This window comes from Poecilia mexicana, unplaced genomic scaffold (assembly GCF_051168715.1).
Source record: "Poecilia mexicana isolate PSO_F unplaced genomic scaffold, ASM5116871v1 scaffold_5, whole genome shotgun sequence".
Taxonomy (NCBI): domain Eukaryota; kingdom Metazoa; phylum Chordata; class Actinopteri; order Cyprinodontiformes; family Poeciliidae; genus Poecilia; species Poecilia mexicana.
Window position 1 is genome coordinate 28,667,588 of NW_028263374.1, and position 144,179 is coordinate 28,811,766.

The 144,179-nt window shown below is 38.4% G+C and overlaps 2 protein-coding genes and 1 long non-coding RNA gene across 6 annotated transcripts; 2 read left to right on the forward strand and 1 right to left on the reverse strand.

Moving 5' to 3' along the window:
• Nucleotides 1-3,093: 3,093 nt before the first annotated feature.
• chd6 (chromodomain helicase DNA binding protein 6) lies at nucleotides 3,094-70,935 on the forward strand. 3 transcript variants are annotated; one of them, XM_088005866.1, is made up of 45 exons: nucleotides 3,094-4,003; nucleotides 11,283-11,332; nucleotides 23,945-24,554; nucleotides 26,047-26,161; nucleotides 28,657-28,810; nucleotides 29,665-29,814; nucleotides 30,006-30,071; nucleotides 30,201-30,259; nucleotides 32,112-32,229; nucleotides 32,753-32,839; nucleotides 32,915-33,052; nucleotides 33,899-34,020; nucleotides 34,103-34,346; nucleotides 34,937-35,113; nucleotides 35,206-35,349; nucleotides 35,436-35,534; nucleotides 36,623-36,779; nucleotides 36,849-37,059; nucleotides 37,827-38,022; nucleotides 38,543-38,707; nucleotides 40,181-40,360; nucleotides 40,453-40,563; nucleotides 41,148-41,350; nucleotides 41,450-41,530; nucleotides 42,650-42,768; nucleotides 42,851-43,010; nucleotides 43,233-43,322; nucleotides 43,434-43,537; nucleotides 44,939-45,068; nucleotides 46,215-46,290; nucleotides 46,694-46,790; nucleotides 47,500-47,872; nucleotides 47,948-48,156; nucleotides 48,378-48,475; nucleotides 49,395-50,159; nucleotides 50,716-50,970; nucleotides 51,646-51,889; nucleotides 52,433-53,698; nucleotides 54,615-54,766; nucleotides 55,594-55,851; nucleotides 57,528-58,166; nucleotides 59,095-59,334; nucleotides 61,010-61,150; nucleotides 62,419-62,523; nucleotides 62,880-70,935. In XM_088005866.1, the coding sequence occupies exons 2-45, from the start codon at nucleotides 11,303-11,305 to the stop codon at nucleotides 63,885-63,887; spliced, it is 10,146 nt and encodes a 3,381-aa protein (XP_087861992.1). In that variant the 5' UTR covers nucleotides 3,094-4,003; nucleotides 11,283-11,302; the 3' UTR covers nucleotides 63,888-70,935. The 3 variants fall into 3 exon arrangements, with proteins under 3 accessions (XP_087861992.1, XP_087861990.1, XP_087861991.1); XM_088005864.1 differs by having other exon boundaries at nucleotides 32,753-33,052; XM_088005865.1 differs by having other exon boundaries at nucleotides 3,094-3,384; nucleotides 32,753-33,052.
• Nucleotides 70,936-71,802: 867 nt separating this feature from the next.
• rspo4 (R-spondin 4) lies at nucleotides 71,803-101,007 on the reverse strand. Its single transcript, XM_088005867.1, has 5 exons — nucleotides 100,421-101,007; nucleotides 92,421-92,609; nucleotides 91,403-91,540; nucleotides 88,733-88,933; nucleotides 71,803-73,451 (listed from the first exon to the last, which is right to left on the reverse strand). Exons 1-5 carry the CDS (start codon nucleotides 100,503-100,505, stop codon nucleotides 73,336-73,338), a joined length of 729 nt encoding a protein of 242 aa, XP_087861993.1. The 5' UTR covers nucleotides 100,506-101,007; the 3' UTR covers nucleotides 71,803-73,335.
• A 19,859-nt stretch (nucleotides 101,008-120,866) lies between these two features.
• On the forward strand, nucleotides 120,867-127,091 carry LOC106926726 (uncharacterized). 2 transcript variants are annotated; one of them, XR_001420132.2, is made up of 4 exons: nucleotides 120,867-121,034; nucleotides 121,109-121,353; nucleotides 121,635-121,803; nucleotides 125,951-127,091. It is a non-coding gene; the product is annotated as an uncharacterized LOC106926726 (long non-coding RNA). The 2 variants fall into 2 exon arrangements; XR_001420131.2 differs by having other exon boundaries at nucleotides 120,870-121,034; nucleotides 121,112-121,353.
• The last annotated feature ends 17,088 nt before the right edge of the window (nucleotides 127,092-144,179 follow it).

Sequence of the window (144,179 nt, forward strand, 5' to 3'; positions counted from 1 at the left end):
TAACTACAACTAAAAAATTTAGCTAACATGAGTAATTGTAGCTAGTACATTAACAAAAGAACTTAAAGGGGCAGCATCATGTAAAATTGTTACAATGTTATTCCTTCATCAAAAAATCACCCAGATTGTTGTTTTGATTATTTTATGCATGTTTGAGAAATTCTTAATCTCCATGGCAACCATCAACGGTAAAACGCCTGAGTGGACCTAGACCCGCCTTCAAGGCGCAGCTCCTCCCACACAGAGCTCCTTCAGACTAGCCAGCAGCACTTAGCAAACTGCTGAGCTCATTATAGGAGCTACTTCTCAGGGCAAAACTAGTAAAAATGTTAAGCGGTTAACAGAGGAGCCATGTTGGGATGACTTCCTGAAGGCAGAGCTTTATAAAGAGCAGTAGTTTTAAAGAGACAGAGGCCCAATTTTAAGGCATTAAATTAAGAAGTCACATATAAAGCATTTTTGTAACAACTGAATGTAACATAGTTACTTAAGTGCCTGGAAAATATGTACTGTAAGTAATTATAACTGAAACTATAAGTTAGAAAAAACAGCAAGATTAAGTAAAAATCACATAAAAATGTAAGAAAATTCAGTCATCTACTGACTGAAATTCTCAGTAGATGTTACCGATAGAAAGTTGAGCAATATGAAAGGTTGTTTCTTTTGTTTAGTTGAGAAATTGTTTTCTCCAGACATTTATTGCTGTATTAACTTAAACAATGCTCTTGACCACTGGCGGTTACCATAGCAACCAGTAACTGACAGCTCCACCCCTTTTTCTCTGTTGCCATGTTTAACTGCGGTGTTAGGATCAGCTCTGTTTTTTTTTTTTTTTTTTACAAGTACGAAGCTTTAGCATATCAGACAAATAAAACCAGACGGGAATTTTACGTTTTATATATGATTTTGACTTATTAATGTTGTGCATTTTAGCTAATTTTACATCTAAATGTTAACTGTTGCTGTATTGAACTCGTTTTCTAAACAAAGTCCACAAACGTTCAGATTAATTGAGGTTGGGAATATTTCAGAAGCTTAATGTTAGCCTCTTATTACCAAGGTAATTTGGGATTAATTATTGTTGCATCAATCAGTTAGTGAATAAGCAACGTCTTAAAACAGAATATTTTTTAACGTTAAGAGTTGAAAAAATATTTTTTGGTTGCAACTATGTGCTTTTTTGTCACTTTCAATAAAAACATGACGTCATGTGAGTTGTTGAATTCATTGTCTTTCTCCTTTAACTGTTCTTAATATTTGCAATTGTAATTTTAGCTTTGTCTTTTTGATCAAATTTAGTATTTTATCCTTATTTTTCTATGTTTTTTTAAGTGCTTCATAAATAAAATTGGATTGGAAAAACAATGTTCCATTTAAGGAAATGTATTAATTCTCTTGTGTCAGGTCTTTAAGACCTAAAAATGAAAATGAAATAATAAAATTCAGCAGTCCAGAGCGTCTTAATGAGATTCATGGACAGAGCAAACATTTGATTAACTTTGGGGCTGGGCAATAAATCAATAACAACAGACACATTATCAATATCAGATAATATTGATCATTATCTAACATGGCAGCCATGTTAGATTTTGATGCAAGGGTTGGTCATAGAAATTCAACTTTGACACTTGTTTGTTTTTTTTGTCAGGAAATGTAAAAATGCAAAGCCAATGCATGAACACTGATTTATATGTTTTTATTGACAGAATAGGAACTGATTGGAGAATATTTGCTCTGCAGGTGAAACTGACAGAGATAAAATGTTTTCTTGTACCTATGGACGGTACATTGTAGGTAAAAAAAAAAAAAAAAAAAAAAAGCGTAAAAGTTCCGCTGAAAGGTGACAACAGGGCCATAGAAGAACAAGACAGTAGGAAAAAAGTAATTTTTTTGCCAAAAAAAAAATTCAGAAATTTTTAGATTGAGCTAAAAAAAAGTTTCTAAAAAAACTCGCAGAAAGTTTCTACAAAAAAAATTGGGAGATTCTGAGCTCAAAATGTTAGATTAGATGATTATTAAATCTCCGAAATCTGGAAAAACCTTGAAAATTTCTGAGTTTCAAATTTTTGACTATTGAAAATTTTTCCAAGAAAATTAAATTGTTTTTAGCTTCAAGAAAATTTTAGAATAATCACAAAATTAATTTTTTTTCTCCTCACAAATGCACAAGTTTTTGAGTTCAAAGAATGACCAAGTTTTTTAGATCAATCTCAAAATTTGTATGATCTTGCACATTTATGACTTTCGGACCTCAGAAATATCCAAGATTTTTCTAGAAAACTTGAGATTCATTAATCTTGAATTTTGCGTTTATTCCTGGAAATGTAGAACTTTCTGAACTCTTGAGAATCACCAACATTTTTCTAGAAACTTTCTAAGAGAAATCTCAAAATTTGATTTTTTTTTTCCTGCAAAGGTTTTTCTAAAATATTTCTGAGATTTGTTAATCTAAAAATTTCAGATATTTTTAATAACAAATGTACAAATTTTCAGCAAATATTCTTGTCCCCCCTCTAAATTTTTTAAGATTAATCTCAATATTTGAGTTTTTTCCCCTCAAACATTTACAACCATTTAAGTTCTGAAATTTCCAAGTTTGTTTCTAGAAAATTTCTGAATAATCTAAAAAATTTCATTTCTTTTTCTTACAAATTTTTTGAGATCAGGAAATGTGCTTGTTTTTTCTATAACATTTCTGAGATTAATCTCAAAGTTTGAATTTTTTCTCAACATTTTCAACTGTTATAGTTCAGAAATTTTCAAAATTTTCCCAGAAAATTTCTGAGATTCATTAGTATCACAATTTTTGATTTTTTTCCTTGCAAATTGTCTACTTTTTGAGTTCAGAGAATCTCCAAACTTTTATTGAAAATTTCTAAGATTAATCAAATTTTTATTTTGCTTTGTTTGAGTTTTTAGATATTTTCTAGAAAAAGTTCCAAGTTTTTTTTTTCTGGAAAATTTCTGAAATTAATCTAAAAATTTCCGAGTTTTTTCTTGCACATTTACAGCTTCTGAGCTCAAAGAATCTCCAACTTTTTTCTAGAAAATGTCTTACCCTAATGTAAAAAATTGAAGGTTTTTTGGCGGAAATTTGCTCCTTTCTTCCTACCTACAATGACCGTAAGCCGGAGCACCGACTTCCAGCGGTTTCCAGCCCCGCAGCCAGGCTGAGCATCCGGGAAGCGGAACCTGGAATGCCGCTTTGCTTTTCTTTCCTTCCGCCCTTCAGACCCGGCAATGATGGAGGAGCAAAAAGCGACATGATTGGTGGATGCAGCAGGCAGCGGCGGAGAAATGCAAACCCCTCGGCTTTGTTGCATTAGAGGGGGGAACGGCGGATCCTGCGGTGGGAAGCGGACTGGATCCTCCCGCAGCTCTGCGGTAAGAACAAAACCCAGACACACAGCAATGCGATTCAGTGAGAAGGGTGGAAAAAAAAAAGAAAAAAGAAACAGCCCGGGGGTGCCGCGATAGCTCTCAGACAAACCCGGCTCGGCTTGCTTTGCGTGACAGCTGCGGGACCAATGGAAACATGCGGGAAGCCAGCTGCGCTAAAGGCTGCAGCCAATGGAAAATGTGAGATCCGGAGAGCCGAGGTTAGGCTGGCTGCAGCAGCCAAACTTCCCAGTGAAATTTAAAAAAAGGCTGTTTGTGTTTTGGCTGCTGCAGAGGCCATTTTAGGTAAGAATCGTCCTCTAAGTTGGGGATGCGGGGGGATGATGTTTGCGGGTGCAGACGGGAGCTGGAGTCCCGCATCCAGGGTGAACGCGGTGCGGGCTGCTGGAAGCTTTATGTGGATTAAATAGATATTCCACTCCTCTTTTCTCCCTCCCTCCCATCCCGCTCTCCCTCCCTCTCCGTTGCGTGCTAATTTTTTATGCATTTTTCTAAACTGTCATGGCGATTTTGTGTCCTTGGAAATAAAAAAAGCAACGGGCGCCTCTTTTTCTCCGCTTCTCGGGCTCGCCGGGGTGAGACTGCGGCCGGGAGTCCGGAGCAGGTGAGCTGTCCGCCGGGGGGAGAGGCTTTTCTCTCCCCGGGAAGAAGGAGTTTTTAGCGGCTGTCCACACGTGTAAAGGAGACAGGCGGCTGTTGGGATGTATTTACAGCAGCGATGCAGTGACATTACAGAAGCTAGCTCTGAGCTAGCTGCGGGGGCTAACACCAAACAGGACTCTCTGTCTCCGTTTCTCCTTCCTCCCGGTTTTTTCCGCTGCTTCTCCCTCCCGGTTTTCGGTTCTTCTCACCGCGAACTTCTCTTCCCATCCTTAGCCAGCTCTCCCAACTTGTGGCAGCTAGCCGCGTTAGCCCCCGCCGCTGCTAGCCTTCATTAAAAAGAGGTTTGAGGACGGCTAGGCTCTTATTAGCCTCTTAGCCTCCTGACTCATTACAGCAGCCAGGTGTGCGGGAGAGCTCACGCACACCTGACCAGGTGTTGGAGACAAAGGATGGCAGCTGAATGCTAACACACCTCACTCCTGTCTGAATGCAAACAGGCATATGTTACATGCTGCTAGAGTTATCCAGTTTGCTATTTTTATTTTCTATTATGCATAAAGAGAGAGAAAGAAAAAAGCTTGTTTTCTATTTGAAAATTTGGGCCGATATTTATGTTACCGTTATGGACGATATGACTGGAAAAACGTATCATGATATACGTATTTCATATCAGTGGATATCAATAATTACTGATTTGTGATTTTGTTTTAAATATCTTAAATGCTGCCAAGTTTGTGGCATAACTTTTCCTATTTAGTCACAGTTTTAACTCCACTACATTGTTTATTTTTAAGCAGTTAGTGGCAAAACCTCAACCTGCTGCTGAGCAAGTTACTCAACAGGTCGTTGCTAGGTAATCAGAGTGAGTGAGCTGCTAGGTAACCAAAGAGTGAGTGAGTTGATGGCACTAACCGATATTTACCAATATTATTTATATTTTGCTAACCTTTTCACAACTTTGAAAAAAAAAATGTCTACCCCGCTCACTCCTCGGTTCTTCAGTTAAACTTCCCACAATCCTTTGCTGCATCACTTCTGCTGTCACATGACAAATGGCAACTTCCTCCCTTCACCTCCAGAAACAAACGGCAACAAGATGGAAATAAATGTTGGAAATCTAATATCGGCCGATACTGATGTTGATACTGATATCTTGTATCATATTGTTGGTTTTAAATCCAACACAAAATGAAGGATTCTCCATTCTTCCACATGCTAGTTGTATCCTTCTTGGCTTCTAAGCAAAACCGTCACAGTAAGCAATAAATCAATTAATCACATGACAAATTAAAACAAATTCAATAACCTCCATTTACATGATTTATCGTTTTTCTCTCTTTCTACTAGAAACAATAGGGTTGAGACCAAAACTCCATTGTTTTGGTCTTAAATCGTCCTTTTTTTAAAGGATAATTTTCTTACAGAGACTTCATAATCCATTTTATTTGTTGTTTATTTATTTTGTATCCGTATGTCTTCCAGTTTCAATGTTAAATGTACATTAGAATTTAAATTTTATTTATGTTTTAGAATGTGTTTTTGCATTATAATGTCAATATTGTTGTTATGCTTCTCAAAACGACAATATTATCATTTATCGTAATAACTTATGGGACAGTTTATCGCCGTGTAACATTTGTTATCATGCCTGGCCTTGGATGTTGTCATAACTCGTACCCTGAAACAGTCGTCATGGATGGTGATGCTGTGGTCAGGAAGGATCTCCAGTAGCAGTCAGTCTTGCAGCGAATCTAAAGAGGCCTCTGACTTAAGACGGTTGCTGAATGACAGTAACCTGTCATGGATGACACCACCAGCTGCTAATCCATTTCATTTGCTTTTGCTGCTCCTCTTTTGACATATTTTCTGTCCGTTTGGGTAGAAAAGATGTTGGAGTCGGAGAGATGATGTCTCTCTGCTCTGCATCCATGAAGCGTCTTTTTCCAACTCCTCTGGGGTTCTTGGCTTAGGTGTAATTTGAGCTTATGAGATGCTAATACGCTGTAAAAAAAAACCCCCACCTTGTTTCCACGGTTACGCATCATAACAAATGCATAAAAGCTTAAAAAGTAGGAGTGGAAAAAATTAATCCAACTGCTCAGCATCCAAAAAAAGAGGGAATAATTGTGAAAAAAAATCATAAACAAAACAAGTAGCAACTTGTTCCTGCTTAAGAGTGAAGGTCGTCCCCACAGCATGGTGCTTCCACCACCCTTTTGTTTTTCCTCACAGTTAGCAAGGCACATTCAGGGCGTTTTTCCGCCACTGCTTGTGGAAAACTTGAGGCGTGTGGCAGACAGTTGTTTTTAATCATGCAAATAGTTCACAGAAGCCAGGTTTGTGGAGTGCATGAGTAATAGTTGTCCTTCCAACAGATTTTCCCTCATGAGCTGAAACAGTAATGTTTATTTATTTTATTTACATCACATAGAATGAAATATATCTATACAGTTGATTGCAAAAAAAGTTGTTTTCCTCTAGCTTAAAACCTAAAAACAGAAATAAAACGAACTAATTTGCTTTACTTGATTTTAAGGATGGGCAGTTATCATTTATTGAATCATTTATCGTTTAGTGGAAAAATCCTTATGTTAAGAATTAAAATTATCGTCACAATAAATTTTATATAATGTTCAAAAAACTTATTAAAATTTTATTTTAACTACTTTCTCTCCAGTTTTTGTCCATGAGAGCATCAATAAAGATCAGTACATTTGTGGCGCTATGAATGCTGAGACATGCAGTTCCCTAAATAGTTTTGTTATTATCGGTAGGAATACAAAACATCAGGATAAAATTAAACTTTCATATCGCCTGCCCCTACTAGACGTTTAAGAAAAATTATAAGCAGTGTTTTCACAAATTGTTTGATATTTTTGTCTCTAAATTAGTTTTATTTAACTGAATTGAGGGTAAAACTGGCTTTTTTGACTTTAAAGGTTGCAGACCTCTGGCCTAGTCAAAGTTCGGTTTGCTTGAGGAAGTGTGAATGCGTAATTGAACTCTGGTTCACCTAAAAACATTGCTCTCTTTTTGATTAAAGTGAACTCTGGTGCTGTTTGAATGGATATATAAACACCAAGCAGATTGGAGACTGCTCCAAAAGCAGGAAGTGGACTACAGCACAGGGCATTCTGGGTAAATATAACCAAAACAAATGCGCTAGGCTAGTGATAGCTTTTACCAGAGACATAAGAGAAATCCTACAACTGCTAAAATCTGATGCCACTCCATTTTTGTTTACATTTTGTAAAGAAGAAAGTTGCGCTTGTCTTCTTCTTCAGAGGCTTTTGTGTTGGTTCCTTTAGTGGTCCTTGGTGCAGCGCCACCACAGGCGACGAGGGGAACAGGCTTTCCAAAGGTTTGGTTGGTTTCACTGGTTTTCCACAGCAGCTGTAAATGTAACAAATGTTTCAATTTTAGATCTGAGTCAATCAGAATATACCAGACTACCAGGTGTGAACACAACCTTAAACAAATTAAAATCTTCCCGAAATGGAACATAAAGTATTTTTCTTTCATTACCCACCTTTTCTGTTTTCACTTTAATTTAATGGCAAATATAACCATGCTTCTTGTTAATTTTAAGGAAACTAGGATCAGAAATGCTTATACTTAATGCAACAAATGTTTTTGAAGAAAGAAAGAGTGACCCAAATCCAGTTCCTGTTGCTTCAGTGTTGGACACAAAAATGTGAACGCCTCTTTTTGAACGAGGCTTATTATCCCCAAATGGATCTAATTTAGGGATCCCATTTCTACACCAATCAGATGACAAATCACAATAAATACTTTAGCATTTTTAATCAGACTGATTTTTATGGGAATTTGGAAACTTGTAGTGTAGACTTTGTTTAAATCAAGCTTGTAAATGTAATCATGTTTGAAAAAAGCGCTGAGTTCATTGGTGGTGAGAACAGTTTTCAACAGAAAGTGTAAGGATTAGCAGATGTTCTCTGTTTCTGCATCACACGTGTCTCTAATATTTTTCAGATTTTTACCAAACTCAAAGCAAAAGTGCATCAGAAACCTTTCATTATTAGGCCTGAGCAGCCTAGCATTAGCAGTGCAGTGCCTCGCACTAGTGGCAGCACTGCCTTTTCCATTAAATAAGCAGTTTAGCTTTTTATTCATTAGCTGAATGGAGCAAGTCAAAGTAAGACGACATGCTTGTGATGCCCCACATGTCACGTTTAGGCTAATATTAGGATTTTGGATCATTTTAACTTGTACACTAATGTTTGAACACTGAATGGACTGAGTTCATGTTTGTCAACAAAATGTTGATACTCCAAATGCTGTTAACTGTTGTAGCTTCCTTTAGCACTGATGCTAAGTTTTAGCATCAGAACGCTGGGTTCCAACCGACGGGCACACTTTGGCAGGCCCCGTTTAAATTTCAGAAATTGTCTGGTTTGTAATTGTGCGGAGCGGCGAGGAGCTTCTGGGGGACTGGACCTGACGGGGAAACTCGAATCGTCTTAACGCCGGCATCATCGGTAGTTTCTTTTTCTGTGTCTTAGGAAGCAGATATGTTTTGTCTCATACTGTGCATGAGCTCAGGATTTCCTGACAGAGAAGATCCATTTATTCTGTTTACAAGACAACAAACACCGGTTCGTTTTAGAACCATTGCACTCTGGAACCAGGGTGGCCATCCATCCCGTAAAATACAGAATCGTCCCGTATTTGGCTGTTAAATGTTGCATTCCATATTGAACCCATTAGTTCTGTATTTCTATAAATGTCTCGCCTATCACACACATATCAACACTAAATGTAATAATAATGACCAAGATAAAACAGGAAATACTAAGGTCAGCTAAATTGTCGTGGCTGGAGCGACAAATAACCCCCATAACGGTGCGGTTCGGTCTGTAAAATGTAATTTAACTGGAAGATATTTTAAATATCTGAAATAAAACACAACAAACAAAAAGTATAAATGATTCTGAAATATAAAAACACACATAACTGAAACCATAACTAATATGGATTATGAAATCTCTAAACAAAATTAGCCTTCAGCAAATATGAATCATCAGAATTAAAAATATTGAGCTAATTTTAATTTATCATGATTCATTTTGATGAATGAAGATGTTTTTGGTTTGCTTACGAAGCTTAAGATGCAAAGAAATACAGTTTTCCTTGACTTTCAGTGTAGCAACTTAAAAATAAGTTTAAAAAAAATCCCACTTGTTTTTCAATTTCCACCGAATCACAGTTGAAGCCGCAGTGAATAACTTTCATAAAAAAAGTTTTAAAAATATTTTATACTGTCACAGTTTATGAGACAGAAAATCTGTGAAAAGATCAATTTCCTGCACCGCTCCCAACCAAAAACAACCAATCAGAGACCTGAGGCAGGTCTTAGCGCTGTCAATCACCGTTGTGTATGCGCTTCTAAATGTGCTCATGATAGAGAAACAACTTACCACTTCAGGAAAACCGTTTATGGATAAATCCCTGACGCAGCGATCCAGAATGCAGCAGGTCGGCTTCTACCGGCACCCGGAAATGTGACCATATAAGGCCCATATTGGCCTCCTTACACTGGCTGCTTGTTTTACATCGAATAGACTTTAAGATTCTTTTAAGAAGTTTTAAATGGGTTGGCTCCTCCTTATCTTCAGGATCTTTTGAAACTTCATTCTGTGTCCAGAACTTTAAGATCCAGTAATCAGCTGCTACTAAATGTTCCTCGGACTCGGCTTAAGAGAAAAGATGATCGGGTTTTCTCTGTTGCTGCTCCTGTTCTCTGGAATAATCTACCTTTCCAGATTAGATCTGCCCACAGCCTGGATCAGTTTAAATCGCTTCTTAAAACTCATTTTTATTCTTTGACATTTAATAAGCCTGATATCGAAGCTCTTCTGTTGTGATGTTTGTTTGTTTGTTTGTTTACTTATTACTCTTAGTATTTTAACATTATACATATATTTTTTCTTGTATTATTTTTCTTTTCATCAACTTATTTTATAATTTTTGTACAGCACTTTGCAGTTTTAAACCTGGTTTTTAAAGCGCTATATAAATAAATTTGACATTGGTGGATATCGTTCAATAACAGGAAATGAGACAAAGAACATATTATTTTAGTATGTAGAAGATATGAGATAGAAATGAGATTGTCAGAGGAATTTAGGAGAAATAAAGACACGTTTAATTTAATAAATAGAATACAGGGAAATTCAGATAGTTGAAGTATTCACATTTTAATTAAGTTTTTTTTTTTTTTTTGGAAAACACAGTTTACACGATAATACTTGTGTAAAATAAAACATTTTGAGGCGTACTCCATACCAGTAGGTGGCGGTAATGCACACTTAACGTTTCTTTCCAACAGTCAGTAAAAATAAGCAAGATGAAGAAACTTACGTTTCTTATTTAATGAATTACGAAATGGCTGATATTGACAAAGTTTTGTGCAGATTAGTGATGAAAACTAATCATCACTAATGGCCCGGTCCGAAACGGACCGGGCCATTAGTAAAGGGTAAAGGGTTGTTGCTAGGTAACCAAAGAGAGAGAGAGAGTTGCTAGGTAACCAAAGATTGAGTGAGTGAGTTGATTCCACCAAACTTGTTTAATTCTCTCTACGTTAACTGGGCTGGACAATAAACGAGAATCTTTTAAACAGTGTCACTGTTTTTAAATTGTTTTATTCTGTTTTATATTTGTGTATATGTAATAATTCAATTTTGTTTTGTAACCAGGTTGCTGTGTACTGCAGACTTCTGCCCAGGTCCCCCTTGAAAATGAGATCTAGATCTCAATGGGGTTTACCTGGTTAAATAAAGGAAACAAAAAAAAAATAGTTTTTGAGTGTATTGACTCAAAAAAGGCCATTTGGTGACTGAACAACAAACTTAGAGCTGCAATTAAGCTAAAATATTACAAAGCATAGAAACACTTTGGAATTAAGATTAAAAAACTGTTCTTTGCCTGTAGATATATTCTACCGACAGATTTCCTTTCAGTTGGTTCAAATTTTATAAAAAAGAAAAAAAAAGTATTATTAAGCACATTTTGGTATCCACTTACTAATCGATTAATCAAGAAATGGATCAGGGTGGTGATCAATTTCTGGTCTCATAAGCAGAAGAAAATGGATGGAAAGTTGGATGTTTAGCTTTAATCTTTGGTAAACTCAGGTTTATTTCACATTTCTAAACATTTGTTGTTTTTAGATTAATTTAACCCAAGTTTGCTTTATTTCTCCCTCTCAGATAGTTTATTAATGTTTAATAATCAGATTTACTTGTTTCTGTTGACAGATGCTGTGAACGGATAGAAGATGAAAATCCTCAAGAAGGACAAGCAGCAGGTTTGTACTTCCACTTTACTGAATTTAACCTCCAGTTTGATACGAATGATCAGGTAAATCTCACACATACTCCGTTTAATCCAGTTTAACACCCAGTTAAACCTGGATTACTGCTGTGTGAGTTTTCCTAACTAATTCCTAAAGAGGATTATGGGAAATCATATGAGGGATGTTTTCAGCTTGGCGTTGTTTGGATCTGTGTGGTTGGTGTTACATCTTCATTGTAATTTTTTTTTTTTGTTGATATTTTGATATTTTGCTCGCTTTGGATGATGCTTGTTTATAATCATGAGTCAGGCCGAGCTGAAAGATGAGTCAGAGTTTTTAGTGGGTTTTCTGGAGATGACGCTGCTGTTTTTTTTAGCCAGCACACTCATACTAATCTTTCTTTAATGCGTTTACCCTCCAGCTTATTATTTTATTTACTCATAATTATTTTAAGACATTGGAAGAGGTTTCAGCTCAGGCTTATGCATTACTGCAGAGAAACAAAATGTATTAAAAAGTAAGAAAACAAATGATAATTTATAAGATTAGCTACAAAGTTAGTTGTGCTAACCTTAAAACACTAACCTGACACAGTAGTTAGCAGAAGCTAATGCTAAAGCATTAACTTCAATTTAGATTATACACTAATGTTATAATTTACACATTCTCTAATGCTTTAAAATATTATATTTATGTTCATATCTTGCTTGAAATAAACTATTTGGGAGAAAAAAGAGAAAGAACTTTAATTGAGGAAGTAGAACTGTGTAAACAGACTTCAAAATAAGAGCATAACTATGAACTTCTAACTACATGAAGAATTATTAACGATTAATTACCAAAACTTCAACACAGATGTTGAACTTCATTCAACTGGAAGATTCAAATTAATAAATTAAATGATCATTTAGAATTAATCTGGAAGCTCGTTGAAGCTAAGTGTGCTAATGTTAGCAAATTAGCTTCACTATTAGCGGAAGAGTTTCAACAAACAAGAATAATCATAAGAATGTTTGTTTACATTAAATAAGTGTATTTATTTACTCATTTAAGTGGATTGAATATGGATTACATTTGGTGATTGTACAGCAGATTTTGTCTCCGTGTGTCCCTAATTAATGCATAATGAACAGTTATTAATGAGTTATTATGTGCTAAGAGTGGAGTTAATAACATCTGTGAACTACTTTTTAGCCATTTTAATATCAAGTGGCACCAAAGAAGTAATAAATGTTTTTTGTAATCATTTTTATCTTTATCACAAAGTACCACAAAAAAATTGGGATAAATTTAAACGTTCATATTGCCCACCTCCATCTTACAGGATTTTCTGTTAATCTGCAGTTTTGTAGAATCATTTCTGGGTCACGAAAAACCTGAGTAAAAAAATATTAAAATCAAACTCAAAGTTTTCAATTCTTATTTTTTATTCTTAAACTGAAATTGAAAATGTGAAAAACAAAAACTTTTTTGTTCTTTTTGTAACAGATTCAACAGGTAACAGATTTTGGCAAAAAAAAACAAAACAAACAGAACTTTTTTATTCTTTGATTAGTTGAAAACAGACGGATTGATTTGTTTTTGTTCCTCATGAAGCTGTAACCAACTAAATCCCTGACGCTCTGCTGTTTGTGTCCAGCGCTGTTGACTTTTTACAGTGCAGATGTGAGGAGACTTTAGCTGACGTCTCGTTTTGTTTGCACCGTTTGTTCAGTTGTTTATCTACCTGCAGCATCTTCAAACGGAGCGGTTATGTCATCGCCACACAGCGATCTAAGCGTGGAAACGTGCAGAGATGGCCGCCGCTGTAAACAAACAAAATTAATGTTTTTATGGCTCCTTTCTGTCAGAAACGCAGCTGATCTGTTGGTTCAAACGGAAGCAGCTGAATTCAGCCGTTACTTTGCTAAACATTTTGTTTGAAGCCACTGGTTGTTAGAGTTTATATTCTTTATTGTATTCTGTAAGTATTCAGTTCATTTGTGGACTGACGTCTATGCGGCACCAAACTGCAGTTCAAGAGTGATACAAATTTTACCTGTCCAGCACAATGCAGATGGAGAGTTTTTTATTTATAACATAATTTTCTTTAAGTAGTACATCACAAAGTATTGGTTTTTTTATTACCAAGCTAAGCAGAAACACATTTATCCAAAGACTTTCACTGAAAACTTACTTCAGTTTTCATTAAGCCTGGCTTGAAATAGCAAGCATTTCGAAAGAAAGTGACACAAAGCTGTTCTTATGCTAAGAATAAATTTGTTCAGTCAGAAACTAAACATGCTAACACGCAAAGTTCATTTCCAGTTTTCGATCTACATCGCTTATTCTAATTATTATAGTTTTTATGCACCGTGATGGTAAATACAGGTTGTCCAGGTTTAGGCTCCTGATGGTCTGAGAGACTCGGTTCAACTGGGGATCAAAACTGCGACATTTGTTGCATTTCCAGCTGCTGTGGTTCTTTTTCACACAGAGTCAAACCAAACACTTTGAGCAACATGTTCCCCTCCTCACCTGCGGGGGCGCTGCACCAAGAACCACTGAAGGAAACAACACAAAAACTTGTCTTCCAGGAAGACACAAAGCACAATTTCCTTCTTCAAGAAATGGAAACAAAAATGGAGTAGCGTTAGATTGTCTAATATTTTCTTTTGTCTGTCTCTAAAGACCACAAGCTGTTTTTCCTGCTAGCGGTAGCCTAGCACATTTGTTTTGGTTGTATTTACCCAGAATACCCTGCGCTGTAGTCTACTTCCTGCTTTTGGTGCAGTTTCTGGTCCGCTTAGTGTTCACATATGCATTTGAACCAAACCAGAGTTCACTTCAAGTGAACCGAGACCAAGGTTTGTAGGCAGACAGATTTTGAGTTTTTTGTCTGATTTTGCATTCACACCTGATGTCCATGCAGCCTTTAACAGTGAAATTGTGGATTTTATTATACAAAACTCTGATCTGTTATTGTTGTTATGATTCTGTTAGTTTCTCTAAGTTTAAAAAGAAAGTAAATGAAACGAACGCCTGATTGTAATGAAAAGTGCAACGTTTTGGTTTTATTTCCTGTGAGAAAACTTTCAGTCAGAAGGAGGTCAGAAGTGTTTCCTGTGTTCACCAATTAATTCAGTAATTCATTAATTCAGCTTTCTGTAGCGACTGTGAAAGGAGGTTTCAGCATCGATGGAACTGCAGTGTTCATGGTCTATATTTGTGAAGGAGAGACGGACCGGGTGCGTGCGTGCGTGTGTGTTTGTGTGTGTGTGTGTGTTTGGTGCTGTGTGAGGCAGGATTATTGATTCATAGCCGATGTGATTGCGGGCAGCTCCTCTCAATCGTGTTTGCTCGACTTCCCCCGACTATCAGGCCCAACGCTGCAGCTCATCACCGCAGCCCGTGTGGATGTTTGTCTCTGAAACCTCGGTAAAAAAACAAAACGAAGAATTTCTAATCGGAGCTTAAAATGTGGATTTCTGTAAGATTTTACAATGACGTATTAGAACCACTATAGTTAGAAAAACAGGAAGCAGTTTCCACCAAAAGCCTCAGAAATTTTAGATTAATCTCAGAAATTTTCTAGAAAATTTGTTTGAAATTTCTGAGCTTGAAAACATGAAAGTTTGCTAGAAAAGCTAATCAAAATTTGAGATTGTTCTTATAAAATTTCTAGAAAAATGTGTGAAAATTTCTGTTTCAAAAGTTTAAAACTTACTAGAGAAAAAACTAGAAATATGAGATTAGTCTCAGAAAATTTCCTAGGAAAATTTAGAAATTTCTGAACTTGAAAAGTTGAAAATTTGCTAGAATGAAATAAAATTTTGAGACTCAGAATTTTTCTAGAAAAACATGTAAATGTCCTGAATTTCGAAAGCTGAAAATTTGCTAGAAGGAAATAAAATTTTGAGACTAATCTCAGAATTTTTCTAGAAAAACATGTATATACCCTGAATTTCGAAAGCTGAAAATTTGCTAGAAAAAACAACTTTGAGATTAATCTCAGAAATAAAAAAAAATAAAATCCAAGAATATTTAAGTTTGAAAAGTCAAAATGCTAGAAAAAGAACTAAGAATTTTTCAGATTAATCTCAGAGATTTCATAGAAAAAACATGGAAATTTCTGAGTTTCAAAGGTTAAACATTTGTGAGAAAAAAATTCTGAAAATCCTGAGTTGGAAGCTGAAAAATTTGCCAGAAAATGTTTTACTTGAGATTAATCTGACATTCTCTAGAAAAGAAAAACAACTTTTGAATCTAGAATTTTTCAGTGGAAATGGAATAATTTGTTTTCTAATATGCTGTTGTAATTTACAGACTAAAATATGCTCAATCTTTTTCCTCTGGCGTCTTTGACTCTGGTTTAAATTTGGTCATCAGGTCTGACCTGCTTGTGTCTGGATTAGAGTTGAGTCGGACTCTTACTGGGTAATTTGGTCGTTTTCTTGGTGAAATCCGTTCTGACCTCTGGAGAATCGCCCTTTGACCTTTTCTCAGCCTGGGGGTCGAGACATAGAAGGAGAGAAGTGCTTGTTTGGCCTGGGTTGCTTTGTGGAGGCTTGTTCAGGCTGAAGGAAGCTGGATTAGAGCAGCGCACGCCTCGACACGTCTAACAGAAGTCAACAGAACGACACTTTGTCCTTTTTTAGTTTTACACAGAATCAGAATTATCTAAAAAACGACATTTAATGTTTTTCTGAAACGTTGAATAACTTTTTTCCTGAAGGCTCGGCAAGAAGAATTGATAATATCAACGTATTACCAAACAAAATCAAATCTTCTTGAAAATAAAGCCATTAGAAAAGGAGATTTAGTTATTTCCATCTATCGCATCTGATGAACATCGTCTAGATCAGAGGTGTTCAAAGTGTGGTCCAGGGGCCATTCGTGGCCCTTGAAATTATTTTGTTAGGTCCCTGACCACAAGTCAAGTTTGGCAAAGATTGGGCCAACAAAGTAGAAAACAACTGACAACCCAAAAATTTAGAAAAATATCTGTTTTTCCTGTTAATATGGTTTTATGTTTTGGATCTTTAATGATGTAAAGGTTTCATAAAGGCGTTAACTTAGATCCTTCCTCCCATCTCCTGTTGGACTTTTTAAGCATAACCTCTTCTAATAAACAGCTTTTAAATCTGTTATTGGCACATTCCAATTATTCAAATGATTAATCAATTTATTTTCATGATTAATCGATTAGTCAGACGATTGATCAGTTATTCAGACGATTAATCAATTTATTCTGACAATCATTTTACTCTCGTGGTTAGTCGACTTAAAAAATGGGACATTGTGCAGATTTTTATTTAATCGCTTAGATTATTTTATACAATATTAGAAATGCATAAGAAAATCCAAAAACAAATAATCCATTCCCTTATTAAATAATTCCTAAATTAGTTGACGATTATTTAAATAAACGATTAATCACGATTAAACCGATTAATAGTTTCAGCTATATGTACTTTCCTAACTGAACCCCCTCAGCTGCACATTGCTTTTACTTATTATTTTATATATAATTTCTCTGTACTGTGCAGTCTGTTTTTCATATTTTTATATTTTCTGTTACCTTAACTTGCTGCTGTGACATCTGATTATTAGGACGATAAAGGATGTTTCTATTCTATTCTATTCTAAACCAAACTTACCTGTTAGTATCTCTCCATAGTAAGTTTTTATAAATAATGGTTTAATAATTGACTGGGAAATAAATCACATGAAGCTTCTGACATCCAGTTTCACGTCAGAGGTGGACAAAAGAGGGAGTCGGTCCACGTAGATGGCATCGAACGGGTTACCGTGGTGACCGCGTGTTTACGTCTGACTCGTCCCGTATCCCAACAGCAGCAGCAGCAGCGGCAGCGCTGGCAATGGGAGCCAGTTTCCATGGCAACAGCCTTGATACCCGCTCCTCAAACGGACTGACGATGAGGCGGCGCAGCTCGCCGTGTGTGTGCCTGCGTTCCTGTTCGTGTTGCCTCATTACCACGTCATGTTGTTGTTGTTTTTTTAATTGTTCTTGTTGAGATGCAAGAGATTTTTAAAATATTTTCTTAAAGTCCAACTCATTTTCAGATTTTTGTTTTTTGTTGTTTTTTGTACAGGTTTATGTTTTGATTGGTTATGAACTGGCTGCTGGTACAAAGGTTCAACTTCGGGTTGAACAGTTTGACACGTGGCTAGCTTTTCAAGCCTGCGTGCGTGTGTGTGTTTGTGTGTGTGTGTGTGTGTGTGTGTGTGATGATTTATGATACCTGTGTGAACGTCTGTTTGCGCATCTGCATGGGTCTCACGACACCAGGCAGTCACACTTTCTGCATAAATGCAGCCGTTCGTCAATCATCCAGCTGCTACATCGGATCATTATCAACCAGATGATTGATAATTAAAGCAGATAAGGTTTAACTATCAATTAATTAATTTAGTTGAAAATTATTTAGGTATATTACAGGGGTATTTTCTTAAATTTTCAATATGGGGTGCTTTTTTATCACGTTTTTCGACCTTGAGAAAAATCCTGCTCCTTCCTAACATCACAGTTTGGTCCAAAAGTACCTTAAAATAAATTCGTATGACAATTGAATTATTTTTATTTAAAGCAGAAAAGCAACATTTAGTATTTGAGTTCAAGTGTTAGACGCATTTATGTAAACCCAAAGAATACACTTTCTGCTGTATTGGTGCACCTGGTGCTTCGTTGTAATAACATCCCCAAGGTTGCTAATAGGTTAAAATGCTTTTTAGGGCTAAACACCAAATATACCTTAATATGCTTTAATACAGCGGCCAAATGTTCGGCCTTTTTGGCCAAAACTGGCAAATTTAAACTACTGATGGGACACAAACATACTTCTTCAATAATAACTACATTTTTTAAGAAATCCGTATATAATTAAAAATTGGTGTGTTTTTTTGTGAAAATTCATTTTGATGAATTTTGATTTATTGTTGTCCTGTTAGATTATAATTAATAATGTAGATAAAACCCCAAACTGCCAGTATTATTGAAAATGTTATTTTCACATTTGTTCCATTTAGAGCATCAATAAATGAGTAATTTCTAGAATATTGCTAAGTGCGGTTTCTGTGTGGCATTTAAATCACATTTCTTTAAACAAGAGTTATCGTGAGGAAGGGTGTTAAGTATTAGTTTGTAAAGTCACTTTTTTTTATTTAAATCATGTTATGACATCATTCCCTCATCAAAAACATACATGATTCTTTCATGCATGTTTGAGAAATCCTTTAATCTCCATGGCAACCATCCAGCTGCAAAACGCCTGGCTGGACATAGCCCCGCCTTCGAGGTGCAGCTCCTCCCACTCAGCTCATTCAGACTAGCCAGCAGCAATTAGCAAACACTTGGTGGAGCTGCTGCTTTTCAGTGAAACGCTGGTAAAACGTTGCTAAAGGGTTAATAGAGGAGCCATGTTGTTATGACTTCCTGGAGGCGGAGCTTCAGAAAGAGCCCGAGCTTTTAAAGAGACAGAGGCCCAATTTCAAGGCATTAAATTAAGAAGTAAATTTTCTTTTATATATATATATATATATATATATATATATATATAATTTTTATAACAACTGAAGGTTGTTATAAATCTGTACATAGTTACCTGGTTATGCTATAAAATGGCACTATGTGCCTGGAAAACACATAATATTCCCCTTTAACCTTCTGTGGTGAAACATTTTTTGCTTTCTGTTTTATTGGCCAAATTTCTGCCAGTCTTGACTTGTGACCACAACAAAATCATTAGAAGGACCACAAACTGCCCCTGGACCACACTTTGGACACTTCTGATCTACAATCTGCTTTACTTTTGGGGATTCAAATCAGTGGGTCTAATAGCATCTCAGTTAGCAATGCACCATATTTTAGCTTCCCAAGCTGCATTTTTTAGTTCTAATCTATGAAAAAATCAGCAAACAGGCTGATTTTGTTGTGAAAAATTTTAACTTGCATTCCACAGAAAAATCCACAAATAGGTAAATCCACATTATATTACAGAAATAATTTTAAAAAGCTGCTCTGATAATGGAAAAACTTCCTGAATCCCTTCAGGATACTGTTTTTTTTTTAATCATCAGCCATGTTCAGAAGTTTCTGATTGAATATTCCTCATAATCAGAGTAACGAGCCGCTTCTGGCTGGAGCTCAGTGCAGATTCTCCTCTTTTGCCAAGCGCAGAAATGTGCCACAGCTTGTGCTGGTGACATTGGAACAGAAAACATACGGACGAAGAGCCGCCTCTCACTTCATGTACAGATGGACGGAGCGCACAAACAGCAAACAGAACACAATCTGACCCAATTGATTCGCTTGGCGGATTTTTCTATTTCACACTGAACCAAAATTAAAAAGTATTTCACAAATTTTTAAGGTTTTTATTAGGAAATTATAATTTCTAGTGTTGATTCTATTTGTTGCAATAACTTTGGAAAAATATTTGGATTTTTTTCCCTCAGAGGTGGGAAAAGTAGCTGCAGCATTTAAGTTTTATAAAAAAAGATTTATTTATATGTTGAAGCATTTTTTTACAGTTCACACTGTAAAAACTGTCATGACAGCATATAATCTGTGAATAAATCTCCTCTGCCTTTTTTTATTTTATGAAATCTGTATCTCTTTAGAGATACTCAATATTAAAAGGGCTGTTGCCTTTAGAAGAAAAATAGACAATTTTAATTTTCTTTGAGTCATTTTTTTATTTTTTATTTTTATTTCTGACACGCATTTGGGAGACAAAAAAAAAAAAAAACATTCCACACTTGGGGCACTCCTGATCTGGTTGATCTGAAAGGACGTTGAAAAATATAAAATTAATTCTTTGTTTTATGTAATCATTTCAGCCCCATAGCATGATGCTGCCAACCCCATGCTTGACTGTTTGTTCAGTGCCTTTAGGTTAAAAAGCCTTCTCCAATATTCTTCATCAAATAACTCAGTGTTTTCTTCCTCTGACCGTGAAAACGTGGCGTTTCAGAAACTTGGTGGTTCCTGACCAATTTAAATTCCTGTTTATGGTTCAAATAAACTTAAAAATAAGTCACTTACACCCACAAGAAGCGTCTCTCAAGCTAAATGTGTAGAGATGATGGAAATATGCAAAGCTGGCTTCACTTTGTGCTGCTGTTTTTCTCTCCTGTTTCATCACAAACGCGTCCCGGGATTTTCAGGGAGCAGTCACGAGATCGAGGAGACGGTTATAAAGTCCTATGCTCTCATGCTCACCATCTGATGCTTGGTACTCTGTGTGTGTGTGTGTGTGTGTGTGTGTGTGTGTGTGTGTGTGTGTGTGTGTGTGTGTGTGTGTGTGTGTGTGTGTGTGTGTGTGTGTGTGTGTGCAGGTTTTAGCAGCCATTAGACACAGAGTTAATCATCTGCAGCTCAGATTATTTTGTACCTGACGAAGTGAGAGTCATCATCACGGTGCAAATTATCCGCTCAACATGATGTAAAATAATCCTTTTCTTTTTAGCTATTTTCAGCGGGTAGTTTATTCCTCACAGACAAATAAACGTTGCTATCAGATGTGAAGAAAGTATCTGTTGTATAAGCAACTCATAATGAGTGGATAAATTAAATATGTTTTATTTTCAGTAAACCTCTCTATATGTTAGTTAAGAAAATGGTAAAAAAATGATTTATTTATTTTTGCATTGTTGTAAAAGTCTGGACTTTTTTTTCAAAATGACGTTTTTAATTTCTTAACCATTTATTGTCTGATTTCTGCTGACGCTCTCTGGTTTGAGCGAGTCTCTGTGACTGACTGAAGACAATTTGTGTCTCTAAAATAAGTTAACTTTATTATTATAGCACATTTTCAGCAGGAACGCAGTTCAAAGCGCTTTAATCATAAAAACATCACAAAGTAATGTTATTAAACAAGCAATAAATATTACATTTTGTCAAATCATCAAGCAAATATTCATCAGTATGTTGGTCAATGTTTCAGTTATCATTAATCAAAAGCAACTCTAACGTTTTTTTAGTTTAGATTTTTGACTATTTTAGAGTTTCCTGGAAGTTTGTTCCAGATTTGTGGTGCATAGAAGCTGAATGCTGCTTCTCCATCTTTGGTTCTGGTTCTGATGCAGAATGCAGAAATAAATGTTGGATGAGTTTCTCTAGATCTCGCTGAGACATTAGTTTTTTAATCCTGGAAATGTTCTTCTGGTGACAGAAGGCTGATTTTGTAACCGTCTTTACGTGGTTGTGGCTATCGCTAAATAGCTGCTAATATACCCTGCTAGCTAGCTAGCTTTTTTTGTGTCTGTTTTGGGTGAAACATTTTTGCCAGTTGGATGGCTGATGTCCTTTTTTGCTAACAGCTCATTTTTGCTGCTAAACCGTATGATGCTAGGCGCAACCCCCCCCGCGCCCCCCAGAAAACAAAAAACTTTAAGCTAGGTGAAACATGGGTTAAGAAAGACATACGCAAGAAAGCTAAAGCCGTGTTCACGGTTTTTGCTCGTTACCCCATCAATCAAAAATTCAATTCAAAAATACTATTTTCGTCCCAAAGGGACCTTAAATACTTACCTTAAATTAAATCCCTTATATTTGTAGTTTTTCCTGTCTAAAGTTCCTTCAAAGTGGCATTGAAAAGGTATTAGAAAGTTTTAAATTTACTCTGTAGCCAACTGAAATTATTCAAACTGGAATAATACAAACAGACTCCATGGTTGATTCAAAACATCTGGTTTTTTTAGTGCTGCTGCCTCAGTGGATGCAGATTTGAGCTCTTTGAAATCGTCTATCTGCTGCTTATTGAGGCTTCTCTGCATGTTTGATCCAAATGGATTTTTGCCCACATGCTGCACTGACCTTGAGGTCCGCCTACCGGCCATGAATATTTATGACTGCGAGCGTTTATGCAGAAAACTGAGACAATGCAGCGTAGCGATCGGAGTCAGACGGATGGAGTTCCTCCAGGCTGCATCGATCCCTGGCTGGTTGCAGGAAAAACTCGCTGCGTCTTCTGCAGCAGATAAACAAAACTTCCCGGGTTTATGAGCATTTCTGCAGCTGTAACTGCAACTTTTAACCAACTTCATCCAGGGAAACGTTTTCTCACTGCAAACAACTTTTTTCTTGCACAATACGTCACAAACTCTACGGCTGCTGTAAACTATTAGTAATATGAATGAATTATTTTAGTAATTTTAGATTTCTAAACACTGACTTTTATATTATGTTTCACATACAGTCTCAAGTTTGAAGTACGGAAAAAAATGTGACAGATTAGAAATCAAACTTTGACTAATATTTAAATTGGTCTGTGTCCTGAAACACTGAAATGTGACCAATGTGGGGGAAAAAAGGACGTCAGGAAGGGGGAAAGCACTTTTTCACACCAACCAACAAATTAAAAATCAAGAAGACGAAGGAGAACTCATCTGCAGCTTTTCATTTGTTTTCTTATTCACCCTCACTGATCATTTATTGTATCATTTATTCATTTGTAGTAGATTAATCTGACATTTCTGATAGAAGTAACTTTCACTACTCTATTAACGTGAAGGGTTAATAGAGGAGCCATGTTGGAATGAGTTTCAGAAAGAGCAGGAGCTTCTTAAAGAGACAGAGCCCAATTTCAAGGTGTTAAATCAGAAGATGTATAACATGTTGCTGTAAATGTCACTCTGTGCCTGAGAAACATAGAAACAGAATATTTCAGCATCCTGGATGTTTCTGCGCGGAGCAGTCTGGCCTGGTTCACATATGTTTGGTTTGTTTACGTCTCTCAGGCGGTTAATCGTTTTAACACCCGCGCCATCCGTGTTGCGTGAGCCCCAAAAGGCTGCAGCATCCTGCAGGCTGACAGAGGAATATTCTGCATGTTGGTGTTTAGTCACAGCATGATTCACAGCAACAACGGCGCGTGCTCAGAATAGGACTTTTCTCCAGTTTCACCACTATTATTCCACACAAATCATTCTCTGTGTCATGTAAAAATATACTTTACTACAAACTTTCTTCCTAACATCAATGTTGTAAATATAAACACTAGGTGATGATATTTAATTAGAAGCTGAATCACTGTTATTTAGTTGATTTTATTCCCTAAATTCACCTTCTGCTCTGTGGATTATAATAATAATAACTTTCATTTCTTTATTATTTTGTGCTTGTTGTTTATAGGGATTGTACATTTCTACATCATTAGGATTAGTTTATTTAAATGTGAGTGTTTGACATTTACAGCATATAGTGATCCTTCCTCCTAACTGTCACTTTTTATTTTTCAATCTTGACTGTTTCTAGTTTTATTACCTCTGTGTCCCACTAAGCTTTTTTTATTCAAGCAAATCTATTTATTTTTCTGTTTAAACTGTTTATTGATGTTTTAGTGAATTATCTTGCTTTGAAGGTGACATGGAAGCAAAACTTTGCTGTTAAATGACAATCCTCAGCTTTTTATAACAGCAGCTCATAAATCTGATTTAAAGAAGGTGGCTGGATGACCTTTCATGACCTCTGGAAACATTTATTGATATATTTAAATTGATAGTGGCACAAATTAAAACTTTTGCAGCTCAAGCGTTCAACACCAGTGTTGTTAGATTTGAAGAAGGTGGTGGGGTCGACTTGACTCAGGTGCTCAGCTGATTTTTTGTTTCTGATTCCAGATGTTCACTGGCCTCCCGAAGCACACGCCGCCTCCAGCCTCCCCCGCCGCCGCCGCCGCCTCGGACCAAGGCAGCATCGCACAAACCGCAGTTCCCACAATCCCTAGGGGACACCTGGTTGTCGGCTCCAAGGACCAGCTCCGGATCCTCACCCCAGTGGGCAGCACATCGACGGCCAATCACTGCGCGGCGGTCGGCGTGCACGCCGCCAGGTCCCACGCCTCCTTGAACGAGGAAGATGAGGGAGGAGGCGGGGGCAGGGTGAAGAAGAAACGGAAGAAAAAGGACAAGAGGCAGTGGGAGAAAGTCGACGCCGAAGAGGAGGAGAAGGAGAGCAGCAAACCAAAGAGACAAAAGGAGGAGAAGGAGACGACTGTGCTGACGCTGAGGAGGAGCAAAGAGCCCAAGGAGGGCAAGGAGAGGAAGGAGCGGCGCACCAAGGGGAAGGGCAGCCGGAAGGAGAGCGGCGCAGATCCCAGGAATGCGGCAGGTGGGAAAACCTCGGAGCCGCCCGCGGCTTCTGGACCGGTTCCAGTCCCGGTCAAAATTCCTGGGAAAAGAGGTCGGAAACCGAAGGTTAAAGTCCTCCCTCCTGTGCCGGCCAACCAAGGTTCGTAGAAACGTCCAAAATGGCTTCAATTTTATTAATGCATTTAGGTTGGAGCTACAGCTGAACGATAAATCAATAATGTATAATCATCTGGTAGAATAATCAAAAATTTCACTGAACTTTGATCCAGAACTTCAAAGCATTCTGGGAGATGTAGGCATAGGAAAGGCCTTAGCCGCTCAACCTCTCACTGCTAACTAAGCTAGGTTGATGGAATCGGCTAACTCACTAATCCTTTCGTTACCTAGCAACTCATTCATTCTTTGGTTACCTAGCAACAACTGTGTGGAGGGAAAACTGTGGATAAAATGGGAAAGGTCACGGCAACGGTTTGGCAGTATTTCAGATATTTAAAACAAAAAAACACAGGTCAACAATTATCAACATCTACTGACATGAAATTCTTATAACGTAATTAACAGATATAATATTCAACAATTTCCACTGAACTGTGATCGAGGTCAGCAAAGCATTCTGGGAGACGTAGGCAAAGGAAAGACTTTAGCTGCTCATCTTCTCATGACTAGCTAAGCTATGTTGGTGGCATCAACTCTCCCACTCTGGTTGCCTAGCAACAACCTGCTGAGTAACTTGCGCAGCAGCAGTTTCAGGTTTTGCCACTGTGCCTCATAACTGACTAAAACTAAAGAACATCGTGGAGAGAAAACTGTGGATGAAACGGGAACGGTCCCGCCACCAGTCTGACAGTATTCCAGGTATTTATTGTAGATAAAAAACTAATCGACTGATATGAAACGCCTACATCGTCATACGTTTTTCAGTTTTGTGCAGGTTCTTGAAATCCTTGAAAGTGTTTGAATTTCAATTTTTGAAGTTTTTAAGGTTTGGAAAGTGCTTGATTCCTGTGTAAAATCCTTAAAAGTGATTCATATTCAAAGTTCTCAGGTTAGCAATAAATTTCTATCTAATGTTTGATTTAAAGCTTAAATTTGGAAAACATTATTAACAGTTGAAACCAGATATTTTCATACATTGTCTCAAGTTAAACTTGTCTGACCTTTTCTTGTTTTTGTTTAGTCAGAATAACCAAAATTATTTATTTCTGCTAATTAGCAGAAAACTTAGCAAGAACATTTTTTAGAATTTTTTTTGGTAACTTTTATAGCAAGGAAGGTCATTTACCTTACCTTACCTTACCTTACCGTTTACCTTAACATGAAATGTTTGGACTGTTTCAATGTAATGAATGTTTATTATTCCTAATATCTCAATGACTTATTGAAACAATGTTACTGAAATTGGGGAATTTCTTGCTAAGTTAATGTTGTGAGAGATATTTCAAAACATATTTCATTTTATTTTACTTTACCTAGAATGTAGGATACGATCAAATGTTTTAAATTGGCGACATGCTCCTCAAACGCAGCTAATTCAGAATTGGAAATTCAAATTACAGCACCTCCATGTCTAAAAACAGATTTTATTGGACTAACGACTGTCCCAACCGTCTTCCTGTTTTCCACTTTTGCAGCAGGGCCTCAAGTAAACAACAGCCAGGCCGCCCAGATCCACGGGAAGAGTCATGGCCAGGCCAACAGCAAGTCTGCAGCCCCCACGGCGCCAAAGCAGAGGGGCCGCAAACCCAAGTAAGAACAACCACAAGCTCGGAAAAGCAGAATCAAGCTGTATGACTCAAATAACCAATATAGGGCACAACTAGGAAGGTTGGTTTCAGGTGCTTCCAGGATTTAAGAGCGAAGCTGGTGACACATGGCGCATTTATAGTTCACTCTGCTGCACCTCGCTTTCATTTACATCTAGTTAAAAACAAATTACCTTAAATAAGACAGGTCGTAGTGAGCCTGTCAAAATAAGTAGTAGGTCAATGAATCGCACGATAAATTAAAATGAGCATGATGATTAAAAACTCCTGCTCTTTTTGAAGCTCCACCTCCAGGACGTCATAACAGCATGGCTCCTCTGTTAACCCTTTAACAGCGCCTTTACCAGCGTTTCACTGAGAAGCAGCTCCTATAATGAGCTCAGCTGATACGCAGTTCAAACAGGTGTTTGCTAATTGCTGATGGCTAGTCTGAAGGAGCTGAGTGGGGGAGGAGCTGCACCTCGAAGGCGGGGCTAGGTCCACCCAGGGAATTTGCACAATTCAATGGTTGCCATGGAGATTAAAGGATTTCTCAAACATAAATGAAAGAATGAAAGCAACACTCCAGGTATGTTTTTGATGACAGAATAACATGATGTAAAAGTTTATTTTTACATGATTCTACCCCCTTAAGAGAGCAATATTCAGTGTGTGAAACCTAAAGTCGCTACAAAAAGCCACAAACATTGACAGTTTCTGCTATGCCTGATTGTAATGCAGCAGTCTTCCAACCAATCCCAACATTCACAGTCTTAAATTTCATTCAAAGTGGCTTAAAAGTCTTAAATTTGACTTGCTAAAACCTGCAGTTACCCTTTTATTAGAATCTTCACTGGTACTGAAAATACCAAACTTTAAGTCCATTTTCTTCCCTCAAAAAAGTGTTATTGACAGAGCTTAGGTGTGGTGCATTCAGTGATCATAAAAGAATCAGATTTCTGAGTTTTTCCTGTCACCAGCCTAATTTCTTGACTTTAAATGAAACTTAAAGGAGCCAAACTCCTGAGCAGAACCTATCCTGCCTAAAATCGTGAACTGGGTCTGGATGTAGATGCAGATTTTACAGCAGGTAAATAAAACTGCTTACAACATCATTAAACTCATCAGAGACTATTATGGTCTGTCTTTAGAGCGCCTGAAAGATCCTAAAAGATGCAACCAACCCGGATCCGACCGGTTCAGCCAGCTGCTGCCTGCTAACAGATTTAGGAGCTGTTTGTTTCCTCAGACCACAGAAACTAATATTTGTACAACTTCATAATTAAGTTTTACACCTTGGAATTTGAAAGTGTCGTCTCTTTAACAACCTATGATCATGATTTGACTAATCTTGTCAGGGTCAGAGAGGAAGGTTCAAGCATGAAAGAGAAACGAAGGAAAAATAAAGGAATGAAAGCAAAACAAACCTCAGAGAATAAAGTGAAGAGATCTGGCCACCAGGTCACGTCTGCATTGTTAACAATAATCAGCACAACTTTGCTGCTACATTTAGTGACATTTCACACACAAAAATTATATCAGTAAGCAGAGTGCAAATTCTTAAACGTCTTAAATTCAGGCTTTAAAAGTCTTAAATTGATCCATCTAAAATTAAGACTTTAAAATGTTTTAAATGTATTTTAAAAATGTAGGTTGGCCTTAAATATGGTCTTTAAATTGATCTTAAATTTTATTGTGGTAGGACTATTTGAACTCATACGTAGTTTTTCTTGCGAAACTTTTATGTCAGGCAAAATTGAGTTATGACTGTGACTTGAGACGGTCGGTAGCTAGCTGCTAATATACTCCTGTTAGCTAGCTTGCTAACTAGCTTTTTTTGTGTCCATCACAGGTAATAAGTGTAAATGTATTATCACTTCTGTTGCCAACTCAACAGAAGTGAGTAAATACATGTATTTACATGTAAATACATGTATTTACATGTTTATTTTATTTTAAATTTCATTTGAGGTAACTCTGCTTTTTGGAAATAACTTAATGTTTTTTGGGAAAGGAGCCGTTTTAGAAACCTCCGGAATTTAACAAGCCGTTACCTAGTAACCGCCAGCCAGGCTCAGCCCGTTACCTAGCAACCCAGCAAAGTTCCAGAACATGTTTAAAAAAGCATAGGTGCTTTTATTTTTATAACATTTAAATTAAATTTAAATTTTAAGAATTACTTGCATACCAAAACAAATCCAAAAAATTCAAACTCAGTGCAGAACTGGATGGTTTATAACTGAATAATTACCCTCCAGCCCAACTATAATAACATACTGTTTCATTTTGAGTTAGGGTTAAGGTAACGTAAGGTAATGTAATTTTATTTATGTAGCACATTTTCAGCAACAAGTCAAATCAAAGTTAGCTGAAAATGCTCAGAGTGGTGAGTCTTGCTTCTTTCTCATTCCAGCTTCTGAACTGAAAACAAAGCTAAATATTTAGATTTACATTCTCATTTAACTTTCTGATTGTGACACAATGCTGCTGTTCCTTCAGAGACCCAGGTGCGGCGCCGCTGGAGAAGAAGAAGAAAGGGAAGAGGAGAAACCAGGAGCTGGCCGTCCAGGAGGGGGCGGAGAGCGACGACACCACCTCAACGTCAGCGCTCAACATGGGAGGTGACGACAGCCAGGACCCGCTGGACAACGCTGTGAGTTCAGGAGGAATACACAAATAACCGTTACACAACAAAAACGCAGAAAGTAAAACTAAACCATAAACTTTAAATAAAAGTATCCCAAAGCCAAGTTTTATGACTTTTAGTAACCTGTTTCCAGTGTTGGTCAAGTTGCTTGGAAATACTAAATTGGTTACTAATAGAGTGGTCTCAATAAGCAATTAATCAAGTAATCGCATGATAAATTAAAATGAGCTTGATCATTTCCATTTGTGTCATTTAGTGTTTTTCCCTTTTTTTTTTTTTTTTAACCAAAAACTGGATAATAAACATCTTCAGTCTGGTGCTTTTTTTCAATTAGGCCTTTTAGTCGAATTGCCCCAGAATTTATTGTGATAAACTGTAATATTGTTGTTTTTAGACCATTTTCAAGTAATATAATGGTAATGGTGCTATAATGCCAGAACATTTTATACTGAAAGATTAATAAACTTAGAATCCTATTGAACATTTAACTCTGGAAGTGGAAGACATTTTAAATATCCAAAATAAATAAAACAACAAAGAAAATGATTTATGAACAAAAAAGCACCAAACTAAAGACTTTAGTTGTCCAGTTTTTGGTAAAAAGAGACAAAAGAGAAAAATAATAAATCATGCAAATGGAAACCATTGAGCTTATTTTAATTTATTGTGCAGTTAATTGATTTAAAGCTTTTTGCAACATACTTACATTTTTTGAAGGACAGTTTTGTTTACATTTTATTTGTTGTTTTGCTTATTTATCCCTACTTATGACCCAGGAACCTTTAAAAGTCTGAAGGAACTGTTTCCAGTAAGTGTTTTTGAAATAGTTTTGTTTGTTTTGTCCTCGGCCCGCTCTGCAGAAGCGGCGTTCGGGTCGACAGGTCAAAAGGAGGAAGTACAACGAAGACTTGGACTTCAAGGTGGTGGACGACGACGGAGAGACGATCGCCGTTCTGGGAGCCGGACGCATCTCGGCGCTCAACGCTACGGCTCTGGCATGGCAGGCAGAAGTAAGACACCCCTCAGATTTCTGGTCCGATCCGGAAAAATCTGCCTGGAAAAAAACTAAAAGATTCATCCTGGTTTTGGGTTTTAATGGTTTAAATGTTCTGGGAATTTCTAGTTGTTTTCTGCAGTTTATTTTATGGTTCTGCCTTGTTCCTGCCGTTTGAATGCAGATTTTCTTGTTTCCGTGTCTCAGGAACCTCCAGAGGACGAGGCCAACATCATCGAGAAAATCCTGGCTGTCAGAAAAATGAAGAAAGAGGTAAAAAAAAGAAAAAAAAAATATATATACCTTTACTTAAAATCCTGAATACATCCAGATTTTTAATTACTTTTATTTCAGAAATAATGTTGATTGATTTTCCTGAGAATGTTTAATTTGTCTCTTTAGGCTTCATCAGAGGACCAAACGGAGGACATGGAGGAGTTTTATGTCAAATACAGAAATTTGTGAGTCTCTTTATAGACAAATATCCTGATTTATGGTTTATCTTCTGTTTCTGCTTCTGCTGACTTAATTTACTGCACTCTATTAAGACAGTATTAAAAGCCCATGTTTAAGGATATTTAACTATATTCCAGTGGAGCTTTGCTCACATGTTTGTGTCTTTGTGTAAGTTTATTTTTGCTTTAAATTTGAGAAAATCCAAAATAAATCCAAACTTCTTCAGATTCAATAAATATTCAAATATTTGTTTAACGATTTAACCCAGAAACAAAGGAAATACCAGTTAAAATTATTCTTAAAAGGACATGACATTCATGAATATCAAACACTAATCCAGTTGTGTGCAAAGTGCGGCCCGTGGGCCGTTTGCGGCCCTTGAAGTGATATTTTGCGGCCCTCAATAATTGTACAGGTAAAATGAAAACATTTAGCAAAGAAACATCTTTTGAATAAAATAAATTAAAAGGTGTCCCTCAATTATCTTTAACTTTACAGATTACGTAGCAAAAAGTTTGAAAATGGCCGCACTGATTATAAACTTTATTCTGCTAATGCTAAAGCACTAAGCCAACACACCATTTAGTGGAAGCTAATGCTAAAGCACAAAATTCAACCATGAAGCGAAAGTAGCAGATGTAGTACAGCTAAATGTTTTCATTAGCGCCAAACGCTATTAGCTCTGCTGTTGGTGTAATTGTGGCCACCATTGTGAATATGTTTGAGTTTAGCTGCAGTCATTAGTTGAATTTGAGGGATTGGACAAATCAAAGCGAGTCCCGAGTTTTTCCTGACAAAATTCATAAAAAAGTAAAAATTTCAAGCTGTTTTCATGTGGATATTCTATGTCTGCCTGGAACCTTAAAGACCTGAACTGAGCTCCGTTAAATCTCCTTCGTCAATCATTTTTATTTGACTTTTGCCCGCTAACAGCAGCTCGTGTTTAGAAATGCTGCGTTGTGGTTTTTGGGGGCTGCTATTCCCAGGCAGCAGTTATTATCCGTTCAGGAACGTTTTAGCTCCCGAAGCCAGAGTGTCTCCGGAGACGCCCCTGTACGCAGTTATTCTGTTTTCTGTAATTCATTCTCCCAGGATGATGAATAAAACATAACCGGATGGATTCGAACTTTACATTTTCCTCCACTTTGTTAGGAATAATTTATTTGTGCATCATAAAGTTGCAGGACAACTGTTTTTGTAAAATCTTTATTATTCGCAATGAAGACTGGTTATCTTTATTGGCGTTCGTTTATGGGTGAAGTGATGCAAATTAATCTAGCTGTAGTTACAGATGATGCTTTTCCAATGCATTTATGGTTTGAGACATTTTTCCGTCTGACTTAATTTTTTATTTTATTTACAAACTTTATTCCTCATCTGAGTGCCTGCATGAAAAACGTGTGAATTAATAAAAACAAGTTTATCCAACCTGTCCACCCAACCGTCCAGATTAAGCTCCGTTTGCTTCATGGTCCAAATTAAAAAGGGGAATAGAGACTGAAAAAAATCTCACTTTAACCTCAGAATCCTGACTTTATTTTAATCAAAATCAAAATTCTGACATTTTTCTCAGAATTCAGATTTTTTTAAAAGTCAAAATTCTGACTTTTAAAAATTAAAATTCTGACTTTTCAGGATTATGTCTTTTCTCTGAATTGTGATTTAAATTTTTCTGAGATCAAAAGTTGTATTTCTGAGAAAAAGGTCAGATTTTTAAAATTTTTTTAAATCCTCTTCTGTAAGTTTCTGCCATTAATTTATAATGAACTTTACTGGTTTTGTGTCCAAATGGAGAAAAACTCAGTGGAAGCTGCATGACTTAAATCATCGTTTTGTTTTTATTTTTTATGCTTGTAGTTCCTACCTGCACTGCAAATGGGCCACTTTGGAAGAGCTGGAGAAAGATCCCAGAATCCACCAGAAGATCAAACGTTTCAGGACCAAACAGGCTCAGATGAAGCACCTGTTCACTGAGGTGAAACTTCCTGATTAGTCGATTGTTGAATTTATCGTTGACTGGTTTAGTAATCAATTAATCATTAGCTGGACTATACAGACTCTAAAAAGTCAGAACAACACACTCAGAGCAGGAATTAAGGCAAAAACTGTACAAATCATGAAAAGATGAAAAGTCTTACTAATCTGTTGTAACCAGATTTAGCTCCACTTTGTTCAAATTCTGTAAAATCAATCTCCTCTTTATTTTCAGTTGTTAATACAAAATGATCAACAGAAAATCCCTGCAATGTGTCGATGTTAAGCAGAAAGGTCTGAGCTGTTTGATGTTTAAGCTACAAATGACTGTTTATTAAAGGAATGCTGTTATTGCATTTGTTATTTAAAATATCAATTTAATTATTTAACTGCATTTTAAATCAAAGTGCCAAATATCAATAATTTTCCAAATAATCAATTAATCATCAGAATAATCGATTGAGAATATTTGATCACTGAGCTAATCGTTTTCTGCTTCGTTCATCTCCGTTTTCCCCCTTCAGCCCGACGATGACATATTCAACCCAGACTACGTGGAGGTCGACCGCATCCTGGAGGTGGCCGTTACCACGGATACGGAGACGGGCGAGGTACGTTCCCAGACAGGCGGTTTTATTTCCTGGAGGCTGTTGAGGGCGGCGACGCAGCATGTGCTTCTGCTGCAGGAGGTGACCCACTACCTGGTGAAGTGGTGCAGCCTGTCGTACGAGGAGGCGACCTGGGAGCTGCAGGAGGACCTGGACCCGGAGAAGATCCGGGAGTTCGAGGAGATCCAGAAGCGTCCGGCGGACCTCAGACACATGGTGAGAGGAACGGAGATTTAAAGGAACGACGATCAAGTCCGGACAGCGTGAATATTATCAGCACAGCCATACTTTACTTATATTTTGCTTGTACAAGCAAAATATAAGTAAAGTGCAGAAATTAGTACAAAATATATCTATGAAAAAATAAGTAAAAATAAAGAGTAAAGTGATAAATATAAAAAGACATAAATGAAAAATATTACAATACAGCATAATTATTAAAAGAATTAATAATAAAACTTCTACCCATAAGAAGCATAAATAAAAACTTGTATTCAAAATAAAAAACATTTAATTAATAAATAGTGAATAATTAAAAACCTTCTTGTAATCGGCCCATAAAATGTAATAAATGAATTAAAAATCATTGAAACTTCCCCTTAGTCAAACCATTTAATATGGTAAATAAATTAATAAATAAAAATAAATAGATAAAATAAAAAACTTCCCCTTATTTTTACCATCAGATATAATAAATAAATCAATAAAAATAAATAAATCAATAAGCAAATAAAAACTTGTCCTTAATCAGTCCATTTAATATGGTAAATATAATAATAAAAATACATAAATAAATTAAAATGTCTCTATGACAAATAGATAAAAATAAATTAATAAATAAGTAAAAAAATAAATGTTCTCTTAATCGGCCCATAAAATATGATAAACAAAATAGATAAATTAATTGAAAGATAGAATAATGGAAAATATTAATACAAAATAAAAATATCAATATGTGATAAAATAACTGTTTCTTGTATAAATGTGTAAAATTAAAGTTAATTTAATGTTTTATTTTGTTATTAATCTTGAAAAGATTATTTTTAATCCTTCGTCTGGCAGGAACGCCCAGCTCCAGATAAATGGCAGAAGCTGGAGCGCTCCAGAGATTACCGGAACGGAAACCAGCTCAGAGAATACCAGCTGGAGGGGATGAACTGGTTGATGTTCAACTGGTACAACAGGTGAGCGCCCAGACAGACCCACCGGGAAGCCATTTCCTGTTTCCGTCCTCCTCCCTCCCGCTCACCTTCTGCTCGTTTTCAGGAAAAACTGCATCCTGGCAGATGAAATGGGTTTGGGGAAGACGATCCAGTCGATCACGTTCCTGTACGAAATCTTCAACATGGGCATCCGCGGGCCGTTCCTCATCATCGCCCCGCTGTCCACCATCACCAACTGGGAGCGGGAGTTTCGCACCTGGACGCACATGAACGTCATCGTGTACCACGGCTCGCAGATCAGCCGCCAGATGATCCTGCAGTACGAGATGTTCTACCGAGACCAGCAGGTGGGAAACCAGGAGGTGAAAGGTCACCTGTGCCTCTGTGGCGTCCAGAAATTCATCTAGCTTAAACGAAAGCCATTAAATGTCACGGGACTTTTCAATCGGGCAGTAGTTTGAGTCGAACGCAGATGGTTGAGGCTAGCGGCTAATTATTGGCTTATTAGTTAGGCTACCAGTTAGGCTACAAGATTGTTTTGCTACATTAGTAGCCAGTTAGGTGGCTGTGGTATTTGCTCCATAGCCAGTTAGCTAGTTTAGCCAGTTTGATAAATTTGCCAAGTGGCTAAACTAGCAAACGTTTGTCTTCATCATTGGCCTTAAAACTTTTTAATAAAGTTAACTTTAAACACATTACAACCGAGTGTTAATAGAGGCGGAAATGATGAAAAACACGACGGGAAGTTTTTTAATGACTAATCGCGTGAGCAAAAATCTTCATGTGTGATTTTAATTGCATTTCTTATTTAATGACAATTGTGTTTTTTCCACATTAGTGCAGTACCACCAGCAGTGGCATCGCAGCTTCTGATGACAAAACATTTATCTTAATGGTGTTTAAAGTCTTAAACTTGATCCGCGCTCCTCTGCTGCAGGGCAACACGATCTCGGGCGGGCTGAAGTTCCACGGCCTGATCACCACCTTCGAGATGATCATGGCCGACTGCCCGGAGCTGAAGAAGCTGCAGTGGCGCTGCGTTGTGATCGACGAGGCCCACCGCCTCAAGAACAGGAACTGCAAGCTGCTGGAGGGACTGAAGCTCATGAACCTGGTCAGCCTCCATCTGCACGTGCTCAGTAGCGTCTCCGACTGCTCCGGCAGAGACGCGTGTTGTGAAACATGTTGTGGTCCGCTTCCTGACAGGAACACAAGGTGCTTCTGACTGGGACACCGCTGCAGAACTCGGTGGAGGAGCTGTTCAGTCTGCTGAACTTCCTGGAGCCACAGCAGTTTCCCTCAGAGAGCTCCTTCCTGGAGGAGTTCGGAGACCTGAAGACGGATGAGCAGGTGGGTCCGGTCAGCTCTGGGCCGGCACCGAGGACGCCAGGACGACGTCAACGTTTGTGTTTTATTTCCTCTCTGCTCCTTGACAGGTGAAGAAACTTCAGTCCATTTTAAAACCAATGATGCTGAGGAGACTGAAGGACGATGTGGAGAAAAATCTGGCGCCTAAAGAGGAAACCATCATCGAGGTTCGACTCTGTCTGCATCCGGTTAAACAAACTGAACTATTAGCACAAACCTAGCATCTGCCTTAAAAAGTCTTAAATCCATGTATCTAACATTAAGGCTGCATAATGTCTTAAATTAAAATGTAAGAAATGTAAGTTGGCTGTAGAATTTGTCATGGAGGACTGTTTCATCTGTTTTTTTTCTGTAGTGCATCTAATTACATTCTGTGACTCAAACAGTTGAGGCTAACGCTAACTAGCTGCTAATACACCCCTCTTAGCTACGCAGCTCTTTTGCAAGATGAGAAGTAAATTTCTGCCAAAGTTCCAATAAATTTTGAGATTGAGCTGAGAAATTTTTAAGACAGAAACAAGAAAATTTTTGAGTTTGAAAAGTTGGAAATTTGAGAGAAAACATTTTCAGAATAACCTCATAAAATCAAAAAAGTCAAAAATTTTAAATTTTTAGAAAGTTTCTCGGCTTCAAAAATTATAAATGTTATAAATGTGAAACTCAGAAATTTCCAAGTTTTTTTCTAGACAATTTCTTAGATAAATCTATAAATTTCCAAGTTTAATCTAAGAAAAAACAAAGAAAATTCTGATTTAGAAAAGTTTAAAATTTGTAAGAAAAAACATGGAAATTTTGACACTAATCAGAAAATTTCTAGGAGGCAGGAAAATTTTTGAGATTCAAAAGTCTAAAATGTTCAACTTGTGAAACTCAGAAATGTCCAAGTTTTTTCAAAGTGTTTTCTCACAAATGTACAACTTTTGGAGCTCAGAAATGTTGCTGTTTTTTATACAAATTATTTGACTCTTCAGACTCAGAAATGTTAGTTATTTTTTCGAGACAATTTCTAAGTTTAATCTTAGAAAAAACAAAGAAATACGAGAGTTTGAAAAGTTGAAACTTTGCTAGAAAAAAACAAAACATTTGTAGTATAATCTCAGAAAAAACAAGGATTTTCAAAAGCCTAGAACTTTTTTATGGCTCCACATCCTGATTGGTACATTTTTGTTGCAAAGTCGTGGAGTTTCTACTGAGAAAAAGTTTGAAAGTCTTCTCCTTATTTTGGTCATTTCAGAGTTTTTTTGTGTGTGTCCAGGTGGAGCTGACGAACATCCAGAAGAAATACTACCGGGCCATCCTGGAGAAGAACTTCTCCTTCCTGTCTAAAGGAGCAAACCAACACAACATGCCGAACCTCATCAACACCATGATGGAGCTCCGAAAGTGCTGCAACCACCCGTACCTCATCACAGGTAGCGCCTCGTTTCTGGACAAAACGTCGTTCAGATCTACGCCGTTTTTATTCAAACCATTTCTTTCAGGCGCGGAGGAGAAGATTCTGGAAAGCTTCAAGAAGAGCCACAGCCCAGAGGCGCCGGACTTCCAGCTGCAGGCAATGATCCAGGCGGCCGGGAAGCTGGTTCTGATCGACAAGCTGCTGCCCAAGCTGCTGTCGGGGGGCCACAAGGTGCTGATCTTCTCCCAGATGGTCCGCTGCCTGGACATCCTGGAGGACTACCTCATCCAGAGGCGGTGAGCTGGACCGTCACAGGCAGACTGATTAACAGCCCTGTCCAAATTAATCAATAAATCACATGATAAATAATTAAACACACTCAATAGTTCCCATGATTTATCATTTTCTCTCTTTCTACTAAAAACTGGATGATAAAAGTTCAGTCTGGTGCTTTGGTCTCAATTAGGGCTTTTATTTTGAAGGATAGCTTGCTTACAGACACTTCCAAATTTATTGTATTTGTTGTTTTGTTTATTTATTTTGGATATTTAAAATGTCTTCCAGTGTTAAATGTTCACTAGAATTCAAACTTTATTAATATCAAGCCATAACAATTAAACATCCATATTGAAAATAAAATAAAGCTCAATATATGTGGGGGAAAGAATAGTTTTTTTAATGAGTTTGTTTTTATGTGGAGTTTAGTTTTTATTTATTTTGAATATAAACACATAAAATAAAAATGGAGTTATAAAATAAGTGGAATATGTAAAGTAGCTTCACAAAATAAAAGAATAAACAGTGAAATAAAAAGATATAAATCTTGAAATAAATAAATAAAATTGGGATCGACAGAAAAACTTCTCACAATATTTATTATTAGAAAGTTTATATTTTATGGGGGCATTTATTTATTTGATTTGAGTTAGAATATTGATTGATTATTAATGACAGATTATTTTTAATTTTAATAATTAAACAATGATTTCTTCTACAGTGCAGTGTAGAAGGTAATAACTGCTACTGTTCCTTCTCATCTGCTCGCTGCTTCTGGTGCGTTCAGCTACACGTACGAACGCATCGACGGCCGAGTGCGGGGGAACCTGCGGCAGGCGGCCATCGACCGGTTCTGCAAGCCCGACTCGGACCGCTTCGTGTTCCTGCTCTGCACCCGGGCCGGAGGCCTGGGAATCAACCTGACGGCCGCCGACACCTGCATCATCTTCGACTCGGACTGGAACCCGCAGAACGACCTGCAGGTGGGTCAGCGAGCCTGGAGACACGGACCGGACCAGACTGGGTCAGCCTGACTGGACTGGACTGGACTGAACTGGACTGGACCGGGTCAGCCTGGACAGGACTGGACTGGACCGGCTCAGACTGGACTGGACTGGCTCAGACTGGACTGGACTGGACTGGACCGGGTCAGCCTGGACAGGACTGGACTGGACTGGCTCAGACTGGACTGGACTGGACCGGACTGGACCGGCTCAGACTGGACTGGACTGGACTGGCTCAGACTGGACTGGACTGGACTGGCTCAGGCTGGACCGGACCGGACTGGACCAGGTTAGACTGGACTGGACTGGCTTATACTGGACTGGACCGGACCGGACTGGGTCAGACCAGACCAGACCGGCTGAATCTGGGCAGTCAGAAGCCCTTTATTAAACCAGCTTAGTTTTTAAATTGGTCCATTCAATTAAACCACATTCTTCTTACCTTTCTGAAGAAACCAATGTTGATTTGACGGCTTTTTTTTATGTTTCTTTATTTCAGGCTCAGGCTCGATGCCATCGGATCGGACAGAGCAAAGCGGTGAAAGTCTACAGACTGATCACCAGAAACTCGTACGAGAGGGAAATGTTCGACAAGGCCAGCCTGAAGCTGGGTTTGGACAAAGCCGTTCTTCAGGACATCAACCGCAAAGGAAGCCTCAACGGGGTGAGAGTCTGAATTAACAAAAAACAGGAAGAAAAGCTCAGGGTTCGTACGGGTTTGGAAAGTGCTTGATTTCTGCAAAAAATCCCTGAAATTGCTTGATATTCAAACTACACAGTTTTGTAATAAAGTGCCATTAATATTTGTTTGAAAACCTAAATTTAGAAAACAGTATTTACAGCTGAAACCAAATAATTTTATATAACTAAGAAAAATAAATTTTTTCCTCACAAGCTACTTTTCCATTAACCGTAAAATCACTTAAAATAGAATGATAATAAATTTGTTTAACCGAAACGCAACAATTAAAAGAAAACCTAGTTTTTTCATACAATAGTTGTGCGCTGGGATAAAGTTTTTGTCATATCAGAAACACTTTTATCTGCATCACACAGCTCGTGTGATCATCAACCAGATGTTCCTACTGAAGGCGACAACAGGAAGTTGTTGTAGGATGACGGCGCTTTTTTTGTACGTTGTGGTTTAGTATTTGATTTGTAGCGGTAAAACTAGCTGACCAAATGTTCTGGTGTTCCATTTTTTGTTGCTAGGTAACGGGGCTGTTCATGGCTGCCGTTGCTAGGTAACGGGGCTGGGCATGGCTGCCGTTGCTAGGTAACGGGGCTGGGCATGGCTGCCGTTGCTAGGTAACGGGGCTGGGCATGGCTGCCGTTGCTAGGTAACGGGGCTGGGCATGGCTGTCGTTGCTAGGTAACCGGGCTTGGCATGGCTGCCGTTGCTAGGTAACAGCACAATACCCATAGAATGTGACTTGGGCTGGTTTTTAGAAGCAGGTGAAACCCAAATGGAAGAACAAAAATGTGTAAAAAGTGAGTTTTGCATAAAAGACCCCCTTTGAATTAGACGAAATGTTTCTTGTTTTAGATTGTTTAGAATTAACAACAATTATTTTTATTGTGAAAGAAAACCTCAGTTTTTTAGAATGTTTTTTGTAACTTTGTCTGTATACCTTAATTCAGCATTTCATTCGAGCAGGCAGGATATTTTACGGTAACATGATTTGTTTGGATTGTTTCTATGTGATGAATATTTATTATTCCTAATGGCTCAGTAACTTATTGATCTGAGTAGCTGAAATAAAGGTTGACTTGTATTTCATAAGTTAAACAACATTATTTAAATTGAGGATTTTTAAATTAAATGTGTTTTTTTTTCTCGCATCAGTCGGGTGTGTAGGATATGAGAGATATTTCAAAACATAAAATTTAGTTATATTTGAGTTTAACTTGTCGCTGCTGTTGAATATAAAATACTGTCACAAAACGTTATTTTACATACTATTATTTTTATATACTAGTAACATATGACATGGTATCATATTGAGTTGAGACCAGTTTTTAGTTTTTTTTTTAAATTTATTTTAGCCTCCAAAGCGTGGTGCTGTCAGACCTTGAAAACTTACCTTGAAAATGCTTGAGAAGTTCTTGAATTTCAGTGTTTTGTTTGGTGCTGCAGGTGCAGCAGCTTTCTAAGCTGGAAGTGGAGGATTTGTTGAAGAAGGGAGCATACGGCGCGCTGATGGACGAGGAAGACGAAGGCTCCAAGTTCTGTGAGGAAGACATCGATCAGATCCTGCAGAGGCGAACGCAGACCATCACCATCCAGTCTGAAGGGAAAGGCTCCACGTTTGCAAAGGTCCAACACATCAAATGTTTCTGCTAAAATCATGAATTCTGCTTATAAAACTGTTTTTAAGATTTTCTTTTTTTTTGTTTCTTCTTCTTCAGGCCAGCTTTGTGTCGTCCGGCAACAGAACGGACATTTCTTTAGACGATCCAAACTTCTGGCAGAAATGGGCAAAAATCGCTGAGGTGGAAATCGACTCCAGATCAGAGAAGGTATGATATCTCTAAAACGTTTATATCCTGTGTAAAGCAAAACAAATTCAGACAAGTGTCAAAAAAATCCTAATTATTATATATCCGTCCATCGAACTGTATATTTGTCCTTTTCTTACATCTATGCGTTCATACGTCCGGCAGTACTTCCATCCTTTAGTTCAGCCATTCCTACATTTTTACATCTAACTCTCCTTAAAGGTGACTTATTATGCTTCCTTGAAAAGGAAGGTTTTTGAATTGGCTCCTTTTCCAGAAACCAGAAACCTTAACTTGTTGTCAAAAAACATCTTTTTTTTTTTTTTTTTAAGCGTTCAGCTGTTTTTTAGAAACAGTTGAAACACAAATGTAAGAATCTAAATGTGCAAAATATGAATTTTACATAATAGTCTCTGTTTTTCCGACACTGCAGGGATATTGGCCATAAATTTATGGTGAACTTTTGTATTTATGCTTTAAAATTTAATCAATAAAAAACAACCGTATCCTCAGGAAGTTTTAGTCTGACTAAATCTGGACTTTTGAGCTGCAAGTCTTGTTCCAACCCAGAGTTCTTCACTTTTCTTCCTCCTCTGGCCGCCCAGGAGTCCCTGGTGATCGACACGCCGCGCGTCAGGAAACAAACACGCCACTATAACTCCTTCGAGGACGACGAGCTGATGGAGTTTTCCGAGCTGGACAGCGACTCGGAGGAGCGGCCGTGCCGGACCCGTCGCCTTGGCGACCGCACCAGGCGGTACCTCCGCGCCGAGTGCTTCAGGGTCGAGAAGAATCTCCTGATCTTCGGGTACGACGTCCACATTCTCCCAATTCTTCATGCTGATGCTTCAGACCGTGTGAGATCTGCAGCGGTGTGTCTGTTGTTTATCTGAATCTTGGTTTCCAGTTGGGGTCGCTGGAAGGACATCCTGAACCACGGCCGGTTTAAATGGCACCTGGCGGAGAGAGACATGGAGGTGATCTGTCGGTAAGAAAAGCTCCGAAACCGCTTGGGATCCTTCAAAGTGCTTGAATTTCAATGACGTGTTTTCACGGTTTGGAAAGAGCTTGATTTCTTTATAAAGTCCTTGAAAGTGTTTGATATTTACACTGTACAATTTTGTACTAATGTGTAATCTAATGTTTGATTAAAAGCCTAAATTCAGAAAACATTATTTACAGTTGAAACCAGATATTTTCATACAACTAAGAAAAAGACAGATTTTTGTCACTGAGTTAAATCAGAGTAAACTCCTCTTGTTCTAGGTCAGTTAGAATTACCAAAATTATTAATAATTGATAAATGACAGAACATTTGCCAGAACATTTTTTTAGAGATTTATTTTCTTTGATATTGTGTTTTAGCATTTGATTTGGTCAGCAGTAAAACCAGCTGCCCAAACTTCTGGAGTTCCACTTTGGTTGCTAGGTAACAGGCTGAGCTTGGCTGGGGTTGCTAGGTAACGGGCTGAGCTTGGCTGGGGTTGCTAGGTAACAGGCTGAGCTTGGCTGGGGTTGCTAGGTAACGGGCTGAGCTTGGCTGGGGTTGCTAGGTAACGGACTGAGCTTGGCTGGGGTTGCTAGGTAACGGCACAGTGCCCATAGAATGTGATTGTTTTTACAAACATTTGAAACCCAAATGGGTTATTTTATTTCAGTTATTTTTATTTGTTACTTTTATTTGCTAAATGAAAGAAAATCTAAGTTTTTTAGACATTTTTTTTGCAACTTTCTTGATATATTGTCATATATTTGATATATTTAATTTGAGCAGAAAAGTAATTTCCCTTAACACAATTTGTAATGAATATTTATTATTACTAGTGACTTAATGATCATGTTATATTCTGTAAGTTAAACATTGTTGAAACAGGAATGTTTTTTTGTTTTGTTTATATTTTAGTTTAACTTGTCCCTGTTGGTGAATGTAGAATACCATCACAGAAAATAATTGCGGTAATAACAAATAGTGTGTTTTCTTTGTTCATTTGCATAGTTTTTATCTCCAAAGTGCTGGAAATGTCTGAAAACCTACCTTGATAATGCTTGAACTTTCCTTGTTTTAAGTGAAAGCATTCAGGCATTATTTGACTGTTTTTTCCATTAGGGCTCTGCTGGTTTACTGCCTGAAACATTACAAAGGTGACGACAAGATCAAGAGCTTCATCTGGGATCTGATCTCTCCTTCTAAAGACGGACAGGACCAGGCGCTGCTCAACCACTCGGGTTAGACTTTCTCCGCCCACATGCGACGCGCGCTGCCTTATTTTTACCAGTTCAGGTTAATGCGTCTGGTTTGTGTGCGCAGGTCTGTCTGCTCCGGTTCCTCGGGGCAGGAAGGGGAAGAAGCTGAAGAATCAGCTGAATGTTCCCGACGTTAAAAACGCTGACTGGCTGGTCCACTGTAACCCAGAGGTGGTGCTGCAGGATGAGAGCTACAAGAAGCACCTCAAACAGCACTGCAACAAGTCAGTATAGGAGCTCAGGTTGATGAAACGCTAGAAGGTTTTTCTCTGTCTCAGATAGTTTTAAACATATGAAGGAGGAGCTGCAACCTTTTCTCCCCTCAGTCCAGCTAAATAAAACTCATTTTGAGCAGCTGAGGTTCTCGTCTCGGTGCACTAAACATGATAGATTAGCTTTAGCTTCAGTTTTCGTTTTCAACCTTTGTCACTTGTATTTTGTCCCAGGGTGCTGCTGAGGGTGAGGATGTTGTACTACCTGAAGGTGGAGGTTCTGGGTGAGGCTGCTAATCAATCTCAGGAGGGGGTATCTGCCAGGTACGTAGCAAACATGGCGGATGTTGAATCAAATCAGGAAGAAAAGACTCCGTCAGTCGATAGATGGTCCAGATCTTGACTATAACGGCTAGATTATTTGTGCATCAACAGTAAGCTGGAGGTGTCGCTGCCTGACATCGACTACATTGAGATTCCAGTGACTTGGTGGGACGCAGATGCTGACAAGTCTCTCCTAATAGGAGTCCACAAACACGGTGAGACTCGGAAAGTTGCTGTCGTTTCATCCGAGTAACACTGAGATTACCGCTGAGGTTTCCAATTCACTCAATCGATGCGTCCCAATTCACAGAGGCTGCTTCAAATCCTTAAGAGTTTGATGTTCAACCTGTAATAAAGTGCAATTTAGCATTTGATTTAAAGCCTAAATTTAGAAAAAAAAATTAAAGTTCAAACCAGATGTTTCAGACTTAATTAAAAAAATGTAAACATTTTTTCTCACTGTGTGAAGTCAAATCAGACTAAACTTCTCTTGTTTTAGGTCAGTTAGAATTAAACAGGGCTGGACTGGCTGGGGTTGCTAGGTAACGGGGCTGGGCTGGCTGGGGTTGCTAGGTAACGGGGCTAGGTTGGCTGGGGTTGCTAGGTAACGGGGCTGGGCTGGGCTGGCTGGGGTTGCTAGGTAACGGGGCTGGGCTGGGCTGGGGTTGCTAGGGAACGGGGCTGGGCTGGGCTGGGGTTGCTAGGTAATGGGGCTGGACTGGCTGGGGTTGCTAGGTAACGGGGCTGGACTGGCTGAGGTTGCTAGGTAACGGGGCTAGATTGGCTGGGGTTGTTAGGTAACGGGGCTGGGCTGGGCTGGCTGGGGTTGCTAGGAAACGGGGCTGGGCTGGCTGGGGTTGCTAAGTAACGGTGCCCATATTATGTGACGTAACAGTCGGGAGGTTTTTGAAACGGCTCAGTTTCCAGATACCAAACAGACATTAACCTGTCGCCAAAACACCGAATGGATTTTTCTGGAGCGTTTTGTGTTTCTAGAAGCAGTTGAGACCCAAATGGAAGTAAAAATAATGTGCAAATATGAGTTTTGCACAATCAACTCCTCTTGAATCAGACTAAACTTTTCTTGTTTTAAGTCAATTAGAAGTTACTTCTGTAAGCTGTACAACTTGGTAAGAACATTTTTAGAGACTGTTTTTGTTTTGTAACTTTCTTTTTGTGAGGTCATTTCACTCAACATGATTTATTTGGGTTTTTTCTATGTAGTGTAATACTTATTGTTCCTAAAAGCTCAGTGACTTATTGATCGTCTTATTTTTTAAAGAGCAGTATTGAAATTTGGGGATATTTTAAATAAATTCGTTTTTTGTTTTCTGTCCAGTTTTACTTTGTCCCTTCTCTAAAATTTAGAATAAAATCACAGAAAAATGATTAATAACTGTAATAAATATGATATAGTAGTGAACTGAAGCTGTATTTTTTCGTTCATTTGTATTGTGTGATGCTGGAAATGTTTGAAAACTTTCCTTAAAATCCTTGATTTTCTCAGTTTGCAGTTTTTTGGTCTTTTTTGCGTTAATTTAATGAAACTTGAGCAGCATTTTGCTTCCTGCTGTGTTTTCTTTGCGTTTTAACTCCGTCTCTCTGTTCCTGTCCAGGATACGAGCGTTACAACGCCATGCGCGCCGATCCGGACCTCTGCTTCCTGGAAAGAGTTGGGATGCCGGACGTCACAGCTCTGTCTGCAGAGCAGGGAGGATCGGAGGCGGCTGCCGAGCTGACGGACAGGTGAAAATTATGATTAATTTACAAAAATATTTTAATTTGCATTTAAAGACATCAGACTTTTCATTTAGACAGGAGAAACGTTGAATAAAGCATTGGAGAAAGGTAAAATAAATTAAGTTTTGTTGACTTGCAGCAGTAGGAGGTAAAAACTGCTGCTAGATGATTCCCATCTGGATATAAATTAACTTTTATATCCATTTTTTCTGCGTTTTTACATTAAAAGTGGAACTTTTGATGCTTTGCTTCATGAATTTTATTGCACAAAGCAGATCACCTGCCAGATCCTACCTCTCTTCTTTTTTATTATCCTTACACTGCAAAAACACATAAAATCTTATAATTTTGATCTAGTTCCTAGTGCGAGTATCTCTGTACATTTGAAATAAGACAAAACTAACTCAAAAGTAACTTTTCAGCTAGTTATAGGAACTTGTTTGAGCAAATAATATGAAAAGAACTAGTTCCACGCTGTACTTTTACTTGAGTAATTTTATTATGAAGTGTCACTCCTCTTACGTTTGTAAATTTTCTGGATTCTTTTCCAGAGCGAGTAACTGAATAAAACTGAACAAAAAAACATTCAGTTCCTTGTTTTAAAGATTTATGAGAAAAGAAACTGATTTGGAAAAAAACATTTCTTTTGCCTGACTTTATCATGTGTTATTTATATGAATTATTGTCATTTTGGTGCTTAAAATACCAACATTTCCATTTAACTTTATATTTGCTTCATCTGATGATGTAATTTTTAATTATTAATTATTGTTGTGATCGGTTACTCAGTACTTTGGTCGCCTTTTTACCAGATACTTTTTATCTTTACTTGATTAAAACGTGGAGCTCAAATCCTTCAACTTGAGGTCAGATTTTTTCCGTCTGAAATAAACTCCTGGTTCTTAATGACTCTGATTTGAATCTTTTCCTCCGTAGTTTGTCTCAGTTCCAGGTTTAGTTTCTTGCTGAAGACATTTGTTGCATCGTTTCTGACTTGCAGCGCTTTCCTCTCTCTCCTGAGATCACAGCAGCGTTTTGATGGTGAACTCCCTCTGAACAGCCGCTCTGATGATAGATCTGTGTTGCTCTTTAGCGCCGTCATCGTTTGTTAACTTATTTCCCCCTTCAATGTCTTTTTTTTCCTGTCAGCAGCTGTAAAACGGAGGAGGCGAAGGAGAAGCCGGAAAGCAAAGCGAATGGAGAGGAGGATCAAGACGACAACAGACAGGTAGAGCTCAGGGTTTTTGCTCTTTTTGTTGCACACTTTGGTAGAAATCTTCCTTGTGGTTGCTGTAAAAGTAACAGATTTACAGATGGAACTCATTAAAATGGATTGTTCTGTTTAGGAAAATCTAATTTACAGATTTTTATTGCTTGTTTATGGATGCTGAGAGAGGTTGTGTGTGTCTTCTTAAAGCTACAGCTTTAAGAAAAAACACCCAACCTGTTAAAAAACAGGAAAACACCAGAAACTGCACTGGAATCCAGTCTGAAATGTGTCCAAACAGCATCTCTGCGACCTAAAGAGCTGATTTAAAACTGCTTTTTTCTCTGGAGATGAATCCTGGGCTGTAACTGATGAGGAAAAGCAGCTAAAAACCATCAGAAAACATTTTTATTTTTTTTCTGAGGGGGAGGAAACCTGTTCCAGCGTCGACACATCAGAGAAACCCGACAGCACGGCTCAGGCCGAGGCGACGGACCAGCAGCAGCAGAAAGACGTTCCAGGTGAAAAACCTGAGGATATTTTCACTTAGGCCTGTCGCAAACAGCAATAAATCAATTAACCGCATCATAAATTAAAGCAAACTCAATAATTTCTATTTGCATGATTTATCGTTTCTCTTTTTCTGCCAAAGTCCGGATGATAAACGTCTTCAGTCTGGTGTTTGGTCTCAACTAGATCCTTTTTCTGAGGGACAGTTATGTTTAGAGAAACTTCATAATTAATTTTATTTGTTTTGTTTATTTATTTAAATGTCTTCCAGTTCCAGTGTTAAAATGTTCATTAAAATTTAAAGGTTATTGATCTTTGAGAATGTGTTCTTGAATTATTAGGCCATTACTGTTATATTACTTGAAAATGGTCTCAAAATGTTACCTAGCAACCTAACTGAGTTCCAGCACATTTAGTCAGCTGGTTTTATTGCTGTTTGTGCTGTACAACGGCTGCTGGAAAAGACAAGTGTTTTCTGGTTGCCCTACCATCCAGAAATAAATGAAATTACCCTTAAAATATTTACCTTAAAATAAATGCCTTTATTTCGTTGAAAAGTTACTTGTAATTTAGTTTTGTCTTATTTTGAGTGAACTAAAATGCTTGCTCTAGAAACTAGACCAGAAAAACTTGGTAATGTTTTCTACTTTTGCATTTTGAAGCTCTACTAAAGTTCAGGGGAAAATCTGAATTCTTCTTCAACCGATTTCCCCTCCACAGATTCTCAGACGCCAGCCGACCCATGCAACCAAGATGGACCCCTGGTTACCACGACGACGACGGGCACCGGGTCGGGCGTGGCATCTCTTCACGTCGTCCAGGCCCGGCCGCTGTGGCCCACCGGCCCGGCCCTGACGGCCCGGTTCCGCCGCCTGATCACGGCCTACCAGCGCTTCACGCTGCGCAGGGAGCCTATGCTGCGGCACGACTTCCTGCTGCACGACGGCCTGGTCGGCATGGCGATAGGGGGCGCGGGGTCGGGTCACGGCCACCACGGTGGCGGGCCGCTGGCCTGGCAGCTGGGCGAGGAGCTGAGGAGGTGCTCGGTGGTTTCCACGGAGACGGACCCGTTGTTCCTGGAGTGGCAGAGGAGGTGACGCCGCTGCAGATTGTCGTTTTATCGGGTTTTCCGCGCCATCAGGGATTCATCCCTCTGGTTCCGTTCCAGGTGGACCCGCCGGGAGCAAGCGGACTTTTACCGCACCGTTTCGTCCTTCGGTGTCGTCTACGATCCGGAGAGGAAGGCGTTCGACTGGTCCCAGTTCAGAGCGCTGGCCCGGCTGGAGAGGAAGACGGACGAGAGCCTGGAGCGATACTTCAACTCGTTCGTCAACATGTGCAGGACGGCCTGCAAGCTTCCGCCGAAGAAGGAAGAAGGTACCGAGGCTCAAAATGGCCGCCGGGAAATGCAATCTTTTTGCTCTGCCAACTTTGGTGTAATTTTCTGAATTTCTCTGGGGCTTAGTTACACTTTAAAATCCAGATTTCCAATAAATCTTAATTTTTCTGTGTACTTATGCTCTTATTCTCAGGAATAACTGCTGAATTTTTGCTAAACAGGACGTTTAATATTGGTAATCTCCACTTTGTTTCCTCAGGGTTGGCAGATCCGGGCGTTCTCGTGGAGCCGCTGACCGAAGAGCGCGCCGCCAGGACGCTGTATCGCATCGAGCTGCTGAGGAAGATCCGAGAGCAGGTCAGGTTTCTGCAGAAATTGTTTGCTTTTCTCAGCCTCCGTAGTGGAAGCAGATGTCTGTTTATGTCCAGGGATATTTGTCACTTCTAAGCCTCCGTAGTTGAAGCGGTTTTCTGTTTATGTCTAGAGATATTTGTCCCTTCTGGGCCTCCGTAGTTGAAACGCTTCTCTGTTTATCTCCAGAGATAATTGTCCCTTCTGGGCCTCCGTAGTTGAAGTGGTTCTCTGTTTATGTCCAGAGATTTTTGTCCCTTCTGGGCCTCCATAGTTGAAGCGGTTCTCTGTTTATGTCCAGAGATTTTTGTCCCTTCTAGGCCTCCATAGTTGAAGCGGTTCTCTGTTTATGTCCAGAGATATTTGTCTCTCCTGGGCCTTCGTAGTTGAAGCAGATGTCTGTTTATGTCCAGTGATTTTTGTCCCTTCTGGGCCTCCGTAGTTGAAGTGGTTCTGTTTATGTCCAGAGATTTTTGTCCCTTCTAGGCCTCCATAGTTGAAGCGGTTCTCTGTTTATGTCCAGAGATATTTGTCTCTCCTGGGCCTTCGTAGTTGAAGCAGATGTCTGTTTATGTCCAGAGATATTTGTCCCTTCTGTGCCTCCGTAGTTGAAACGGTTCTCTATTTATGTCCAGAGATATTTGTCCCTTCTGGGCCTCCATAGTTGAAATGGTTCTCTGTTTATGTCCAGAGATATTTGTCCCTTCTGGGCCTCCGTAGTTGAAGTGGTTCTCTGTTTATGTCCAGAGATATTTGTCCCTTCTGGGCCTCCGTAGTTGAAGTGGTTCTCTGTTTATGTCCAGAGATTTTTGTCCCTTCTAGGCCTCCGTAGTTGAAGCGGTTCTCTGTTTATGTCCAGAGATATTTGTCCTTTCTGGGCCTCCGTAGATGAAGAGGTTCTGTAAAGCTCGGTGTTGACCTGCAGGTTCTGCGCCACCCGCTCCTGTCGGCCCGCCTCCAGCTGTGCCGGCCGTCCCTCTACCTCCCCGTCTGGTGGGAGAGCGGGAAACACGACCGGGACCTGCTGGTCGGCGCCGCCCGCCACGGCCTGAGCCGCACCGACTTCTACATCCTCAACGACCCGCAGCTCAGCTTCCTGGAGGCTCACAGGAACTACGTCAGGCGGCACCCGGCTCATCTTCACCCCCAGAGCCATCATCACCCTCACCATCCTGGGATGGCGGCGTCTGCGTCCCAGCTTCCTCACTGCTGCCTGTACGAGTCGGGGCTCGGCCATCACTCCCCTCAGCCTCCGGAGTATCCGCACCAGGCCTCCAACCACCACCAGCAGCCGCCGCCCACGCCTTCGCCCTCCTCTTCCTCATCCTCCTCCTCTCACCCCCACCTCCATCCTCCACCGCTGGACGCCGGGGACTCCGGCTCGCCCAGCCTGGGCATGGTACCGGGGTCACGGGTGGACTTCCTGGACTGCACTCCGTTGGATGAGACGCTGGAGCTGGGGGCACTGCATCACGACTCCGACGCCTTGCACGGCGGGAAGGTCTCCAAGGACGCGCTCAACGGGTTCCCCTTCAACTCCGCCACCGGGGGTCAGAGCATGCTCAACTCGTACGGAGTGGGCGGAGCCGACCTGGACGCGAACCTGAGGAGCGACGTCCTGGTTGGAGAGCAGGGGTCGTCGGAGGAAACGGGGCTGCTGGCGCCGTCGGTGGAGCTGGACCAGCTACAGGTTCGCAGCGCCGCAGACCAGGCAGAGAACATGAAATCAAAACCTTAAAATGTTACATCAGTCAAGGTTATTCATAGCACAAGGCAGTTCAGAGTACTTTATACCGGCCTTACTTTAGAGAAATAATAATAAAGAGAGAGGGAAACGGCTCAGCAGGAAGGGTCCCAATCCTCCTGATGAGCCAATCCAGGCCGGTTTATGTCACAGTTCATCTGTTGTTTTTGAAGGATTAAATCAAATTTAAAACATAACATGTATATTTTTTCCCAGAATGCTTCTGTTTCAGGTTGAACAGCATTAGATATAAAACTTAGATCAGCAGAAAAAGTCGCCGCTTGAAGCTGGTTTTGTTTTTGGATTCCCAGTTTTCTGACTATAAGTTCAAACTTTTCAGCAATTTTGGCAAAAAAGGAGGATTTCCTTAAGAAAACATGTAATTTTGAGGTGTTAACTGGTTCTTAAGGTATCTTATCTTCTTAGTGTATCGTTAGCTCCTTTCGCTGCATTTCTTAAATCTCTGTTCTTGGTGTTTCTGAATCTGTCGGGTTTCCTGCAGGCTCCCTGGGACAGCGCGGATCACACCAGTCCAGCTGAGCACATGTTCAACGAGTCTGACCCCATCCTCGGCCCCGCCGCCCTGGAGACAGGCTTCCTGGAGGAGGAGGATGAGGAGGCTCAGGGCGGAGACAGGGGAGGAGAGGAAGGAGGGACTCTGGAGGAGTGTCTCGGCCTCCCGCCTTCGTCGTCTCCGTCTCACCCTTCGACGGGCGATTCAGTGGAGCCGCTGTCGTCGAGCTACATGCTCTTTAAGGTGGGACAGTGAGAGCCTTAACATGCAGATGTGATGTTTAATTTGATGTGTTTAAATTAGCTAATCTACCGCCGCAATGTTAGCTTAGCTGCTAGCAGCCGTAGCTAATCTACCGTATTGATCACTTATTAATAATCGCAAAATAAACATCAGTCCTGAAAACATAAAATGGTAACGGTTCGATTGTTTTTTGGTGTTGAATCCGGAGACATGAGGTGCCGTCGTTGTCAGTTACTATGGCAACAAGTCTGCGTGTTGCTATGGCAACGGGTCTGCTTAGCTGACACAGAGAACAAGCGGTTTTGAGTTGTTCTTTAACAATTTTTTCCCTTTTCATGGCGCACTGCACTAAATTAATAATACCTACATGTCCAGGTTTCATTTAGTGAACGGTTCTAGCGCCGCTATCAGCGCGGCATGTAAAAGAGTCATCTTTCTGCCTGCCGGCGTTGTGCGCATGCGCTAAATGTCTGGACGTAAACAATAACATGCAACGTGTTATTGACGCTGTCCTTTCCAGCCATGTCCATCAGTGGTCCTCTCCATGTTTAACGGACCCGTCGCTGTGGTTAGGTTGCCTGGCACACCTGGGTGCTGAAATTACTGCTCAGAAAAGATGGAGATGATCAGAATAAACCTGCAGTAATCCAGACTCCTCTGTGTTCAATCCCTCAGGACATCGGGGTGAACGAAGAGGCCAGTCCGGATCAAACAGACCTGTCGGCCAGTCCGCCGCTGCCCTACGTCCCGCCGCCGCCCCTCTCTTTACCCGACATCACCGCCCACGAGCCCCAGGATGGACTCGGCCACGCCAACGTCTCCGAGAGCTTGATCCACCCAGCGGAGGACGGAGACGACCAGGAAGGAGGCGCTGGGTTTGAATTCGAAGACAAAGACGAAGAGGAAGCAGAGAAGGAAGGTACGTAAATTTAATTAAGAGAGTTTAGACCTGAAGGAAATCTCCTTTTAATTCCAGATTTCAGGAATGGATGAAAGTATGAATGAAAGTTTGCACAGTAGCGTCCGACTTAGGAAAACCAGTTAAACAGTTATTGGGACCTGACACCATAACAAATGTATATTTTCCTGGAAGTTATGATGTTGTTGTTTGGAGACTATTTTTGAGTAATATGATGGTAATGGCATAAAAATGCAAGAACACATTAAATTCTAATGAACATTTAACACTGGAACAGGAAGACATTCTTAATATCCGAAATAAATAAACAAAACAAGAGAAACAACAAATAAAATGTTAGGATTTCTCTGTAAACAAAACTGTCCTTCAACAAAAGGGCTAGTTCAGAATAAAAGACCAAACTGAAAACTTTTAGAATCGAGATTTTGGTAGAAAACGAGAGAAAAGAGAGAAACAAATTATACAAATGGAAATGACCGAGTTTGTTTTCATTTATGATGCGACTAATTGATTTATTGGCCTTCTCGTTGTTTCTGCTGAAAGGTGCGGACCGTGGCGTCGGCGTCCTGGACGGGCCCCAGATGGAGGACGGAGAACGGGAGCCGGATAAGACGGAGGAGATCCTGCAGCGGCTTTCTCCAGACCTCCGGGACGATGGCGAGGATTTGTCCCGGGAGGTGCAGCCGTACCTGGGGAAGCTGGAGCAGGACGGCAGCTTGGCGTGTCCGGCGTCCATCGAGGCGCCGCCAGAAGACGTGGACGGCCTGATCCTGTATCAGACCGAAGAGGAACGCTCGATGGACAGTTCTCTTGACGCTGAGGCTTTTATCCGCAATGAAACCGGAGAGTTTTTGGAAATGAAGGAGAGCTCTCAAAGTTCTGGTGGCGGTTTTGGCGCGGATCAGGTTAACGAGATCTCCGAGGGTCGGCTGGACTGCGTCTCTCTGGACGACACTGCGGAGGAACCGATGGAGGATAAACCCGGTCTGATGGCGCTGGCTGAGTCAGAGCTAGCAGAACCCGGAGATCGCACCGTCTCAGTGGATCCCGACCTGAACCGGAGTGAAACTTCGTCTTTCTCTCTGGATCGGGAAAATCTCCTGGATCAAAATGAAATCAAGGCTAATTTGACTTTAAACGATGTCGACGCGAAGTCATCGGATCTTAAATTCTCCATCGATGAAGAGAGGAAGCCACTGCGGTTCGTGGTTCCGAAAACCGAGGCAGCGGAGGACGTCTGCCCAGACAGCTCCGACATCAAGCATTCCCGTTTCCTCTCCTTCCCCGTGAAGTCCGAGGACACCAAAGCCGAGCAGCTGGAGTTTCCTTTGCGAGCGCCGTTGCTCGACGCCAAACCCGAAGACCTCAGCCTCTCCATGAAGTCCGAGAGCTTCGACATCAAACCCGAAGTCCTGCAGTTCGTCGCTTTCTCCGACTGCGGCAAAATCAAACCGGAAGTGAAGCCGGCCGACCTGCGGTTCGCCGTCTACCCGGACGGCGTGAGGTTCAAGGCGGAGATCAAACCGGAAGCTCTGAGGTTTGCCGGATTTCCGGAGACGTCCGCCATCAAGCCCGAAAGCAAACCCGACGCTCTGGAGTTCGCGGCGTTCCCGAACGGCTCTGAGATCAAAGCCGAGGTGAAGCCGGAGGTTCTGGGGTTCACAGCCTCGCCTGAGGTGAAGGTTGAGATGAAGCGTGAGACGCTGGAGGCGGACAGCACGGTCCTGACGCCGAAGCTGGAGCAGGGCGAGGCGGCGGCGGAGAGTCCGCTGAAGGGCCAGGTGAAGGAGGAGAGGCCGAGCTCCCCGGGTACGAACGCCTTCGATTCCACCTTTTCTTCTGATCAATAAAACATGAATATCTACGGAGGAAGATTAGGGCCATTTAAAAAAATCTGACTTTAATCTGAGAAGATAAAAACTAGAATTATGATAAAAGAGAATTTAACAAAAAGAGAGAATTTTAAGATGAGAAGTCAGGATTTTTTAGAAGAAATAGTCAATTCTGAGGAAAGTCTGACTTTTCTCTCTTACTGAAAAAAATTTGGATTTTGAGAAGTCAGCATAAAGTAAAACTGAATTGAATTTGAATATGAATATCTACAGAAGAGGGCTGCACAGTGGTGCAGTTGGTAGAGCTGTTGTCTTGCAGCAAGAAGGTTCTGGGTTCAATTCCCAGCCCCGGTGTCTCTGCATGGAGCTTGCATGTTCTCCTTGTGCATGGTGGGTTCTCTCCAGGTACTCCGGTTTCCTCCCACAGTCCAAAAACATGACTATCAGGTTAATCTCCAAATTTCCCCTAGGTGTGAGTGTGTGTGTGCATGGTTGTGTGTCTCTGTGTTGCCCTGCAACCTGTCCAGGTGACCCCGCCCCTCACCCGGAACATTAGCTGGAGAGGCACCAGCACCTCCCGACCCAACAGGGACAAGGGTGCTAAGAAAATCCACAGAAGAAGATTAGAGCCACTGGGGAAAAAAAGTCTGAATTTTTATAAAAAACAACAGAATTACATACTGTAACGATTTATGATTAATTTAGTTTAATCTGATGTGTAGGACATAAATTTAATCCTTTATCTTCTATCTTTACCTTTTCAGTGAAATTGTTTAAATTGTTGCAGTTTTTTGAACTGCAAATAAATTATTTAATGACTGAATAAATAAAAAATAAGTGAAATTGTTTAACGTTGCTTGCTGTGAGCTGACGTTTCTCTGCCACCTCTGCAGTTCCTGCGGTGGAAGGATATCCCGGCAGTCCGAGGTTTGCAGCTCCCGCTTCCATGTGTGAGATTCCCGACGGGCTGCATGAGAGCCGGGAGCCGACCATCGCTCAGCTGCTGCAGGAGAAAGCGCTCTTCTCCTTCTCCGAGTGGCCGAAGGTTCGCTCAGCCCTTCCTCAGCCTCACAGGGATGCAAGATGGGCGGCCATTTTCTTTGTTTTCCCTTCTGTCAAGACGTAGGGATGCGATACCGATTCCAGTATTGATTCCACTTATTGATTAGGTTCCTTATCGTTTCTCATATGGATTTTCATTGAGTTAGGAAATAAACTTAAGTTTTTATGCAGACAAATTTGCACGTTTACCTTTTCAGGAAGGATCTTTCAAGACTTAAGATTTCAGATATTATTTATTTTTGTCTGTTATTTTACTGCTCCGTACTATGGAGGAGTAAAACGATGATTAGGGCCACTGCAGACAGGAAAACAGACTTAATTTCTGCTGAAAAGCTCAGAAATTTTGAGATGAATCTCAGAAATTTTCTAGAAAAAGAAATTGGAAATTTCCAACTTTGAAAAATCAAATAAAGCCAGAAAAACTCTGAAATTTTGAGATAAATCTCAGAAATTATCTCAGAAAAAATGACAATGTCTGCGTTTCAGAAGCTGAAAATCTGCAAGAAAAAAATTTAGATTAATTTCAGAAATTATGTAGAAGAAACTTTGAAACTAGAGTTTGAAAAGTTAAAAAAAAAATTAAAAAATGTGAAAGTTTGAGATTAATTTCAGAAATTTTCTTGTAAAAACATGGAAGTATCAGAGTTTGAAAAATCGGAAATTTACAAGAATAAAATATTCCAAAATGTCTAAACTTTTTGACTAAACCTGCCTGATGTAAAAACACCAAGTTCATAATTGAACTAAACAAACAAACAGTAGTGCTAGGGAATTTATAGCTGCAGTTCTGCTTGTGATCGCCCCCTGCAGGACAGAGTTATTATCAACCGGCTGGACAGCATCTGCCACGCCATCCTGAAGGGAAAATGGCCGTCATCGAGCGAGCAATACGACTCCCCTGGCTCCGTGGCGGCCAACTCGTGCCTGGCTAACAGTTTAGCGCAGCACCACCACCACCGAGCCGGGTTCCTGCCCGGTGCGGCCCCCGGCGCCGGGCCGGGCCAGCCGCGGGTCCAGCAGGGCGGCCTGGGGTTTCCCGTCCCGCCGCCCCTCACTCGACTTCCCAAGGTGAGGCGTTCTGCAAAAACCAGCGAATTAATTCAATATTCTCCTTTTTACATATCTATCACCGTCTACATGTTTCTGTCTTCCATGCCATAGTTCTGTCCGGGTTTTGTCCCCAGAAGTGCTCAATGTCCAAAAGAATATCTGCACCAGAATAATCAGAAGCTCAAACCCAGAGGATGTTGCACTGCAAAAACACAAAACCATGTTCACTTCAAACAAGCTCCTACAGCTTCCAGAAAAGTTTAAGTTAATTTTGTCTCATTTCAAGTCTTCTAAGATATATGGACTAGAAATTAGACAAAAATACTAAGATTTTGTGTTTTTGCCTTGATTCCAGTGACTACACTGAAAAAACCTAAAATCTTACCAAGTATTCTTGGTCCAGAAAAACCTGAAGTTTGTTGTTGAAACTTGACAAAATGAAAACACTGTAAATGCAATAAACACGGATCAGTTAATAAATATGTAGATATTTTACAGTGTTTTAAAAACATTAAATTCGCTTTATGATGAACAGAGTAACATTGAATTAGCTTCAGTTAGTCCTGCAGCACTGGGCACCTCCTGTCAACATGTTGCTTTGTTGCTTATTCTGTACCATGTAAAGCTTTATATGCGGATATCAGACTTGGGTAGATGATCCCGTTGCGCTTTGTAGCGTGAAGACACACATGCTAGATCCTGCAGCCAGCTTCCTGCTGGAGGGCAAAAAGCTGCTCGCCTAAGATGACTAGCACTGGTTTTAACTGCTGACGTAACGGGTTAAACCTTAAATATATGTGTTATATATGAAAGAAAAAGGAACGCAGTGCTTTGCTAACTGTCAACACTATGACAACTAGATCACAAGGCCAGGAGAAAGTTTGAATTAAAAAAAAATAGTGAGGGAGAGGGAAGTAGGTCAGTTATGCTAGCTTGACTATGAGAACTTAACATGTAGCTGTGATGTGGAATCCTGTGTGTTTTGGTTCAGTTACAAAAATTAAAAATAAAGCTGAGCCTCACCAACTCTGACAGATCATCAGTAGAGCAGGTGTTTAAATTAGCTAATCAACCACCACTGTATTAGCTTGGCTAATAGCAGCGATAGCTAATCTACCAAAGCGATCACTTATTAATAATCTCAAAATAAGCATCAAACCTAAAAACATAAAACTGTTATTTACTGAATGTTCTGTTCTTTGTTTGGGAAATGTTTGCGTGTTTTTTGGTGGTGAATCCTGAAACATTAGTGGAGTTGTCAGTCAGTTGCTATGGCAACGGGTCTGTGTGTAGTGTAGCCGACATGGAGAGCAGGATAAATGAAGGATTTGAGTTGTTTAGTTGTTTTTTTAACGGTTTTTCTGTGATATTTTTCCCTTTGCTGTGACACTGCAATAAATTAATACCTACAGGTCCAGGTTTCATTTCGTTAATTGTTCAACTGCAGCAGCGCAGCTATGGATGAAAAGTCAAAGAATCGTCTTTTTGCCCTCCAGCGTTGATCACTGGAAGTAAACAGTAACATGCAATGTGTCTAAAATTGTTAACGCAGCTTCCAAACCTTATCAGGTTGACTCTCACCCAGGTCTGAATCCACAGCAGCCCGTGCGTTGTGTCTCAGTCCATATGTGTGTTTAACCAAAGCCATCATCTCTCTCCCATTCTTGTCTCACCCACCCTGCCCACCCGGACAGTACGTGCCGCGGGGCGCCGCATGTGGGCGCGCAGCTTGGCGCCTCACCTCCTTGCCTCTCTTGCAGGAGAGGCTCGTGGCTCCTCCCTTCCTCCCTGAGCTCAAACGGGCCGGAGGTCGGCGGTCCTTCGACTACGAAGCCGCTGCAGCTGCCGCGGCTGCTAAGATCTTAGCCGGGAAGTCTGCGTCGCCGAGCCACACAAGCGCCGCTGCCGCCGCCAGCAGCTCCAGCGAAGAGAAGGTGGCGGTGGTGACCACTCCATCCCACCATGCCGGCGCCATGTTGAACGGCTGGCAGGAAGCGGCGATAGATCTGACAAAATCCTCTGGAGAGATCAGCACCACAAGCGGCGCGGGGACGAACGAAGCAGCTGGAATTGGCCACCCAAACGCCGGCGCTGCAGGCAGCCACAAGCTGCCGCCGCTGCCGCCCATCACAGCGCCGCTGCCCGGTTCGGTGGGGATCGACATGTCGGGCATCCTGCAGGCGGGGCTCATCCACCCGGTCACAGGGCAGATCGTCAACGGGAGCCTGAGGGGAGACGACTCCCTGAGGAGGAGGAGAGGGAGACGGAGAAACGTGGAGGCTCTGTACTCCGAGTTCGCCAAGAGCCGAGGGCTGCACCTGCCGGAGGCTCAGGTGGGTGGAGGGGGCGGGGCTTATGGTCTGAACAGGTAGAGAAACTGAGGGCGACCTCAGGAGAAACAGGGAAAACCCAAAAGGGTTTAAAGGAAAATCAGAATTTTAATTTTGTACATTTTTGTTTTTCCACTTGGGTTTCTACTGCTTCTAAAAACAAGTCAAGTGTTTCTTAAAAAAAGAAACCCAGTTGAATTCTGGTAATAAATTAATGTTTTTTTGATGTCTGGAAAATGAGCCGTTTAAAAAACCTCCGGGATGTAATGTCACAAATCAGCAGACAGCCGTTTCCTAGCAACCCCAGCAGAGTTCAGTCCATCACCTAGCAACCCCAGCCAAGCCTTCCTGTTACTTAGCAACCCTGGCAGAGCTCCAGCACTTTTGGTTGGTTGTACAATGGCTGCTAGAAAAGACAAGTGTTTTGTTGTTGATTGCGTGTATGTTGAGGCAGTTTGTTTTCTTTGTTTTGTTTTTGGGGTTTTTACCCAACTTTTCACTTTGGTTTAGTAAACATTTAGTAAACATAAACATTATTTTTTTGTTTCAGACGAAAAACTAACTGAATGTACATGGACCTGACTTGTTGGTTGTGCAGGAGGTTCCATTTCTGCTTTTCTTTCACCATTGTTGGAAACAAAGAGAATTCATGTTGTCTCCATCTTGTTTTCCTTCAACCACTTTTTCTTTTTTAAACATGTACAGTTGAATAACTCTGTTTGCAGCCATTTTCATGTGAGAGTGTAAATGTTGAGGTGGGGGCGTGGCCAGATGCAGCTTATTTGGATTTAAAGTGACAGAGACTCTAAAACAGCTCATAACTGACCAGACTAAAATCTCAGTATTTAAGAATTACTTGCGTTGCCTACAGATTTGGGGTTTAAGGAAGAATAACGTGTCAGCTCATCTGCATCTGTGTGTCCCCCTACAGGCTCGGGTTGAGGCCATCAGCCACTCCTCCGTGTCGTCCTCCACCTCCTCGCCGTCCCCGTCTCCGTCCGACCGGCCTGCTGGTCCTCCCACACCCTCCTCCTCCTCCACCCCCACCCCCACCCAGACGCCTCCTCAGCCAGAGATCGTGGCCATCGACAGGGAAGCGGCCAGCAAAGGCCTGATCGAGTGGCTGAGGCAGAATCCGGGCTACAGCATGGACCTGCCGGCCTTCGCTCACGTACGTATCTCTGTTGGTTCAGGTGAAAGTTAACAGCTGCTTGTAGGAGAGCAGCCGACACGCACGCAGCTCCACCAGGTTTTGGCTAATAGCTGATGGAGATGGTTTAGAGTTTGGCAGCAGGAGTGGCTGGGCCTGTGGGTTCTTTGAGTAAAGCTCATACAGCATTAAAGCAGCGTTTCAAAGACTTTTTGTTGTTGTTTAGTGTTAACTCCATTAGCTAAATGGAGCATTAGCTTAACTCATTTAGCTGACAATCACAGACCTAACTTAACTTGAAATTGTGTCCACAACAACATCTTTATATATGAACCTGAAGTGAAAATATTAGTCTCTCAACTCACTTATTGTTGTTTTCTTTGTTCATCCTAATGAGAAAAGTGGCGCCGTTTTGTAAATGTGAACAGCCACGATAAAACAAATTAACAAATCTACTTGTTTTCAGTTATTTACAGATTCTGAAAGTGTGGATTTCCAATGATTGGAAACACATGGAAGTAAAAAAAGAAGTTCTTTACTTCAAGTGTTGTTTTCATTAATAACATTTTATGGCTATTTGTAATTTAAAAGCATAATAAAAGAAAAATAAACTTCAGTTGCTTTGGCAGAAACATTTTATTTCAGCCTGAAGTAAATAATGACTTTATTTGAGGTGTAAAGATGCAGTTAGTCAGCGTGGGGTGCAGTGCTGCTCAACGCCTCGTCACAGTTATATCACACTCAGCACAGCTGCAGCAGCACGGCTGCAGCAGCACGGCTGCAGCAGCACGGCTGCAGCAGCACGGCTGCAGCAGCACGGTCCCGGGCCTGGCAGACGTAGATCTGTGTGCCAATAGCATGCTATGAATCTAATAGTATTCTCAAAACCAAAGTCCTGTGACTCATTCTGAGAAACTGAAAAATATTCCTGCTCCTGCTGCTTCCTGTCGTCTTCTTCAGCGTTTCAGCCAACAGTAACATCGGGCTGTTGGTCATCCTGAGATGTGAAAAAAGAAAAAAATCCACCTCACCAGCAAAAACATTTTTTTCTTCAAAGCTGGCATGTTTCCATGAAGCAAATTTATTTTTGGAATTACAGTTTGAACAATTTTATGACTAATGGAGATGCAGCGAGTGATGAACTTAAGGAAACGGTGATCGCTGCCCAGTAGCTGCTTGGTTTGGGAAGAATTATTGAGTCATTTTAAAAATAATTTAAATCCACTGATTTGAATGATTGTTCACTGTTTGAAAAAACTAAAACAAACCAGCATCCTTCTTCCACTTCCTGTCGTCATCTTTGCCGTTTCTGCCAGTAGTAACATCGGGATGTTGATCATGTGACTCCTGAGATGCAATATTTCCATTGCAGTTTTTTCAAAATACATCTGTTTTGGTACGCCTGAAAAACATTTTTCCAAATTGATGTGTTTCCATTAAGAAAATTTATTTTCATAATTTCAATTTGTGAAATTGTTTGGTTAATGGAAATGCAGAAAATAAGTAAGGCCGTACAAAACAACAAACTACAGCAGTTATTCAGAAGAACGCCAGCAGAGGGCGCTGCAGACCACAAACCTGCTGGACCAGATGTTAACACTGACATGATGAGGCAGCGTTGTGACTCCAAATCATTCTTAAAAACATAACATGGAGACTTTGATGTTTTTAATGGCTTTATTTTGTCTCGTTTCAGTCGGGAGCGAGTCTCCTGCACAGCTTTGTGGAGCGTCCCAAACAGAGGAGGCATCGCTGCAAAGATCCCACCAAGCTGGACATCAACACTCTGACGGGGGAGGAGAGAGTCCCTGTAGTTCACCGGGGAACAGGACGCAGGGTAGGTAACACACACACACACACACACACACACACACACACACACACACACACACACACACACACAGACAGCTACATATATACACACAGAGAGATACCTACATACACACACACACACACCTACACACACACACACACCTACACACACACACAAACCTACACACACACACACAGACAGCTACATATATATACACACACACACAGAGCGATACCTACATACACACACACACACACACACAGACAGCTACATATATACACACAGAGAGGTACCTACATACACACACACACACACACACAGAGACACCTACATACACACACACACACACACCTACACACACACACACACCTACACACACACACACACACACACAGACAGCTACATATACACACACACACACACAGAGCGATACCTACATACACAGACACACACACAGACAGCTACATATATACACACAGAGAGATACCTACATACACACACACACACACACAGAGACACCTACATACACACACACACACCTACACACACCTACACACACACACACACACACAGACAGCTACATATATACACACACACACACAGAGCGATACCTACATACACACACACACACACACAGAGACACCTACATACACACACACACACACACATACACAGACACCTACATACACACACACACACCTACACACACACACACACCTACACACACACACACACACAGACAGCTACATATATACACACACACACACAGAGCGATACCTACATACACACACACACACACACACAGACACCTACATACACACACACACACACACACACACCTACACACACACACACAGCTACATATATACACACAGAGAGATACCTACATACACACACAGCTACACACGCACACAGACACCTACACACACACACACACAGACACCTACACACACACACACAGCTACACACACACCTACCTACACACACACACACACACACACACACACAGCTACACACACACACACACACACACATACAGCTACACACACACACACACACACACACAGCTACACACACACAGGTTGACCCTAAATCAGAGGCGGATCAGAACCGTCCCGATAGAAACTGACCACAAAAAAGTGGAAAAACTGAAATCAGCTTTCAGATGCATTAGTTTAGCATCCAGAATTTCACTGTTTGTTAGTTTTAACTAACTTTTCATGGAGGAATCATCAGTTTTCAGGGTTTTTTGTATCGTTTACCTTTCTTGTCTGCATTGCCTCCCTCTGCAGCTTGGTGGCGCTATGGCTCCGGCTATCAAGGAGCTTTCCAGGTGGCTCGATGCGAACTCGGAGTACTTCGTCGCTCCAGACTGGGCCGACGTGGTCAAACACTCTGTGAGTCTCGGCTTTCTTTGAGATTTTTTTGTAACTTTCTTTGTTGTGTTTAAAGTTTCAGTTTGAACCTGAAGCTCATTTTAAAACTTTTTGGATGATTTAATGTAATGAATATTTATTATTCCTTATTGACTTATTGATCGTCTTATTTTTATGTTAAACTTTATTGAAATTGGGGGCATTTTTTCTAAATTAGTGTTTTGTAGGTGTGTAGTGTAAATTTTAATTTATTGTTTCCCTGCTGAATGTGGATGTTATCACAAAAAAATAGTAGCAGTAATAAATAACATATTAAAGTGAATGTTTTTATCTCAGAAGTTTAAAAGTTTCTTGATGTTCCTTGGCTCTTGCTCCAGGGTTTCCTTCCTGAGGGAAAGTTCTCTCGGATCCTGACGGAACCGGTCAACCGGGACCCGGGTTCACGTCGCCGCGGACGACGGCCGCGCAGCGAGATGCCGAAGCCGCTGCTGTCCGTGTCGGACTCCGCCTCCCCGGGCCTCGGCCCGCCGCTCTACATGAATGGCGGCCTGATCGGCAGCATGGACTCCATCGTGACCCTGCAGAACCTCCGCGGTGCCATCCCCGGGATCCCCATCATGGCGGCTGGATTTCCACACGGATTCCCCGCGGGGAGCGGCGGGTCAGCGGTGGACGACGCTAAGAACGGGCTGAGCATGCTGCCCATGATGCTGCACGGCATCCCACACCCGCACGGCGCCGCCGCCGCCATCCCGCAGCACGCCCTGTTCAGCGTCAGCACCATGATGGCGCACGCACCGCCGCCGCACTCCTCCGCCTCCGCTTCTGCATCCACCGTCACCACCACAACTGCAGCGTCGGAGGCAGCCAGCCCGTCATCGACGACCGCCGCCGCTGATCGAGAGAGCAGCGCTGACAAGGAGAAGCCAGCAGAGGGCGCCACGCGGCCGGCGGAGGCGGCGGCGGCCGTCATCACCTCCACCAGCAGAGTGCATCACACCTTCAACCCCTTCCTGATCCCCGGCGTGTCGCACGGCCTGCTGTACCCGCACATGTTCCTCCCCCACGGCGGCATCATGGCGCTGCCCGCCATGGCGCCGGGCGGCGCCGATGGCGTGCCGGGAAGCCCCAAACGGAGAAGGAAACGGGCGAAGGAGGAGGAGGAGAGAGAGAGGGGGAAGGCGGGAGACGCAGAGGAGAGAGAAAGTACAGTTACCGTCTCCGCGTCCTCGTCCGCCTCGCCGCCGAGCGAGGAGAGCCGGGCCGGCCGGGCGGAACCGGACTCCATCAGCCACGGCGAAAAAGCTGCGGTGCCGGAGGAGAAGGAGGACGGGTCGGAGGAGACGGGGGACGAGGTGGACAGACGGGACGGCGAGGCGGCATAGGACATCGTCTCCCCGCGTCTCACTGCAAAAACACAAAATGTCCACAAAATATCGCCAAATGTTTCTGTCCAGTTTCTACCGCAAATATCCAATCACACTTAAAATGAAACAAACTAACTGACGACAAACTTTTCAGAAAGAAATAAGAGCTTGTTTTACATCAGGGGTGTCCAAACCTTTTGGACTTGAGGACCAAAAAAACCTTTGCGGTGTAATTATGGACGCACCGATCCAGTTTTTACCAAGACCGATATCTGAGGTTCAGTCGATCAGAGGCAGAAAAAAAAATGAACTGACTTAAATAGTTCCTTTTTTTTAAACACATACATAAATGTACAGAATTACAAATTAATTTAACACTGAAATATATAAATAAATATCTTCACACGTTTGGTGAAACATGTAAAAACAACTTTAATTTGTTCAGTCAGACCAGTGGAGTAGAACAGAATAAATAATAAAGAAACTGAACTATTTAAAAATAGACTACAAAAACCTTCAAATGGATCAGAAAGTTCAGTTAGGAATCCTAAATAAATAATAAAGCATAGAATTAGACTGAATAGATCCGACACATTGTTACCGATACCCTGCATCAACCCGAACTGGGCCGATACAGATATTAATATCGGATCGACTCAGCTCTAAGCATAATGCTTTAAATGAAGTAGTCAGATTTCCTTTTTTGTTTTAAATAATTATGGAGCCAAAACCTGATTGTGGTTTTGCAGATTTTTCTTATTAAATAAATATTTATCAGGTGTTTATTGGATAAATACTAATCATTTTGTCAGTTCAGGTTTGGAACTGGATAGATTTCATCTGCGCAAAATAATGAAACACTTTGTATTTTAACAAGATTTCAATTGTAGATTTGTATTATTGTTGAATTGCAGTCTGGGGCCACAAAAGGTCAGTCCACGAGCCGTAAATGGCCCCTGAGCCTCACTTTGAACACCAAGTTTTAAGTTATTAATACGATGAAAAGTTTCCAGTTCAGCTGGTGGATTATTTTATCAATATGAATCATGTACTTGAAACAAGCTCCTATATTGTGCTGAAATGTTACTTATAAGTTAGATTTGTTTTATTTTAAGTGTAATAAAATATTTCCACTATAAACTAGACTGAAATATTTGGTAAGGTTTTGTGTTTTTGCAGTGTAGTAAGTTGCTCTCTTCTCCGCTGAGCAGCCGTGTAAAGTTTGTGCCGAGTCTGTAAGTCAACGTCCATGTAAAGACTTTTATTATGATGATGATGATGATGATTATATTCAACTTGTTTATATACCAGGACCCCCCCCCCCACCCTCTCCACTCCACTGTAAAAAAAGAAAAGAAAACACGAGTAGAGTTAAATAATCTCCGTATTCCTCCCACCATCCCGCATCCAGACTGAAAACAGGAGGGAGAACCGAAGGAAGGGAGCGATCCAAAATGGTTCCTCTGCACTGTAAAAACATCACACCAAAACTATTTTTTTCATCTGGTTTCTACTGAACATATAATCATACGTTTGAATTAAGACAAAACTAACTTATAAGTAACTTTTTAGCATTTTTTAGGTCAATAATTCCTTAATATTGATGTAAACGTACTGAAATAATCTGCGCATATAAGTTAAAATGTCTTGTTTCACCTGTAACTAGTATTTTTTTCACCAATATTTAGGAATTATTTACTTAAAACAGGGTGCTCAAAGTGTGGGCCGGGGGCCGTTTGTGGTCCATGAAATGATTTTGTTGGGCCCTCTGGTCAAGAGTCATAAAAATTTAATCGAGGAAATAAACAATTGACGACCCCAAAATTTTGGAATCAATTTCAATTTTTATTTTTAATGATTTACAGATTTCATAGAAGTTTTACTATAAATTTAAAAAAGTGAGACATTTTTGCATTTTTAATTTAATTTTGTGGAACGCTAATAATTTAAATTTGCCAATTTTGGCAAAACGTTTGTAGACTACTGGTTTCTACATATTGCTGAAAAGTTACATATAATTTAGTTTGTCTTAATCAAGTGTACAAAGATATTTCCACTAGAAACTAGACAAAAAACTGTTGATTTTGTTTGTTTTTGCAGTGCAAAACATGTGCAATACTTAAAAAAAACTGCCATCCGAATTAATCTGAAATAAAATCCCACACAGATTTGATTGACGCTGAAGCATAAAAGGCTGCAGAAAAATGTCTTTTAAAGTTCCTGCGTTCAAAATTTTTAATTAAAAAAATCATTTAAAAGTGCTGTCAAAGCTAATTAAAACCGAATTTTCTTATTGTTTTTTTAGGTAAAACGTATATTGTGACAAAACACAACACTAAAATACGGGAGAGAATTAGTGCCACATGAAAAAAAAATTTTTGATTTTAATTGTCTGAGATTAAAGTCAAAATTCTGAGAAAAAAGTTTGATTTTTTTATGGCACTAATCTTCTTCCATACTAAAAGGCTGCACCTTAAACTTTACTTTGATCATTTTTCCACTGCTAACATGAAAAGCTAAATTAACTCCTGCTCTTTAATTCAAAAGCAAAGAACAATCATGGGATTTGTTTCGGATCAAGCCACAGAGTCACTTTGGGAGATTCCTCCCCTTTAAAAAAGTGGTCCAGTCCAATCAGGAGCTCAACCCGGCCACCAGGGGGCAGCAGCAGGCAGTTGTAGATACAGACAGTGGTAGAAGAGGGTGAGTTTTCCTCCTGAAATCATTGGGAAAAGTGCAAAAAGACTCGAATTTTGATCTGAAGCTCCAATTTGAGGTTTTGTCCTGATTTTAGAAAAGAGAAAAAGAGACTGAACACCTCGTTGTTTCCTCAGATTGCAGTTCAAACATGTAATATTTCATCTGTAAATCTCTCGCTGTACATTGCTGTCTTTTTTTTAAGTGCTCCATGTATCTCTGTCCTGTTTCCGCCGGGAAGCAAACCGACTGTACTGTACATGAAAAGGATGCAAGTCGCTGGATCTACTCCGATTTTCACGACATGGTGGAAATGTTTCCGTCGACAGCTTTCCGTATCCCTGGTTTTCATCCATGGAAACGCCTTTTTTTGGTTTTTTTGCACAGCGTCTTTGTGTGAACCTGTTATTTTTTTTATTATTTTTTTTTTCCGTTGCGGCGTGTGAGCGACTGGGAGAAAGTTTGGATATGTGCATGCATGCGCACACTTTTTGCTGTGTTTCGTCCTGACAGGTCACAAAAAAAGAAAAAATCCATTGTTGTTGCCTTGTCACAAGTTTGTGGCTCCATATAATTTATTATATTTTTTTGTTAGTTTTTTTTTTTTGCCAAACTTTCACCAAATATTATTTCTCCTCAGTTTCATTGTATTCTTCAAAGTAAAATGCCTTATTTGTAGCTAGTATGTTTTTGTATAGCTGGTCTGTTACATCTCCCCCATCAGGTGGCGTTTTTTTTTTATTTTTTATTTTTTTATGGAGACCCAACAGAAACAAATCATGCCGCAGTTTTTAACTCACTACATTGACTCCTAAAAGGCCAATCAGTCGTCCCTCAAAGCACAAACGTTTGCGTATCAGTGCCTCTAAAGTTCAAACACTTTCCCTCGTGTGGGCTTCACTTGCACATTTCGTCCTGTTTCCATGGCGACGGGGTCACCAAATAAGAGATCGTTAATAATGGTAGTGGAAGGAGCCTGTGACTTGTTTTTTCTATGGCATATGGATATTGTAGATTTAAAAAGAAAGAAAAAAGGGGTAAATTTCGACCAAAAAACTTTTGAAAAGTCTAAAATTTAGCTGCAAAAACTCAAATTGTGAGATTAATTTCATAAATTTTCTAGAAAAAATTGCAGATAATTCTGAGTTTAAAAAGTTTAAAATTTACTGGAAAGCCCTCAGATTTTGAGATTATCCTCAAATTTTCTAGAAAACATGGAAATTTCCGAGTTTCAAAAGTGGAAAATGTTTTACTTTTCAAAGTCGGGACATTTTTGAATGTTTAAAATTGTCTACTTTTTCCTTGTGTTTTTTATTTTTTCTAGAAAATTTCTGAGATTTTTTTCTAAATATTTCTAAAATATTTTGAATTTCTTCTTGCAAATGTTTGACTTTATAAACTTAGAAATATCAGGGGTGGGGGTTATAATTTTTTATTTCAAAATTATATTCTTTTCTAGAAAAATTCTGAGATTAATCTCCAAATTTGAATTATTTCAAGTAAATATTTTGACTTTTCAAAGAAGTTTTTTGGTGGAAATTTACTCCCTTGTTCCTTATTTTTTATGGTCCTAATAATACTCCATTGTAGTTTTCATACAAATTGACTTAACTCTTTTTTTATTATTTCTTTTTACAGTGGGGTTGTGTGGTGTTTTTCTGAGCAGTCAGTATCTTACGTGTAGTTGAAAGTGAGAAAGAGCAATATATTCATAAAGTCATCTACTTTACCATCTAAAACAACTTAAAACTAAAACATGATTTATTTCCCCTGGCAAACCTGGCATGACAACCAAATCCATTTAATATATTCATTTAAGCTAACCTAGCATAAATGTGTGAGCTGCATTTGCCAGTTGTTTGTTCTTTTTCACTATTTTTATATCTAAACTCTTTTTTTTCACCAGGAGAAAAGAATAAGTGTATCTAAACTGGGTTTAAAAAACAAACAATATTTTCAAATGTACAGATATACTGATGCTCTTGTGAAAAAAAAGCCCCAGAAGAAAATGGTAAAAACATTTTAAATAATTTTTTTAAGTAACTGACATTCACTGTTAAAATAAATAAAAATTATGACAAAGTTTTTCATGATAAATGGTAAACAATATGATAAATTCTGACATTTACTTCTAGGGCTGGACAATAAATAAATAAAATATATTGCAATAAACACATGATCAATATCAGTAGATCAGCTAGGTTGGTGGAATCAATTGACTCACTCACTCTTTGGTTACTTAGCAACTCACTCACTCTTTGGTTACCTAGCAACAACTTGAGTAACTGGTGCTGCAGCACTTTAAAGTTTTGCTTGTTAACTGCTTAAAAATAAAAATCAATGGAGTAGAGTGAAAACTGGACAAAACAGGAAAGCTCACACTGCCTATTCGGCAGTATTTCAGATATTTAAGACGAACAACAAAAAAACCTGATCAGTAATTATCAATGTTGACTGATGCGAAACGCGTATATACAAGTTTATCTTTATAATACCTACTCTTAACTGATTCTTTAAGCTAGGATCATATGTTTACATGTTTCCAGAAGAACTCTGAACATCCTCTTCAGAAAACAGAGTTTCTTCAGTCAGAGGCTTCTTCAAATTCGCTGTATCAGACTGCTACAGGAAATCTTTTGTAGATAGCCATCGCCATCTATAATATAAACTTTGATGCATTTGAATTTGTATGAGTTACAACAGCACTTAGTTTCCATTTAGGATAAGTAAAGTATTTTTCAATTTGAATTTGCTGCAGTTAAGATACTGACTACTCAGAGCTACACTGCATAACCACATTTTAAATTAAAAGCGCACTTTTAGGTTAAATTCAACTCTGAAATTCAGACATCGGCAGGAAAACCGCACAGGAACATGAAGTGGCATCTGTTAAGTCGGTAGTTTGACCCTCACTGCATTCCTTAGCTGCACGATGCCTTCTGTTTTCTTCTGTTTCATCTAATCTGTTCATTTCATTTTTTAAACGAAGATGAAGCTGCGGCTGCGCATCACTTCCTGTTCTCGCGTGAAGACTTGAAACGGACTCGTGGCAACCACGTGCTTTCTGTCAACAGTGTTTATTTTTTCATGGAGGTCACCTCAACGTGTAAAACTCTGATCAGAGATGATGTATTTATTGTACAGTTCTTGTCTTTACATTGTTGTCTCACGACTGATTGATGGCTGTTTTTGTTACCCTGAAATACAGAAGCATTTTGGTTCACATGGAAATTAAACGGATCTGCGTTTCTGTCGCCTGACAGATAATCTCAGTCTGGAAGCTGGAAATGTCCAGCTGGGTTTTTTCCTTTAAGCTCTCAATACTTGTTCGCATTTAGGCACCAAGGTGGCTGAAAATGATAAATATACAGAGAGATGCGATGGAGCATTAGCACCATGCTAAGTAAATAATAATAAAAAACCCATAAAATTATGAGAATAAACTCACATGAGAATAAAGAAATTTTGTTTTATTTCGACTTTGCTATACAAATAAACTTGATTATTACTTTATTCTTGTAATTTTACGACTTTTCTCGCTTTATTTTTACTTTATTCTCGTAATTTTAGATTTTATTTTTTCTTATTTTGGCTCTAAACTCCGTCGTACAAAGATTATTCAGACCCAGAAGAAAAAACTGGCTGCAGAATCAACTAAAATACGATTTTAAATTCATGAGAAGGTAGGTTGTGCGTTTCCTCATCCATCCTTCAGCTTTCGTTTTGAGTTCGCTTTTTAAATTTTTGCAGCTTTTATTCGTGTTTCGGCTTAAAAGGATAAAATCTGGAAAACCTCACATTGAGAAAATAGATTTAGTCCAGCTCACCTTTAAATATTTGTCGTTATTTTTAAATATTCAGATAAAAATCTTGGGTCAGGTTCTTGTTTTCTGCCAGATTCACAGCAGAGACCAGAATCTTCTCCCAGTTTTGATTTGTTTTATTTTCCCATGTAATTTTTATCTTTAAAACATCAAATCTGAAAGTTTTATCCATTTATTGTGCCTGTTTTATTCTTTAGAGGTCTACCTTAAGGCCTTGGATCGATAAAACCTCAGTCAGTGATGAATACAGTTTCAAATGCAGTTTGGTGTCTGAATAAACTCACCGCTCAGTCAGGATGGCGTTGCTGAACAAAGTGCAATGTAAAGGTCAAAGGTCACAGGAAGCGTCTGACCCTGACGCTGCAAACCCATCATAGCTAGAAAACATAAATCATCTGGACTTCATGGGGTTTTTATCTCATTTGGTTACTTTTCTTTCTTATTGTTATCTATAGCGCTCTATATTCCCATGTGGACCAATCTGACAAGTCAAAACATGGTATGTGTGATCTTTTATCGTGCAATAAAAGATGACTTTCAAGTTCTCCTCGTCTGTCCTGGATCATTTAATTTATTTTCTTGGTGAATAAATTTAAGGTTTGGTGAATATTTAATCAACTGGTGTTTCTGTATCTCAGAACTACGTTGGCGTTTTACAGTTACTGTAGATAGAAAAAATGAAAACATTTATGCCAAAAAGCTCAGAAATTTTCAGACTAATCTCAAAAAATATCTAGAAAAACCTGAAAATTTCTGAGCTCTGAAAGTTGACAATTTGTGATAAGTTCAAAGTTTCAAAAGTCAAAAATATTCAACGAGAAAAACAGAATTTTTGACAATCTAAAAAAAATTACCAGTAAAACTTTGGCATTTGCTGAGCTCCAAAAGTCGAAAATTTGAGACAAAAAACTATTAAAATTTTTTTAGATTAATTTTAGAAATTTTCTAGAAAATTTTTGAATTTGTTGAGCTACAAATAGTGGGAATGTGCAAGAAAAAAAATCTGAAATTTTGAAATTAATCTCAGCAAAAAGTGTAGAAAAAAACTTGTTTTTATATACATTTCTAGTAGAACTTCTAGAAATTTCCTGAGTTTCTTGGCAGACATTTTTGACTTGGAGTTTTTTCTGGACAATTTCTGAGATTAATCTCAAAATTTCTAATTTCTTTCTTTCTTTTTGAAGAAAAATAAATGTTATACTTTTTTAATCTACAATGGCGTACAACTAACAATACTGTTATTCTGTGATATTACCAAAACACACTGCAACACATGGCGCATGTTTCTCTCCAGCAGTTATCAGGCAGCAGAAAATAATCAGAAACTCGCTGCCAGGCAACAGCGCTACCAACTGCGCCCCCTGTTGGCCAGCAATGAAATGACTGAGAAAGAAATCACACCATCCCAAAAGTTTAAAACAATAGCAGCTTGTTTTAATCTTGTCAGATTATTTCGTGGTCATCAGAAAATAAAACAAACAAAAGCAAAAATCTTACATGTTCAAAGAAACATGCATGAGAAGAAAAGTTAGGAAATTGCAGTTTTTGTAAAATTAATCAAATTGTCTGAAATTGGCATATTTTTCATGATTTTTTTTAAAGCTTTTGCACATCTGAACCCAGAATAATCTGTGATAATATAAAAATACACATTTACAGAGTGACACATCCATGTTGTGGAAAAATTTCCCATTTCGTCTCTTAAAAAAGTGATAAATATTTATTTGGTGGGGGGAAAAAAGAAGAGATTTTATTCGCTCTGGAGAAAAAAAGGAAGAAAACTCACATGTTGTCATGCAAGCTTTACTTGTGCAATATCAGATAAATCATCCTGGATCAAAATATTCATCATGTATACAGCTCAATTATATTACACACAAACTGACAAACGAATAAACTGCGAGATAGTTTGGACTAAACATGCAGTGTTTATTATTATCAGCCATTAAGATGCACCAGAAAAACTCCTTTCTTTCATGTTTGGCCAAATTTAGAGGAAATCAACCAAAACTACAAAATAAAAACCTTTGAAGATAATCCAAATGGAATCCTCCAGATATTTTACTGGCTTACTGGTGGATTTGTGGGAAATAGTGCAGCAGGAAATATTTTGGTCCATTTTAAACTCATAAAAATTATTCAATTTAAATTTTTCTATGCCCAAAAAAGAGACTATTTGCACTTTTGCCCATTTTTTCTCCAATATATTCAAAATTTACAAGTTCAAAGTTGGATAAAAACATCTGAGAAACCTCCTGAAGTTTTAAGTTTCATTCCTAAAACATCCAACATGGCTGCTCTGGGGGGGAAACGCTATTCGTCAGTAAATCTTGTTAACTTCATGACAGTAATCTCTGTTATTCCCAGATCCGCATTCCAGTTTTCCGACTGCTTTAAACGCATCATTTCTCAGGCTGAATCTAATCTCCAATCTGGCTTCAGTGATAAATATAAGGCGCTAACTTAGATTTTTTTTCTTTTTTTCTTTTCAGCTTTACTTTTGTCTTCAAATAAGACTGAAAATAAGGTTGAAATTTGTACTTTGACTAGGCCATTTTAGCACCCAAAGCAATAATATAATCACAACCTGAGATTTGCCACTTGACCATTTTTCCCAAATCAAGTGGATAATAATTCAGTTAAACACTTTTATCCAAACATTTATTTTTCATGTAATCTAACCCAGGTTAGGTTTTTTAGTTGAATGATGATTGCAATAAAGTTGACAACGATGGAATTTGATTAATTGACTTAAAAAGCGAATCAGAGGTAAATTCAGATCAGTGCAGCTCGAGTAGAAAGTGACTTTTCAAATCCTACTTTGATTTAATGTTTGGAAAACACATTTTATTCACACATCATGGGGCTAAACTGAACAGTCGGTTCAGGTTATTTTTGTCCTCCGTGGTTCTGGTTCTGCGGGCTAACATGGAGCTGGATCCGGTTCAGGCGCCGCCGCTGATGATGTCTGTTGTTGCGTTAGCCGAGACGCTGGCGAGGAGCCGCAGTCGTTTTCTCTCCCTCTTTCTGCCAAGTCCTGCTTTTTTATTCCGTCTTTTTTCTGACAGGTGAGAGGAAGACAAACGGCGGAGGAGAAAAATGGGACATGAAAACTATGAAGGTCAAATATTTCTGTCTTTTCTCTCTGCGGTTCACATCGTTTCACCCCCGGTAAACCGCGTTTGATCTGTTGGTAGCATCGTTAGCATTGTTAGCATCACAGATAGATAGATAGATAGATAGATAGATAGATAGATAGATAGATAGATAGATAGATAGATAGATAGATAGATAGATAGATAGATAGATAGATAGAATCCACCTGTTTATAGTTGAGCCATAATGAAGCATTTATCAAGATATTTATTATTTTCATGATAGCACTAGTCCAAATGTAATATTTGTTTCTGGTTTCTTAATTGGTGGCTGTAAGACGTTTTTATGACTTTATTTTTGTGTTTTTATGATGTAAAGCATTTTGATCTGTTGTAAATATGCTCTACAAATAAACTTAATTGACTGATTTGTATTAGCTGAGTCTTAAAAGTTATGAATTTCTCTATATTTCAGAACATTTCATGATCCTTTTCTGTAAATCAGGGCAGTCTAATGTGTGGCTCGGGATCCATTTATAGCTCAGGAAATGATTTTGTTGGGCCTTTGACCACAAGTCAAAAACGATCTGTAGACCTGTTAAAGGGTAACGTTACGTGTGCCAGATCCCACCCCATCTCCCTGCTGGAGGGCAAAAAGCTGCTCGCCTGCAATGACTAGCATTAGCTGTCAAGTTGTCAATATAATGTCCTAAATCTAAAATATATGTGTAATCTATAAAAGAAAACGGATGCAGTGCTTTGCTACTAATTGTCAACACTATAACATCTAGATAACACGTCAGGAAAAGTTTTAATTATGAAAAAAATAGTGAGGGAGAGGGAAGTATGCGAGTTATGCTAGCTTGACTGTGACAACCTTAACATGTAGATGTGATGTGGAATTCGTTGTGTTTCGGTTCAGTTAAAAAATAAAAAACAGCTGACCCACACACCAACTCTGACACATCATCAGTAGAGCAGCTAATCTACCACCGCTGTTAGCTTAGCTAATCTGTGTTAGCTTAGCTAATAGCCGCAGTAGCTAATCTACCACAGCAAGCAATCATTTTTCAATAATAGCAAAATAAACAGTGTGAGAAATGTTTGCATGGTTTTTGGTGTTGAATCCTGAAACATAAAGTAGCGTTGTTGTCAGTTGCTATGGCAATGAGTCTGTGTGTAGCGCCAACAGCAGACAGCTAGAAAAAAGTGGTTTTTGAGTTCAACAGTTTTTCTGCTTTTTTTTCCCCTTTGCTGTGGCACAAAATACACAATTAATAATACCTACATCTCCAGGTTTTCATTTAGTTAACGGTTTGCTCCACCGCAGCAGTGCGGCTACGGATGAGAAGCAAAGAATCGCCTTTTCGCCTTCCAGCGTTGAGCGCATGCGCAAAATTTCCAGATGTAAACAGTAGTCCATAACAAGAGGAATTTATTGTAATAAGGCTTCACATGATCCTGTTTTATAAATAAATAAAATGGTAAACTTGTTTTTCCTCCAGTGACTCTTCAAACATCGGGAGGAAAAACGTTTTCTGGCTCTGCTGATGCGTCTCAGGTGTTCTCCATCCTCAGATGGCGGTCCAGGCCCGCCACCCGCAGGATTTTTGGGAACTCGTCCATCATTTGGCCAGAAGAAGAAGAAGAAGAAGAGTCCTCCAGGTCGAGTGTCAGGTAAATATTCTGGGTGATGTATCGCTGCTTTGATGGTTGGCTGCAGAGATCGGATTATATGATGCTTTTACAGCATAGGGACTCCAGATCACTCTGCTACATATTTTCAAATTTTTACATCATAACTCATGTATCAGATCAGGTGTGATGATTCGGGTCCGGCTTGGATGGAGAAGCTGCTGCTCTGGCTTCACCTCGTTTGGCTGCAGTTTAAAAAGAATCAGATTTACTGCAGAAGTCAGAGCATTTTGAAGGTTTTCTTGAGAACAGGATGCAAAGGAAGCAGAAAGTGTCAAATCTTTTTCCCTGACCTGATTTTCTGCTGCACTGCTTCCTGGTGAAGTTTAATTGGTCGCAGATTGGTGCTGCAGCTGATGAGGAGTTTGTCCAACCAGACACCGCTCTTCGTTACGATCGCCTAGCATGGAGCTTTCATGACTCTTCATGTCTTCTCTCATCATGTTCTTCGTCATTGAGTTTCCGGGACAATCTTTTTGCATTTAAATTTTGTCTTTAAAGTGTGGATTAAATTATGAATAACATTTATTTATCTTACATACAAAGAGACGCAGCTGAATTTTAAAATACCTCAGTTCTTGTACTTTTTTCGATAAAATACTCACCTGGCTGGATTTCTGCATCTACAATGTATTCTAGTTCGCAGATTTGATAGTAGCTGCATTTCCATTTTTTTTTGGAATTACGGTGTTTCCATTATTTAAGAATGGAATAACAATAAATTTGTTATTCACGAAAACGTCAACATCATACTTCTACCACTTCCTGTTGTCTTCTTTGTCGTTTCTGCCAGTAGTAATATCAGGTAGGTGATCATGTGACTCGTGTGAATTTGTGTGAAATTGCACAAATTGGAATCACGACCAGTGGTGCAGTTTTACAATGAAAATCCAGCTAGTAGAAAAATTGTTTATATCGGCATTTCATTTTACACCGATTCCTTCTGAGACAGAGGTGGTTAATATCATTATTTCTATCCTTTTCTGACATAAATCTGAAGTTTATTTACTAAACAGTTCTGGGAAACAAAAATGTGTTCAGTGTTTCCCAACCTTCATGATTTTCTATGTAATTAACTGTCTAATGTGAGTGAAAGTGGTTTAAATCTTTATCAAATTGTATTAACTTCTTACACTGAATTTAAGACAGAATATAAAATGAAGCGTTTGGAAAAGGTCAACATTTCCATTTCACATTCCAGTAAATTCTCTAAAAGATCCTAAAATTTAACCAATAATTTTGTCAAACCTAAAAAAAAGGACCAGCAGATCAGTACTGTGTGATAAAGTAAACTATTTTGTGAATGTTTTTAACTTTCTACAGTGAAGTCCAACTCAACCCTTAAAATTTAAACCTCCCCAGCATGAGAGAAAAACCAGGATATTCCTGAAAACTATGAATCTTTGCAAATGTTTTATATCTATCTGTTGTATCCAGCTGCAGTGATTAAGAGCTCTCTCTGTTTTGGGTCTTTTTGGCATCTTAAATACCCGATTATTGGTTTTTCCATCAGTCGCATTTAAATTTGTTCCAACCCACAGCAGTAAAAAGAAGAAATCTCAGTTTTACATGCAACAGTGAAGTAAACACAGTCTTGTTTTTGTAATTTGATGCATGCTTCAGGAAACCAAACATGCACATTGTAAAGCTCCTCAGCGACTATCCTAACTGTTTCAGGCAGAAAGTTGGAAAACGCCCAGCTGGTGGCGCTGTGACCAAACCTCAAGCCAAACTCACAGGCAAACATACAAGGACTTTTATGGAGCTAAATGAGAAAGAAAGTGGCTCTGGTTTCTGTTTAGTTCAGCTGAACTCCATGGATGATCAGAAAAGATGAGATTATCTGCAGGACCACAAACTGGACGATTGTCTTTAAGGTCCAGTTTTCTTTAAACAAGAGAGTTTCTGCTACTCTGACGGGGAGCACAAACATTAGTAGTAGTTTCTTTTTTTTTTTTGTAAAAGTGGTTAAACGCATTAAAGAGAGGAGCCAGAACTAAGACTAAATGTTCCTCCTTAATCCAGATATATGCTCAAGCTACATATTTAGTTAGAAAGCTAAATATTGAGTCTGGAATCTTAATATTTTTGCCCCAATCAGAATATTTAGCAAGCTAACAGGCGAATTCACTGGCTGTTAGTTTGTAAACTAACTATTTAGTTTGGGAAATTTCATATATAAATTAATCAATAACATAAGCTTGTTGTTTTTTGCTTTAACAGATAAAAAAAAATCCCAAATTATTGTTGTTAAATTTTGACTTTAACTTTACAAACAGGAAATTTTTTCAGACCTTTACATGATCTTGATCAAATCAGTCAAAAACTTTACAATCCACACAAAGAGATAAAAATCTTATTTCACTGCAATTTGTTGGAATCATTGAGGCATCATAACCCAAACTGACCTTTTTAAATACAGCTAGTCTCCAAGCAAGACTGGATACGACCACAGCTCCATAAACAGGGATAAAAAGTTTGAGGATTTTCCAAAAATGCTGGTGTTATCCACTCAATCCGTTCGACTCTTTGGAAAACAGTCGTAGTCAGAACCACATGTTGCGGTGGAAGAAAGAAAAGCACTGTACATGGGCATAACAGGTAATAAATCAGCATAAAGCTTTAAACGGTATGGAGCCATGCGGGCAGGAGCTGGGAACAGGGGAACCGAGCGCCATGTCACGCAGACCAGAACATGCATCATCGCTAATATGTGCTAGTCTGAGTCCAGGTTGTTTATTTGATTATGAACCTTAAAACAAACATGCTAAAGGCTTTTTTATGTGATGCTAACGATGGCCTCCCCTAAAACAAAAAAACAAAAACCACAGCCGAGCCGGTTTCCAGCTGCCAGCTCCAACGTCGAACTCAAGCCGGCACAAAAGGATCTGCGTTTGAAGTGCAGAATGAGCTGCAGGCCAGACATTATCAAATAACAAGCGGGGGTCGTGATTAGCCCCCGTTAGCGCTATGCTCTGCTTTAATTTAACGTCTTTTACTGTGCGGTTTCCAGGTTGGCACTGAGATCCGCCATGATGTGCGGTTTGGTGGCACAGAGACAAAAACTGCGGCCCAGGTTCAGATTTTCATTAAGAACCTGCACAACTTCACATAATTACTGCATGAGCTCAAGCACTACCCTTAAAAAGATCACTTTTTATCTCCTCAGAACAGAAATACAGCAAAAATATTTTAAAAAAGAAAAATTTCACAGTATATTTTTGCGGATCAATTTACACGGCAAGAAAATTTACCCTGAGTTTGGGGATTTTTTCAGTTGAGCAAATATAAATATATTTTTTCAGTTATGTAATTATTCTGACCTCAATTATTCATTTAAAAATAAAACTATGGCTGAAATGATTAGTCGTGACAAAAACTGGAGAATACAGACAAAAAAAAAGGCCATTTGCTAAAAAAAAACATTCAGAGGAGAAATTAAGCCAAAAAATATCCATTTTGAATTTATGATTAAAAAAACTAAACATTTGTCTGTAAAAATGTTTTACCCAAGAACTCATCAAGTAGTTTTGGTTTGACTTGGTTCAAAATCTGGAAAAAATTAACTATTAGGCACCTTTTCTGTCAAATGTTAGTCATTTAATACCAAAAAATAATTAACATGTCATCCCTAACCTGTATTTATGTTACATCCAGCAGAGCTGAGCTTTTCACATGTTGATGATAGATGTATTTTCTTTAGCTGAAGATGAATCCTTTGCTACAAATGATTAAGGTTTGACTAAAGGAATGATGTTTTTGCAAAAAAAAAAAAAAATCATTTTCTAATTTAAAAAATGAATTTAATAGTTTATTTTTATGTAGTTCTAACATTGCATAAAAAAGTTAAATTAAAAAACCTATGGAATATGCCCATTTTGAATCCGATTAATCGTCAGATTAAATGATTAATCACCAGAATAATTGATTAATTGATTACTAACCTAATTGTTGGTTGCGGCTCTAAATGAATGTAATTAACACTTTGAAGCTGATCAGAGCCACCACTTCCTGTTTGAATGGGTCGTAACCATGTGATACACAGGACCCAATACGCGAGGGAGGAGAAAGTATCTCCAAAGCTTAATGAACTGCAGCAACTTGGGGTCAACAAGTATCCATAACGAGCATTAGTCACTATATATAAAATAACTGGTTGTTTATGAAGCATGACAAGGAAAGGCTTTTTTCTCCTGACAGCCTAAATGTAAACATGTGGAGTTTGCTAAACTCTTCTGGGACCTAAACTGGAACCATATGCTTGGGTCAGGTTAGACTAAAACTTTTCTGCTAAAAACAGCCCAAATAAACACACAGGACAGAAAATCATGGCCACTGTTAAATATGGAGGAGGTTCTGTGATGCTGTGGGCTGATTTATATTCCTTGTTAGAATAAAAGGTTCAAGAATTTCACAAAAGACTAGATTTTAAATAAATATGGCAGCATCAATGGATCTGTTGGGAGAACAATGATCCAAAATATATACAAAAACAACAAACTTTCTCCTTGAAACCAAAAGAAAACTGAAGAGATGAGAACACAAGCGACTACGTCTGAAACGATTAATCATGATTAATCACTGAAATAATTGTCAATGAATCATCTTTAAACAGAGTATACAGACTTAAAAGAAAGACAAATTACTGAAAGAACAATGTATTAAGAGCAATAATTAATAATAATTGTACAAGTATAAATACATTTTGTATTTAAGATAAAAACACTGTCTGCAAAACTGTTTGACCCAGAAATCGTCAATTTTAGCTTCGCCTGCTTCATATTCTGTAAAATACTTATATTAATGACCATTTTCTGCCCAATTATTAATTGGTTAATCCAAAGAATATTCAATATGTTCGTCCCACACTTTGTTTATGTTAAGCTGAACTTTTCACATGTTGATATTGGACGTTTGCTTTAACTGCAAATGCATCAATAAAATGTTATATTAATAATTTGTACATCTGTGTCTTTTAGTTTATTTCTAATGTTGTATCAAATAAGTGGTTAAATGAAAAATCTGCAGAAAGAGCAAAAGTTCTTATGCAATTAATCAAATAGTTGATTAATCGTCAGAATAACTGAGAGAATAATGAATTAGTAAAATAATCCCTAGTTGCGGCCGTACAGAAGGTGTGTCAGTAAATGTGTAAAATACTGAAAAAAATCCGAAGTTTTGATTCCACATCTGTGCAAACGTGAATTTCTGAAGCCTCTCGCTGCTGAAGCTAGCAGCAGAGCAGCACACCAGAGATTACGGCTCTTTACGGGCTAACAACAAACTCCAGCTTCGTTCTGATCAAAATCAGCGAGCAGCTGTGGTCCATAACAACTGTCCAACTTCTTGAGTTGATGAAAATGTTATAAAAGTAAATTCAAATGCAAAGATTCCAGCTGAATCGGTCACGCAAGCAGAAAACCTCCATCCGAGCGAAAATGTTTGGAATTTGCTGAGACAGATTTTTCTCATCTTTGACCACATTGTGTCCAAAAAGAAAGAAGGAAAACCTGCTTTCTCTGCTTAGACATGCCTCTAAATTACATTAGGGATGTTCATGGAGTGAAAGTGAGGGCAGAAAAACCAACTTGTTGTGTAATCAGTACCTGTTGTCTGGGGTTTTACAGTGCCTGCGGGTCTGTCTGAACATGATGCGTGTTTATGTTGGGTTTAAATCCTGATCCAGGAGCTTCTGAATGAGAGGGACACCGAGTTTTGCCCTTTAAAGTACCAGAGAGCCTCTAATCTTCAGTAACTCCGTTTCAATCTACGGGGATTTGTCTGGATGTACTGTAAGTTGGCTGTCGGTGCCGTAATCTTGTATGAAATGTCCAAGTAACAAACAAAAAGCAAAACGAATAACAAAAGTGGCATCTGAAATACCGAGCAAAACTCAAAAAAGGGGCAGCAGAAATACAGGCGATTTCATCCAAAGCAGAGTTTGGATTTACTTTGCCCAGTTCTGTTTTATACGTTTGAATTAAGTCGAGGATATTTCAGGTTTGAAGCGCCTGGATTACCGCACATGCTGTACGTTTGGTCTCAGTTACAGACGACTGGATTTGGAAATGCGACCCAGACTGACCCATTGCCACCAAGCCACTGATGGACTGACAACCTCTGTTCATGTTGTTGACAACCGTTCGGTTTCACTGGGAATTTTATTCCCAACTGTTTCCCACGGTTATTCATCTCCACTCCGCTATATTTAAACATGCTGATTTCACACCAGCCCTGCTTAATCCGCTTTAATCCAGCTCCAGTTTGTTCGCCTAGAGAGTCCAGTTTGAGCCATGAATCCGTAACCAAATCAAAGAAAGCAAACTCTGGTCCGCCTACAAACCTCGGTCTCAGTTTGGTTAAAGTGAATTAAAATTCATATTTCAACACCAGACGGACCAAAAGTAGGAAGCGGACTACAGTGCAGGGGATTCTGGGAAAACACAACCAGAGACAGAGTTGTGTAGTAACTTGTTGCGTTACTGAATTGCTTAACAGAAACAGTTTGGTTCAAATATTTAGTATTTTACACTAAGTAACAGTGTGGTCATAATATCTGATGAGTGCTGTCATATTGTGTCCATTTATATTTCCATAATAATCCCAATATTAGTGGTAAGATGTTACTTGTTCTTTGTTTTTCTTTATTTTTCCTTTTGTGTCAGGCTGAGGTATGGCAAAGTGTAAAACTGCAACAGCGCCTCCTACAGTCACAATATATGGTGGTCACAGAATAAGGTGTAACACAGGAACCAAATGCTGCTCAGCAGGGGGCCAAAAGCCCAAAGTAATATCGACAGACTGCCACGAGAGAGAGGTTTCTCCATTTCAGTAAAACATCTGAAGTTCTGTTGGACGAGTCCCAAATCGCTGTTGAATGTTCTTATTAAGATAAAGAACTGGTCCGATGATCCACAGCAGAATGAAAACCAGATCGACCCTCTGAATCTCCTGGCATTGATTGATTTTCCCTTTCATTCAACTCTGACACTTTGTTACGAACATATGGAGAGTTTAAGATTATAATAGCAATGTTGATTCACACACATTTCCAAACCCCACATAAATACGACATTGTTTTAGTCTCTACGCCATTTACTTTAAAATTGTAATAAAACTACAGTTAAATAGGAAAGTTGAGTCTTCTGGGATGGGAGATTTCTGGCTCAGTTTTTATTAAATTATTCACTATTTTTTCAGTCAGGACTGCAGGTTAAAGGGAAGATCTGGTATTTTAACTCAGGAATCTTTTGGAGGATCCCAGATGGGATGGAAGTTGCCAAATCACAGAGGGAGGCCGCTTGGTTTGACAGTCTCAACCGTAACCGAGGGACTCTAGTTTTTGTGATTACAGACGCCAAAAAAATGGGTTTGAAAAGAAGAAAGTGAGGGTGCTGGAGCGAGTACAATGACTATGTTGTTCTCCACATGGTATTGATCTGATCTGTTGCCCTCGTAGATACATTGCATGCCATACATCAAAGTGATTGTGATTTAATCTGGAGGAAAATCAGTCATAGCACATGGCAGCCCAGCCGTTCTGCAGAAAGTCAGTGGGATTTACTCTGAAAACTGTCTGCACAGGTAACATTTATATGTGGAAATAAAATGTGAACTTCATGAAACAGACAATAGACCCTTTTCACATGACGTCACACAACTTCCGTTTTGGCTCGAAGATGTGTATCCTTAGTTCCGGTGTACATAGTAAGTAATGATAAAGTTGTCTATTTCATATATATATGTAAAAGGGACACACACACACACACACACACACACACATATATATATATATATATATATATATATATATATATATATATATATATATATATATATATATATATATATATATGCCTTGTTTTTTCTAAACTCATAAAAAATAAAGATTCACCGGTCGTGTTTTTTGGGGGACTTGTGTTTGAACGTGAAGTTGCTCATTTGAGCTTGGAAATGAGCAGAGATACATAATCAGCCCCAGAATATTTAAAATACTATTCTAAACAACGTTGTTGGAAGCTGTCCTTTATTTTCCATTAATACAGAAAACCTCTAAACGTTACATCACTGACAGGCGGCGGTGTATATGTTTCCTAACTGTGGCTAAAGCTGCTGCTAGCTGGTTTACTCATGATCGGAGGCTGGTTGGAGAATGGTAAATTGACAATGACTAATAACGGTTATCTAACACGTAAACACTGTTTTATAAAATACAGAAAGTGAACCTCTAAACGTTACAGCGCTGACAGAGAGTATATTTTTTCCTAAATGTGGCTAAAGCTGCTGCTAGCTGGTTTACTCTCCGATCGGAGGCTGTTTATTTTATACACAGTTAGAGAATGGTGAATTTACAATGATTAATAACAGCTATCTAACACTTAAATGCTGTTATTATTAAACTTACCTTTTATTATATCCTTAAGATTATGAGAATGCAGGAATTTTTCAGCTTGGTTCCCAAGGCAAAATCACACCGGAAGTAAAGATACCCAGGTTTGAGTTATGGCGGCCATTGTCTGACGTCACTGTGAAAAGGGTTTATTAAAAAAACATCATCTCTGAGGAGCTGCAGCTGCTTTCCTGATTTATTGATAATAAAACTAACTTCTTAAACTGTTTGTTAATAAACTTGTTCATTGTAATGTCATCTTTGTTTGATAAGGTTATTGCAGAAGTGGAAAATTGTTTTACCTCCTCTGGTGCAGTTCGAATGCTTATGTGAACGCCAAACGGCCTGGTTACCGCTCCAAAAGCAGGAAGTGGACTACAGCGCAGGGCATTCTGGGTAAATACAACCCTATCAACCTAGCACTTCTAGAGCTAGCAGGAGAAAGGATTTATGTTCTTTGAACAAAAACAGAAGAGAAATCCTGCAGCCACTAAAATCTGCCGCGACTCCATTTTTTGTTTGTTTTTTGTCAAGAAGGAAGTTGCTCTCAGTGTCTTCAGAGGTTTTGTGTCGTTTCCTTCAGTGGTTCTTGGTGCAGCACCCCCACAGGCCAGGAGGGGAACAGGTTGCTCAAAGTGCAGCTGAGAATGTAACAAATGCTGTAATTTTGACTCCCAGTTGAACCGAATCTACTGGACTATCAGGTTATTGGCCCTTGGGCCTTGAAGTTGACATGTACTCTAGAGCTATCTGTGGTGTAAAGAGTAAAACACTAATATCTCGTAGGAATGAGCTAACTGGGTCCGTTTAGTCCAGGTTTAGAACATGGACTATGAAAGCACCATGATTTGTGAGTTCATAAATCTGTTGAGGTAAAGCTGCTGTTGTCCTGCTTTCCCCATCCAAGAAGAATCACTTGTACAAATTAATCCCGGCTCTGTTTCTGATCAGCCAAAGAACAAAAGTAACGACCCGGCAACAAGCCACCAGAGACATCAGTTTGGTATTATAACTCATGTTGGTTCGCTTCTCCTTCACATGGGAGAGAACACATCGCAGCACAAACACAATAACAATGAAAAATTGACTTGCTGGAGAGCTCAGTCACAGTTATTAGAGAAACAAATGTTTCCTATAACAAACCTCCATGAGTGTCTTTGGGTTCTGCAGCAGGGGAAATGTATTGTCCTAAATGGGAGCCACACGGTTGCTCTGTCTTCGTGAAACACAGCCTGAGTTAATCTGTTTCACTATGGGAGATTATCATCCACATAAATACAACTTAATAAGCTGTCACACTAACACTAAACATGTGTCTGTAACTACAAAGAGATTTTGCAAACTAGATATTTCAAACTTGATTTTGATTTTTTCCTCTGGCCAACAAATACAAAAAAAGGCAAAGGGAGTTTTGGTTCATTTGGTTCACTATACATCAATCAATAAATAAATTTTTCCAATATTTATGAGATGAGAGATAGAGATGAGATAAAGCAAGGTGTCCAAAGTGTGGCCCGGGGGCTCTTTATGGTCCTTGGACTAATTTTGTGTGGCCCCTAACTGCAATTCAAAAAGGATACAAAGTTGGATCATCAATTCAAATGGAGACTTTCAATTTGTAATCAGAGTAAAATTTGTTACCAACATCATTTTCTCATACAGGAAAATTCAAAGTACAACACAAAGTATTCATATTTTTATAACCAAGTTTAAGCAACTACTAAACTGAAAAGATAAGTTTGCTGCACCCAAATCAGCTTTTATTGTTTCTTAATCTTGGAAAATGAGAAAATGAGTCAGTTGTTCAACAATAACTGAATACACTTTTTCAAACTTGTATCTTTTTTTGAATATTCATTACCCAATTAATACATAATCACAAAACTTCCCTGTTTGGTGAATTATGAGTTTGTAAAGCAGTGTTTTGTTTTTGTTTTCTGTGTGTAATGTTGATAAGGTGAAACTGAACTGAAATAAAAACTAAACAATATTTAACTAATAAAAACTAGCAAACAGACTTTAAAAAACTAAAACTAACAGAATTAGACAAACATGAAGTCATAATGAAATTAAACTAAACAATAATGAAAAACCCAAATCTGTTATAACCTGAGTAACTTTATTATGAAGTATTTCTACACCTACTTGAGTAAAATGTCTGAAAATTTCACTGAATGACGAAAAAGGTTGTTTTAACCAAAATTTACTAGGCAAAGACCTGCAGTTGTTTAGTGTTTTATATGTATGTATGTATATATATATATATATATATATATATATATATATATATATATATATATATATATATATATATATATATATATATATATATATATATATATATATATATATATATATTCCCTTTATTTTTTTTTCCCTTTAAAAAAAATAAAGGGAATATATATATATATATATATATATATATATATATATATATATATATATATATATATATATATATATATATATATATATATATATATATATATATATATATAAGCAGAAGAGAATCTCTTGTTTTAGAGAAAAATAAGAGACTTCATCTGAGGATAACACAGCAGGAGACGGACAGAACTGGGTAGCAACTAGCTACATTTACTCAGTTACATTTACTTGACTGACCTTTTGAAAAAGTGTCCTTTTTACTTCACTGTACTTTTTCCTTGAGTAATTTTATTATAAAGTATATCTACTCTTACTTGAATAAAATTTATGGATTCTCTACCCACTGAATGAAAACAAACATGTTTTAACCAAAACACCTGCAGTTTTTGTTAAAGTTTTATAAGTTTTTAAAACTCTCCTAGTGCCTCTGGAGATGGAGAATTAAAAAACTAAAGCAGTGTAACCTGGGAGAAACTTCTGGACTCTTTTGTCCCAGATGTGTCCAATTCCAGAAGATATCTTCAGGACGTACAATATGCCGATGATAATGATAAATACCTCAAATGACATTCCTTATATTGTGGACAAAGTTCAAACACAATGCATATCTGAACTTTTTAAGGAATTACTGTAAAAAACAAAAACATGCTGCAGTCTCATCTTCTGCTTTGTGTCTCATAGTTTCTTGTTTTGGTTTGATGGGAAAGCCAAAACCAGCTGCCAAGTTTAATTTTAATCCGTCTGGGGTTCATTATTAATTAAATCCAGAGTTGAATCCAGAGCCAGGCGCTGTCACTTCAATACTTCTGGATCTGCTGAAGACACCGAGCGCACATTCTGTTTTTTTTTCCTCCCTTTTTTTTACAGCCTAAACTGGGTTTGACAGCATTTACACAACAAGAGGCTTTCAAAATATTTGCAGTCGGAGCCTCCACCACAGAGAACAAGATCAAAGCAGATCCGGAGCAAGAAACAGCATGCAGGCGTCAGACCTGAAAGAAACCTCGGCTGGTTTGCTCCTTAATGTAGCAGAACAGGTAGCGAGGTGCAAACTGAGCACGTTTTTGGTGTTTTACGCATTTTTGGGGATTGGGGTGGGTGGGAACGAGGGAATCCCTTTCCCTGCTAGCATTTTGTAGGCTGTTCTGCCATCATGGAACCACAAATGGGAACAGTCTGGACAGATGTTGGTTCCAGATGACGCTCCAGAGAAGAATGCAGCGGTTGAAAAGGAGCGCGATGCTGCTAGCCTGAATGTACACAGATGGATGTGCAGCCTGCGGTTACTCTGCAGGAAAGTATTAGCGGCTTAAACGCTGAATGCAAAAGTCCAGGACACTGGATGTCATTTTTTACACCCTGAATACGTTACAAATACGAGAACAATATTTATGTTTGTGGTTCTATGAAAGCTGTGCCATACCGTCACCTAAAAAAATCAATAATAAAAATGTTTCTTATCATTAGCTTTATTTGCTAATTGCTGCTGGCTAGTCTGAAGGAGTCGTGAGGAAGGGAAGCAACATAAATCCTAACTTCCTTCTTTACGAAATGAAAACCAAAATGAAGTGGTGTTAGATTTTAGCGGTTAGGATTTCTCTTTTATCTTTAGCCAAAGACAAGGAGCCAATTCTCCTGCTAGCGCTAGCCTAGTGTTTGTTTTGGTTGTATTTACCCAGAATGCCTTGCGCTGTAGTCCACTTCCTGCTTTTGGAGCGGTCTCTGGTCCGCTTGGCGTTCACATATGCATTCAAACCACACTGGAGTTCACTTGAACCAAACCGAGACCGAGGTTTTTAGACGGAGCAGAGTTTGCTTTTTCACCCGATTAAGTATTCCCACCTCTTTAAATGGGCCGGACATTCTAAGCAAACGGACTGGAGTTCGATTAAAGCGAACCAAACAGTGCTGGTGTGAAAGCAGCCCAAGATTATATGTGCAATTACATACTTTTGGTGAATTAATATTTAGTTTGGAGAATATAAAATACACAGGGGCAAGGTTCAACTGCAGAAGGGGCAGTAGCCCCCCTTTTGCTCCTGTGTAGATCCGCCCCTGGATGAATCACTCTGAATGTTGAGACCAGTAACAACTTTCTGAATGGCAGGAGTCACAGAGTTGTTAAAGCAGTGTCTAAATAACTGTAAAAGTTCAAAACTAATTATTAAAATCAGAAACTAAATATTTATTTCCAGGCATTAACTCGCCATGATCGTCTCTAACAGAAGCCCAAACTGCAGTTTTCTGGTGTTTATTATGAAGAGACGTTAGCTTGAAGAGGTTTTTATGAGTTGGCTTTAAAAAGACAAAGGTTATTGGATTCTTCAGTACTTTTTATTATCTTTATATTTGCCTGTGATGTTCACAGTGCAGCAGTAATCAAGACCAGCTGGACACAAACGTTTTATAGGGAGGGAGCTGCTGTTACATAGAGCTTTTGCGTGGCTGGACTACATATCAGTCACTCGATGCTGAAGTTACTAAACTTTATAACTTAGGTTTTATAATACCAGACGACCAAATATGACCTTTTAAAGGTTAGATGAGATCCGCTGTGTTTCGTGTGATGCGGGGAGAGGATACCTATAACCTCACAGCGCTGAGCCGGAGGAGACTGGAATGTTTTTAAAAGGTCCAATTCCCCCCGACTTGGCATTATTAATTGCACGACTGTGTTAAAACACAGATGTTGGCAGTTCACTAAAAGAAGATAAACAATTTGCATGTTTTGCTGATTTTAGTACAGCTGCTAACACTACGGGGATCTTTCTCTCTTACCTGTGGGACATTTTTTCTTCATCCTGCACCTTTGTGTTTCGCGTTGGGGCGAACAGACCGACGCTTTTTCAGTCGCTTTCCCGCTCTGGCTGTTCTCCCGGACCCGGGTCTGCTTTCCCCATCTGAAACCACAGGTGGCGCCGTCACGGACGCAGACGCTCCACTCGCTCCACTCTCCCAGCGGAGGCAGGGGACAGACCTCTAGACGAAACAAATAATGCAAAAAAGAAAAGAGGTGAAAGGAAAAATGGTGATGGATTAAAAAATGCCTGGGAAGAGAGGAGAACACTGGTGAATTTCAGACAAATAAAAAAGCAATTTATCTACTACAATTACAATTAAAACAAAGCACACTCTTTTCAGTTCTTTAGTTTCAGGACATCAGTAGTGGGCAAATTTCTTCTAACAGTGTGACTAATTTTTAGCTTAGCGTTTAGCAAAGTCCAGCTAAACTTAGCTTCCCCTAAATTATTTTTAAATTCTAAAGTGAAAATCTGCAACGGCGTATTAGGGACACTGTAGGCAGAAAGATGAAGGACGAGTAAATTTCCACCAGAAAACTTAGAAATCTTGTCTAAAAAAGAAATTTCAAGAAAAAACTCCCAAAGCTCCAAAAGAAAAAGCTCAGAAATTTAAAGACTGATCTAGAAAAAACTTGGAAGTTGGTTTTTAGGGCTGTCAACCTTAACGCATTAATTTGTGCGATTAATCTGAAAATATGCTGATATTACAGACCACATATTAATCAAACTACTATTTTGACCTGAAAGCCTTTTCCTGCTAGCTCACAGCTGCGTGATACGAACCAGTGATTAATCGTGATTGATCACAGCGCTAGACTGTGATTAATCATGATTACATTTTTAATTGACAGCACTAATTTTTATTCAAATTTTCCTTTAAATGTGTTTTTTAAAGTCGGAATCATGTAATTAAATCCATTACATACGTACTCATAATAGATTTAGTTGAAGCTGTTGGAAAAAAACAGCATTAAAAACATGAAAACAAGCTTGGATACATAAATGCTGAAGATCGCATATTACAGAGAGCGAATGTGACAGCAAAGATAAAATAAACTGCAACTATAACTCAGCAGTGGTGAATTGGACTAATACTTAAAGATTTCCCTGGATTTCTGGAAGCAACGGTGCAATTATTTAAGGTAGATGAATGCCAGCTGAACATTAGCCGCTTACTCAGGAAGAGAGATGTCATGCAGCCTACAAGGCCGCATGAAAAGCTCTGCAGCTTCAGCCAAATGGCGCCGGCGTATCTTTATGATCGTCATTGCGGCCGTCAGATTTGAAAGCAGAGGCTTTGTTGAGGTGTGTACCAACAGTTGGACGTAAAACCCCAAAAGCACCATTAATACCAGATGTTGCTCGGCTGCCAGAAAAGAACCGTAGCTGCAGATGTTGCAGGTGGACGGCAGAGGAGAAACGATAAGCATCAAATGATGACCGAGTTCAATCATATATCTCACTTACGGAGAAGGGAGGGATGAACCCAAAACCACTCTGAAGGTTTTTAATCCGTATCGTGTGTTATGTTGAGAGCCTGGCCCCATCCAAACGGATTTAACTCAGATAAAAATACAAACGAGTGTTTCCAGGTGACGTTAGGAGGCTAAAAACAAAATTAAAAGCACGTTAAACAGATCCCATTAGGCTGTCACTTAATGGGATTATGAGTCATTAGAACCCGATAACATCAACATAAAAACCTCCAGGTGAAGTCACTCAGGCTGTTTAAGGTGGAATAAAAACGGCTGAACACTCTGAGTTCTCAGAGAAAGGAGTCTGCTTTAATTACACCACCAGCTTTAGTTTCACTGATGTCTCTGTTGGAGAGGAGTATCTTTTTATATGTGGCTCGGATTAGGTCAGAGCCTGCAGTAACCTGGAACAAGATGCAGACCTCATGTGTTTTTATGTTAGCAATGCAGATACAGGTATGCCGATTTCTGCAGTCCTTATGCAACAATAAAACTGGTTATTTCTGATTTCTTCCTTTTTGTTTTTAGAATTTTGCTAATTATTTTGTTAAGGCATTGCATATTTGTCTGGTTTTTGCAAAGATTTTGCTTGTATGTTTTTCCTTTATGACAGCTGTAACCATGTTAACAAGGTATAATTTTTACAACTGTGAGCGGCCAATTAGCATCTCAGAAGCTCAAACAATAGCAGAACCATTATTTGTTTGTGGGAGTTTACAGTCACATGTGAACTACGACTACGATCAATCACAGTGATATCACTCTATTTATTAGAGCTAGTGAATTTAGTGCTAGTGAGTAATCACTAGTGCTAGTTTTACTCACTAGTGTCAGTGATTAATTGTGATTAATCACAGACACTAGTGCTGTAATTAATCTTGATTAATTGCAGCACTACTGTTGGTGATTAATCATCACTATTTATCTTAAATGATCATCACTGTATAGTGATATTCATATCATTGTTAGACATCTTGAGTATTTGTACATATCTTAGCAAACTAAATCAAAAAAGAAAGACGCATTTGGTTATTGTTCTTCCTAAGGCAACAAGATCTGAATCTTGATATGTTTTTAGAGGAAATTAACCTGGCTTGGAATTCCTGTTGCTTAACAAAGAAAATACATCAGTTATCTGTAAATATCTCCAAATATTGCAGTTTTTTACTTACCGAGGCAGTCTGTCTGGTGAGCGAAGGTTCCCTCTGGGCACTGGATCAAACATTTGCCTTTGTGCAGCTTGAAGCCAGGCTTACACTTGGTGCAGAAGTCCCGACTGAAACAAAGCTCGCAGTCCGGCGAGCGGCATTCTGGGAGGAAGCAGAGCGCCGGATAAACATCACAAACTGAAAGTCTGAGTTTCACCTGCAACCTGCAGCTCCAGAGGCACAGGTGGTTGTTGTTTAAAATTACTATTTTAACTTAGAAGAATTTACATTTTTGATTCGACTTACAAGAACTAAATATCTGATCATATATTTTAATAAACATCACAATCAAATTTTTGTTTTGAATAGCGCTTAAATAATGAGAGAAGGCAACAGTTGCTTTGAAATTAATATCTGCTTTAATAAAACTCGCAACACAACATACAATAACTTGCCACTAAGCACCCTGGGAAATATTTCCTAATCCCGCTTTTTTCTTCTTTCATTTTTTTGAAGTGCCAACTTAAAATCCCTTGTTTATTTTTACAGATATGATAATCTTAATAACGTTAACACAACTTACTGCTGCAAGTTTATCTTTCACAAACTCACACATTTAAGTTCAAATTCTAAAAATTTCAAGATTTCTATGATTTAAAGTTAGTAGAAAAATTTAAATATTAAAGGAAACCCAGACTGTAAGAGCGGTGAAATTTCATAGTTTTTGTTCAGGATACAGTTAAATTGTAACTTTTTTTTTCTTATTTACCTATATTATGTTTATTAAAATGCCACATAGTGTCTGTTTCTCTCCCCAGGAAAAACTAATTACAAGTTATTTGCAGTAACTTTACATGAAAACTCTTGCTGAGAGATATATATTGAAGGTGACCTATTGAACATGTTTGGAAAGGTCTGTGGGCGACACAAAACATGCTCATTACATTTCAGATAACATTTTTGTCTAATCAGTTCCACCTAATTTGAGCTGTTTTAGGGTCTCTGCCACATTTTTAGGGTCTCATAACACATTTTTACGTACTCATGCAGCGGTTCACGTCCCTCCCTCTCTGTCCAAAGTGTCCGTTTGGACAGGAATGGAGACACGTCCCATGATGAGACATCCCTTTCCTCTGGAGAAACAGGAAGAGTCGCTCTGGGCAGCGTACGCAGCCGTTGTCCCGCGAACACTCCAGACAACTCTGACAGTCTTCTGACGTCTCTCTGTGAGCTGCAGGAAGCACATTAAGACAGATCCGGATTAGGCGCAGAAGATATTAAAACAAAAATAAGACGAGGGCAACAAAGGAAAGCAGGGGGGGAGAAAGATTCCATAAATCCTCAAGATGCCGAGATGCTATCTGGGCTCCATGGAAATCCTCGACAGAGCTGTCTGAAATACTAAACTGTAGACATTGAAAGGCTTCCATTATTATGCTGGAAGTGAAACTCCTCTGCACCTCGAATTCACTCCATGTTCTCTTAAAGGTGACCATTATGCTTCCTTGAACATGTTAGAAAATATTTACTATCCTTATAAAACATGTTCATTACATTTTTTTCACAAAATAATTCTTAGATATTAACATTTTTGTGTGCTCCATGTCCTGGAACTCTGATTGGGTTGCTAGGTAACGGGCGGAATTCTGCTCGGGTTGCTAGGTAACCAAACTGAGCTTACTAGGTGAAGGGTCAATGTCTGCTGATTTGTGACATTACATTCTGGAGGTTTTTTGAAATGTCTCATTTTCCATAAACTATAAACCATTAACTTGTTTCCAAAAGCCAGCTGGGTGGGTTTTTTTAAGCGCCTGGTCTGTTCTTAAAAGCAGCAGAAACCCAAATGAAGGTAGAGAAACGTGCAATGTGAGAGTTGGATAATAATAAAAAAAAGAAATGTGTTGTTTTTCAACAGATTTTCTGTTATCATCCAGTAAACACATCCTGTCTTGTTTTCTTCACTCTGTGTTGTTTTACTCCAACAACTGGACGCACAGAATATGAGTGACATCAACCACTGAGCAATGATGTCACTTCTTGGACGTCTGCAGTTCTTGAACTTTCCACAACTGAAGGGACCGCCATATTTGTTTTTTTATTTATTAGTTTATATTAAAGAAACAATGTGCAAAACAACATTAATAAAAGTTGCTTTGCACCAGATTAAGCTCAAGATAGTTTCCATCTATGGTTCCTGGGTTGGACCTCTTCACAGCAGGAAGTGGTAAATAATGTTTTTTACAATAAAAAGTTAAGAAAGCATAAGCAGAGTTCCTGAATTAGGAAACTGAATTGTTTTTGTTTAGTTCCTAATTCAATCTGCCAGGACTCATAAATGTTTTATTTTCCCTTTTTTTCAATCAAATGACCACATTGTTTTAACACTAAACACAACAGCTGTGTTAAAATGATTTAACACAATAACTCTGTAAATGAACACAACGATGGTGCTAAATCATTCTAACACATTTACTTTTTTGAATTATTAGCACAGTAAATACATGAACACAAAATGTGTCGGCCTCATATAGACACTTTACTGTGTTGAGTTTTGAATCAATTTGTGTCGAAATTACAGCAGATCAACAAATAAATCTGGCAATATTTCAAAAAAGGTGAGATTTTGCAGCAGGTCAAGCTAATATTTACAAACAGAAGGTTTTTCATCTTAAATGCAAAATGGATGTATTTTTTCTAGAGTTTTGCCTTAATTACAGCCCTGAGTGTATTTTCTTTTGTTTGTTGCGTCTCTGTAATCTAGTTAACTGTTAATCGATTAGTAAATTATTTGATAAGTATTTGAATAATCATGATTAATCTGATCACTCTGCCATAGATCTAGATGTGTTTCGAACAGGAAGTGAACTCACATGGCGGCGGTGGCTTCCTGTTGCCTCCTCATGGTAAACCTCCAGATGCTCGCTGATGAGTCGGGCGAAAGATTTCCACTAACACTTTCCACCCAGTCTGACTCAGCTGTTTTACAAACCAGTAAGTGCAAAGCTAATTTCACCCTCGCTTGTGGTGGTTTTTGTCTTTTTAGATGGAAACACATTTTCTGGATCAGATTAGCGAACTCATCGCTGTTGCATTGGAGCTTCATTTCTTTGTTTACGTCTGTCAGATTGTAACAACGACAATTTTAGTTGACATTATTGAAAATCCCTCTCCTTTTTTGAGTATACAACCTCTACATGTTGTTTATTACATCATGTGTAGCGTAAACATCTGACAAAATTACGCTTTGCAAAGCCTGGTTGACTCGCTCCAAACCAGGAAGAAAAACAGTTTTATTTCCCATTCATTTTGACTCAACTGTTACTATGTCCTTTCTGTTTTGATCCTCTTGTACTTCTCTGTTTTTACAAATTTCTCAATAAATGCCCACTGAAAACACTGAAAATGCTTAATGTCTGTACATTTAGGAACAAATGCTGGTTTAAGCTGTTTTCCGTGGAATAAATTGAGATTTAGTAGAAATACCAGTGATGTTGTTTTAGATGTATTTATTTTTGTAAACATACTGTGTCTGCTTTACATCTCACAGAGATTCCATTCCATTTGGGTCTCATCTGCTTCTAAAAACAGACTGAGCACTTAAAAAAACACCCAGCCAGTTATAGCCAATAATTTTTTTGTCTGGGCGGTCCAGTAATCTCTGGGTTGTTGAGTAACATTCAACGCGTACAGCACCGTTACCTAGCAATCCCAGCGTAACTGTAGCATGATTGGTTTTAGTGATGTATGTGCCGTACAACGGCTGCTGGAAAAGACAAGTGTTTTATTGTTGACTTACAACCACTTGCTGCATACCTGTTGGTTGTGCAGGAGGCTTCATTAATGCTTTTCAAAGATGTAAGCTTGTATAATTGCACATCTGTTTGCAGCCATCTTCAGGTGTGAGTGTAAACATTGAGTTGGGGCGCCGAGCCCAGCAGCTACTTATTTGGATTAAAAGAGACAAGAGGCCCTAAAAATATAGGCAGAAGCAGACTAAAATTTCATTACCTAAAAATGTTTTTGTACACAAAAAATGTAAGGAACATGTTTTGTATCACCCATAAACTTATCCTAAACTGTTCTAGGAAAAATGATATGTCACCTTTAAACTTGTAAAATAATAAATAAACCATAATTATGCATTGATTGAGATGTTTTGAACCAGGAAGCCTCCAAATCAGTGGCATCCAAATCCTCAAGAGTTTCTCTCCTGTGACTCAGCCCTGCAGAGGCACGGTAGAAAGCCCGGTTCAGAGGCGTTAAAGAAGGGAAGCGTCTTAATGTAGCGGAAAGAAGATCTTCAGGACTGGAGAGTTAATTTTCTTCACTAGAATCATGGTGTAAAATAAAGATAAGTTTTCCAACAAAACAAAAACAAACAACAAAAAGTCAAAGCAGATCAGATCAGTCAAATGTGCCGGCCCAGTTCTCATTTCTTTATATTTTCCTTCCTTGCTCTATCAACAGCGGTTTCTGAAAGTCTTTGGACTTTGGCGGTTTTGTAAATGATTTCTTTTGTGAACTATTTCACTGCAAAAACACAAAATCTTACAGAGTATTTTGGTCTAATTTCTAGTGCAAATATCTCAGTATACTTGAATTAACACAAAACTAACTTACAACTAACTTTTTAGCAAAAAAAAAAAAAAAAAAAGGAGCTAATTTTATGTTAATAATTCCTTAATATTTATGAAAAAATACTAGTTCCACTGGCAGATTATTTCACTTATATTATGGGGAAAACGTCTTGTTATAAGTGAAAAAAATCTGCCAGTGGAAATAGTTTTTTTAAAAATCAATATTAAGGAATTATTGACCTAAGAAAAGCTCCTAAATTTATCTTGCTAAAAAGTTACTTGTTAGTTTTGTCTTTAGTAAAGTGCACTGTTGTTTTACATTTTGTGTTTTTGCAGTGTTCGGATTTATGTACAAAGCAATTTAGAAGAGAACTAACCATTTTAAGACAAAGAAACTGAAAACACAATACAGCAAATAAACCAAACTACAGCATCTTTGTGTGCCATAAAATTGATCCTCTGGGTTTTATTGGTTAAGAAAATCAAACAGAAGCAATATATGTCTAATAGAGTGTTTGCAACAATATAAGTGAAGATAAAAATGTAGTTTTGTTTTTCTTTCAGTTTTGACTAAGAAAGATGCCAAATTACTGAGAAACAACAAATTCTCCAAACCATTTGGAAACGACTCTAAGGTTTTATGCAGATCTGTCATTACTTTAGGATACTCTGCATTAGTCATCGTGTTTAAATAATCTGGGCTCAAAAAGATGACGGATCTGTTGGAGGAGTTCAGAGTTCAGGGCGGATTTTCCCCCAGACAACCGCTGAGGTCTCAACCTGGCCGTCTGAAACGCCGCTCCACACACATGTGCTCCGAATCTGCAGACTTTCAGAGGAGCTGCAGGTTTAGGTAGCGTAAAACCGTGACCTCTGAACTTGCATGGGATTACCCTGGGCTTTTTTTTTCTTGAGTTCGTGTGTTTTGTTTTAACAAGATCCATGTGTAACGAGCTCAGTCAGTGTTTCGGGAAAACGGGAAGGAATTTTAACCTTAAACTGAATTCACTGGAGCGTCACGACCAAATATTTCACAGATTGCAAACAGTTTACTTAATGAGAGTTTTGATGGGTTCACCCTCTTCTGTCACGCTGCTAAAAGTGTTAATTTACTTTCAGGTCAGACTGTCTGTGACATCAATCAGCAGTCGTTGAGCAGAATTCCCACAATGCATCAGGACGCGTGTATTAACAAGAAAAAGGTGCCAGCTGCCTTGCCGTGTTAAAATAATACTCACTGTGTGTGTCTTTAATAGCCTTTCTGCAACTGCAGGCAATTAATGCCAGTCGGGTTAGGAATGCTTCCTTACTGAAAACTATTTTTTAGCCTTTCAGGTTCAGATCAGGAAAACCTCCCATTAACGGACTCTCGAACTCCGTTAGCTGACCGGGCTATGTTAGCCCGGTCGGCTAACCTACCGTTGAAGGGCCGCTACCGGAAGCTGATTTTCTTCAGTTTCTGTCGTGCTTACGTTCAACTTGACGTTATTTCAGGTGAGTTTTTAAGTGAAGTTCTGGTTCGGTTCGCCTTCCTTCTCCACTGTAGCTGCATGAGGGACTTTAATGTTCCCAAATATCAAATTTATGAATAAGCGGGAATCCTCTGTTTTGTGTTTTGGTGTCACTTTACAAAGTTTCCCTGCAGAACGTTGCATTGCGCATTTAGTTCCGCAACTAAATATTAAAACTGTTAAAGCTCAAAATACCAAATTATTTGCTAATAGCGTATTGCATCGTTATATTATTCAATAATTGTATTGATTTTCTTTCTTTTCAAAGTATGCAGTTTTTTATTCGTGTAAATTAACTTTTGGAAGTGAACACACATCTCTGATCATTTTTATTATATATATATAAAAAAAAAAAAACGTTTTGATGGTGATACAGACTTTCTGATTTCTTTCCGAATAAATCAAACTTTTACATCAACTTTGTTTAATAGTTAATTTGTTTTATTATACATGTTTTGATCTAATCAACAGCTTAAAAATGGTAATTAAAAGATACCCTTTCTTTTCTAAATTAATATAAAGTTTAAACTCTACAATAATCGAATATTTAGGGTCAGAAAATAAAAATAAGCCACCAGGGACTCAATTTTTGCCAAAAAAAATCAAAACAAAATTGAGAATAATTTTGCATATTTACAAGAAAAAGAATGTCAAAAAGTCATACATTTTCAAAGAAAGATTTGACTTTTTGCTAATTAACAGCATAAATTCACTATTTTAAACCTAAGATATTTAATATTTAATCACTCAAGTAAGAGCAAAAAAGTTTTTGGTAAAAAGGCAACTCAAGTACTGGGTAACTGATCAAAACATCAATTTAATAAAAGAGAGAGAGAGAGTCATATATATGTCAGTAATGTCTGTCCACTGAGAAGACCAGTTAATTGTTGGCAAACTGTAAAATTTTACAGAAACTACTAGAAAAAAAAAGTTTTTTAACGTCTTGAATTGAATTGAAGTTAAAGCATTCCACTGGTAACTCTTCATCTACAGTTTCTGTTATTTTTCTCCATGTTTCCTCCCTTTTCTCCTTTTAAAAAACGACCACAGATGCTCACAATTACCTACAGTAACCATAGCAACAGAGAGCCGGCCCTGATGGACAGAATAATGGGCTCGGCTCCCTCTGACCTCTGCACTGCAGCTTTCACACTGAAACACAAAACTCCTGCTGCTTCTGTTGCTCCGTTTTTGTTTTAAGAGTCAAAAAAAGAGGAACCAGGTCCAGATGGGCAACTCGAGCAGACGATAAAAAGTAGAAAATGTCAGGCGCAGATGACGGAGAGGGGGAACGTAAACCAACGTAAATCTGTCGTTGTGAACACTGCAAAATCTTACCAAGTATTTTTGGTTTAGATTCAAGTGCAGATATCTTATTACATTTTAAATAAAACACATAACTTACAAGTAATGTTTCAGGAAGATATAGGAGCTTATTTAGAGTCAGTAATTCCTTAATATTGATTTTAAAAAGATCTTGTTCCACTGGCAGATTATATTACTTATAAGAAGGAAATATGTTCTGTTACAAGTGAACTAATCCAGTGGAACTAGTTCTTTTCTATCAATATATAGAAATTATCAACTTAAACAAACTCCTATATCTTGCTTGCAATTTAATTTTATTTTATTTTACATTTAATAAGATATTTGCACAACAGTAGATGTTAAGGTTTTGTGTTTTGCAGTGAAGAGATGGATGCAGCTTGCCTTTAAACTCCTTCACATGCCTTCAGCTTTTACATTTAAGATTGTCAAATTTTACAATAGTTAGCATGACATCATGGAGGTAATTGTGTTTTTACGGAGGCGTTTTAAGGTAGACAGATTGTGTGATTGGGACGGGATTGTCCTCCATTATTACCAAATTCTTGAGGAAATGCAGGTCGCTGGTGAGCGCCGAAGTCGCCACATACCTGTCTGGCTGCAGCGATTTCCAAACGCAGAATCATTGGAGTCAAATCTAAACCTTCACAAACGAGTTGGAGCACATCGAGCGACAGCTCAGATTGAAAGTTTTTTGAGGAATAAAAGCATAAATTCTGATTTTTATTTAAAGTTAGCTTCAGATAGATGTGAAGAGACATTAGGTTTTATGAAAATATAGAATTAAAAAATCTAAGTTTTTTTGGTCTAGCTTCTAATGAAAATATCTTATTCCACTTGAAATAAGACAAAACTAACTTACAAGTTAATTTTCAGCAAGAAATAGGAGTTTGTTTTAAGTTAATAATCCCTTGTTATTGATAAAAAGTTCTAGTAACTGGCAGATTATTTCACTTATAACATTTTCCACATTTTATAAGTAAACCACAACAAGCTCCTATTTCTTGCTGAAAAGTTGCTTGTAAGTTAGTTTAATCATATTTAAAGTGGACTGAGATATTTGAACTCAGCCTGTTGCAAGTAATCAATTAATCACATGATTAATTAAAATAAGCTTAATATTTTCCATTTGCATAATTCATCGTTTTTCTCTTTTCTCTCTTTTTACTAAAAACTGGATGATAAAATCTTCACTCTGGTGTTTTGGCCTCAACTAAACCATTTTTAAAAGACAATTTTGCTTTTAAAGACGTCATAATTTATTTTATTTGTTGTTTTGTTTGTTTATTTTAGATATTTAAAATCTCTTCCAGCTCCAGTGTTAAATATTCATTAGAGCTTAAAGTTTATTGATTTTTGATGATGTCTTCTTGCATTACTTGAAAACATTATTGATTATAGCAATGACTTCCAGGACAGTTTATCGTCCAGAAACATTTGTTATCGTAATAATCCTAATTTAAACTACAAACTAGACAAAAGTACTCCAACCTACCTTATGAAGTAAAGTTGCCTGTTTTCCTTCATGTCCATTTGCCAAATGTTACATATTAAACTTTGTCCTTCATAATAACTCAATAATTAGGAAGCCAGTTGTGGTTTTCTGGTCGTCTTGAACGTCTACTCACCACTTTGCTTCTGCGTGACGCCCGACCCCATCCTGATCACCTCACAAAGCAAGGTCATCCCAAAGGCAAAGAGTCGCAGATGCATCTGGGCTGCTGGCGAGCGCCCGCTTCAGCGCCAGGCTCCGGACATCTGCGGGGATCCCAGGGGCGGCAGGTTGGGAAATTTAGCTCCACAGTGAAAGACAAAGCGGAGCGTTGGTGGGGGCGGAGGAGAGGACAGGCGAACGGCTGAGAGAAAGCTGAAATAATGGTGGGATGGATGGAGGTGAAGCTGAGGAGATAATCTTGCGGAATCGTCCTCCTTTTCTCGGATTTGATTTAGAGAAGACAGGCGGTCGTAAACGAGCGCAGCACCAGGGAGGCTGAGGGGAGCAGAAAGCCTCGTCCAGACTGCCAGTTTGGAGGGAAAACTCAACATTTAACTACCACTGTCAAATTTGGGATAAACGAGCTCCACTTATCCCATCGCCATCTTTAACCCTTTGCAAGGCAAGCGTGCTCGAACCTTAAGTGGTTCCACATTTGCAGCCCCCTCCTCCTGGCTCTACCTATTGTTGTTCAATCCCACGTTTGTTTTTCACGCTCGCACTCTGCAGGTTTGCTTTCTGCGGCGATGCTATTAACTGTGAGCATAGAGTAAAGTTAATTTGACCACCCTGAGAGAAAAGCAGCTGGAGAGAAGCAGAGAGGAGAGTTTACGATTTAATTGAAGCCTGCTGGGTTTTTTCTAAAGAGACTTGTTGTGCTTGTTAGGCTGAGGAGTCAGGTAAGCACAGAAAAAAAAATCTACCTCCCCAACTTGCGAACCTCCAGGTACTTTAAAGGTAAAGTACATCAGATTAATTAGCCGTGAAAATACATCGAAAACTAGCTGAACTGGCTTTACTTCACTGCAAAAACAGAATCTTACCAAGTATTTTGGTCTAATCCTAATGCAAATATCATGTCACACTTGACAAAACTAACTCATAAGTAACTTTACAGCAATATGAGTCAACAATTCCTTAATATTGATGAAAAAGTATTAGTTCTAAATCAATACTTCAATCAGTATTGAGTATGTACACATTTAACTTTATCTTGCTGAAAAGTTACTTGTAAGTTAGATTTGTCTTAATAAAGTGTAATAAGATATTTGTACTAGAAACTAAACTGCAAATACTTAGTTTGTGGGAGGGGTTTGCAGTGTAGATATTGTTTATTGTTTAGGATCCCCACTAGCTGGATTTACACTCTTTATGGGGCCCATTATTAAAAACAAACATCATACAGCAGAAATCATTCAAATATATGACAAAAAAAGATTTAACATTTAAAAATTACATTTCAAAACCACAGAAACTTCAAGTATTTTTAGTGTAGTATCTGGTGCAAATATCGTTTGACAAAACTAACTCACAAGTAACTTTTCAGCAAGATAAAGTTAAATGTGTACATTTGGAGAATGGATGTGAAAGAAAAAACAATCATCTTTACTCCATTACGGTAGGATGAAGCTTTTACACTGCAAAATCACAAAATCTTACCAAGTATTTTTGTCTAGGTTGTAGTTCAAATTATGGCTGGATGACATGGGGGGGAAATGTATCGCAGTATAAGACATAGACAGATTTTATTGTCATATAAATGTACATTTAAAAATGTACAAATTGAAGGAAATTTCATTGCATATATGGCCTCATCTCGCCTCTGGGCTCTCACCAGTTCACTTTGGCTAATGGTACGTAATGCCATCTTACCCGTTGAGCCTGAATCTTGGACCAGGTTAAGAGAACCAATGTAGGAAACATCATGCTTTTTGGCAGCTTCACTTCCTTCCCACACAGTATGGATGGCATCCCTGTTGAGTTCCTCAGTGCATTCCTCCATGTTGATATCAAGTGGGAGAAGTGAAAGGGTGTCAGCGTCTGCACTGATTTTTCCTCGTCCGTATTTTGTACTGAACCTGAAGTCAGCAAGCTCCCCCACCCACCTGTAGCCGGCTGCAATCAGTTTTGCTGTGCCCATCACATAAGTAAGTGGATTATTACAACAAATCCTTGAATTTTTCGCACACAGCCCATATTAATGCCAGGAACTCCAGCTTCCCAGGGTGGAGGTGGCAGTCATCAGTGTTTCAGTTTGATGTGGACTGATTTGACAATAAAGACATTTGATATGTTGACCAAAGATATATCAGTGATCAACAAATATATCACCTAGTGGAAATTTCTAGAAGGTGAGAACAGTGCAATTGAGCTATGCAGTGTGGGTCCTTAGGCAAGACCCTTGGAGCTATATAGCCTACCTCATACCATGAGAGACATTGATATGCATAACATGCCGGCTCAGACGTCGCCCGGCCAAACAAGGTCTGCGTCAGGTGCTGGGGAACCAGAGCACCTTGATGAAAAATGGGCTACTGGAACAAGACGGAAATGGGCGAGAGACGAAAACATGGATCTGTTGGAATGCTACTACTCAAGTAACCCTAGTCAGAGGGGTTACATGCAAAGACTGAGGGTGGAATGGTTACTTCGACACCCACAGTCTACAATGACTGCCAAACAACTAGTAGCTCAGTGTTCCAACATCCGCAAACGGCAACTGCTATCACAACTTGAGATTGACGAGATACAACACAAATGCTACGGCAAGAGGGAGGAGCCCGGATGTAAGGTCAGGGGGGAGTTAACTACAACTCCCCACCCCGAGACTGGGTATGCAGCCCCAGTAATGAACGAACTATCAAAGCTGAACGAGACAGCAACTGACCTGAGAGAGAGAATCGTGGCCCGAATGAACACCAGGCAAACCCGACGCCAATTACAACGGCTGAGTGAAGTACCATCAGAAAGTCTCATTCAAGATGTGAATGCAGCATTGAGAACAATCCCTACCAACACCATAACAGAAACCAATGAGCTGATATACAACTCAGCATCAGTGATCCTTGAAATGCTCGGCTATAAGAGCAACCAAGAGACCCAATATCCATCATGGATAAGATCAAGATAACAAGGAGGGAAGTGAGCCAACTGTCAGAGCTCCAAAGAGGTGCAATGAAAAGACCAGTACCTAAGAAGTACAGCCAGATGCCCATACCTGAAGCACTCGAAACTGCCAAACAAAGGCTCCAAGCCGCCTAAAGAGATACACAAGAGAGAATGAAGCCAGGAGGATTAACCGGCTCTTCTCCACCCAACCAGCTAAAGTGTACTCTCAATGGCAGGGTAATAACAACAGAGCAGACCCACCAAGGCTGGAGACTGAACAATACTGGAAAGGCATATGGGAAAGAAAGAGTCTCGGGTATGAAAAACTGGACAGCACCAGGGCCTGACATGATCCAACTCACTGCCCTCCATGAGCGACTGGCAGCTCAACTGAACCAGCTGCTACAGGATGGGACTCACCCTGACTGGCTAACTGAAGGGCGCACAATCCTGATCCAGAAGGATCCCTCAAAGGGTTCAGTCCCATCCAACTATCGGCCGATAACCTGTCTCTCTACAACATGGAAGCTCATGTCAGGCATCATAGCAGCTAAGATAAGCGGGCACGTGGATAAATACATGAGCACGGCACAGAAGGGCATCGGCATAAATAGCAGAGGAGCCAAACACCAACTCCTTGTAGACCACACAGTCGCACGAGACTGCAAAACCCGACACACCAACCTGTGCACCGCTTGGATTGATTACAAGAAAGCCTATGACTCAATGCCACATACCTGGATCATTGAATGCTTAGAGATGTACAGCATCAACAGGACTCTAAGAGCCTTCATTGCAAACTCGATGGGCCTGTGGAAAACCACCCTTGAAGCCAACTGCAAACCACTTGCACAAGTGTCCATCAAATGTGGCATATACCAAGGAGATGCTCTGTCCCCACTGCTGTTCTGCATAGGCCTGAACCCCCTTAGCCAAATCATCAACAAGACTGGCTACGGATACCGACTCAAGAATGGGGCCACAATCAGTCACCTCCTCTACATGGATGACATCAAGCTGTACGCCAAGAGCGAGCGAGACATCGACTCACTGATCCACACCACCAGGATCTACAGCACTGACATTGGGATGTCATTCGGACTAGAGAAGTGTGGCCGAATGGTTACAAAGAGAGGGAAGGTCGTCCGCACAGAAGGGGTATCACTCCCAGAGGGAACAATAGCAGACATAGAGCACAGCTACAAGTACCTGGGAATACCACAAGCAAATGGCAACCTCGATGAGGTCACAAGGAAAGGAGCCACAGCCAAATACCTCCAACGAATAAGGCAAGTCCTGAGAAGCCAGCTCAATGGCAAGAACAAGATCCGTGCAATAAACAGCTATGCCTTACCAGTAATCAGATACCCTGCCGGAATCATTAGCTGGCCAATGGAAGAGATAAAGGCCACGGACGTTAAGACTCGGAAGCTACTAACCATGCATGGAGGGTTCCACCCCAAATCCAGCACCCTGAGACTGTACACGAGCCGTAAGGAAGGAGGCAGAGGACTAGTGAGTGTGAGAGCCACTGTCCAGGATGAAACATCCAAGATCCATAAATACATCAAGGACAAAGCCTCAATGGACGATGTGCTCAGCGAATGTCTCAGACAATGGGGAACAGAGGACGAGATGCTGGATGAACCATCATGGGAAGACAAGCCCCTACATGGGATGTACCACCGACAAATAACTGAAGTGGCTGATATCAGGAAATCCTACCAATGGCTGGAGAAAGCTGGACTCAAGGACAGCACAGAGGCCCTCATCCTGGCCGCCCAGGAACAGGCCCTAAACACCAGAGCAATAGAGGCTCAGATCTACCACACCAGACAAGACCCAAGGTGTAGGTTGTGCAAGGAGGCCTCTGAGACAGTCCAGCACATAACAGCAGGGTGCAAGATGCTGGCAGGGACAGCGTACATGGAACGACATAACCAAGTGGCGGGCATAGTGTACAGGAACATCTGTGCCGAATATGGACTGGAAGCCCCGAGGTCAAAGTGGGGAACACCCCCAAAGGTGGTGGAGAATGACCGAGCTAAGATCCTGTGGGACTTCCAGATCCAAACAGACAAGATGGTAATGGCGAACCAACCGGACATTGTGGTGGTGGATAAAGAACAGAGGAAAGCCGTTGTGGTGGATGTAGCAATACCAAGTGACCACAACATCAGGAAAAAGGAGAAACTGGAGAAATACCAGGGCCTCAGAGAGGAACTGGAGAAGGCCTGGAAGGTGAAGACCACAGTGGTGCCTGTGGTCATCGGGGCCCTCGGGGCAGTCACCCCCAAACTGGAGCAGTGGCTCAAACAGATCCCAGGAACAACATCAGACATCTCAGTCCAGAAATGTGCAGTTCTAGGCACAGCCAAGATACTGCGCAGAACCCTCAAGCTCCCAGGCCTCTGGTAGAGGACCCGAGCTCAGAGGATGAAAGAGACCACCCGCGGAGGGTGAGAAGGGAATTTTATATATATATATATATATATATATATATATATATATATATATATATATATATATATGTGTGTGTGTGTGTGCTGCACATGTATAGCCTAATATTATTCAGTATTAATCATTATTTATTTATGTTTATATTTATATAAATATGTATTGACAAGACGAGAGCGGTCCATTAGGCGTCTGTCCTTTTATTATGTCTGTGAGAAACGGCCCGCTCTACGGAAGATGGGTCCTTCGAAGGCCACGAATATGGACGACCAGAAGAGAGAAGCTGACTTAGCCTCCGGCTAGCTGCCTAGCAGCCGGATAGCCTCCGGCTAGCTGACTAGCCTCCGGCTAGCTGCCTAGCAGCCGGATAGCCTCCGGCTAGCTGACTAGCCTCCGGCTAGCTGCCTAGCAGCCGGATAGCCTCCGGCTAGCTGACTAGCCTCCGGCTAGCTGCCTAGCAGCCGGATAGCCTCCGGCTAGCTGACTAGCCTCCGGCTAGCTGCCTAGCAGCCGGATAGCCTCCAGCTAGCTGACTAGCCTCCGGCTCGGCGTTATGTTGCTTAGCACTGTGACAACATGACGCACAGAGCGGCGAAGGAAAAACGGACTCGAAGTTTGTTTTTTTACTCTTTTTTTCTGTATTATTCTTCACCTTTTGTAATAAAGACTGTTCCAGAGTAAAAAAAAGAAATCTGTTTGTCTGATTCTAAAATGTTTAAACATGTATAGCAAGGAATGTAAACAAATTATTCATTTTCAAATACTCTCCAGATCTCAGGAAGGAAGACATTATAGTTAAGTAAAACTGTTATGTTTGAAGGCTTAGATTTAATCAGTGAAACCCATTTGCTCAGGAATAAATTACTTTAGTGAACCAAAAATATTTACAGCTATTACCAGACTTAATATCTGTGTTTCACCTCCACTCATAGGGGAAAACTAGCGGGGGGTTTTAAAACGATTTGCCGGGAGACATGCGTTCTCTCTCGGTGTACCGAACCTGGAGCGCCCGGCCAGCTGACAGCTGGCGAGGAGAGCTGGCTGTTAATGCAGCGGGAGCAGATCTCCGAAAGCGTTGGAGCAATATTGGAATTAGGTGAAATATTGATGAACCGAGCAGATATTTGAGATCTATACATCTACATTCTCACCTAAAAACATTGTAAAAAATAATTTTGTGTAATTTTAAGTGTAACACAACATAAATAATTTTGTCGCCATTGCTGCTTAAAGGGCCTCTAAACTTTCACCAGGCAATGCTGCAATGTTTTCATTTTTCCAAATAAAAGAAGTAAAACCTTTTTTTGTTTTGTATAATTTGTTGTTTTCCCCACTCATCAGTGATCAAAAAAATATATGGATGGACCAAAAAAGTCTAGTTTCTGTTGTAAAGGCAGATGTGAATTCTTGTAGATGTGAATTCTTGTAGATTGGAATCCAAACTGTTTTTGCTGAAAAACATCAACCTGAAAACAAAGACATGAGTTTGTCTTTCTTGAGAAAATCAGCTTTATTTCATCAAGTTTACAAAAATGTTTTCTCTAGAGCAAAACTCACTGTAAGCTTTTGAACTGCAAAAACAGAAAATCCTACCATTTATTTTTGTCTAGTTTTTAGTGTAGATGCCTTAGTTCACATGAAATAAGAAAAATAACTTACAAATAACTTTGCAGCAAGAAATAGGAAGTTTTAACTAAACAATTTCTTAATATTGATAAAAGAAAAGTTTTTGTTTCTTTGACAGATCATTTTACTTTAAAAAGTCATGCAGAACTTGTCTTTTTATCATCTAAAGTTGGCTTTTTTTCATTAAACTAAACTGAGTGTCTTTAGAAGCATGAGTTGTTAAATTCTTCTGTATGCAGATGACAGTGCAGATCCGGTTACTGGACAGATCATTGTCTTGTGATTGGTGGCTTTCTTTCCAGGAGGAAGTTGTGAACAAAGTTTAAAATCTGCTGCAACTTTACTTATTGAGAAATAAGATATTATCACAGATCAACTTGTACACAGTAACTTTAATCCCCAAATAATTTGTCTGTAAATTAGAAAATAAATCAACTGAAACTCAAAGATTAACTTGAATTTTGTAATTTTTTGATGCTGGAAACATTTAGCCACAATTCAGACACCGAAGCTGTTTTTTAATCCCAGTTTTTTTTTTGTGTGGTTTAATTGCATCATCTATCCACTTCCTGTAGCCACAGACATCCATGAAAGAAGCTGGTTTACTGCATGCGTAGTGTTCATCACCAGTGAGGACATGAACGCCATACAGCCGGTTGTTGAACACCCATCCTCCACCAGTTGCCCTGTCACAAACACAAAGCTTTTAGTTGTCATGTTAAACTGAGTTAAACAGTAAAATAGAGAAAAACTCAAATTATTCAGCAGAAAATGGGTGGAAGACCAACCACAGATGTGTCCTTCGTGGACACACAGAAGGACATACAGAAATTCAAACAGAATTTCTGTATGTGGGCCAAGTATTTAGCTCCCACCATGACACTGTCAGGACCAGATCGCTCTACTTTAACCATTCTGATCAGAGAAAATTTCCTTTTTTATCATTTTTCAGCAGTAGTGGCCTTTATTGACAGTCATCAAACGTGAAATAGGTAGATAGAGTTGGAAGGATGATATGCAGCTTCCTCATATGGGCCTCTAAACTTTCACCAGCCAACCCTGCAATGTATTCATTTTTCCAAACAAAAGAAGTAAAACATTTTTTGTTTTGTATAATTTGTTGTTTTCTCCACTCATCAGTGAACAAAAAATATATGGATGGACCAAAAAAGTCTAGTTTCTGTTGTAAAGGCAGATGTGAATTCTTGTAGATTTTGCTGAAAAACATCAACCTGAAAACAAAGACATGAGTTTCTTTCTTCAGAAAATCAGCTTTATTTCATCAAGTTTACAAAAATGTTTTCTCTAGAATAGCGATTCTCAACGTGGGCGGTATCGCCCCCCAGGGGGCGTTCAGAGGACGGCAGGGCACGCTGGCGGAATTTTTTTTACAAAAGGGGGGCGCTGGGATTCCTTTGGGGGGCGTTTGGTCGAAGGTAAACTTTACACATTAAATGCACCACAATACCAGTTTAGACTTTGAGCAACTTGGTAAAACTGTATTGTGTAACATTAAAACATGCTTGGCTGCAACTGTATCGATGGCAGCTCTTCTTCTACAAACACTCTTCAGTGTTTGTAGCTTTTGGCGCAGCTCCGTTCTCCTGCTACTAGTAGCTTCACCGCATCAGTTCAGCGTTACACCGACTGATGACGTTGCTGTGATTCACTTTGTCTGGTATTTTTGTACATATGTTTTGGCAGTTCTGTGATCATGTCAAAGCAGCAACTTATATTAAAAAGTGTTTTATTGTCCGTCTGGATGCTGCCCGCTTCCATGGAAGGACAACAGAAAAAATCATATTATTACTGATTATTACTCTAATAATCAGTAATAATATCCACTGTCACATGACTAGAAAATAAATATCTGTTATCTGATCAGATTGTCTCTTTTGTGTTTATTTTTGAGGAAAATTGAACTGAGTTGAGCTACATACTAAACTAATATGCACATTTTCCAGCATAAAAAGGGAAACTAACTATTGCGTTTCAGCTTTTGTTGAAAAACAGCTCACATTATGTTAAAGGTTTCAATGAGTTCAAAAGTATATAAGATAATGGTGGTGGACTATAAAGTCAGTGTTGATTCATTCATACAAAATGGCTCAAAACTTTCATTCTGCAGCAAACCTCAGTGTGGCTTCATATTAAAGCAGTCGGGAGGAACTGAATTACTTACAAAGTGAGATTTTGAGATCAGTTATACAAATAAATTCACCACTTCTTGAAAATGAAATTTCAACATGACTTCTCAGTAGAGGGGAAACAAAGGCAGCTGGAACTGTGTCTGTTGTCAAAAACTCTTGACCTTTTGTAGATGTTTCTTGCAGCCTTTTGAATCGATCTGAATGAAAATATTCAGTTATTAGAAGGTTTTTCAGGGTTTTTTTTATTTGTTTCCTCTATCATGTTTTTGCTTGACTTTTTCCCTCTCAGTTTCAGTCCAGATCTGACATAAAGTATATCTGGAGATGGTTTTTTGACTTTATTAAATTATGTTTGTGTGACCTTTAACCTTACCGTGATGTATTATTGGTGTGTGAGTGGGTGTAATAAATGAGTTTGTCACCTCCACAGGCATAAATGTTTCAGTCGCAGAGTTGGAAATAAATGCAGAACAAAAGAGGAAAAATTAGGAATTTTCTTTAAAATTTCAGCTTTTATGAAGATTTATAAGCTGGGTTTCATTTTTGCCTATTTATTGTTGTTCACTTGCTTATTTTTGTATTAGATATACGATGGAGGAAATAAGTATTTGATCCCCCACTGATTTGCTGATCGCAAAACGTTTGCTGATCTTATCATTAATAAAAACAAGTTTTCCAACCTTGCACTGAAATGTTTTATCCAAAACCTTTTTGTTAACTCAGAATTTCATTAGGAATGCTGCAGGGAGAAGAAACATCCAGTCAAGGGAATTATGAATGTAATATGTTTAAATTCTCCAAGATATACAAGTTACTTTTTAGCAACCAGCTTTGTAAAGAAAAAGATAAAACACAGATGATTATTTTTACTTATTTCTGTGCTTTATTCTTAGAGTAAAAGTTAGAAAATAATTCAACATGAGTAATGGTTGAATAATTCAGTATAAGAGTCAACATCATGATGTCTTCTGTTAGCATAAAGGCAAATTTAACTAAATGTACCATCAATGTTCTACAAGTGCAAAGACACACCTGGCTGCCTTAATCGGATTAGTTGGCAGAAAAATATTTTACTACACAATCTGACACAAAACTATCGTAAATGTAAATGTATGTTTGTCTTTAGTCAGTCATTTGAAATAAAAATGACACGTGAGACGGATAATGATAGACCAGATAAAGTTGAAGAAAGTAGCTGATGTGTCTTTAGGCTTTGGTTCAGCATAACTGAAATAACTGAACATTCGACATGCAAATGGTCAGTTTGCATTCTAATCAAATTTTTCAACGCATGTACACAAGTCTTACTTACTGCAGCTTTTTAGGAATTTGTTTTGACTTACCTTTCAGAAACTGCTTGCACATAATTGTAACACTTGCCTGACTGCTAACCTTTACCAGCTCATCTAACCTGAAGCTAAAAGAAATTCCCACTAAGACTCTAGACAAATGCGTTGGTTAGGCTATCCATAAAATATTATCGTTTAATGGACAGCCTGGATGCCATGAAGGAAGACATTTAGAAGCTTGTGATATGCTTCTAAATATTCTTAGGATCTAGGTATATTTACTCACAAATAGATTTAACTCCATTAGCTCTGTGTTTTGTATGCTAAAACACAAATACTGACACTATGGACTCCAAAAACAAAGTAAAACAGTTAATTTGCATCCATGAGGGCAGCATTCCATCTTGAATTGTTCCAAACTATATAGAATGTGAACATTTAAGTTCAAACTTAAAAAGATAGTTTTTAAGGACCATATTAAAGCTCTTGACTCCTTTACTAAATAAATGTTATCAATAGTGGCAGTTTAAAAAAGACGATTCTAATTGCACATATATATAATATTTTAATACTGATATTTATGTCAGTATTAAAATATATTTGAAGCGTGTTTTGTGGGGAACTTGTGAAGTGAGGAGTGGATCGTACCTTCCTATAGTTTTTTTGTGGTCAGACTCTATGTGTAAACTCAAATACTTTTTAAAAAATATCACAAAATGTTTAAATGACTTAATGTGGCACATTGTAATGAATCCTACAACAAGGCTGCAGACAGTAAAACAAATGAAAGGTTTGTATTCAGCCCAAAGTGGGTCCTGGAGGGCCGGCATCCTGTATGTTTTAGTTCTCTCCCTGGTTTAACATCAAATGATGGCTCATTAGAGACCTAAGAGGAACATTGACTTGCTGAAAAGGTTGTTACTATCACCAGGGAGAGAACGCAAACATGCAGGATGCCGGGCCTCCAGGACCCTTTGGGCTCCCCTGGTCTACATGCCATGTTTAAGTCACATTCATGCAACAGCCCACTACAGGTCAAGGACAGCATGTTCAGTATTATTTAATATTAAACTAGTTACAAAGTATAATGACTGTATGACGATTTAACTATCAAAGCTCCCAGTGTGACAGGATGCGAATGACACTTCATGACAACTCAGTCATAGACATTCATAAAGACTCCTTCATGTTCTAGACAGGCGTTATGTTAGTCTTATACACACCCTGTCAAATAAAGTGTTAGCATAGATGCTTCAGTGAAGGAGAATCTGTCTCAGGTTTCATCAAGTTGAGTTTATTGAATGTTTTCATAATTCTTAGAGACATGAATTTCACATACTGGTAACTCTGCCTTGTTTTATCCTTTTAATCTGCCAAATCTAAAGGAATCCTACAAATCCTCAGCTCACATTGTCTTTACTTTGTCATGAAAACATTTGGACTGAAACTGACTGACTGACACAGCCAGAAATAAAAATTGTTAGACGTACAAAGAGCCTGGAGAACCGTGGATCAGACAATGGGGGCAGCCCAGCAGCCTGGCAGAGATCTGTGTGACTGGTGGCTTCCTGTCCAGCAGGAAGTTATGAACAGAGTTTAAAACTATGGAGCAAAAACAGTCTCATAATTCACAAATGCACAAGATTCACAAATGCACAGAAAAAGATCCAAAAATGCACAGAATGAGATTCACATTTGTATTTTTGGTGCAAAGACAAATATATATTGATTTACAAGCTGCTTCTGGCCTGTGAGTTGCGCTGCATTTTTTGAGGAGCTTGTTTTAAGTCAATAGTTCCTTAATATTGATGAAAAAGTATTTGTTTTAAGTCAGTACTTTTTAATCCGTATTTACTTAAAAAAGCTCATATATACTGTTAAAAAGTTACTTGTAAGTTAGTTTTGTCTTATTTCAAGGATAATAGGATATTTGTACTAGAAACTAAACTAAAAATACTTAGAGTTTATTTAGAGTTTGTTGCCAGCTCTGTGGCCCGTCTGAATCCAGGCTTCGAGGCGTGAACAGAATAAAAGGGGGCGGTCAGATGAAGCCCAGCTGCGATGGTCAGACTTACAACAAACGGTCCCTCACATTACATGGGATACGTGACTGCTTCATTTTGTGTGTTGTTTTTCAAAATAAAAGCGCAATGAGCCGTGCTGCTCATGTGTTGTAGGACATTTGGTCGCGCATCAGAGAATATTTGTTTTCAGCAGTGGCCCAAATAAAAGGAACCTTGACCTACAGAGTATTGATTATTTTGATGATGACTCATCAAAATGTAATGTGTTTTTATCACTATTGTTTTTTGTGTTTTTATGATAGAAAACACTTTGAACTGCATTGTTGCTGAAATGTGCTACACAAATAAACTTGATTGATTCTCTGAAATGGAGCCAGCAAAACGAAAATCTCTGATATCTGGGAATACTTTGAGATTATCCTCCGTATTTGTTGATCACTGATATATCTTTGGTCAACATATCAAATGTCTTTATTGTCAAACACCTGTGTGGCAGTGAAGGAGACCTGCTGCTGCTGTGCAGAGCTGCAGATGTGTTAGAATCATGGCAGCAAACCTGTTTTCTTCTGGGTCCCCCTATGGATTACAATAAAATCCCCCCCAAAAGAAAAAAAATCAAATGGGCACACATGGTTCAACCAGACATAAACCTATACACACAGTTTGTTTTCAAACTCCACTGAAGTTTATTTCACACTTCAGGTTGCAACAAAACAAACAACAAACCATCTTTACAGTGAAACACTTTTGTGTAACTAAAAGCAGGACTTTTTGTGTCCTGATATTTTTTAACTGCCATAATTTAGGCTTAAACTGGAGATATATTCAGCTTTACAAAAGTTTGATTTATGTTCATTTAATTTGCAATAGTTTGTTGTTGGTTCTCTAAAATGAATTTGTTGCTAGTTATATAATAACTTAATAAAATATGATGTTTAAACTCGAGTCTGAAGAGTGACAAAAACATCTGCATCACACGATAATAGTTGTGGTTTTGAGCTTGACTCACTGCTGTTGTGTTTGATTTCACGTTTTTCACCATGTTAGATTCCTTAGTTTGCTGTCAAGGAAGCAGTTTTATTACACTACATTTAATCTTTTATAGGTTTTAATGTTTTTAGAAGGTAAAAAATAATGAAGTAATTGGAAAAATATTTCAGTGAATCAGAGAAAACAGGTTTACCAAATTTTCCCAGGAAACGTAATCTCTAAAGAATTCATGTGTTGCTTGAGTTAAATGTCAATGAAGACAGACAGTAAAATATATAAATATGTTTACTGTTGTTCAGACATGACTCATGAGATAAAAACTTTTAATTTGTTTACCTCTGCACCCATTTACCTTTGCACGAATTGCTTCGGTGTAAATCTGGTTGTAATCTTCTATGTTTTTGACCTCAACCTTTATTAAGAATTTAATAGTAAACTGTGGTTTGTGGTGAAATTGGAGGCCAAAAAAGAGCAAATGTGCTGTTGTAGCTGTTAATCCACATTAGTGAATTAGAACAGCATTATTCCAAAAGCAAGGCACTAACAGCCTCCTCAGCGCAGGCTCTAAGGAGAAGAGTCACTAATTTAAATGTGACAAAACAATACGGCAACATAACAATTTACGAGATTTGTCCAACAAAGAGCAGGTTAGTAAAGAACGCAGTGACAGGACTAATAAACCAAGGTTAACCTCAGGAAACTACAATTAAAGAGAATGATTAAAAAACAGCGAGCAAACACACAACAGAAGAGATTGTTCCTAGCCTGGATCACATTGTCCCTGTTTTTAACAGTTCAGACAAGATATTTTCCTCATTGTCTCCCAATAACGTCTCCAAACGATGCTGAAGTTAACAGTGAAGGAGAAACAACACGATGTTAGAGACAACAGACTGGTGGCTACAGTTGTAAGAGATTAAAATCTGGAACTATCCATCCATCTTTTATCTTTATCTAATCCGAGATTAGGTGGTTAGGGTCACAGTTCAACAGGAAACCCAGACATCCACCTCCCCACTGACAACAACAAATTAAGGCTAAAAATTTAGAGATTAATCTTGAAATTTTTGGGAAATTGGGAATTTCTGAACTTGAAAAGTTGAGAATTTGCTAGAAAAATGTCTGAAATTTTGATAATGTACTCAGAAAATTTCTAGAGCAACATGGAAATTTCTGAGTTCAAAAAGGTGTAAATTTGCTAGTAAAAATTCCGAATTTTAGAGGTTAATCTTTGAAATTTCTGAGCTTAGAAAGGTAAAAAATCTGCTAGAAAAATGCCTGAAATTTTGATATTATTTTCTAGAAAGATTGTGGAAATTTCTCAGCTTGAAATGTAGAACATTTTTTAGAATAAAACTTTGAAAATTAGAGATTAATCTAGGAAATTTTTTAGGAAAAATTTGGAATTGGGAATTGGCTTGAAAAACAACTCAGAAATCTAAAGTGGTACAAAATCAACCATTTAAAAGCAGTTTAAAAGTAGCTGAGAAAAAAACCCAACTACTGTTTTAATAAAAACCTGTTCAGTTTAGAAGTATCAGCTCAGCTTTAGCGTCGTTAGCTGCTAACCCTTAGCAGCTAGCGCTTAGCAGCTAACGGTTAGCACGGCAAAGTATTCTTACAGTTTTACAGTCTGTAACTTTTTCACTTTGATTCTTTTTACTTTTGGGTACCAAAAATGATACACAATGATGAATTTAAAAGCAGTTGGAACTTCTTTAATGTTTTTTTGAATGTAATATTTTCAGGCAATGCAGCATATGCTATCAAAGAGCTAACTGAGCTAACTACTGTACTTCCTGTTGTGCATCAAAAAGTTTCAAAAACATCACTCATCTTTGTTTTTGGGCTTATACCAACAGCTTAAGCTAAAACAGCAATCAAACAAACTTCACCTGGTTAGAAGAAATAAAGCTTTTTTTAAATCAGTTTTTTATTTTTATTTTTTAACCTTCCTGGCTGCTAACACTTTTCTTTCTGTCAGATTTACCAACATTTCTCTACCTGATTCATATATTCATCATCATCACCTTTATTAAAAATGTTTTTATGTTATATGTTTATGATATATTAGATATTTACTAACAGTGACCAGACTGTGTGTTCAGTTAAGGCCAACCAGTCTACGGCTATTATACCATCTTTGTTTGCTAAACTATTTATCAGGCTGCTCTGAGCCAAACCTCAAACAGTTTGGCAGACTAAGTCTTCAATTTTTATCAAACAGTCACACTGTACCATGTAAGGTAAAAGAGAAGTGAGATTTTTAACTCGTTCATAAGACTCAGAGTTTGCATTGTATCGCTTCTTAAAAGTGTAAAATGTCAGAGACTGGTAGTACAAATCCATAATTTCTTCCCTGTCATAAAAATGATTGATTCAAAACAAATGCACCGTCAACAGGTTTCACAACCATGTGTTTGCTGTTGGTAGGCACGGCCGAACATTAAAAAAAAGACTAAACTGTCATTTCATAATGGGAAAAATGTGTTTTTATTGAGGAGAGATTTCAAAAACTACATAAACAAGTCACTAAAGTATGCAGAGCTCAGGGTATTAGAGTCCAAAAAGCAATTAGGTGGGAGACATAAAAGGTTCTGCACGCATGTTTGAAAATAAAGGAAAAAAAATTATAAAAATGATATTATGGTTTGTTTAACAGAGATCCTTTAATAGACAGATTTCCTGTTTTTAAAAAGTTAAATACAGATGCATTATTTACAACCACTGTTCCAATGATGTTGGGATTTTATGTAAGATAAATAAAAACAGAATATACAAATATTTTCAACCTATTGTCACAACAGACAATAGGTTGTCTTTATCAAACGGATAAAGTTGATTTGTCATAATTCTGCAGCAGTTTATCATTTTCTTCAGAACACAAAGAGCCAGTAACTGAAGCAGTTTATTATAACGCCAAGCACTGCTACGTCTTTATTGACTGACAAATCCTTATTTGGACTACAGACAAAGACCTAACCATCTGTTGACAGACTGCCATTAAACACATTGTTAGCACATGCTTAGCTCCACAGATACACAGTTAGTGGCTGACTTGACTGGCGGGATTTGAGTGTAAAGCATTTTCTCTATTGTAGAGTTATTTAATTACTTTAGTCCCAAAAATTAGGGTGAACAAATGTCCTACATTCCCCAGACATGTCAGGTGTTCAGTAAATTTGAGATTATGAGAACTTGAAAGACCTTCTTTAACCCACAGATGGCTCTTTTCTGCTGCTTACATCTGAGATCTTGTTATGATTCACATCTCATGGAACCAGAATGAAGATATCCCAATAAACAAAGACTTTAGCGTTTCTGTTCCCGTCATTCTTCAAGGAGCAATGTTCTTTTTTTACTGTAGATAATAAGTCTCAAGTTTTATGTTGCGTTCACACCAGTCCTGTTTAGTATGCTTTAATTGAACTCCAGCCCATTTGTGTAGAAAGTTTGGTTCGTTTGGGGAAGTGTGAATGCTATGCGAACTCTGGTCCGCCTATAAACCTCTATCTCAGTTCTCAGTGAACTCTGGTGCAGTTTGAATGTGAATGCCAAGCGGACTGGAGACTGCTCCTAAAGCAGGAAATGGACGATAGCGCAAGGCTAAATACAACAAAAAACAAACATGTTAGCTTAGCGTTAGCAGCAGAAGTGGTTCATAGTACTTCACCAAAGATAGAAGAGAAATCCTTCAACCACTAAACTCTGATGCCATTTCATTTTTGTTTGCAATTGGTGAAGGAATTAGTTGTTTCCTTCAGTGGTTCTTGGTGCAGTGCCCCCACAGGTGAGGAGGGGAACAGGTTTTTCAACAGGTTTGACTGGTTTGACTCACTGCAGAAAGAACCAAGAACTACTGAGCTAAATGACAGAAAAACCTCAGAAAAACACCTCCGCAACTTCCTTTTTCACTAAAAAACCTTTTTCACTAGAAAAAGGACCAAAAATACTTAAGATTTTTTGTTTTTGCAGTGTATGACTGCAACATGAAATCCTGTTCATTAGCCACACAAACAAAACCTGAGACAAGAAGCAGCCAGAATCTAGAAAACATAGACTTTCCTCCAATATCTTCTAAAACCTAGCAAACTGCAAATCACATAGTTTACAGTACAATAAACAACATTAACTCCTACTCTGCAATTAACAACAGCTAGCATTGTGCTAATTAGCTGCTAATGTACAAAATAACCCGATTCTAACAAATTTCTAGGGGGAGTTATTATTTATTGTTAGATTTATTGTGTCATTTTATACCGCAGTCAAGTGAATGTTAAAAGCTGTATATCTAAAATAAGCTTAAAAGAAATTTGACTTTATAATTTGATGCCTTGAAATTGGGCATTGCTTTAAGCACAGGAATGGCTGCCTGAAGGATTCTTCAAACATGTTTGAAAGAATCAAAGAGACACTCCAAGTGTGTTTTTGATGAGGGAATAAACATATAAAACTCAAAAAGGTTAATTTTACATCATATCTCTCTTTCAAAAGTCTGACCTACTAATTCAGATTTTGGTGGTTACTGATATTGTTCTCTGAAATGTTGCTAATTATAGTGACAAACAGGCCTGTTGTAATAATCGATAAATCAGTTAATCTTATGATAAATTAAAATGACCTCAATAATTTCCCTTTGAAAACATTAGTTCAAAAGGGATGTTAATAGATTCTGGTTGTAAGCCTTGACATCATAATTAAAACTTAAGGGGCTGGTTCAATAGTATATAATATTGGAAAGTATTCTTTTTGAGGTTTTTTCCTAAAAATAAAAATAATGAGCAGATGAAGACTTTTTTTTGGAAATGTTTTGAAATACTTTAGATGCTGTGAATTAAGTCTTACATTGGTTTGACCCTTTAGAGGGTTGCAAAGGTGTTAAAACATGATGTAACGTCATGAAGTGCAGATGTTGGTGGTAAAGGTTAACCTGTATGTATCTCCATCTGTAAAATAAAGCAAAAAATATGTTGAAAACTCAGAGGTCTTTTCTTGCTTTATGTGTTGAGCTTCTTTAGTGTGACTGACATATATGCTAAGAAGAGGAAACAGACCTTGCTATGATCATTACCATTTCCCCCCACATTGGAGAAATAAATGAAACCAGCCACAGCGGAGGAATTCACACAGCAGGTCAGGCAGAGTTTGTTTCCAGAGCTGTGGTACTGTGAATATCTTTGATCAGATCAAGAGATGGTGTGCAGGTTGGAAAGGTGTCCACCTTTGAGTTTTGCCTTGGGTGTTCTTTGATGTTATTTCATTAAAGATAATGAATGGCAGTGTAATGATATTATAAGTGCAGCTTTTGATTCACTGCAGTGAGGCCCTGGATTCAAATCCCAGGTGGGATTGGAGTCTGTTTCTGTTTGCATGTTTGGGTTTTTCTCGGGTATTCCAGTTTCATTTGGGGTGCAACGATAAATCAACTCCGATTTCCTTAATTTTGGATAATCAGTGATGGGTCAATACATGGAAAAACAATCTTATTTACTTCTGCGCTCCACTGTTGCCAACTTAGCAACACATTTCATGGACCATAAACTGTCCCTTAATAAAAGATAATATTGTTGTTTTCAGATCGTTTTTAAATAATAAAATGGTAATATAATAATAATGCAAAAACAGATTCTCAAAGATCAATAAACTAATGTTCATTTAACACTGGAACTGAAAGACATTTTAACCCCCCCACACACAAAAAATACATAAAACAGAAACAACAAATAAAATGAATTATGAAATCTCTGTAAATAAAACTGTCCTTCAAAGATAATTTTGTTGAGACTAACAAAAGAGAGAGAAAAGAGAAAAACAATAAATCATACAAATAGAAATTGAGGTCATTTTAATTGATCATACTATTTAATGATTTATTGCTAATTGCAACAGGCTTATCTGTCGCTATATTTACAAAATTTCAGAGGAAAAAATTGGTATCAACCAAAATCGGAATTGGTAGGTCAGGCTTCTTAAAGTTGATATGATGTAAAATCAACTTTTTTGAGTTTTATATGTCAAAATATTACTTTCTCATCAAAAACATGCCTGTAGTGGCTCTTTGCTTCTTCCAGACATGTTTGAGGAATCTTTGGCAGCTATTCCTGTGGCCCAAGGCCCAAATTAAATTACAAAAGTCAAATTTATTTTAAGTTTATTTATTGTTAAAACACAGACTTCCTTTAAAGTGGTAAAAGTATGAACTACTATGTTTCTTTTTTGTTTGTTTGCTTAGTGTGTTATGATTTTATTATGTAAATCTCTTTGAACTACCTTGTTGCTGAAATGTGATTAACCAGTAAAGTAAACCTGATTTGCCTTGACAACTAAAATAGCAAATAGATATTTTTTATCTTAGAAATTTCTTGCCCTGACAGAAATATTAAGTTAAATTTTACAGACTAAAAGCGAATAAAAATTATTTAATTGTTGAATTTACTCCACAAGGGGGCTCTGCAGTTCATTTCACGTTTAATGGCGGACCGGAAGTGACTTGACGGCGGACTGGAAGTCGTTTGTTCCGCCGCCTGCTGCAGCAAGTGAGCTAAATTAACCTTAAAACTTCTTCTTTCTTGCGTTTTTGAGTGTTGCGTAACGTAGTGTTTTGAGTTGAAGCTATGGTGAGTTACGTTTTTGTTCTAAATGCGGGTTTTTGGCAAATTAGCATTTAGCTAACGGAAATGCTGTGTTATTTTGTACATTAGCAGCTAATTAGTACAATGGTAGCTGTTCGTTATTTCACAGTAAGGGTTAATGCTGATGTTTGTCGTACTGTAAACTATGTGACATATAGTTTTTAGTTAAATCAAGCATAATTGGGGATGATTCACTCATATGGTTTACTTTAAATGTTATTGCAATTTTGTTTTCACTTTGTTTACATTTTAACTGGCACCAGGCAATAAATAACGACAACAAGAACAATAACCAATTTATGTTGTTTGTAACAATTGTGGTGTCATGATCTTTGTTTAAACTACAGCTTCTGTATAGAGTTATTGATTAACCTGCTCTTCAGCTGGGAACTCAACAAACTTTGAAATACCCTCTGCAGCGGCATTATGAGTACAAAGCATGGGAAAAGCCTCCAGTTAAAGGAGCACAAGGTAATATTTATGCTCAACATACTGCTGATTAAATTACTTCAATAAGTATCTTCAAAAACATTCTTTATGTTCAGTAGATAGGCTCCTCTGATGTTCTAACCTTGGATAAATCTGTAAGAAGAGACCAGCAGAGGACAAAGGCACGGCTTATCATCTTCATCATTGTTCAGAACCGATTAGTGCTGAGGTCTGAAGCAGAAGAGGCAGAGAGGCTGGAGAAGGATGGAGTGATCGGAAACGCAGCAGAGAGCAGAAGCTGTGGGGCTCCACGCGGCCATGACCACGGGGCAAATGTGCAACAGATGCTCGGGGCGTGCGTGTGAGTTGTAGTCTGTTTGGTGGCACGCCATGGCAACACAGACGTTATTTGCACATCGTATGTTTGACACCTCAACTTTTGTCCATTTTCCCAGAAAAAAAGAAAACAAAAAATTCATAATCAAATCTGAAAATATCCTCAGTTTATGCATGGAGGCTGAAAAAAGTAGCTATTTTCAGGTTTCAAAGTAGTTTTTATAGATACTGCAGATGCTGTCAGAGTGGATATGAAGTAATTCTAATCAAATGCTCTGTCTTTTTGTTCTTGTTGTGTCTGAAAAGCACGTTGGAGTGCTGTACAGCCGATCTGGTTCCAATTCTCTCACTCTTCATATCAAGTGCTTTAAAAGAGGTCTAAACACTAAGGTCATTTTCTGTGGATACAAGAGGCATGCAGCAGTGATAAAAGCCACCATATGTACCTAGCCACTCACTCAGGAGGTAAACCTAGGTGAGTAAGACTCAAACTGAACTTCTTTTAGAAGACTTTAAAGGATTCCTTGCAATTATGGGTGAAATTACACTAAAATGTGCAAACATAGCCAGAGTAAATTGGCAGGTCTTCATGAACCATGTGGAGCAAAAAAAGTTTAATTCTGGTCTCCTTTGAAAGATAAACCTCTATCACAATCCCCCCGCCCAAAACCCGTCTTCAAGTAGTGGGAATGTTTCTTCATGTTACTGGAACTGAGTTGCAGATGTTTGAACACACAGAGAAGAAAGAATTTACTTTTATGCCCTTCTCTTTCTTTTTGTTTTGTAAAATTTTCTATGGATCCATTACAGTTTCATGTCATTTGCACAAGACCCCAGCCCCAGCTACCCGCTGGAGGGCAAAAAGCTGCTGACCGGGCGATGACTAGCATTGGTTTTAGCTGTTAAGTCGTCTACATAACACGCTACATCTTAAACGTACGCCTGTTGTGTAAAAGAAAAGGGACGCAGTGCTCTGCTACTAATTGTCAACACTGTGACAAATAGATAAAAAGGTCAGGAAAAAAATTTAATTAAGAAATAGCGAGGGAAAGGGAAGTAGGTCAGTTATGCTAGTTCGATATGAGAACCGTAACATGTAGGTGTGATGTGGAAATTGGTGTTTCGTTTCATTTAAAAATAAAATAAAATAGGCAACCCACACGCCAGCTCTGAGAGATCATCAGCCACCGCTCCAAATAACCACCGCTGTGTTAGCTTAGCTAATAGCAGCGTTAGCTAATCTACTGCAGCGATCACTTAATAATCTAAAAATAAACCTCAAACCTGAAAACATAAAACTGTGACAGACTGGACGTTCTGTTCTTTTTGTGGGAAATGTTTGTGTGTTTTGGGTGTTGAACCCTGATACATTAATGCAGCTGTTGGCAGTTGCTATGGCAACGAGTCTGCGTGTAACTAGCGACACAGAGAGCGAGAAAAAAGGATACCAGCAGTTTTGACTTATTCTTCAGGGGTTTTCCTGCTTTATTTTTCCCTTCGCTGTGGCGCGCTGCACTGCATTAATAATACCCGCATCGCCAGGTTTCATTTTGTTAACTGAGTTGTTTTATTGCGGCTGTGACTGACATGAAACAGAAACATATTTTGCCCTCCAGGGTTTCTGGATGTAAACAATAACATGCAGAGGGTTGTTATTCAATTGTGAATATTTTACTTGAAAGTGGTTTCAGAACATTATTTTTTTATCACAATAAATTCTGGGACAATTTTTCGCCCAAATAAATTTGTTATTGTGACAAGAATACATTTTCAAAGATCAATAAATTTCAAATTCTAATAGACATTTAACACTGGAACCGGAAGACATTTTACAAACAAATGAATAAAACAACAGAATAGCAAATAAAATAAATTACAGAGTATCTGAAAACAATATTGTCTTTCAAAATAAGAGCTGGACCAAGGCACCAGGCTGAAGACCAGTTTTGGTAGAAAGAGAAGAGCAATAAATTATGCAAATAGAAATAATTGACTCAATTTTAATTTGTCATGCAATTTATTGTTTTATCCCTCATTTAGGATAAATGCAGTATTTTTGATTTTCAATAACATTTTTGTGGAACTTAACTCCAGACTATTTGAGGTTGAATTTTTTCATAGAGCATCTTAAATATAAAAAAGCTGTAACGCCTCCATGCAATGCCACTGTCACTTCTACTGGGTGATGTCTACGAAGCAGCAGATTTCGCTGACGCTGGCTGGAGATGAGGAAGATGGTGTTGGTTTCTGACAATCCCGCTGTGAGTTTAATTGCTGTTTGAACTCATAAAATCTGCAGTTTTAGGCGTTTTTAGTGATTCATCTGCAGCTGTTGTCCCTAAATCCCGTGAATACAGGGGGTCTATTGTGTTGCTTTACATCCTAGCCTGATTTTAAACCTGTTTACAACTTTCTCCATGTCCTCCCTGCTGTGCTGTTTGGCCATTAACGAACTCCTGAGACCTCAACAGAACTGTTTCAGCAACCGTCTTCAAAGGAAAGCGGTGCGCTGGTTTCTATTTACTCTATCAGAGTTAAATGAGCTAAAATCCAAATGCACACCAGACAGGAAAACATTAAAATGAAGTCATTAAAAGTATGGAATTATTGTGGTTTGAATGCTTTCATTCTAAATGGGAGCCGCCCAATCCGTTTCAGTGATGGCAAATATCTAAGGATCTGAATCTCCTCTGGCTGTTTTTTAGAGTAATTAAAACATAAACATGTTATTTTTCTACATTTATCAATCAATCTAGGAACGGGATTGAACCCCAAAGCAAGAAAACTCTGGAGTGCGGTCAATTTTACCGTTTTATAGCATGGACATTTGCAACCGATACTTTCTGGAGAAGAGTCAGCAGTTTGTTTTCTGCCTGAATGTGCAAACATAAAAGACTAAAGTAAAGGGACAAAGGCTAAAGATGCCCGGTTCATTATTATCTCTAAAGAGTTATAGTCCAGTGAGGCAGATTGATGCAGAATTAAACTGCAGTCCTGGCTTAAACTCCATTACAATAAATCTTTAAAGGTTTGGTCCAGAGATGTAAAATTGAAACTGTGCCTCCATTAATCTGTCTTTGCCTGGCGCGCTTAAAAACGTTAAAGTTAAGCCTTTCAGCCTGTTTTCTGTTTCTTCCCAGAAACCAAAGAAATCGATCAACAACTTATACCAGTGACAGATTAATCAACATTAATCAAATGTCATATACTGCATATAAAGGACCATTTCCACCATTTTTAACAACAAAGGAGACAATTTATGTCAATAATAACTATTTAATATTATTTCAGTTACCAAATAACCAATAATTATTAGGTTATGAATAATTCTAAATTATAATATTTAAGAATTATAAATATGTTTATAATTAATAATAACTATAATTGCTTGTAATAACTATAAATATTGTAAAAATTAATTTATAATAGACAAAAATTCAGATTTTTGTGACGTAGTTAAGTAAATATAAAAAACATTAATTTGATGCAACCCTCTAAAAATGGGTGTTGATGCGTGTGCTGTGGCGGTGCAGGGGTTAAGCTCAACCCACATGAGGAGGCCTCAGTCCTCGGCCGTCGCTGGTTCGATTCCCGGCCTGGCGACCTTTGCTTCATGTCTTTCTTCTCTCAATACCCAACTTTCCTGGCTGAGCACTTTCAAATAAAAGGCCACTAGAGCCCAAAACAGTTGACTGTAAATGGTTTGCCTTTGTTACTGCTGCCTTATTTCTATGTATGAAATTGTGTGAGTGTTTGTTATATTTTCTATTGCTTGATTTATGGGCAACGTATAGAAATGAGCAATTTCCTAATATTCATTATTATGCATTTAAATAAAATCGATCACTTTCTGGTGTTTGTTGGGGTGAATTTTAGAAAAATAGTATCTTTTTGTTAGAAACAGCAGTAGGAAGAGTTTTACAGTAGTTTGATCTGCAGGTAATAAAAGCAGGAGATGCGTCGGCTCCAGAGTAACGGCTCTTCAAGTGATCAAACCCGGTTTTCATTATTAGTTTGAAAACAGTTAAAAACTTGGTTTATATGCAGATATAAACCAAAGCATCCACATTCAATTAAAATGGGACTTTTCCCATACTATAAAATATAGAGACTGGCTTTAGCCTAAATCATATGGCAGTGAATTAGGACCAATGTAGACAGAAGAAAAGGAAATTACCACAAAAAAACTTAATTTTAAGATTAATCTCAGAAATTTTGTAGAACAAATAGACATTTATGAGCTCAAAAAGTCAAAAATTAGCAAGACAAAAGGACATTTTCAAATTTGTCAGACATTTTTTGAAATTCAGAAATTGTTTTTTCTACAATTTTTCTGAAATCTCAAATCTCTAGTTTTCCTCTAGCAAATTTTTGACACTTCACTCAGAAAATGTCATGCATTTCTCCTAGAAAATGTCTGAGATTAATCTGAAAATTAGTTTTTTTCTTGACAATTTATTAACTTAGTGTCATAATTTCAGATTTTTTTCTAGTAAGTTTCAACTTTTCAAGCTCAGAAATACCAAAAAGTTTTTCTAGAAAATTTCTGAGATTAATCTCCAATTTTTTCTTAGTTTTTATGCCGGATATTTACTCTTCCGTTTTTATTTTTCTTCCTACAGTGGTGACAATGCGCCGCTGTAAAATCAAGTTAAACTGTGAAACGGTGAGAAAAATAAAAGCATTGATGCAGATTGTGAGGCTGGGGGATCAGAGAGTCCATTGGGTCCTCTGCTGTCAACAGAGCAGGCTTCGCTCCATCATATCAGTGGGAAACAACGGAGCATCACCCAAGATCCGCCACACATAGGTCACACGAGCAGAGCTGGGGAGGAACAAAGATGCTGCCTGCTGTTCTTGGATCGGAACAAACTGAACTTGATGTGATCATTTCAGCAGCGGGAGCTCTGGAGCGTGCAGATTTGATTCTTCTGCCAAATTGTTCACAGGCTGCAGCAGGATTTCAGGATAGCAAAGTGTACTGGTCGGGATTATCTTGACTTAAATTGTGATGTAAAACTGAAACAAACTCTTGCTTTTCTATTTCATAAAACTGCCAAAGTGGGGTCATTTTATTAGAAATATAAACTGCTCAAGGGTAACTGCCTCATACCAAGAAGGTCCAGAGTTAAAATCTTCCTGTTAAACTATTTAGTGGTGGGAGGGGATGTGAAATTAAACCTTAAACACAAGCCGTGTAGATCTTAAGGGCCTGGCAAGTTTGAAATGTAGTTCTTAACAATTCTGCGACAGCAACGAAAGCTACTGATCCGAAGGTTTTCTAGTTTTAATGTGTGTTGTGGTTTTTAACCAGGTTGTAAGATGTTATGTGGGAAAAGATTAGAGCGTGAAGTGAGCAGAAGTCTTTAGCGGCCCCCTGCTGTCTGCATGCATTCGCTGAGATTTACACAATAATGTGTCCGTACAGCATCATAACTGCAGACACTGTATCAGCAGCAGGTTGCCTTCTAATGGGACGCATGCAGCGTCATCAGCATGAAATTTCATGTTAACATCAGAATAAATTTGTTCTCAGGTTATGAAATGGAAAATGAATAACACTGGTCCAAGTAAAGAGCCTTATTTAACTCCTGTGCAGAAATGGTATCTCATGGTGTGCTTTCAATGTTTAAACTAAGGAGTAATATCTCCATCTAAGTAGATTTCTAGAGCTGTTCAAGGTCTGAATGTGTTTATATTTAGTGCAAATTTAGATGTCTTTAAAACAAAAAATAAACAGCAAGCTAAGTAACTTGTCAAAAATGGGTCTAAATTAAAGCCATTAATTGGCCCAACAAACCCACTCCAGCGTTTCCGTGGTAACATGTCCCGTGTGGACACACACTTTTTTCTTTTAATTGTTTACAATAATACTCCATGCTCGTCTCTGTGTGCCTAAATGGAGCTAGCAAGATAAATATGTAGCTTGCTGTCTGACACTTTGGTCTGGAGCTAAGTATTTAGCCTACTAATTGAATATTTAGTTTAGATCTAAATATGTAGTTGTGAGCTACATATTTAGTTTACAAGCTAAATATTAAGTTTGCTAACTAAATAATTTAGAGCTAAATATTCAACTTATCTAAATGTTTAGTTTGAAGCTAAATATTTAGCTTGCTATCTAAATATTTAGCAGGAAGCTAAATACTTGGCTTGCTAACTCAGTGATGGATTTTTAGCTAAATATTTAGTTCTAAATCGTAAGTAAATGTTTAGTCATGAGGTAGATATTTAGTTTACAAACTGAATATTTAGTTAACTAGATATTTAGTTTACAGCTAAGTATTTAGCTAGCTAACTAAATGTTTGATTTGAAGCAAAAATATTTAGCTTGCTTAATGTTTAATTTGAAATTGTTACATTTATAAGGGAATAACTAACATGGTGAAAATATGATCCTCCATTTTCTCCTGTCTTATGAAAGACTAAATATCCCAAATTATTGATAATTTTTGGCGGTGTAACTTTTCAAACATCAGTACCAGAGATAATTTCTTATTAGTCAGAAAAAACAGAAATTAAGGGTCGAAGGAGCTGGAATACATTACCTGGCAACATTAGAAATAACTCCACCTGTCCTCATTTTAAACATGGTTGGTCAGTAATCAGCGCTGTGTTCACTGAACCTCAGGAACTTCCTGTTTCAGTTACTATTTCATGGTAGATGTCATTTTGTAAACATTTTAAGACATTTGTACTTTGATAAAGGTACCTTAAAATAGGCCCAATTGACAAAATAAAGTTTGTCTTCGTTTTCAACAGATTCTTTAGACGGAGGAAGAATTAGTTTTACTCCGGCCTCGTGGCTTTGATGCCAGAACCCAAGACATTTGTTTTCTGCAAGTAGAGAATAAACAGCAAGAAAGAACAAAAGTGAAAAGACAATCCTCTCGCATGAACCCAAAACACTCTCCAGCTGTGGTTAAAAAATCAGTCAGAAATAATTAGAAAAACACTGCTCATGCATGGCACCAAACCACGTCGCCATGACAGCTTAATCTAATTTTCAATTTGCTACAAATATGGGAAAAGAAGCCTTGTAAATATATCAACTTTGAAAAACTGAAGCATTTGATGTTCCAGCACTGGAAACAGACATGGAAATCTAACCAGAACAAGTATGCTAAACCATTTTCCTTTTAGGCATGAAGATGTTGGTGGTTAATGGGAAAGTCTCTGGGTGGTTGGAGTAGTTTTGGTTTCTCCAAAACTACTGCTGTCTGTTGTTTTACTTATTTACTCACCTGCAGTTGATCTCATCAAGGTTAGATTATAAAAGCACCTGGGAAATGTTTAAAATGCAGGATAATTCAGTCTTGAAGTTACTTGAGGTTTACCTGCCTAGAGACCGAGACCCAAACAAACTGAAGCAGTTTAGTTTCAGTTTAGTTTTTATTAGTTATTGTAGAAGTTTCAAATGACATTTATTCTGTGCCCAGAATGCAACGCTGTACCAGGACATTGTTCTCCAGTGAACACTTTAAATCTGATGTCTTTTCCAGCAGCCATTGTATAGCAGATGCAACTGTAAAACCAGCTGAGCAAATGTGCTGGAGCTCAGCTTGGGTTGCTAGGTAACGGGCGTAACTTCACTGGGGTTGCTAGGTAACGGGCGTATCTCCACTGTGGTTGCCGGGTAACATCAGTGGAGCTTTGCTGGGGTTACTAGATGAAAGGTCAGTGGCTGCTTATTTGTGATATTTTCTGTGGGTTTTTGAAACGGCTAATTTTCCAGACACCGAAAAACCTTAACTTATTGCCTAAAAACAGCTGGTGGTTTTTAAAAGCAGCAGAAACCCAAATGGAAGTACAGAAACATGAAAAATGTGAATTTTGCATAAAGGGCCACATTTAAACGCAATGTTCCGGTAGGTACTGATTAGCAATTGAATTGGTCCTTAAAGAGTTATTATAACATGTCATTGGTACATGATGGATATCAACATGGTTGTATTAAATGCTTTAGTGCTTTAGCATTAGCTTCTGCTAAATACCATGTTGGTATAGTGGTTTTACACAACTAATGTTTGATTCGTGCTTTAGTTAGCGGTGCTACCGTGTTTCCCTGAAAGTAAGATACTTTCGGGGAAACACGGTATGGCTCTGAGTAGGAAGCCAAACTTTAGGATCCATTTATCATTTCAAAATTAAGATCCCATGTTCAAAACTGTTCAATTTTCAAACAACAAACCATTTTATCCCTTATGTAATCATCTCATTAGGTAAAATTAATATTCATTCCAAACAGAACTACAGCTGGCTATGTTATTTAAAAAATGGTTATGTTTATGTTTTCATAAAATACAAAATCTCAAAATATGAGTAAAATACCAAGTGTTGTATGCATCGACAACATTCTAGTGTTATTTGTAAAACAAACAAAACTGCAGTAAAATGTAACACATAGTAGAGGGAAAAAGTGGAATTGAGCTGTTTTGGCAGAAACAAAAATCTTCTTCTGCATCATTAAATATAACAAGCAACAGTTAGCACTAACGGTGAGCAACACTCAACTATAAACATTAACCAAGAAGCAGCAAGACGAAACCAGGGAGCCGTCATCCTCCTCTCTCCCGCTGCACGAAAAGCCTGCGTCAGTGTTTATGCAGCCAGGTCACGCAGTGCAGCGCGTCGGTCGCCATGACAGGTGACAAAAGCAAACTGAGCATGTGCTTATGCTACATTAAATAAATACAGTTAAAAATAAAAATACTTGCTGTTGCAGTGTGTGCAGAACAGTACAAAAACAAAGAGTCCTTCAAAAAATCTGATCCTTTTTATGGGGTTACAGAAACATTTGTCTCCAAATTCAAGTAATATCTACAATATTTCTGCTGTTTCTGTCCTCCAAAAAGCTGTTCAGACAGCTACTCCATCATCCTCACAACAGCCAATAAATCTCATCTGTAGTTACTTAGTTTGTTTGAGTATTTGCATGAAAACAAAAGCCTTAACTGTGGCAATAAAACTCAATGGTTGCAATCACACTTTACTTTAGAAATAATACACAAACGTGTGCTTTTACTGAAATGGGCTGGACTAAAAGCAACATATTTGAATTGTATATAAAGAACTGGACGCTCTGCTTGTAATACTTAACTTTATTCTGTAAAATAACTAATTAAAGCATGTTTGTGGAGCAGTTTGCACTAAATACTTGGGTTTGATGTGTTTCTAGCGGTGCAGCGGGTTCCTGTAATCCAAAACTCCCTGTTTTTCACTACAGTGTCGAGACATAAATGCTCCTACCCTTCTCTTCCAGAATATAATTTACGGTGCATGCTGCTTTGAAAAGATCCTATCAGATGGTAACCATGTGTTGTATGAATTCAATTACGGCACAAAGAAGTTCCTCTTAGACAGGGTCAGGGGCGGTGTTAGAAGTAAAGCTGCGCTGGGGCACAATCCCGCCATGCATAACTCAAATCTCATCTTTTCAGCATAAAGTTTGATAAAAGTCTGCAGCATATGCAAAATCTGAATCAGTATTTCACATGAACCTGACATGCAGCGTTGCGCTGCTGCCCTGGAGCTGAAACCTGGAGATGAATCCACTTTGCAAAGAACATTTACACAAAATCTCTGAATGAGTAAAAGTAACACGAATGCGCATAGAAGTTTAGAAAGTCTCACAGCTTGATGTGTTATTTTTCCCCACCCAATCAGGTTTCTATGATGATGTGCTATTGTAATTATACATAAAAATAGGATGACTGACTTTCCATCAAAACTCAGAAATTTTGAGGTTTATCTCAGGAATTAAAAAAAAAAAATATTTATATATATATATATATATATATATATATATATATATATATATATATATATATAAACTTGGAAATTTCTGTTTGAAAAGTCAAAAAATGTGTGAGAAAAAAGCGAGAAATTTTTATATTGATATCAAAAATTTTCCAGAAAATAAAGAGATTTCTGGGCTCCAAAAATAAAAAATGTGCCTGAAAAAAGTTAGAAATTTTTTGATTAATCTCAGAAATTTTCAAGAAAAAGCAATGGCATTTTTGAGCACCAAAACTGCAAAATGTGCAAGAATTTTTCTTTAGATCAATGAGAAAAAAATTCTGAAAAAAAATGTATGTTTGAAAATCTAAAAAATTGCAAAATCATGAATTTTGTAATTAATCTCAGACATTTTCTAGAGAAATCTGGGAAATTTCTGAATATCAGAAGTTGAACATTTTCAGCTTTTGACATGTTCAAGTTTTTATTATAAAATCTCCAAAATGTGATTTTAAAAAAAATCTTGTCAGCAATAAACTAATTAAACGTTTAACTGAACCAGTTTTTGTAGGAATGGAATCATGTAGCCAAAACCTCAATGATTGTTTGTTGTCCTTGTTAAATGAAAGGCATCCAGTTTGTTTATTGTTTTAGGCTCGATTGAGGAAAACCGAAAAAATATTTTGTCTATTTTCAGCAATAAAAACAGAATCTAGTTCCGGTGTCAAATGTTTATTAAAAAATTAAAGTTTATTGATCTTTGAGAATGTGTACCTGCATTGTTATGCCTTTACCATTCACTGACTTGAAAATAGTCTCAAAACAGCAATACTGTCGTTTATCGCAATAACTTTTGGTACAATTTATCAACCAGGAAAATGTGTTATTATGCTGCTAAGTCTCAGGATTATTTTCACATCACAAAGCAATTTGTTTTATCACTTTAAGTACCAGAACAATAAGACTTTTACTGGAATCAAAACTATAAAATGACAAATTCCTCCGTCTAAAATGATGAAATGAACGTTGCATGAGGAGGAGCGCCATTTTTGTCACGCCATTTTCCGAAGGGCAAGAGCTGTGAAATGTAAGAATGATGCATCGGAAATCCCTGATCTTCCATGCTATGAAGTTCACCAGATTTATTCGACTCAAAAAATGTCCAAGTCAAGCGATTAAGGATTCGGCGCCTATGCATGCGGTTGATGCAGTACTTCACATTTTCAGCTGTTTATATACTCAGGGCAGTAAAATGAAAAGGAGCCATTTATGGGCTCTGAGTATAAATAAAGCTGTGAAAACTCAATGTTTCCAGCTGTTAATGACTTGCAGTTTTGAATTTTGTGTAATATCGGTGTTTGTTTACAACTTCTGTCTGCACAGCGTGTCATTTTGAAATGAAATTCGTAATCTCAAGTGAAGATCCAGTTATTTACAAGATGGTGTGACACGCAGAGGTTTCATTCAAAATAGGGGATTAAAAAGAAACAAACAAAAAGGTTAAAGAGGCTCTTATAAAAGCAGCTAATTAAAACCAGGATCCACGAGGAGAAGACCAGAGTCATTTGCAGGAATAACAAACTACCAGAGAACAAGTGGGGGCAAAAACAACACACACACACACACACACACGCACACACACACACACAGCGCAGACGAGTTTGCATCATATTCATAATTGCATGAAAATACTTGCATTAAAACAAATCCATGCTCAGTTACTATGTGAATAAAGAGGATCCAGATGTTTACATTCCTGTAAAGAGGCCGTCCATTAAAGTGTGTGTGTGTTTCTGGTGTGTGGAAGCTCAACCTCAGGAAGAAAAACTCCCATCGTGAGCTCAAGAACAAGCTAAAGTGGACCTCTAATCAGGGTCAGCATCCGTCCATCCGTTACTGGTGACATCCATGTTAATTTGCTGATGATGTCAGCCATGTCAAACTTCAGTTCCCACAAGTCTGAACAGGATCTGCGCCATCTTGGAAGGCAAGCAAAGCATAGATGAACCATGGCTTCCAGACCAACAAAACGAAAATACATGGACACTGTAACCAATGTGCAAGAGAAATATACATGAACAAAATGGCTGCTGTCAGGATCAGCCCATATGAGACGGAGAAGGAAACATGCAAGACGATGTGGACAAGAAGCCTCCGATCTATTATGACATAGTTCACTACTCAGTAAAAACGAAGAGTGGGTACAGCATGGAACGTCACGGCCTGAAATCTATGAACAATAAATGTTAAAACAGATTTACAAACATATCGTCTGAATAACAAGGTTCTGTTGACCGACAGAGTAAGTACATGTAGTAACTTACATGCCGATAAAAGCTACATTAGCTAAGCTAATTCTGCTAGTTTGGCACCAAGTACTGCAGTAAAGATCTGTGATATTTATCTTGGTAGTAGTATTACTTTGTGATAGAGTAATAGTTGTAATGCACTTATATTGTTAGGTTAGATAGGATTCAGGTGAGAGCTGGTTCTGAGCCTGTGACTTGTTTATTGTTGTCATAGCAACTGCATACCAAGATGGCTGTTGTTACAAACAGGTAGGCAGAGTAGTCAAAAGTTGTACTCAAGCATAGCGCTACTTCAACATATTTTTACTCAAAAGTAAAAAGTACTGAGTGACTAATAAAATGATCAAACACTTAATATTTACAAATTACATAATCAGATGGACCAAAATATAAAGTTTAGGGTAAATTTTGGTGTTATAAGGTCCAAAATAACAATAATTAATTAAAAACAAAACAGTCAGGCAAAAAAGCTTTTTCAAATCAGTTTCTGATACTTCATAATATAATTACTGAAGTAAAAGTTAAACGTACCGTGAAATAAAAATATTCCTAAAACATTTTTCTGCTGTTGTGTGCCCACTAGCTAATCAACCGCTGCTGTGTTCAGATGATCACTTCTTAATAATATTAATATGTATTAATATTAATAATCGCAACATAAACATTAAGCCTGAAAACAAAACCGTAACGGACGTAGCGCTCTATCTGTGTGGGAAATGTCTGCATCTTATTTGGTGTTGACGTTCCTGATACATTTGAACGTAATCTCTGCTACGGTTGGCTAACGGAGCTGTTCTACGCTGGTTGCCACGGCGACGGGTGTGCGTACTGCGTTTCCATTGACTATCATCGCAAAATTTGACATTTCGAAAATAAATTTGCTTAATGGGAAACATCAATTTCTGAGGGCTTTTCTTCTCATAAATTTTCAACTTTTGAAGCTCAAAAATTTCATTTTTTTCTAGAAAATTTCTGAGATATTTTTTAAAATTTCTGATTTTTTTTATTTTACTTTTAGAGATAGAAATTTTCTAGACAGTTCCAGATAACATAAGTCTCCTGGTACTGAAGTAAGGAAAACTTCACTAAACATGCATACTTGTAGTAACAAACTTGTTGAGGGAACAAATGACAGATAAGATATATTTCTGCTTCTCGGTGCCCCACTCCTTTCGGATGCCGCCTGGGCAACTGCCCATATCAAAAACCACCACTGTATGCTTGTTTTCAACAAATAGGTAGTTCTGTTAATATGCATTATGTAAAATTAAAAAATCTAAAATTTTCAGATTAATTGCATGCATTTATGCAATAAAGTTGGCAGCTTTAATTATTACATAATGCAGGTGTAAAGATGTTTTATTACATTTTGAAGCCCAATTTTATTATATAGTTACATATTGCAATGTTATTACACAATGCAGCGTTACAAGTAGTGATTTAATTAATGGCGACATAATTTCAGCCGACGTCAGACGGAGGAAGGTGTAACAGACAAATAGAGTTCAGTTCCTCACGTATCAGTGATGCAAAATACTCCAAGATCTTTAGAAACATTCAGCCAAAGTGTGGAAACAAACTTTCTGACTGAATGTCACCATCAGCTGCAGCTGACAGTTTCCCACCAGATGCACAACAGGAAGGGGACAATGCTGCCCTCTTCTGGTCAAGATGAAAAGTGCCTTGTGAATATAATTGCACATTTTAGAAATATTTTACACACAACAAAAATGATTTTTATGACAGTTACTTTCACTCTGTGAACACATACACTTATAATTAAATTATTTCACCAAAAATGTCTTAACATATAAATAACCCTGGATGTTGCATTTGGAAAATATTTAGGATACAAAATTGGCCTTTTAAATTATAAATAAAATAAAAGAGGAATATTCTCAATAGGATTCCAAAATACAAAAATAATGTGTTAGAAGACAAGAAAAAATTGGCTGATGCTCAAGGTATATGGCACATTCAAAGTAATCTGTCGTGTAAATCAATGAGGAAAACAATGTCATGTTGTTTGATTAAAAAAATCAAATTTTATTTGTATAGCACATTTCAGCAGCAAGGCATTTGAAAGTGCGTTACATCATTAAACACAAAAACACAGAGTCATACAACATTGAATCAACAATCATAAACATAAATGGTCCTGCCAAAATAAAAAAAAAAAAGAGGGGGGACTCCGACCAAAAGTCCAAGAAAGAAAAATATATTTATAAATACTGTGGAAAAAATGCAGATGAATTAGTGATGTTAAATGTCACAATAAGTCATTCCTAAGTGATTGTGAGAAACATCCGTAAAAGATAAATGAGATTTATTTTCTTTTAACAAGAACAACCAGCAGAAAGGCTGAAAGCATGACGTTGCCCAGAAGGTGGCAGTGTTGTCCACATGTTGTCTCATCTGAGCGCCTTGAATGTGTTTAAAACAGTCCTAGTAGATATTTGGGGAAATATTAATACAGTTATACATTTATTTTGTTGCATTTTAACACAATGTAAAGACAAGATAGTTTATATTAATTGTTGAGGTTGTTTCCTGTCTTCCCTCTTGTATTTTGTTTTATTTGAGTCGTTGAATTTTTACATTTCTGTGAAAATAATTAAGATGTAGGTAAAAACCAGATTATGGGTGTTTATCCAATCCTTTTAAAGAATTTCTTCCTCTTGTGAAAATATAATTTTTATGAAGTGTGAGAAGAAAAGTTACATTTATATGATCAGACCTGCGGCATTGTGTCTGTTTTGGGGAATTAGTTTTTTTCATGTTTATGTTCTTAAAAGTCACATAAATTAAGCGTCTGTCTCTCTCTGCTTGTGACAGGAATCTTTAATTTAATCATCATCATATCTTTATTCCAGACACAAAAAAGATCCATAGTAAAAAGATAAATAAAGGTCCTTTGTTTTTAACGTGGTTAAAAATGTTAGGGGGCACATCAGAACCAATTTGTTCTGTTTATCTGCAAAAAATAGTTGATCATCAAGGATTTAGTTACTCTTTAAGAACAATGTTACTGAACGTGAGCTGCGCTTCTATTGACTATATAATTGCACAATTTGACATTTTGAAAATAAATTTTCTTAGTGGAAATACGCTAATGTTGAAAAAAAAGTTTTTTGATTAAAAGTTTTGCCGTTTGAATGAGGTGTTTTTTTGAGCCTATCAAAATTGATTTATTGGGCAACACGAGTCATGTGATCAATAACAGGATGTTACTACTGCAGGAAAAGACGAAGAAGACGACGACAGGAAGTGGTAGGAGGATGTTTTTGTGAACAAACGTATTCATTTCTGATTTTAATTGCTTTTTTAAAGGAAACAATGCAATTGCAAAATAGTTTTTTATGCATTAGTGTAATATTCAGAGAAGTTTTGTGCACAAAACAGAGTCAGTGATAATGAAAAGTGCAGAAAGAAAAGCTGACACGATTCCCACAGTGGCTTCTCTATCTCTGAACCAACAGAGTGAGAAAAGTATTTTTAAAAATGTTCTTTTGGCTGATGAACACCCATGTCTGAAGGGGTTGTTAAATTGTTTTTTCAGCCAGAGCGGGTTAGTCAGACAGGCTCAGAGGAAGACGAAGAAGGCCAGCGGAGCGAGGAGAAACGGAGCGGTCCCACAATGACGCCCAAAAGGTTTGGTGTGTTTTTCAGCATGTAACGTCATCAGAGACTACACTTTAGTTTCAAAAGCTCAAATAGAAACATCAGATGTTCCATTTTGCCCTCACTTTGAAGAGGATTTAAAAGGAAAAACTGTTTTTACTTGAAGTCCTGACCTTTAAATCCACTCATTCTGGACTGAAATACTTTAATTTGGGCTGGAACAAAAAAAGAATTGAAACAGAACAATAAATATGTAAAAACGTACTTCTATTGTAAATGAAAACCATTTTGCCATCAGATTTTTTTGTGTGTGTCGGTTACTAAAGCTTTTAAGCCTTCATTCATGACATGTTGGCTTTTCCACTGGCTTGTTTTCTGCAGCTCAGTTCCTCATTGTTAGACTCCTGAAACTGTCAGCGGGCGGAAAAAGGAGCTTTTGTTCCAGCTGAGTTGAGAGACTTTTGAAAGTTGGACATCTCAGCTCCTGTGAAGTAATTTCAGAATAATTGCAATTAATCAAGAACCTCGTTAACCTCATGTAGATGCAGTCGATGGTAATTAAATAACAGTTGATGCACATTTAAACAACCTTAAAAGCTGTTGGAAGAGGAAATAGGGCAAGTCAAAAGAATAATTACGGGAGGAAAAAGGAGCAAAAAGTAAAGGAACAAAATGAGTGCATAAATATATGAGCAGCCTCTCAAGCCTTTCAGGCCAGTTTACAACCTGAAGGGCCATCTTTGTTCGCTCTGTCGGACAAAAACCGAATGAGTGCTCGCATTCAGCCGGTGTCAGCTCTATGCTTTACCCGAGCGCTGCGTGGAAGCGAATTAAAAGTAAAGTTAATTAACCACTTGAGTAAGTAGAGCAGTCAGGATGGAGCCAAATCAATTAGCTATTGGCAGGGGACACAGAGCTCGGGGGGGGGAGGCCGCTGCTAACCGGAGCCAACACAGTCCTCAAACACAACCTGACGGCTGAACAAAAACCGTTATTTACATAGAGACGTGCAATGCAAAGATGAGCTGGAACAGCAAGCACAAAAATAAAGCTTTACAGCATGTTAGGTGACCAGTCAGTCAGCGACGGACTGCACAGCATTTCTAATCGTTTGTTTCATTTTTCCAAAGAAAGCCACCAGATTATTAAAGGAGGAAGTGTAAAAATAATCAGCTGAAACAACTTGATCATGCTAATGTTTTTTCCTTTAGACCATTTAAATGTTAAATAGTGTTAAATAGTGTTACCTTCTACATAATACTGGGCTGATAAAGTCATGAAGAAAATGAGAGCTATAGTTGATTAATATGATTGTTTATTAGGGCCATTATAGGCAGAAAAAAGGAGCAAAAAAATCTCAGAAACAAGGAAATTATTTCAGCTCAAAAGGTTGTAAATTTGTGGGGAAAAAATGGTAATTTCTGAGCTCAAAAGTAAAAAATGTTCAACTTTCAGAGTTCAGAAAGTTCCCACGTTTTTTCTAGTAAATATGTGAAACTAATCTCAAAGTTTGAGTTTGTTTTTTTCTCTTGGAAACAGACGAGTTTCGGTGTTTCTAACTCAAAACATTTTCTCAAATATATGAAAATGTTGCTAAAATGACTTAAAGATGCTTCATTCATTATCTTCCAATTAGTTTTGATTTTGCGTTAGCTCCTGCTAATGTTGTTAGCAAATAAACAGTACTGTAGATCACAAGCAGATTCATTTGTTTCAACAGATATCGTCTGTAAATCGGCATATGAAGACTTTGTGGTAGTTTTCTTCAATCCAGACTTTTTGTGGGTGTAACTTTAGCCTCCACACAGGTTGGTTATTATTTTCACCATGCTGTCTTTGTTATTTTCAGAGAATTTACAAAAAAAATCCAAACATATTGAGAAAACAAAAATCTACAGGGCAAAAAAAAAAAGGGTTCCTAGTTCTGATAAACCTGGTGGTCAGACAGAGACGGAGAATGCTGGAGAAATGTGCAGATTTTCCTTGGAGTTGAAGTTTCTAGACACGCATCAAAATGTGTTTTCTGATACTCTGTTTTCTGGGACAAATGGGTCACAGTAACGCGCCTGGATCCACAGGAAGCAACGCTCACACACATATTCCAGCTCAGAAAGGAGAACTGCAGGGTGGCGAGCTCTTAATTAACGGAGCGACAATTTGCATTTCACACCTGACTGAGCTCCTCAGAAACAGGTTGCACTCGCAGACCGGACACAAGCACACATGAACGCTCAGCTGGAGTAATTTACACCGCATTAAAACGGATGAGTCTGCAATAATCTACCATGCAATTATTCATAGTCTGCCCTCTGCAACTTCTGTAATATTTTAACGTTGTTTCTCGTTTGTACAGGAGCCGTGAAGTAAATAAATACACAGGGAAATATTTAAATATTCTTTAAAAGGACATTTCATTATTTTAAATTACTGAGAATATAATTATTATTATGAATTTTCCAATCAGTCGTTTCACACGTTGCAGTCGTGAATTTTTCCTACAGCTGTTGGTTACCTAAATTCAGTAAATATGCAATTTATGAAGCAAACTTTAGAAACCTTTTCAACTACTGCTGCAGCAAAACAACAATGTGCACAGAAGAAAACACATTTCCAGTTTTAGACATGACTAATTGAAGCTCAGGGAAAACAAAAGGGTAAATAATAAAATAAAATGAAGTTGTTCAAACAGCAAACACAGTCAGAGGGATTCAGCAAACAGCCGACGGCCTCACCCAACCAGCAGGTGTCACCTGTGGTTTATCAGTAAAGTTTAAACGTGTTGCCGCTCTGGGTTCAGTGAACGTCTATGTGATCATGAACATCTTTTCTTTCTTGCATATTTGCAGAGGCAAAGCAATAAAAATCATCAGATCCTAAAGTATGGTAGCACAGTCATATGAAGAGATGTTTATAAATAGACACAGACATAATTGTTGATAATTTTCTGTTTAACTTGTGCATATTTTCTTATTTTTTCTAATGATTTTATCTTTGAAAAATTACAGCAATAAACATGTAAGCAGAAAGAATTACTGCAGCTGGAGCTGAGGCAAAATTACATAAAAACATGAGCAGAATGGTGACACTTTGAACCCATTATACTATTAAATGTCTTAAACAAAGAAGTAAAAATGTATAGAATAGATAAACTAGTTATATATAGTCACAAAAATAGACAATGTTTGCTTCTAAACCTCTAATAATTTGTTAAAACATCTAATAAAAACTCAAATTTGACAGGATTGAAAGATAAACACATCTCAGTGTAGCGTGAAATAGATGATGGATGCTAACCCTTCGTTAGCTCATGCTAACCAATTTCACAGATGACTGAAAGTGTCCATTCTGCATAGAAATGGGAGAAAATATGCAATTTATGAAGCTAACTTTAGAAACCTTTTCAACTACTCTGTCAAAGACATTCCTAAAGTATTTCTTACTTTTTAAATAAATCTGGAATTTAGCTAATATTTCACCAGTTTCAAGCCATTTGGTCCACTAGAAGAAAAAAAAAATCATTTTGGGACACTTCAGGTGTCTTTGTAAAAGAGATTTTCTCCAACAGGTTTGAAAACTTCCACAGAAATTGCTGAACATGATTGCCGTTTTAAAGCCGACACGTTGAGCTAATTGCTATTCGTCCCAATGTGGGTCCTCTACATGGTTTTCTGTGTAATTGTGATAAAGTTACAACATGTGGAGTTTCCATTAGTACATTTCCAACTACTGCATGTGAGGAGGTGTAAGCTGAACTAATTCTCCGTTATCAGGCCATTTCTCCCTTTGACTTTTTCCGCTTTGTTTGAATTCCTCCAGGTTGCCATGAAAACCTGCCTCATGTTTTAAAACTGCGTCACAAAGGAAGGGGAACTAGAAAGACAACCGTGCTTCTCAACAGAGAACGTATTCAACTCATCCTCCTTAATTTATTGGATAAAATTAATTGAGAACTGAAAAAGAAGGTTGTAATAAAAATTAAAAGTAAATGACTCTGGGCTTCTCTGTTCGGATTGATCTATGGAATTAAAGAAATATGGAAAGATGAGAGATTGCCCTGGTTTGAGGTGAGCTGAGGGAGGAGAAGATCTGATTAAAATAAAGACGTTTCATAGATTTTATGATGAACTTGCAGTTTAACTCCTGGAGGGTAAACTAGCCCATCTGAGTGAAAAGGGAGCGGTTTAATGGTGTTAAATCAAACGACTTCAGCCTGATCAGTCTTCAGCCTCCATGTCTGTAAACTTCAGCTCTTGAATCAGTCCTATTGTAAAAAAGCAGAACAAAATATAAACTATTCCTCCACAATCAGTCAATACGAAAAATCTGTTTTAAAAAAATGTTCAAATATGATCATCTCAATGCAGAGTTGCATTGAGATGATCTGTAACATTTGTTTTTTTTTACAAATTTGTAGAAATCATCTATATGTTTTATCAGTATGAGACAGATAATCTCTGCCTTCTCCCTATGGATCTGCTGTAATGTGCACGAATACTCTGCACTGTCAGAAACAACCAATCAGAGCCAGGAGGAGGGACATAGCGCTGTCAATAACCTCCTGTACGCACTGCACATTTTTCAGCGAGTACCTGAGATTGATTGACAGCGCTAAGCCTCTCCTGCTGGCTCTGATTGGTAGTTTTTGGTCAGGAGCGGTTAACTTCATCAGACAGCAGCAGCAGCTCAAGAAGGAGGTGGAGGAGTTCAATCTTTTCACAGATTATTTGTCTCTTGCTGTCATGACATGGTGACAGTTTTAGCAAATATGTAAAATAATATTTTTTCATAAAAGGTGCTTAAATGCCCAGAATAAACAGGGATAACGTAAATGGACCCTTAAATAATGTGGGATTTTTTTCCCCCCTGCAAAGATAATAATTGGATTTAAAAATGTTTATTATGTATATTTTCTTTCTGCATTAAAGATAAATTTATTGTAGTTTCTTTGCTGAAAAGATGTTATTTATAGATTCTAAAATCTGAAACATAAAGTGACAAACTTGGAAGAGTCTGTAAACTTTCCATCTGTACTGTATGAATGTGTTGCTCTGCGTACTTTGTGAGTGTGTCTCATAGTATTGAGTGTGTTTAGATGTGTGTGTGTGTGTGTGTGTGTGTGTGTGTGTGTGTGTGTGTGTGTGTGTGTGTGTTGTGTGTGTGTGTGTGTGTTGTGTGTGTGAGGGAGATTGGTTGTGTGAAAGTCAGCTCAGCCAAACTGCCAGGCTCAAACAGGATCAGCCACTAATCCTTTATCTGCTTAGCCATGGAGGTGCTGCCGGTGTGTGCGCTTGTGCATGTGTATGTTTGGTTTAAGTTGAAAGATTGCACCTTGTGTAGCTGCTGGGGTGTGTGCCGAGCGCACGTGTGTGGGTGCGTATCATAATTAATGACTCTGGGGAGCTTGGAGAGCGGGAGATGCTCTATTAACCTTCTAAAACCTGAAAAACACTCCTGCTCTCTGCATTTTCTCCCTCTCCAACCTTCCAGCAGGCATGCTGCTAACTTTACCCTTGTAACTGATCCAGTCCTCCACTCAGCTCCTCCAGGGATCCTTTCACTCTGCAACTAGTCGTTGTTTTAAGAGTTCTACCACAAAATCTGTGGCTGGATGACAAATGTTAAAACAAGCCAACATAAAAATATATAACAGTTAAATCTTTGTATTTTTAGACGGTGCTCACGGTTCCCACAAACTTTCCCTGATGTTCAGTAGTTTCCATGCCTCAAATTGATATTCCCACAATCTTTGTTTAGCTGAAAAGTAATAGGTGGGAGGAACATTAAGATTACAACACATAAAAATGTGAAATACAAAATGTCTACGCCCATGTTTGTATTTTTACAACACTGTATCTCTGCCAATGTAGATAAAAAAAGAAGTTTTGAGATTAATCTAAAGAAATTTCTTTGAAAGTTTGAAAAGTCGAAAATGTGCTAAGACAAAACTGAAATTTTGAGATTAATCTAAAGAATTTGCGAGAAAAACACTCGGAACTTTATGAGTTTTGAAAATACAAAACAATTGTTATAAAAAACTGAAATTATTCAAAGAAAATTTTCTATAAAAAAACAAGGAAAGTTTTCTGTTTGAAAAGTTGGAAATTTGCTAGAAAAATGTGAAAATTCTGACGTTAATCTCAGAAATTTTCTAGAAAAGCAATTCAGAAAAAAGTTCAAACTTTTCTGATTTTGGAAATTTTTTAGTTTAGAAAATTGAAAATTTTAAAATTTCAGTAGGTGGGTGGCAATACTCTTAAAAACATATCATCATACAAGGCAAGAACATTCTGAATGTGATAAGATGTCCTGAAAGAAAAGTAGCTCTAAACTCTCTAAACTAAGTTTCTGAGCTAACAGCAAAAGAATCAATAGCAACAGCCAGAATCCCACCAAATGCAAAAAAATAGAAGACTAATTTGTTTGATTGTTGTACGTTTAATATGTTGCAAATATTAGGGAAAGGTCGTTCCTTCAGTAGCAGCATAAAATGTGCATTAAATGTGGACATTTTAAATGAAGTACACACTGCCACAGCTGCCCACGAATAGACAGATTACTTTAATGCTTGATATGCCAGCCTGTTGCCTAGCAACCCAGCAGAGTTCTGCCCGTTGCCTAGCAACCCAAGGGGAGCTCCAGCACATTTGGTTAGCTTGTTTTAGAGTTTACAGTCACTTTCACATGTGAGTGTAAACATTGAGTTGGGGGTTTGGTGCCAGCAGCTTATTTGGATTTAAGCAGCTCAAAATGGGCAGAACTGAGCAGCATTTAAGAATGATTCTGTGTAAAAAACATTTAATGAACATAAATAGTATGTACATGAAAAGTATCACCTATAAACCTATCCTAACCTTTTCTACAAAGCACAATGGGTCACCTTTAGAAAAAACACAAGAAAAAAGTGGAAAGATGTGAGAGTAGGTGAAGATGGAAAAGATAGCTAAAGGAAAATAGAAAGGTGCAGGAAAAGTCCTAGAAGACTAGAAGATACTTGGATAAGTGTAGTTTAGAAAGAAAGAGGAATAGAAGGACGGGAAGCACGAGAGGAGTGGATTGTGAAAATGCCACATGTAGGGGGAGGATGTTCACAGAGTGTGTCTAAGTAAGTGTTCCACGCTCGGTTTTCCTCTTTATCGTCAGGCACTCTAAGACCTCTTCACTGCTCCGGATAGAGGACAGACAG

Coding starts and splice junctions, on each gene's coding strand:
- rspo4 (XM_088005867.1), bottom strand. CDS start 100,505: ATGCATCTGCGACTCTTTGCCTTTGGGATGACCTTGCTTTGTGAGGTG. Junction 91,541..92,420: donor GGACGTGAACCGCTGCATGA/GTACGTAAAAAT, acceptor GCTTCCTCCCAG/AATGCCGCTCGCCGGACTGC. Junction 73,452..88,732: donor GAAGAAAAAATGTCCCACAG/GTAAGAGAGAAA, acceptor CTCACCTGTCAG/AAAAAAGACGGAATAAAAAA.
- chd6 (XM_088005864.1), top strand. CDS start 11,303: ATGAAAATCCTCAAGAAGGACAAGCAGCAG. Junction 35,114..35,205: donor GACTGAAGCTCATGAACCTG/GTCAGCCTCCAT, acceptor GCTTCCTGACAG/GAACACAAGGTGCTTCTGAC. Junction 50,160..50,715: donor TGGAGCTGGACCAGCTACAG/GTTCGCAGCGCC, acceptor GGTTTCCTGCAG/GCTCCCTGGGACAGCGCGGA.